A 125,656-nucleotide genomic window follows, 5' to 3' on the forward strand; every position below is an offset into this window, starting at 1 on the left:
TTAATTCATCCCAAAGGTCTTCTAAAGGTCCACTGGACACCCCTGACGTTTGACTGGCCACCCCAAATTTTAGATCGCTATTTCCATTTCACATCCTATTGAAAGAAGCGTGTATGTTGACGTTAAGCGGCGTGGCACATTGTCACGCGCGCGCATCCATTGTGTAGTATACTTTAAAAGACGTGCGGGCAGCGCTGCACACATGGCTCGTCCAAGCGCGGAAAGGGAAGTAGCTATATCCACCCGGGGATTTAACATTGAATATTAAGAGAATATTAAACTTAGTTGCCAAACAGATGATTAATAGCCTAATAAAAGTTGTTAAAATACCACTATTTTGAAGTGAGGAAATTTCATGAATGGACTTATTGCACAGGTTACAACCTATCACGGGACCACACTTGAATTCACTGAGCTCCTGAGAGCGACCCATTCTGTCACAAATGTTTGTAGAAGAAGTCTGCATGCCTAGGTGCTTGGTTTTATACACCTGTGGCCATGGAAGTGATTGGAACACCTGAACTCAATCATTTGGAGGTGGGCCCCAATACTTTTGGCACTATATGAACAGATAAACTATTATGCCACAGATTTACAAATACTACCCAAGTTCATTTCTCAACATGTATATACAGTACTTACCAGTAAAAGTGTGTTGTTCGTGAATTCATGTGCAGCTGTCATCCGAGCTACCAAAGAGAGAGTCTGCTTCATGACATTACCCTAGAGGCCAGCCTGTCAGCACCGCACGCCCTCATCTTTTCTGTTGATGACATTAAAAGAAGAAAAGGGCCAACAAAAACTAAAACGCATATATACATAAAAATCACTGCAGTTTACACCTGAAATTAACACTAGAGGCAGTAATAAACCAACGTTTTTTTTTTTTTTTTTTAACACAAATTATGATTAAAGAGGCAGATTATTCATTAATGAAGACGTAGTGTTGTGCCAGGAAGCGCACGGTAATATGTTATGACCTTTTGCACTTTTACCATAGTGCATCATTTGTAAACGAAAACATTTTGATATTTGTATCACACAACCAGCTCCTTATGCATGGCTTTTCTGATATACTAAACTTGCTCGGTAGCCTGACAAGCCAGACCCACATCAAGATGTTTGGTCTGGGAACTCACCATTGACAGGGCTCAATTCGAGGGGCGGGATAAACGGTTGTCTTTCAAACTCCCTCTGCACGCAACTGGATAGCGCTACAAGCTGAAGCGGAGCTAGTTGATAGATTAAACTTTTGCCGGTTGGCAAAACTCCAAAGAACTCTTCACTTCTTAAGAATGATTTGAGTGCCGTTCTTTGTTTTTTTTCTCAAAGAAAAGCTTAACTCCAAGTCTTCCAGAGTCGCGGCCAAAGCTGAGTCGAAAGACAGCCATTCGTCAGCTTCTTTGTTTACAAGTAGCACGCGGAACCGTGACAATTCTGCTGTCATTATGTTAAGCCCGCCCACCGACTCTATACACGATATGATTGGCCTGACCAGAGTTTGGTTTTTCCAGCTCAGAAGTCTATTGAGAGTTGCTAGACTACACTCGTGGCAAATTAGATTTGCTTCCGTTAGTGTGCGTCAGGATTTCTAGGCTACTTGCTCGGTAGCTCATCTGGTACAGCATTGCACTGGAGATGCGTCATATTGAGCCACATGAAGCACAAGTCATGATAAAAGCTAAAGTGTCATGGTTGCTAGCAAATGTTTTTATCTCACGTTTGCTTTTAACACGATCAGTCACGTTTAGTGTAAGTGGTATATTATCTTCAAACACAATAGAGAATTAACATTTTATTCCACCCACTAGACATATCATTTTTCCGAACTGCTGCCATATGTACAACAGCCAACGTAATACAACATTGTCAGATTCAAGTTAATCTGTTTCTAAGAAAACTGAACGTGCTGTTAGTGTCACTCACTAGACATTTCTCACTAATTCTCCAGAACATTTACTTTCACCGTTCCCAGCTGTTGGAATGATCTTCTCACCTCCACCCAGATGCCAGAATTCCTGACAATTACTCAACTCTTCCATGAGCACCTAATCTTGACATATATAAAACATAAAAAATAAAAAAAAATTCTCTATTCCCTCCCTATTCTAGCTTAGTCTACTCTCCAAAACGTAGTATTTAAGGCACTTTTTCATGACGGATCGCTTCCTGTACTCCTCAGTTGTAAGTCACTTTGGATAAAAGCGCCTGCTAAATGCATAAATGTAAATGTACATTTCAATTTGAAAGTGTTGCAAAACATCCAAGAAGCAACAATAACAATAATATCATTTTGGAGAAATGCAATTCCTTATAATTGAAGATGCTTTACTGGAAAGCAAAATAGCTTGTTTTCATCTGACCTTCTTTAGAAGAGCTGTCATTGTTGAAATTAAGCTATTGAGCCTCTAATGCCAAAGGAAATGTACTTAAAAATTGGTTGTTTTTCTTGTGAGGAGTTCAGATATAGTTTTTTTTTTTATTAATCTGTTTTTGTGAAATGCCAAGGTCACATACAAAAGTTGGTCTCTGTTCTCCTGTGTTGTCATGAGGAGCTCTTGCACATTTATTGGATGGTTTGTTCCTACGGCTACAAGGAGAAAAGAAAGCGTGTTGTGTGGGCACTCGACGTCGAATCAGTACTCTCACGACTAACACAGTAGTTGTGGTTCATAAACAATTCTGCAAATAAAAACAGATGATGCAAAACTAGTGTCTGATGTTGTTGTTGATGATTTTTTTTTTTCCAGGTGGATTTAAAGACAGGATTAGCTATTGAAGAGGCATGTTATTCTCAGGTATGTTTAGATAATGAAAATTCCTATTAATCTGAGAATCAAAATAGTGTTTTGTTATATGAACACCCTTTGGGTTCCAAAGTAAAAACCCACTTTGTTTTCAGTACGTAAGATAAATGTGTTTTGACAATGATAAATAAAGGCAAAACAGTAGTAGTAGTATAAGTAGTAGCTATATAAAGAGAATGGCTGTAATTTCATATAATCAGTCTGTGTATCAGCCATTTCAAGTGTTAACATAATGCAGAGAGCGAACGCTGGCCTAGATCACTCAGAAAGCCACTATATTTAGCTCTTAAGACGGCACAGCTTCAGTGTTCCACTGATACGACTCTGTTGTCTCCTAGGTGATCCCAACCAAGGACAGACTGGAAGGTTTGCTGGCGTTCAAAGAAAAGCGTCCTCCTTGCTATAAGGGCGAGTGACACCGGCCTAGCGAACCCAATATCAAGCAGCTGCCTTCTAAACTGCCTTCCACTATTGTCGAATATCTCGTAAAGAATGTTGCATACCTGAAATATTTGGAGCACTGCCTATGGTCAAACAAACCTCTAGGGATTTCAGCTGAAAATCTTCTGTGGATCATCATCTTTTTGCATGGTATGTCCTTTGTGATAATGAACTTCTTTCCTTTCTGTTGTATGTTTGTTACATAATGTAAAGAGACTTTGTTCAAACACAAAATGGAAAATAATCTGTTATAACGAAATTTATTATAAATGAGCATAAGACAGTTCAAGGGGTGTGCAGTACAAAAGCAGGTTGGGTCGGTTGATTCCAGGAATCAGCACTGTTATTAAGCATTATTCTTGTTATGCTTTCATTTTAAACGTGTGCTTATAATTAGTCCAGTCAACAGCCACTCAGTTTTTGCCCTGAGGATACTGACTCTCTCTCTCAGTATCTGTTTCAAGGTTTATTTTGTAATGAAATGCCCACTGTAAGCTAAGCTATTAGGAAAAAGTGCTGAAATTTGTAATTTATGCATTAAAATTTATACATACTCGGCGTAAATCAACAACACAACTATAATGGGGACATGAACTGTGTTTTTTGTTTTATGATGTTTCACGGGGTGCACTTGTTAGAATGCTTTTTACATTAAAACTTGTCATAATTTATAAATAAAAGGCATTTTTCCTACCCTGATTTTGGCCTCGGCTCTGAACGCTCTGTTTTAAGGGGCGTGTCTGCTGTGCGGGTCCAGTGTAAACACCCATTGCTGTGATTGGCTAACTATTTGCATTTGAAATAGTAGCCTATTGCTCCCTCTTTCGGGACTTGGGACTAAGCAGGCAGTTATATAGTCAAGTAGGCGTTGCTCTTCTTCTGCAGAGGCGGCGTTTCACCACATTCTGACGTCAAGTGTTGGCATATTCTGAGATCTCTCATTTTCTGGGCCTGGTGTCTTTAAAAGCTTTTCTTTGACTAACAAGGAAGTTTTCAGCTCTGAAACTTACAGAATAATCTTATATTACCATGACCTTTTATATGTCAAAAGCTCAAGGGAAAGTTGCTTTCTCAATGCATGACCCCTCCCTTTAAGATAAAAAACAACAACAACAAGATCATCCCAACAAGTACTTGTATAAACATTATCTTACTTCCTCCAGTGAGCATTGCCCTAATGCCTTTAGTGTTTACTCATGTTATCTTAGAGCTACATCCGGCTCTTCATGGGCTAGATATCTGGCTGTAAACAATATGTGTCATCACTGGCCTAAAAACAGCTTTATTCATGGTAATATTGCAAGCAAGGAAATGTATAACAAGAAAATGATATACAGTATCTATGCACTACTGTTCAAAATGGGTCAGTATGTTCTAAAAAAAATTAAACTTTTATTCAGCTAGGATGCGTTAAATTGTTCACAAGTGACCATAAAGACTTTTATAATGTTGCAAAAGATTTCTGTTTTAAATAAATGAACATTTGAACTTTCTATTCATTAAAGAATTCTGAAGAATGTATCAGTTTCCACAGAAATATGAAGCAACCCAACTGTTTCCAGCATTGATAATGTTTCATCATATTACGCTGTAAAAAGAATATTGCTGTGACTTTTTATCATAACTTAAAAGTCCTGGTTTTATCAAATAAATGGTGTGCTTCCCCTAAAAAAAAATTACTACGGTTATCATGCTCCAAAAAAAACAACCACTGGTAGAATTAAGACGTAATGTCACTTTGGATGGACTTAATTAAACCCTATAAATATTATTTATTACCTAAATTCCACAATTGTTCTGTAACTTTGACAGTGAAAGTGAGTCATGCTTCCCAGCTTTTTCATTCCCAGAAGTGCTGCAATCATTTTACAGGAAGTGCTAAAGCAGTTAAAACCCTTCAAAGTTCATGTGTTATAGAAACAAGTTTTACTTCGCTTCGGGGCTTCGTTTACTGCTCAAAAAATGTTAATTGCCTTTATTGTAGAATAGTACAGTTGTTGATGAAGGGGAGTGCTGGTTTTACAGTCTTTGTTATTTGAGCTTCAGTGGCAAAAGAGGAAAAAACCCAGACTGTTGCAAGAGCTGCTGTGTCAGCCAACAGGAACGCCACCCCAGGGGCTCATGGGGGATTGTTTCATCCAGCACCACTGCTGCATTCTGAGAATTATTAACCCTGTGATGTAATGCTTATCTAATATACACACAGAAGGAAAGCACGTCTGCTGGTACACATATGAGCCTGGGATGTGTATTCTCATTTAATTAGAAGCATAGCTGCTGCAGGCTTAAATGTCAAAAAGGGGATTTTTGACATTTAAGATATATTTGATATATATATATATATATATAATTCTGTTGCTGCATGGTTTTGCAAAGTGCTTAATAGTCAATTCGCATCCACATTGTTTTGTCCAGTCAGGCTGTAAAGGACAATGCTCTTCATTATATCTTCTTAGCTGTTTCTTTGTTTAAAAAAAAGAAAGAAAACAGATCATGTTTGTGTAGTTTTCAACCAAATATGAATTTATGAATGAGACGGGAAATTACCGCTCTGCTTCACAATGTCCAGTGAAATTTTTAGCTTGTTCAGCCACATTAATATAGATTAATTATGTAATATTTTTTTAAACGTGTAATATGAGGATTGTTGATTGAATCGAGCGCTTTTATAAACAGACTGTGTGGTCACAGTTATGAATATGTAACCACTCACATAATCAGTGAGAAGAATAATTACCACAAAAAAGAAACAGTAAATGGTGGTTGTCGAGCAAGCGGTGCCAGAAATTCAGTCTGTCTGTCAGTCATGTTCGAAGCAAGACGAAGATGTATATATGAACAGGAATATTTCGACTTTTGAGCGATTCGTTACTGATTTGTAAACATTGTTGTATTAAAAATATGATATTTCTGATATTTTACTTACCCCCATCTCATCCAAGATGTTCATGTCTTTCTTTCTTCAGTCAAAAAGAAATTACGTCTTTTTGAGGAAAACATTTAAGGGTTTTTCTTCACATAAGAGACTTCAATGGCAACCAAAATGTTGAAGGTCCGAATCAGTGCAGTTTCAAAGGCCTCTGAAGGGCTTCAAGACTCTGCATGATCCCAGACGAGGAATAGGGTCTAATCTAGCAAAACACGTTGTTCATTTTCAAGAGAAATTATAAAAATGAACATACTTTTTAACCTAAATTGCTCATCTTGCGCTTCTCTGCGGCTCGGCAGTGATTGCAGAAGTACCGCCCCAAGCAAACAAGTGAGCACTAATACAAACACCCTTTACCAAAAAACACTCCACTTCAAAATCGTCTGACATGTTGTTGTAATGTTTTTTTTTTGTTGTTGCTACAGGGAGTTTGTATTAATCTTCGCATGTGGGCTTTGTAAACACGGGGTCGGTACTTCCGCCTACGTTTAGCATGACCTTTCCGATATGATTGTGAAATCAATTTTTTTGGAAAATGACCCATTGTTTAACTAAATTTTCCTATTCTGTAATCATGATGGGCCTGAAGCCCTTTGTAAGCTGTATTGATTTGGACCTTCAACATTTTGGTTGCTATTGAAAACCGTTATGTAATGAAAAATCTTGGAATGTTTTTTTTTTGAAAAAAGAAGAAAGAAAAAAAAACTTAATTCCTAATTTTTTTTCTTTCTTCTTTTCGACTGAAGAAAGAAAGACATTAACATCTTAGATGAGATGAACATCTTAGATGGGTGAGTAAAATATCAGAGAATTTTCATTTTAAAGTGAACAAATCCTTTAAACATAATTCAAATGGATTTTGTTTTGTTGAGCACATTGATCATTTTAGAAAGGAGCTCTTGATACATTTTTAGCTGATTTATATATATATCTGTGTGCCAAGAAAACATCCCCCACACCATTACACCACCACCACCGTACAGTGGTAACAAGGCATGATGGATCCATGTTCTCATTCTGTTTACGCCAAATTCTGGCTCTACCATCTGAATGTCTCAACACAAATCAAGACTCATCAGACCAGGCAACATTTTTCCAGTCTTCAACTGTCCAATTTTGGTGAGCTTGTGCAAATTGTAGCCTCTTTTTTCTATTTGTAGTGGAGATGAGTGATACCCGGTGGGTATAGACTTGTATAGACTTCATGTCAGTTCATGTTAGCTCAGGTCAATTAGATATTACTAAGAAATACAAATTTTGATCATTTATTATTAAATGCTGAAATTAAAGGTCCCGTTCTTCGCGTGTTTTCGAAGCTTTGATTATGTTTACAGTGTGCAATATAACATGAGTTCATGTTTCGCGTGCAAAAAAACTGTATTTTTCACACAATTAACTTATCTGTACAGCGCTGTTTCCTCTGTCCTAAAAACGGCCTGATGATTTCCTGATGAAGTCCCTCCTTCATTAACACGTAACGAGTTCTGATTTGAGTCACTTTGACAGTGAATAACTTTACATCTGATGCGTTTAAAGACTCCATTTGTCCATTTTTTATTTCTAAAGAAACACGACAATACATAAAAGGCTCCATTACCTTGTATCTTACACTATCGCTCCGTTGAAGCTGTTTTTGTAAAAATAGGCTTACAATTGCGTCATAACCAACGCGACTGTCGCACAGTTGAGAAATTACCATATAGACAGGAGGAGACTGTCTTTTACTGTCTATGAGACAGTCGGGGGGGACGTGGAGACATAAAGTGATAAAGTCAAGGGAGAAGAATGGGGAAAAGCCCATAGTGAGCCAAAAGCAATGGGAGAAAATATTTAAACAGTGTGATTCTTTTCTCAACTTTTGCCTCACTGGCACGACATGCTCAAAACCCGTCTTCGGCGCAATAATTCCGATCTTTCATGTATTCAGACTCTTGTGTAATCAACGCCCCATCCTAAATAAATCTGTCTCTTCCGTGATACCCTGAAATTTTGAATATTCCAATTTAATATGATTTCTGACCTGTGGGGTTGCCAGAATAATAATCTTACACCTTGTGTTAATAGGCCAGAGGAGAACTGGCACCCCGACTGAGTCTGGTTTCTCCCAAGGTTTATTTTTCTCCATCATGCCCTGATGGAGTTTTGGTTCCTTGCCACTGTCGCCTTTGGCTTGGCTTGCTCAGTTGGGGACACTAAAAATATGATAAAGTTATTCAACTTATTATACAAATAAAATGTATGAATTAGGTCTTATTTAATTCTATAAACTATAATACTGATCTGCCAACATTGTCGCTATATGATAAAGTAAAATAAGCTGATGACATCACTGTTTACTCCAGAACGACTGTACAGCCAAATCTAATTTTGTCGCAATATTATCCTGTTTGACACTGTGAAGCTGCTTTGACACAATCGTGATTGTAAAAGCGCTATATAAATAAAGTCGATTGATTGATTGATTGATTGATTGATTGATTGATTGATTGATTGATTGATTGATTCAGATTTTACTTTCCACAACTACTAGAAGACCTACAACTGTCAGACAGGTTGCTCACATCACATCTACGTCGTCAAGCTCGGTCTGAGTCTGCGCAGTTCGCTCAGCCATCAGGAAGTGAGTGCTTCTAATTGGCCTCATTTTCCGCTGTTGAAGTCTATGGGATCGCTGTGTCCATTTCTTTTACTGTCTATGGTCCAAACCGGCTGTTCGCTGTAGGCTTTGAAAGGGAACTTCTGATAAATAAAATATCTCGCTTGGCATTGAACTTATAATTTTACAGGTATTATTTATGCTCTAACAGCAACATTACACACTAACTAAAGTTTGAAAGATGGAATCGCGAAGAACGGGACCTCTAACTTAAATTTTTTAGTATTACTTTTTATTGTTAGTTCATGTTAATGTTGTTAAACTGGTTACCATTTTCCTTTTATACTTGAGCAAACAAGAATAACTTGATGTGTTAAAAAACCTTAACATCATCCTGAAAGAATACTTAAGTTAATTATTTGTTAATTATTTCCACTCCTATTTTATTGGTAGAGCAAAGATGTTGAGGAGTAAATTACACGCATACTTTGGTATTCAAAAGCTTTTGGGATTTTTGTCCCAAAGTCTTCTTTTCTAGCATGTTTATTCTTTGATGTCAGCATTGCAGCATGTGGTGGTGGCTGAGGAATTTGAACCACATCCACATCTTAGGCGGCTTCAGACTGCATTCCTGTGTGCTCAATGGAGCCTTTATTCCAATGGGTTAAGACATAGCATGTCTTCACATGCGCTCCAGCGATCAGTTCCTCATTATATTCACCCCCCATGAAATGGTCTGTAGCTTCACACCTGTGTCAGCCACAAGAATGTGCAGTGGGCTCGCTGCTGATGATAGATCTCAGATCATACAACTGCAAAGGCTGGGCACCCGACAGTCAAATGCTTTTAAACCTCCAGTTTAGTTCCTGCTGGTACACAGGCTACAAATGTGTGATTCAAATTTAAATATAAGAAAAAACTGTTAAAATTGGGAAAAAATGTCTCTAATGTCTACATTTTTTTTCTTTTCTTTTTTTTTTTTGTTACATTATTTATAGACATTCAACATTACAGCTTTTAACAAACAACATTTAGCTTTAAATAAGATAACTTTTTAAGTGAACTTAAAACAATATTCACATAAACCATAATATAGGCTACAGCATAGTGACTGATTACATCTACATTTTTCAGTTGGCCAAATTGAAATTCTGTGAATTGATGCAATTTAAAGGTGCCATAGAATGAAAAATGTAATTAACCTTGCCATAGTGAAATAATAAGAGTTCAGTACATGGACATACTGTGAGTCTCAAACACCATTGCCTCCTACTTCTTATGTAAATGTTGTGCATGAAAAACACCACGGAAAAAGAAGTGCTTCTCAACATAAACCCAACCGTGACGCAAGCGTTGGGGATCATTTATATGCACGCCCCCAACATTTGCATCTGTCCAAACATGTTCATTGTCAGGCGGAACTGACAGAGCCAAATCATCGGGACTGCAGGTAAACAAAGACACTTGAGGATAGCAAAAACGGCTCTCATGACACGTCATGTTCAGGCTGTGCAGGGGACGTGAGGACTTTTCATATGTCAACAGTCATAGTTGAGGTTTATTATAATCGGATACCACAACAATTTAATTCAAGATCCTTCGTTTGTTTGGCCCATTTCAAGGAAGCTTCGCTCAGCGTCTTAAACTGAAGAAAGGGGTAAGTAGTGATTTATCCACTTATTGACTGTTTTATACAATTTCTGATTAAATTGAAAGTTTCTTAGAGAGACAGCATTGTCTAGATAACGCAAGAGGCTAGTACAGTAACAATAGGAAACACCAAGTACCATACAAAACTAAATAGTGTGTCTAATGACAAAGGGTAATATTATTTATACGTTGCTTACAAATCGTTCACTCAATCCTTCTAGCAAACATCACCTTTTCGACCATATCATTTAAAACTACGCTATTCATTTTGTAAAATTTATAAATTATATATATTTTTTAGAACTGAAGTAGGCTTATGATGTATGATGCATGCCTGTATTTCAGAGTACATCACAGTCACTGCGTAGCCTACATTGTGACTAACGTTATATAAACATGCAATATCGTTGACGAAAAAAAGACAAGTTTAAAATTTAGACTGAACGACACTTTAAGCAGAACATCTTAAATGGAGATTGCTGAAATGCAGTTTACTTGTTTATTGGTGTTTTCAGATCATCCACGCGAGAGAGAGACCTTGCATGCATATGGTTGCCAGATTGGACATGTTTAGGTATAACACCGGATAGTATATGTGCAATATGCATTCAGTGACCCCACAAGAGATGAAACCCTAGAAGAAAATCATGGCCTTACTAACATCGACCCACCGTCCATATACCTCAGTACAGAGTGTCCATCATGGAGAGAGATTCAGGAGGTAGTCAAGCATGCAAGATCATCTTCGGCTCCAGGTCCCAGTGGTATACCGTACAAAGTATACAAAAAATGCCCTAATCTCCTCCGAAGGCTGTGGAAGCTTATGCGGGTAATTTGGTCCAAGGGAACCATTCCAACAAGCTGGAGAAGGGCGGAAGGGTGCTTTGTGCCCAAAGAGCAGGGATCTACACAGATCAGTCAGTTCCGAACTATCTCCCTGCTTAGTGTGGAGGGAAAGATTTTCTTTGCTGTGCTTGCGAAGAGAATGAGCGCTTACATGACCCAGAATGGATATATTAACACCTCTATCCAGAAGGGCGGTGTTGAAGGGTTCTCCGGGTGCTTGGAGCATACAGGGGTCCTCAGCCAACTCATTCAAGAAGCAAAGGAGAAGAAAGGCAGCCTAACAGTTGTCTGGCTTGACTTTGCAAATGCATATGGTTCTATTCCCCATAACTTAATCCAAGTAGCTTTGGACTACTACCACATCCCACACAACATCCAGGGACTGATCACCAGTTACATGAGAGACATCAAGCTACGATTCCAATCTGCCAAGTTTACAACAAAGTGGCAGCCAGTGGAGAAGGGGATAGTGACAGGATGCACAATCTCTCCCATCTTGTTTATCATGGGAATGAATCTGATCATCTCTGCAGCGAGTACAAAGTCAAGGGGGCCAAAGACTGCAGCTGGATGTCAGCAGCCAGTAATCAGGGCATTTATGGATGATCTTACCGTGATAACACCAACCCATGTGCAGGCAAGATGGGTCCTGGCAGAACTGGATCGCATGGCCAATTGGGCAAAGATGGTCTTTAAGCCCAAGAAATCAAGGAGCATGGTGATCCAAAAGGGCAAAATCACTGGAAGGTTCAAGCTACTTGTTCAAGGGGAAGAGATCCCGAACATACAAGGGAACCCAATTAGATGTCTTGGAAAGTGGTTTGATGATTCCCTTTCAGATAAAAACAGCATCTCCAGCACTGGAAAACAAGTTGAAGAATGGCTGAAGAAGATAGATAAGTCTGGCCTGCCTGGGAAATATAAGTGCTGGATCTACCAACATGGCCTGCTCCCGAGACTCATGTGGCTTCTCACTGTATATAAGGTGCCCCTATCAACTGTTGAAGAAATGGAGAGGAAGTTCAACAAGCACCTTAGAAGATGGTTGGGAATACCGCCGAGTTTTACATCCGTGGGGCTCTATATAAGGTCGGGCCAGCTCCAGCTTCCCCTGTCATCAGTGGTGGAAGAGTTTAAAGTCGCTAAATGCAGACTGTCCCTGACATATAGGGACTCTCAAGACAAATTCACCAGGGAAGCAGGAGTTAGTACAAGATCTGGACGGAAGTGGGCTGCCAGCGTGGCAATTAACCAGGCAGAATGTTCTCTTAGGACCAAAGAGATCATAGGAAACCCTTGCACTGGAAGACAGGGTTTAGGAACAGCACAGTTTCAGCAGTGGTCAAAGTCCACCCCTAGGGAGAAGAGAACCATGATCCAGGATGAAGTCCGAAGCCTCGAGGAAGAAGGGAGGAGAGCAAAATCCATCGAGCTTGTGACTCAAGGTGCCTGGACGAGGTGGAACCTCCCCAAGAGAGCAATCACATGGAGTGAGCTGTGGCGGCTGGAGCCCTTCCGTATATCCTTTCTACTAAGAGCAGTGTATGATACCTTACCAACCCCAGTCAATTTGCACAGGTGGGGAATGAGGGAGGACCCACTGTGCGGGTTGTGTGGTGGGAAAGGAACAATGGCACACATTCTGGCAGGGTGTAAGATCGCATTGACGCAGGGGAGATACAGGTGGCGCCATGACAAGGTGTTGGCAGTGCTCGCAGACATCTTGGAGCAAGAAAGGAGGAAGAAACAACCAGCCAAAGTAAGACCACTGCTGAACACCATCGCCTTTGTGAAAGAGGGCCAAAGACCTGTCTCACACAGCCTAGCCAGGCAGAATCTTCTGCAGTCAGCCCAGAGATGGGAAATAGAGGTTGATCTCGGGAAGAAACTCCAGTTCCCCAAGGCGGTACTGTCCACAACTTTAAGGCCAGATATCATCATGTGGTCTCCGGAGGGAAAGAAGATCATCCTGGTGGAGTTGACGGTGCCGTGGGAGGAGGGCTGTGAGGAAGCTGCAGAGAGGAAAAGAGCCAAGTACCAGCAACTTGTCCTAGACAGCCGGGACAAGGGGTGGACAACATGGCTGATGACGGTGGAAGTCGGATGTCGAGGATTCCCAGCTCAATCGGTGTGGAATCTGTTGACGAAGGTTGGACTGAGAGGCCACTTGAGGAAAGCAGCCGTCCGTAGGCTGGGGGAAGCGTCAGAAAGAGCCTCTTGTTGGCTCTGGCACAAGAGAGAGGACAAAAGCTGGAAGCCTGGAGGAGAGGGGCAGTGACCTGGCCAGTCACTGCAGACCCGCCAACTGGAGGGTGTTGTGGTTAGGGGTCGAAACACCTAGTGAAGGTTGGGGACCACCTGACGACCTCTCTTCCAGGCCAAGGCTTCACCCATTAGAAATGGGTGTATGTTAGCATCACAGATGTATTATAAAAGTTTTTTTTTTTTTTTTCACAGAAAAGCTCTGATGATCTGAAAACACCAATAAACAAGTAGGCTGTATTTTATCAATCTCCATTTGAGATTTTCTGCTTAAAGTGTCATTCAGTCGGTCTGTGTTTAGTCAGGACTCATGAGACGCTTCGCTGAACTGCTGTGAGCTGCAGAAATAAGCCAATTAGAGCAGAGCTCAACATTAATATTCATGACCCTTCCAAATAAGGCAAAAACAAAGGCAAAGCATTACATCCTAGGGACAATTTATAGGGTTGTAAATGGACCTGTAAAACTGTATCTGGACAATTTTTGCCCTTATATAAGCCACATACCTTCTATGTAGATATCAGAGAATAATTTAACATATTGTTTCAAATCATTCCAGGGCACCTTTAATTCACAGAAATTTAATTCAGCCAACTGAAAAATTTAGATGATCAGTCACTAGAACATTTTCAATTGGAGACCTGCATTTGTCAAGGTAAATGTCGAATAAAATAAAATAAATAAATTGCGATCTCAAAATTAAACCCAAAATCAAGTGAATTCTTGCCATTTTTTTAAATTGCCATACATTTTCCACGCAATTTGGCCCAGAAACGTTATGTTATGTCATCAGATCACACATTCAACCAACGCCTGCTTCAAAGTAAGTGTGTTGAATAGAAGTACAGCTAATTTACCAGCAAACATTGCGAAAAAACTGCACACCAATAGGATGTTTTACATTAAGTGTTTGCATAAGTTGATGCATTGGGTGCATTTTATCATGATAGTGCATTGTTAAACTGCTAAAGTCTGATTAACATACAACTAGGTTAATCAGGTAATGGGCACAATAAAATGAAAACAAGGGCTTGTCAATGAATTTCAAGGGCTTATAGTTTGTTGTTGTGAACTGTTGTTTTCAGCATTATTTATTTACTTTATTTTGTAATCAGACATTTTAATAGCTCTAAACTTGAAATATTTGAGTAAGCTAAGTCATACATTTAACTTTTACAATTTAACATATCATGTTATCTCACATTTTTTGTAGTGGAAACTACACTAACTAGCTAATTCAATAAATGTTGTAGCAGTAGCATAGCAATCGCTGAATGAGGACAGTAATATAAAACTGTAACATACTGTATCTGTTCTCATTCTAAACTCATGCTCCCTACAAACCCAAAACAGAAACTTTTCTAAAATAGCATAGCAAAACATTAAACACTACTAAATCTCCCACTTAATGTTAATCTTGTACAAAAAACCATAATAAAAACACTTAATTTTGGCATTTTTGTCCTCTTTTAATGTCGTGGCAAAGCATGCTGGGAAATCAAAATCCCAGCCCAGTTTCAGTTAAATGTAAGTTTGTCTAAATTAAAAGAAACAAGTTCATAAAACTCAAAGCAATGAAACAATTCAGATTACTTAAAATGTGCCCGTTTTGAGAACTCAAAAGAAGAAAAAGGTCTAAATACTCATAAAAGTTCAGTTGATTAAACTAATTTGTTTAATTTGTGTTAGCTCAGTTTTACAGTGCATGTTTTCAAAGGTAGTGCTTAAAAAAAGAATCCTGTGCTTGTCCATTCAAGTAACTTGAAACACTAAAAAACCTGTAATTATTTATTGCAACATTTGAATAAAGCTCTTTTTGCACAAAAATGGAAAAGTAGCGTTTATGCCTGTTCACTCCAAGGATGGTAACTATAACCATGATAATAAAAATCATTCAAAATATAAAAGAATAGCAGAGTCCACACCACAACTATGATGATAACAACAAAATGAAACAATATCGCCATTGGAATCAGAAATGTTTATAGCTGACGAAGTGTAACCAGCCAAACCAGTAAAGAGCTTGAGCATAAAGTGACAGATGACACCTGCAGGACGCTTATAATAAACAGAACAATAGTGTGGACTCGAAATAGTTATCCTTCTTGGTGTGAATGGGCCTTTAGGATACCAGTGGAATAAGCGAACAGGGTATTTTATTGAATATTGATGTGAGCATGAGGTTATTTCAAACCTCATGCTAAAGGTGTCTTGCTGCATACTGCAGTGTTTGCTCTGATTTAGTGTCCCAGATTTGCTCTTGAATCTAAGACTACTATATGTAGTTGACCCATTTTTTTTCTGTAACCACTTGGTGTTTGGTAAGTGTAATGTGACTGTTGTGTTTATTAATCTCAACTGTCAAGTTGAAACTTCATTGGCACGTGTATATGAAAAAAACATCTCAGATGTACTTTGCAGATGCAGCATTTGTAATGTCCTCATTGACTCAGCTTGTATTCTTCTTTGACACAATGTGTACTGTGAAAAACATTATATAATTGAGGGAGGAATGTATAACTGTTATTTGACTACATTTACATCTCATTCTAGAGTCTAGACTCTACATTTGTAAAATTAACCACATAATGTGGCATTTAGTTGTATGTGTTACAGCATGTAGATGTGTAATATATTTATTCTGCTTGAGAGCAGAATCAGCATGAGATGGCACTGCAATTTGTGTGCTAAACTTGTGTATGACAGCATAAACATTTGCCTTACAGTGTTGCATTAATTATAACAGGTTTTGTTTTAGTTTTTTTGGCTGAAAATATTCTCGGCTCAAAGCTTAAGTATACTATAAATAATGTGGTGCGATGCAGTGACATTTACTCGATGCCGTCTTCTTTGCACTGAGCTGGCATAAACATGTTTGGAAAGAAAAATGTCAGGGGTCATTTTTTTCAGTTGCAGATTTACACAAATATCAAAAACATATTTTGAACTTAGTGATAGTATTGTATCTAGTGTTTTGTAATTGGGTAAACATTTACAGATGCAGATTTATGCAAACGTTTTTTGTACTTTTGGCCTAATTGAAAAATTAATATGAATAAAAATTATTTTAGTACTGTCCCTTTCAAAATGAACTTTCTCATGAAATGTATCTATTTGAGAGTGGCTCTTATACTGTAGTATTAGAGACAATGTTATGGAGCCAATTAAAGGGTTAGTTTAACCCAAAAATGAAAATGATTTAATTAATTACTCACTCTCATGTCGTTGGACACCCGCGAGACCTTCGTTCATCTTCGGAACACAAATGAAGATATTTTTGTTGAAAGCTGATGGCTGAGAAAGGCTTCAGAAAGGCCTCCAGTGGCATTCAGTACATTTCCACTGACCCACTCACAAGACCCATAAAGGCACTAAAGACGTCGCTACAAAGTCCATCTCACTACAGTGGCTGTACAATTATTTTACAATGCGACGAAAATAGTTATTGTGCGCACAAAAAACAAAATAATAAATAAAAAGTTAGTGACTTTTACGCGAGAATATGACGCGGCTCCAACGCTCGAATACATGACCCGGAAGAGGAGGAGCGCCGCTATCGCTTGAGTTCCAGGTGAGTTCACGTCCGAGTCCTACACGGAAGACAATATCTTGGCGGATAAAGTCATTATTTAGATTTTTTTTTGCGCACAATAACTATTCTAGTCACTTGGTAAAATGATTGTACAGCCACTGTAGTGAGATGGACTTTGTAATGTCGTCTTTAGTGCCTTTATGGGTCTTGTGAGTGGGAATGTACTGAAAGCCAATGGAGGCCTTTCTGAAGCCTTTCTCAGCCATCAGCTTTCAACAAAAATATCTTCATTTGTGTTCCGAAGATGAACGAAGGTGTTACGGGTGTCCAACGACGTGAGGGTGAGTAATTAATGAAATAATTTTCATTTTTTGGTGAACTAACCCTTTAAAGGACTCAATGATTTGGTGGTTGAAATGAGATGGATTAAAAATAATTACATTTCAATGTTTTTGAATTTGCTCTGCAAAACATTTGGAGAAACAACTTTTGCAAGAAAATGCAACATTTCTCAAGGGAAGTTTTATACTTTTGCGAATGAGCGTAATGTTTTTCTGAGAAACACTTTTGTGTTGAACAGTTTCTTGGAGGAACACAAACAATTTGTGAGTGAACGTAACGCTTTTCAGAAAAACAATATTATTGTAAGTGAATGCAAAGTTTCTCAGAGAAAATATACTTTTACAAGAGAATGTGGTTTTTTGGAGGAAAGCAAACATTTTGAGCGAACCAATTTTTTTGGTAGAAATCAGTATTACTGTGAATGCAAAATTTTCCAGGGGAACACAAAACTTGAGTGAGCACACAATTTCTCTGAGAAACAAAACACTTTTGCGGGCAAACAGTTTCTTGGAGGAACGGAAATTTTTTGTAAGCGAACAATGTTTCTTGGACTAACAATATTTTTGCGAGTGAATGCAGAATTTCTCTGAGAAATACGATACTTTTGCAAGCGAACTCATAGGAGGAACAAATGTGAGTGAACACAATGTTTTTCATAGGAACGCAATATTGCGAGCAAATGCAAAATTTCTCAGAGAAACAAAACTTGTAAGCACAGTTAATTAGAGAAATAAAAACTTTTGTGAGCAAAGTTTCTTGGAAGAACAAGAACATTTTGTGAGCAAATTTTTTGAATGCAATATTACTGCACTTTTCTAAGGAACAAAACTTGAGGATAAGCATCACGTTTCTCTGAGAAACTACTTTTGCGAGTGAATGTAGTTTCTTGGAGGAATGCAAATATTTGTGAGTTAACAATGTTTTTCAGAGGAACGCAATATTGTGAGCAAACGCACAATTTCTCAGCGGAACACAACTTGAGGGAGAGCAGAGTTGTGTCAGAGCAGCAAAACATTTTTGCGAGCAAACGCAGGAGGAACAAACATCTTGTGAGAGAACAATGTTTTATAAGAACGCAATATTATTGTAAGCGAACACAAAATTTCTTAGAGGAACGCAAAACTTTTAAAACAAAACACTTGTGAGCAGTTTCTTGGAGGAAAGCAAACATTTTGCGAACAAACGCAACCTTTTTTCGGAGGAACACTTGCGAGCAAAGGCAGTTTCTTGGAGGAAAGTAAGTATTTTGAGTGACCACGTTTTTTGGCAGAAAGATATATTGCAAGCAAATGCAAAATTCCCCAGTGGAACAGAAAACTTGTGAGTGAGCACAAAGTACCTTGGATGACTGCAATACTTTGTGAGTGAACAGTTTATTGGAGGAACGCAAAGTAGGAAAGTAAACATTTTGATTGACCACCCTTTTTGGTGGAACACAACATTGGAAGCGATGGCAAAATTTTCCAGAAGAACAGAGACTTTTGAGGAAAAAAGTTCCTCTTTTAAAACAGGAGTTAAAATTTTGGAGTTAAAAGGAGTTAAAACTTTTGTGTTTTAAAACACAAAAGTTTCTCAGAGAAGCGAAACACTTGCGAGCAAACAGTTTCTTGGAGGAATGCAAAAATTCTGTGAGCGAACAGTTTCTTGAAGGAACGCAATATTTTTGCGAGCGAATGCAAAATTTCTCACTGAAACAATACTTTTGCAAGCGAACACACAAAAGATATGCGAGCAAACACTATTTTTTTTGTAGGAACACAATATTATGGCAAGCGAACGCAAAATTTCTCAAAGGAAGCGAAACTTGCGAGCAGTTCCTCAGATTTTTGCGAGGAATTGAGAGATATTTGTGCGTAAACAGTTTTTTGTAAGAACAATATTGTTAGTTATGAATGCAAAATTTCTCAGAGGAACAGAAAACTTGTGAGTGAGCAAACCGTTTTTTTGTTTTTTTTTGAGGAATTCAATATTTCTGTGAGCGAATGCAAAATTTCTCATAGAAACAATACTTTTTCAAGCAAACGCACAGGAGCGAACGCAGATGATTTGTGAGTAAATGCAAAAGCATTAATATTTTTCCTGCTGTTTTATTTTTTTTACCTTTTGACTCCTATGAAATTACCATTAAAATGACTCTGAACCTCTCTTGCAGTGTTTTGAGATTGTGTATGTTGTGTTTTTATGCATCTACAGACAGTTTTTTTTCCCTTATAGGCTTGCTCATCTAATTTTCAGTTTTTGTGTGGTGCCTAAAGTTCTCTGGGAACTCTTTGCAACATCTTTGTATGGTTAAACAATCGTTGGAAGTTGTGCGGGGAAGCTCAGATTGGCCTCAAACATGGGAGAAGGGGGAAGGTGCCGGTTTAAGGGCTTGGTTTAAGTCCAAGGCTAAGTGCTGGACCGCACACCTCCCCCTCGACGCTGACAACACACAACACCGCCAACATTCCATCCTCAATATAACCAGGCCTATAGACATTTGCTCAATTACACACATCAGCTGCACGTGTGAGCTTTTGTTTGTACACACCAATGAGAAACGAGTGGCTTACTGTGATATGCATTTTCAGAAATACACCGTGAAAGAAGCTACTGACACTATTCTTTGGAAAAGTTGTACATTTGATGACCTCTAGTTGCCTCTACATGCCCAAAATTTGATTGAAGATGTGGTAATAGTTGTGCGACTGTTGCATCTTTCTTAGATGGTATATGTATCATAGAGTCTGAACCCCCAGCTGTTGCAGGGAGAGATGCTTGGAGCCTTGCGTCATGTGTTTGCTTTCTTCTCCCCTCATTTAACCATGTGGCCGGCAGTTCATTCCATGGTCATGCGTGGCGTCACCGAACCAGAGTGCAAGCCTGCATTCGTTTTCCAGAACATGTGGAGTGACCAAACTTGATGATGTTTCCTGGTGGTAAATGTTGGTCACATACTAACAAGAATTTATAAACTTGAATGAAACTCAATGTGCTTTAATTGAGTGAAAAGCAGCAGATGTGATATATACACACACATTCCAGCTTGTTTCATGATTCATCTTAGCTTTTGTAAATGTTCCAGAGAGAAAATGGATCTCTGTGAAGGAAATAGCTCTTAGTTCCTGGAACGCCACGTGCATTTCCATAAATCCCAAATAAACGATATATTGTACTTAATTATATTTTCTTATACTTAAAACGTGTACGTATGCTTTAATGCACATTTCACTAGCCTAGAAATCTAGACGCATCCTAGCAGCATCATATCTAATCTGCCCGCGAGTGTCGTCTCTCAATACACTTCTGAGCTATAAACGCCAAACTCTGGTCGGGCCAATCACATCGTGTATAGAGTCGGTGGGCTTAACCTAATGACGACGGCCAAGTTGCGCTCGTGCTTCTAGTAAACACAGAAACTGGCGAACGGCGGTCTTTCGAATCAGCTTTGACCGCGACTCTGGAAGACTTGGAGTTAAGCTTTTCTCTGAGAAAAGAACAAAGAACGGCACTGAAGTCATTCTTAAAAAGGGAAGATGTGTTTATAGTTTTGCCGACTGGATACGGCGAATGTTTAATCTATCAACAAGCTCCGTTTCACCTTCGTTGCTCTGGTTGGTTGTAGCGCTATCCTATCACGTGCTGAGGGAGTTTGAAAGACAACCGTTTATCCCGCCCCTTGGATTGAGCCCTGCCAATGGTGAGTTTCCAGACCAAACATCTTGATGTGGGTCTGGCTTGTCAGGCTAACATTTCACATGACAAACTGTTACAAACTGACCACACAATGTGCATTATTAAGCAGGCATTCATTAAATTGCCTTTTAATGTAAGACTTTAAATGCCGCCCTTTTAATTTTGTATTCATCAAGAAATTTCGGAAAAGAAAAATTTACCATGGTTTCCACAAAAATATTAAAGGGTTAGATCTCCCCAAAATTTAAATTCTCTCATTAATTACATACCCTTATATATTTTGACACCCGTAAGACCTCCGTTCATTCTCAGAACACAAACGAAGATATTTTTGTTGATATCCGGTGGCTCAGAAAGGCCTCCATTGACACCATTGACAAACTGCAGAAATCACGTGACATTGGCGATCCGAATCATGAATCGATATGCTAATAAAGTCCTAATCTTTGTTTTGAAATCGACCCATCACTATATGTGATTATTTAGGTTTTTTGCACACAAAAAAAAAAAAGATTGTAGAGCCACTGTAGGGAGATGGACTTTGTAACGACATCTTTAGTGCCTTTATGGGTCTTGAGAGAGGAAATGACATTGGTGTCAATAAAGGCCTGTCTGAGCCATCAGATTTCAACAAAAATATCTTAATTTGTGTTCCGAGGATGAACGGAAGTCTTACGGGTGTCGAATGACATTAGGGTAAGTAATTAATGACAGAAGTTTCATTTTTGGGTGAACCAACCCTTTAAGCATGCCCAACTGTTTTCAGCATTTTAACTTTTTTAATGGCATAATTGGTTTGCTACAGACACATAATTATGCTCCCTTATAAGATACTTTATTTTGGGCACAATGTAAGGCAGAATTGCCTTTGTGGTGAAGTCAACCCCAAGCATTTCCATTAACTCAATGAAGAAACTCATTCAAGATGGGGGACAACGTGACATTAAAATATTTGAATAAAGATGTCCTGTGTGTTATTTATGCTGTTGCTGCCAGTTCAAAACATTCCAAATCAGTCGCTTATGAGGTTCCATTTCCGTCCGGATTCATCAAGGTTTCAGCAGACAAGGCAGCTCACTAAATTTTGGAACAGAGCATGAGTGTTTAGACTGCCGACTCTAAGAAATGCCGTTCTGGATAACAATGAATGGGGAATCTGCGCCAGGCCAGCCAAGTCCGACGCTCTCTCTCTCCCTGTCTCTTCAGTACAGCTGCTCCAGACTCACGTGTTGCTATTCCTAGCCGCACCCAGGAGCTATAAATAGGTGCCTTTCTTTTCAGACTCGCTGGAACACGTGCTGTCAGCCAGGAGCCAATCAGTGGGAGGAACTGTTAAGTAACTGGAACCATGTGATTTTGTGTGTGTGTGTGTGTGTGTGTGTGTGTGTGTGTGTGTGTGTGTGTGTGTGTGTGTGTGTGTGTGTGTGTGTGTGTGTGTGTGTGTGTGTGTGTGTGTGTGTGTGTGTGTGTGTTTTTAGATGGAATGTATGGTAATATTTGTGTTTGTGTGAGGGAGCAAAAGTGACAGTCCTTCACAACAGTATTAACTTGAGGAATTTTATTCTTGCATTTGAATAGCTAGATAAGCTTTCAACATGTCTTATCAGTCAGACGCTGCAACAAAGGTGGAGCACGTTTTATTAGATATACAGGGACCCAAAAACGTACACTTCAGTCACATTTAAACATCTGAATGGCATTGCATTTAGAAAAAAATACTGTGTATCCAGTGAAGGGGCATTAATTTGAAGGAAAGATGGCACAAACAAAGGGTTGTTGACAAAACAATAGTGTTCATAAAGAAGACTAAATTATTTGGACATGTTTGTCAAACATTAGTGGAACATGTCAATAGTTCATTTAATAAACTACACCTCTGGTGGAAGAAAAAGTGACTTCATAGATTTACTAAAATCATTTTAACACCATTTGGTTAAAAATAATTTAGAAAAGTTTAAAAAAAGAAGACTAGGAGCTGCGAAAAGCTCTAGCACTTCTTTTTTGTCAGATGTTATGCATTATAGATAGATAGATAGATAGATAGATAGATAGATAGATAGATAGATAGATAGATAGATAGATAGATAGATAGATAGATAGATAGATAGATAGATGGATGGATGGATGGATGGATGGATGGATGGATGGATGGATGGATGGATGGATGGATGGATGGATGGATGGATGGATGGACAGATATAGACAGACAGACAGATAGATAGATAGATAGATAGATAGATAGATAGATAGATAGATAGATAGATAGATAGATAGATGGATGGATGGATGGATGGATGGATGGATGGATGGATGGATGGATGGATGGATGGATGGATGGATGGATAGATAGATAGATAGATAGATAGATAGATAGATAGATAGATAGATAGATAGATAGATAGATAGATAGATAGATAGATAGATAGATAGATAGATAGATGGATAGACAGAGACAGACAGATAGTCAGAGACAGATAGACAGACAGACAGAGACAGACATAGATAGATAGATAGATAGATAGATAGATAGATAGATAGATAGATAGATAGATAGATAGATAGATAGATAGATAGATAGATAGATAGATAGATAGATAGATAGATAGATGCTAGCCTTCACAATCTTCTTCAGTGGTGATGCTTTGTTTTTCTGCTCAAAGAATTACTCATTGGCTGAAAAGAGAGATGTCCTCTGAAGAGAGATCTTTTTCAGCTTAAGTTACTTTATGTGCACATGCAACAGATCTCAGTGAAGATGTGTCGCCCGGCAACCGTACGCAGAAGCGAGGAGTGGGAGTGGGCACGACTGGGATGAATGACGCAGGACGCCATTTATCATCGCAGCACACATCTAAACAAGAAGGGGGCAATACAAGTGCACGTCCAATACTTCTGACCTCTTCATGGTACTGTGTTCAAAGAAAAAAAAAAACATGTTTCTCGCAGCACAAAAATACATCTATTTATGAATAAAGTTACAGATGAGTGTTGCCATAGCAACCTTTGGAAACTTAACCGCATCTCTGTTAATCACCTCGTGTTTGCCAAGGTAAAACTTTAATCATTGCAAAACAAGGTAATTACAAGAGCAGTTAAGCTCATCTAGAAACTCTGTTTGGCTTTATGAATCATCTCAATCCTGGCTTGTTGGAAACTCTGAGTAAAATGAAATCGGGCATATTAATTTACTTAGTATTCAATCATCTGCTGCAGCTTTCTTTAGATAATTTGATGTCAAACTGCGGATTTAGCGACAGCACCGGCGATTTCAAGGTCATGTGTTCGATTCCCAGGAAGCATGCTGATGAAATGTACAGTAGTAACCATGAATGCAGATTGGGTAAAAGTATCCCTCATCCAGACATTAAGTAGCCATTTTGACCCGTTACAGATAGCCAGGTTCAAAGTTTCGGTTGTTTTTGTGCCTGCAGCTGCTGGCCTAATTTTAGCCATGAGTCGATGGCTGAGCGCTGGCCGCTCTGATGTAAGATTGAGCCGTCACATTAGTCGGCTATTGTGCTGAATGCAGCTGGAATCGAATGATGATCCTCTGGCCGCCTTCCAAGAGCCGACACCTAATCCAGTCGGCCCTCTCCCTGCGTGTATGTGCCCGCTCACGTGGAGCCCTATTGAAGGCCTGTTTATACTGCCACAACTCGAGGCCATGAGGTTCATTCATGTCTCCTCGGCTTCTGTGTCACTGGCAGATTCTTACACTCGTGTTTCTTGCTGCAGCTGCTGTACAGTTCACTCGCAATCAAATCCTATTGTTACATTTTGTTCTGATATATAGATTTAATGCATTCCAGTAAGAATATTGTTAAAAATAATTTTTTTAAGATTTTACATTTTGTATAAGATTTAATTTTGATTGTAATATGTGCTAAAAAATCAGGCAGACTTTCCCAATCAGACTCAGAAGTAACGTGCAGTGCTGTGGTTTATTGAGGCCACATAATATATTAAACATGACATCAGATGGAAAGAACTAGTCAGTAAGAATGAATAGTCATCAAATATTATTTTATTGAAAAAACTTCCTATATTTAAAGGAACTGTATTTAAGAAATTTATTTCAATTAATCATAAAATGACACTATGTCACTAGACATTAAGAAATCATGTTCATTTCAAATACTTCTATCACTGACAACAGTAGTCCGGCCAGGATATTGTCATTTAAAAGTTGTTGATGTTGACATGTGTTTTGGCCTGAAGCTCCACCCTCCACCTATCGAACAATCGAAAAGGTCAGTAGTGTTTCAGCTTCCGGGTTACCAGCTCTTCTCTAGTTACCACAGCTGCAGCTACAAACGTTCCTGCTGGATCCTGCTGCTTTTCTGGCAACCTCGAGTCAAGGGGAAGGGGGAGAGGGAATACACCGCTCTACAGTTATCTGAAAGTGATTGCAGTACCAGTTTTGGCCACAATCTTACATACACTTCCTTGAAATGCCATCAAGGCAAAAATGGCAATTATGCTTGTGGTTACACCAACCCAATCACATGTGAATGCGTATAAATAGTACGAGTGTGCAATCTTGTGAAATGTATACGCCATAATAAGTTTTGGCGTGCATGTGCTACGCTGGTTTTCGCATGCATTTGATACGCACTTTATATGAATATGGCATGTATATTGTCACGACCGGCTCAAAGCCACGACAAATAAGTGGAGGACATAGTAGGTTGGTGAGGTTTTGCAGCATATAAGGTTTATTTACATAAATAATCAAATATACAAGGTGTTGTATCAAGGCCAAAATAACTAGAAATCTCCGTTGAACAAATGATGGGAAAATCAGACAGAACCAAATTCAAAGTAATATCAAAAAGAAAATAAACAAAACCGAAAAGGGGAGCAACCAACTCAGGACGGTCTCATGATGGTATTGCACAAGCTGGAGCTTTCTCAAAGTCCCTCAAGCCCCCTCCATCAACTCTCAAAGGCTCAACTTAAATAGAGGAAGAAACAGGTGCACATAATTTGCTCAAAGAGCCTGCCCAAGTGCACATCGTTCTCCCGATGAGCCTAGGCCACACCCACCGGTCAGCAACACCAATAGTAACAGGAGACCCATCACAATATGTATATGACACACTCTTGGGTAGGATGGGGGGTTGGGGTGGGATGGTTCGTGGGTATAATATGCCGTAAAGTGCGTATCATATGCACCATATACACGGCAAAACTCATTTTTACGCCTAAATTCCACGCACCATCGTACTATTTATACGCATTTTCGTGAGATCCGGCTGTTACTTCCCGTGACATGCTGATGGCAACTCAACACACCTACGGACACATTGCGCATGACATACTGAAGTATGCTAATAATGCATACATACGGGTGCGCTAATAAGGACGCCAAAGACTGCAGCCGCTAGCCACCTTTTACACGCATAACTCTTACTGGCCTACATTTGTTACACTCACAGATTTTACACTTTATTTGTATGAACCCATAGGATATAACTCTAAGTTGAACTGTAAGTTGAAACACTTTGATTTGTTGTTTTGTTTTTTGTTTCAACAGCCAATTATCTTTTGTCCACAAAGTGAAAAATATTGCCGTCCTTGAGTATTAACGGCAATTGCCAATCAATTGCGAAGCCCACACTTTGAATTGTGGCCCACCCAAATTGAATTTCACATTTTCGGGTTTCTTAGGAGTGGAAGTCGTCATAGTTGGGTAAACTTCATTAGCAGTGAATTGGAGAATACATTAAATATATTTTTTGAGTTCCCATTTGCTTTATTTGCAAAAGAAAAACACAATAATGTTTTCATAACTTTCAAAAAGAGTCAGAAGGGAGAAAGATGAACATTTCATTGTCAGTCCCACAGCCGTTGTAAAAAGTGTCCATTTTCCAAATGTAATTTAATAAACAACACCAACAACAATAATAAACGTCTTAATCACATTATAGAATTTTAATTTTTGGGTGAAACTATCCCTTTAAGATTATCATCAAGTCTGATTTCTTATCATAAATGTTGAGTAAGGTAAAGCGGAACTGTGAGAACACATTTTCTTTTCTTTTTTTAAGCGTATGTTGAGGATATTGCATAAGTGTCAAAGTAATCAAGCAAAATGTTAAAGGGGTAGTTCACTTTAAAATGAAAATCACTCAATGATTTACTCACCCTCAGTTCATTCTAGGTGTATATGACTTTCTTCATTCCGATAAACACAATCAGTTAAATTAATAAATAGCCTGGTTTTTCCAAGTTTTATAATGTAAGTTTGTTGAATTTAAAGCTCAAAAAGTGCATCCATCATAAACGAACTCCACAAAGCTATTGGGGGTGAATAAAGGCCATCTGAAGCAAATGAATGGGTTTTTGTAAGAAAATACAGGTGAAAACTTATAAAGTAAGTTTTCACCAGACCGCCTTCCGTATTTAACTTACGCAGAAAGTGTAACCTCTCGCAGTTCAAAACGCTTACGCTACATCCGAGTCTGACGTCATTGAGGGTGAGTAGTAGCCTAGAAATCTAGACGCACCCTAGCGGCAGCAAATTTAATCTGCCCGCGAGTGTCGTCTAGCAACTCGCAATTCCCTTCTGAGCTGTATTCGCCTAACTCTTGCCGGGCCAATCACATCGTGTATAGAGTCGGTGGGCGGGGCCATAATGATGACTTTCGAATCAGCTTTGACTGCGATTCTGGAAGACTTGGAGTTTATCTTTTCTCTGAGAAAAGGACAAAGAACGGCACTGAAGTCATTCTTAAAAAGGGAAGATGTGTTCTGAGTTTTGCCGACCGGATATGGCGAATGTTTAATCTATCATTGAGCTCTGTTTCACCTTCGTTGCTCTGGTTGGTGGTATCGCTATCCTATCGCGTGCAGAGGGAGTTTGAAAGACAACTGTTTATCCCGCCTCTCGGACTGAGCCCTGTCTATAGTGAGTTTCCAGACCAAACATCTTGATGGGTCTGGCTTGTCAGGCTAGGTGAGTAGCCAAATTCATGAGATCATTTTAATTTTAAAGGTGTCATGATGAACTGGCTTTTTTTTACACATATATATATATATATATATATATACTGTTGTCTGAGGTCAACTAATAATCTTCGTGTGGTTTTTACATTCAAAAACATCATAACTAATAAGTAATAGGCTATTTTCTACACTGGTTTTGAGGCTCTCTCCAAAACGCTGGGTTTTGGTGAACAGGACGCACTGGAGACTTGGAAGTAAACGCCCATGGCTAGGATTGGATAAGATTTGCATATTTAATGAGCTTAAGCTCCCCTGTCAGTTCAGGGAGAGAGGAGAGAAGAATGAGGGAGAAGCAACCAGAATGATTATCTCGATCACAGGGTTCGTAAACGTCTTTATCAAACAAACACAATTTGTTTTATTTCTCATCGACCCGCGATTGATTGGACGCAAGATGGGACGATAAAAGCGCGAACCGCATGCACACACATACACATACACAGGCTGCCCTTCAGATGTCAACTAGAGAGAGAGAGACAGAGAGAGAGAGAGAGAGAGAGAGAGAGAGAGAGAGAGAGAGAGAGAGAGAGAGAGAGAGAGAATAGCAGAACAAGAACGGAATAAGAGATTCATCGGCCTCAGGGCTTTGCGTCCTGGCCCATACGTGTCTGAGTCCAGCGTGCAAAAGGTATGTTCTGTTCGTACTACACATAAGCAAAACGATCTATAACAATGCAATGCTATCACATTTCAAAACACGTTTTACTCACATGTGTGTTGCACCATTCCTGTCAGATCCAAATCCAGCATCAACTGATTTGTTTACAAGATTTGTTTACAAATGATCCCGCAGTGAACTGAAGTGAATGTCTTCCCCACCTGAGCTGTAACTAAAAAGCTGTAACTAAAGTTCAACCACTCATTCCTAATATTAGGATAAGAAGGAAGTTTAAGCTTATGCTTAAGCTTATGTGTTCTGCCACAACCAGGAATAGCGCAATATCTTAATCTTCCTCGATGTATTGTTGTTGACCAGCTAGCACGAGCCCTCCATGAGGCTACTGGATTAGACGCGCTGTAGAGGAGTTGTTTCGTCGCGCACTGACGTCAGTACGAAGCACACAACCGTTTGCTGAGCCTGGTGTCCATAAAAGCTTTTCTTTGACTAACAAGGACGTTTTCAGCTCTGAAACTTAGAGGATATTCTTATATTACCATGACCTTTTATATATCAAAAGCTCAAGGGAAAGTTGATTCCTCAATTCATCACCCCTTTAAAGTGAACTAATCCTTTAAACAGTGCAATTGCATAGCAACCCCGTGAATCACAAGGATATGACCATATCAAAACAAATTTTCCCCAGTGGTTTTATGATTTAAACAGAAACCTTTTGAAAATCTCTCTTTGAACGTATTGTGAAAAAGGTTACTGGCCTACAAAAAAAACCTTGTATCTCAGAAGAAGGTCACTTCATTTGAGAGGAACTTGAGCAGAAAGACCCAAGTTGTTTTTCTCTCTTCGTGCGCCCCCTTGTGTACAGAATGGCACTGATGATTTAGAAACAAGACATAAACCGAGCTTGTAGTGTGTTCTCATGAGTACACACTTTTGTGCTTAGTTCTGAAAGGGTGATGATTAATTTACTCATTTTAAGGGTAGTTTATTATGAATGTATACTAGGTTCCATGACAGTTGACAGTTCTTTTGAAAAATGTAGAAGTTAACGGTTAACGAGACAAAAGGCAAACTGCAATAAAAGCCATTGAGAAGTTTAACCGTGAATATGTTTTTGAATGGTTCACGCATATTATTTTTTTAATAGAAAACCCGCGATCAAGTGATTAGTTAAAAGTATCCCAGAATCATGGCAAAGGGTGGTGGCATTAAAGAAAATAAAAGTAATATAGGCTAAAATTAAAAATAGTTTGTTGGACTGTATAATTCCCATTCTTTAAAGTCATTACATAGTTTTGGTGGCTTTACTGTTTAGTTATGAATGCTGTAAAGCTCATTGAAAGCATTATTTAAAAAATGCCTACATTTATTAAACAAGAAATTATTCAATTTCAAAATGTAACACCTCATGAAGTTGATAGGATCATTCCAAACCACACAAAAGTTTTATTTCAATGGTATAAAAATAGCTGTGTAAAAAAAGTTTATAAGTAAGGTGTTTCGTGGTCCATTTCATCGTTGTCAAACTTTGATAGGGAACAGAGTGTAAAGAGCTTTAAACCGAAAACTTTGGAGTTTCTAGTAGAATACCTTTTATGATCTTGATTTTAAGTCTCAAATCATCTCTCTCTCTCTCTCTCTCTCTCTCTCTCTCTCTCTCTCTCTCTCTCTCTCTCTCTCTCTCTCTCTCTCTCTCTCTCAGAACCTACTAAAATTATTCATCAGAGAATATTATTCTCAGAGGCAGCTACTGTATGCAATATGCTGCAATATGATGAACTTTTATTTACTGGTGTTTGAATTTCAATTGCTCGTAGAACTATAGGTGTGCTTGTGTGTTCTACAGTGAAGCCCACAGCATTTTTTTGCCCACAACAAATGAGGCATATGCTGTCCTAGACTGAGTGGTGGCCTTTGTGTTTTGACCGCAGGGCAACCACATAGGGCTTAGGGAAGATTGAATAGACTTCCAGCGGATATCCAGTGGTTTGAACTGGCAGCTGAATTGGCATCCACTGCATAATAAATTAAACATCGAACCACACACCTCACAGCTCCCCGCCTGCTGCTGCAACAGCCTGGTTTGAGCATCTAATTTTAATAATGATAATACTCACGGTGTGAGTGTGTGCTTTTAAATTTGTACAGATATTTAATCTGGATAGCCAAAATTTTGTCAGTTTTGAAGCTTGCAAAATGTGCCTACAATTGTGACGTAATGGGCGAAACACCTTGTCTACAGAAGAATCTGAAGGTATAATAATTTAAAGTTGACATTTTAAAGACTGTTAATCCATCTAAGGGAAAGGGCCTTCACAAAAGCCATGAGATCTGAACCTGATAACCTTCAGTTGTTCGGGCCATTGATTTCCCATAAACCCTCTTTTGAGGATTTGAGAGTGACTGTTGAAGCACCTGACGTGGAAAGAACCTGAATTCAAATGGCCGTCGTTCTGCAGAAGCGCAGGTGGAGTAGCCTGACATCTGCCACAACAGAAATAGGCTCTGGTTTACCGTCTCTGCGGTGATAGACTCTGTCTGTCTGCAGCACAGGATCCGATGGCTGCTATCAGATGCCTGCAGACGATCTGCCTTGACCAGGAACCCTGCTGCAGGCCTGAGCTGTGGCTTCAGTCCCAGAGCAGCAGGGGCCTGTGTCAGGCAACGCACATCCCACTGTGGGTGACCTGCTTCCGGCAGATGTCCCAGTTGCAAGGCCGAGGACGATTCCACCACAGAAATGCGAGGAGGAAGGGGTGCAGGGTGTGGGGGTTGCGTAAAGGTGGTTCTCCTCTTGCTCTGAGGTGTGGGGCCGATGCTTCCGTTTGGCCAGAGTGCCAACAACTGCAGATGATGACAAGAGACCTGCATTTCTCTCTCAGCTCTCACCAGCAACCGTAGTGGGTTTGTTGTATGTTGCGTATCGGTTCACTTTAGAGCTCTATTTGTGTGGCTCAAATATAGCAGCTGGATCATGTACCATGGCTAATTTATTAAGCTCTTTTAGATGCAGCCAGTGAAGTGCAACATAATCATTACATAGTTTGCCTGCAAACGGTAAATTAAACTGAATGGGGATGTCATACTGCAGATTTGATCATTGTTTCATCTTTAAAAAAATCTGACTTGATATTCAGTGTTCAGTATCCTTCGTTGTTCTGGCAATGGAAAGACGTTAACACACTCAAATATGTGTCATTTTGGTTGTCAAATTATTAGTATAGTCACAATAGCAACAACGCACCATGTCAAATTAAAAAAATGTTAAATGGTAGTGAATATAGTAATGTTATGTTTTTCAGTCCCTTAAAAGTACACTTAAGCAAAATAATATAATTTTAAAGAATATAATTAAGTGCAAACTAAATGTAATGTTTTCGGATTGTTAATTGCAATTGTATATTCTAGTTTAAATTTATATTAAATGTATTTGAGTTTCATTTTTTGACCCATATATATATACAGTACTACTTACTGTAAGTAGGTCAAAAAATGAAACTCAAGTACAGTATATAGAGTGCCTTGCGAAAACATTCGGCCCCCTTGAACTTTGCGACCTTTTGCCACATTTCAGGCTTCAAACATAATGATATGAATGAACAACAAGTGGGACACCATCATGAAGTGGAATGAAATTTATTGGATATTTCAAACTTTTTTAACAAATCAAAAACTGAAAAATTGGGCGTGCAAAATTATTCGGCCCCTTTACTTTCAGTGCAGCAAACTCTCTCCAGAAGTTCAGTGAGGATCTCTGAATGATCCAATGTTGACCTAAATGACTAATGAGGATACATAGAATCTACCTGTGTGTAATCAAGTCTCCGTATAAATACACCTGCACTGTGATAGTCTCAGAGGTCCGTTTAAAGCGCAGAGAGCATCATGAAGAACAAGGAACACACCAGGCAGGTCTGAGATTCTGTTGTGGAGAAGTTTAAAGCCAGATTTGGATACAAAAAGAATCACCAAGCTTTAAACATCCCAAGGAGCACTGTGCAAGCGATAATATTGAAATGGAAGGAGTATCAGACCACTGCAAATCTACCAAGACCTGGCCGTCCCTCTAAACTTTCAGCTCATAGAAGGAGAAGACTGATCAGAGATGCAGCCAAGAGGCCCATGATCACTCTTGATGAACTGCAGAGATCTACAGCTGAGGTGGGAGACTCTGTCCATAGGACAACAATCAGTCGTATACTGCACAAATCTGGCCTTTATGGAAGAGTGGCAAGAAGAAAGCCATTTCTTAAAGATATCCATAAAAAGTGTCGTTTAAAGTTTGCCACAAGCCACCTGGGAGACACACCAAACGTGGAAGAAGGTGCTCTGGTCAGATGAAATTTTTTGGCAACCATACAAAACGTTATGTTTGATGTAAAAGCAACACAGCTCATCACCCTGAACACACCATCCCCACTGTCAAACATGGTGGTGGCAGCATCATGGTTTGGGCCTGCTTTTCTTCAGCAGGGACAGGGAAGATGGTTAAACTTGATGGGAAGATGGATGGAGCCAAATACAGGACCATTCTGGAAGAAAACCTGAAGGAGTCTGCAAAAGACCTGAGACTGGGACGGAGATTTGTCTTCCAACAAGACAATGATGATACAAAACATAAAGCAAAATCTACAATGGAATGGTTCAAAAATAAACATATCCAGGTGTTAGAATGGCCAAATCAAAGTCCAGACCTGAATCCAATCGAGAATCTGTGGAAAGAACTGAAAACTGCTGTTCACAAACGCTCTCCATCCAACCTCACTGAGCTCGAGCTGTTCTGCAAGGAGGAATGGGCAAAAATGTCAGTCTCTTGATGTGCAAAACTGATAGAGACATACCCAAAGTGACTTACAGCTGTAATCGCAGCAAAAGGTGGCGCTACAAAGTATTAACTTAAGGGGGCCGAATAATTTTGCACGCCAAAATATCCAATACATTTCGTTCCACTTCATGATTGTGTCCCACTTGTTGTTGATTCTTCACAAAAAATTACAGTTTCATATCATTATGTTTGAAGCCTGAAATGTGGCAAAAGGTCGCAAAGTTCAAGGGGGCCGAATATTTTCGCAAGGCACTGTATATATATATATATATATATATATATATATATATATATATATATATATACATACTTCATTATGACTTCTATTTTATCTGAAATATGCGGAATGTACCAACAAGCATTTATGTGAAATTAAAATATATTTTAATGTCAGTAGAAACTTGTATGCCATGCATTTTAATTCGTAATTACACATTTGTAATATTTAAGTTACGTTTTAGTACATTTAAAATATATTAACTTTAAAATGTAAAATTGAAAAACACACTACAATAAAAATTATAATACTATCGTATACTATTGCAGAAAATTTTAATATAAGTACTTTACATGTGCTTTGGTATGCTAGTTAACACTTTACTTTAAGCATTATTAAAGATTAATACAACTTTAAAATGTACTTTAAAGTAAAACTTTTCATTTCGCATTATAACAAAGTACACTTTAAACATTTTTTAAATATCTTTAACACTTTTTTTATTTTATTACCACAAGGAGTTATACACTTATAACTACTACAGATGATTACTGATAATTCAAGTGTATAAACACTTTTCAACAAACAAAAGTAACACTGTCCAACAGCAACACACACAGATGGAGTTACAGCAGGAGTCCAGGACTCTCATGCCTCCCCCGATCTAATTCAGTCTTAAACCCCATGGGTCAGCCGTCGAGTGAATACTTGTGCCCCAGACATGAGACATTCGCGATATTGGCAAAAGTTTTGGAACGCCTGCCTTTAAATGCAGATGAACTTTAAAGACATCCCATCCGTAGGGTTTAATATGGAGTTGGCCCACCCTTTGCATCTATAAAAGCTTCCACTCTTCTGGCAAGGCTTTCCACAAGGTTTAAGGAATTTTTGACCATTCTTCTAGAATGAATTTGTGAATTTGCACATTTTGTGAGGTCAGGCACTGATGTTGGACGAGAAGGCCTGGCTCTCAGTCTCCACTCTAAGGTCCCGACCAAGACAGAACACGTTTTTCAGTTTCGAAAATGCGAGCCGCACTGCCTTTTTTGGTTGATATTTTTTTCACCACAACAGAAAGTCAGCCACTCCACTTATTAGATTGAACATTAGAAGAAGAAAAAAACGCAACAACGTTGGAAGCTTTTCAATTCAGAGTTGATTTTTTTTCCAAATTCACGCGCTCAGAACGCTCCTTCTAAAACGCGAGGCGCAGCAGGTGGTTAAAATGCATGCAACTGTTCAAAACATCTTGGTATGGTGAAGCATTAAGAGTCTCTTTCACTAGAACTAAGGGGCCAATCCCAACCCCCAGAAAAACGCCCTCCTCCTCCAAAATTTACATTTGGCACAATGCAGTCAGGCAAGTAACGTTCTCCTGGCAACCACCAAACCCAGACTCTTCCACCGGATTTCCAGAGGAGCGTGATTGAGGTCACTCCAGAGAACACGTCTCCACTGCTCTATAGAGTCCAGTAGCAGTGTGCTTTACACCACTGCATCCGACGCTTTGCATTGAACTTGGTGATGCATGGCTTGGATGAAGCTGCTCGGCCATGAAAACCCATTCCATGAAGCTCTCTACTCACTCTTCTTGAGCTAGTCTGAAGGCCACATGAAGTTTGGAGGTCTGTAGCTACTGACTCTGCAGAAAGTTGCCGACTTCTGCGCACTGTGCGCCTCATCATGCGCTGACCCCGCACTGTGATTTTACGTGGCCTACCACTTTGTGGCTGAATTTCTGTTGTTCCTAGTTGCTTCCAATTTGTATAATTCCACTAACAATTGACCATTGACCAAAGAATATTTAGTAGTGAGTAAATGTCTTGAATGGACTTGTTGCACAAGTGGTAACCTATCACTGTACCATGCTTGAATTTACTGAGCTCCTGAGTTTGTAGAAGCATGCTTAGGTGCTTGATTTTATACACCTGTGGCCATGGAAGTGAAGGCAAACACCTGAATTCAATCATTTGGAAGGGTGTCCCAATACTTTTGACAATATAGTACAGGTCCTTCTAAAAACATTTACAACATTGTGATAAAGTTCATTATTTTCCATAATGTTATTATAAAAATTAAACTTTCATATATTTTAGATTTATTGCACACCAACTGAAATATTTCAGGTCTTTTATTGTTTTAATACTGATGATTTTGGCATACAGCTCATGAAAACCCCAAAATCCTCAAAAAATTACCATATTTCATCCAACCAATAAAAGAAAAGTGTTTTTAATACAAAAAAAGTCAACCTTCAAATAATTATGTTCAGTTATGCACTCAATACTTGGTCCGGAATCCTTTAGCAGAAATGACTGCTTCAGTGCGGTGTGGCATGGAGGCGATCAGCCTGTGGCACTGCTGAGGTGTTATGGAGGCCCAAGATGCTTCGATAGCGGCCTTAAGCTCATCCAGAGTGTTGGGTCTTGCGTCTCTCAACTTTCTCTTCACAATATCCCACAGATTCTCTTTGGGGTTCAGGTCAGGAGAGTTAGCAGGCCAATTGAGCACAGTAATACCATGGTCAGTAAAACATTTACCAGTGGTTTTGGCACTGTGAGCAGGTGCCAGGTCGTGCTGAAAAACCAAATCTTTATCTCCATAAAGCTTTTCAGCAGATGGATGCACGAAGTGCTCCAATATCTCCTGATAGCTAGCTGCATTGACCCTGCCCTTGATAAAACACAGTGGACCAACATCAGCAGCTGACATGGCACCCCAGACCATCACTGACTGTGGGTACTTGACACTGGACTTCAGGCATTTTGGCATTTCCTTCTCCCCAGTCTTCCTCCAGACTCTGGCACCTTGATTTCCGAATGACATGCAAAATTTACTTTCATCCAAAAAAAGTACTTTGGACCACTGAGCAACAGTCCAGTGCTGCTTCTCTGTAGCCCAAAAGTGGCTTGACCTGGGGAATGCAGCACCTGTATCCCATTTCCTGCACACGCCTGTGCACAGTGGCTCTGCATGTTTCTACTTCAGACTCAGTACACTGCTTCCGCAGGTCCCCCAAGGTCTGGAATCGATCCTTCTCCACAATCTTCCTCAGGGTCCGGTCACCTCTTCTCGTTGTGCAGCGTTTTTTGCCACACTTTTTCCTTCCCACAGACTTCCCACTGAGGTGCCTTGATACAGCACTCTGGGAACAACCTATTCATTCAGAAATTTCTTTCTGTGTCTTACCCTCTCGCTTGAGGGTGTCAATGATGGCCTTCTGGACAGCAGTCAGGTCGGCAGTCTTACCCATATTGCGGTTTTGAGTAATGAACCAGGCTGGGAGTTTTTAAAAGCCTCAGGAATCTTTTGCAGGTGTTTAGAGTTAATTAGTTGATTCAGATGATTAGGTTAATAGCTCGTTTAGAGAACATTTTCATGATATGCTAATTTTTTGAGATTTGAGATTTCAGCTGTATGTTAAAATCATCAGTATTAAAACAATCAAAGACCTGAAATATTTCAGTTGGTATGCAATGAATATAAAATATATGAAAGTTTAATTTTTATCATTACATTATGGAAAATAATGAACTTTATCACAATATGCTAATTTTTTGAGAAAGACCTGTATATCCCTGCATCCCAATTTGCATACTATCCATACTAAATAGTATTCGAAAATAGAATTAGTATGTCCCAAATCATAGTATGCTGAAAGAGTATTCCAAAGATACCCGGATGGTTTACTATTTCCGGTCTGAATTTTCGAATGAATCGATGGGCATTCTAACGGCTGACATTGCCCACAAACCATTGCGAATTGGACGAGGATTCATTTAGAACTACAAACGCAGATAAAAAGCGGTGAAAAAAACTACAAACATGACGGATGTGCGAGTCCGACGGTTAAGAAGAGAAGTAGGCAAATTGGGAAGCAGCATATGTCTAAAGAAGCAATGAAATGTCAGGTGTTAAATAATATGTCAAATCGAGAACAATTATTCTCTTAATGCAGAGACTCTCCGCATGTGTTTGCAGTTTAAATATAATGGTGCATTTAAAAGTTAATGGCCAAACGTGTCATTACAAAAGTTCACAATGCTGCTGCAGGTGAAATATAATGTGAACAACACTGAATAAATATATTTTTGTCAGGTTAAATATTGATAGTTGGTCGCTCAAACCATCCGAGTATCTTTGGAATACTCTTTTCAACTACTATGATTTGGGACATACTAATTCTATTTTCAAATACTGTTTGGTATGGATAGTGTGCAAATTGGGACGCAGGGTGTGTGATTTGCTCTGTGTGATGAATGGCTCAGATGTGCGGGTTTGTACACTATACACATTCTTACTTACAGTAATAAACATGCAATATTGACTTTTCCCAAACAATTGCTTATACTGAGATGAGTGAAATCCAATGAAATATGTAATAAATACAAATAAAATGTCTTAGCTAATATAAATTAACATTTAGGCCTGTAAGCTCTATAATTTAACAAATATGATACATAAAATGTCATAGGCATAATATGAATGTCTAGAAAAGATTTCTTTGACCTGTTTTGGACAGATTTTGGACAAAAGTGTAAAATAGCCTAGTGCCACATCAATGAAGCCAATGAAGTCGTAATTTTTTGCTCAAATGCTAAATACAGTACCAGTCAAAATTTTGGACACATTACTATTTAAAATAAGGTTTTTTTTTGTTTGTTTTTATAAATAAGTCTCTCAAAGGGATAGTTTACCAAAAAATGAAAAATAAAATTACAAAAATACAGAAAATACAGAAAACATGTAATGTTATGACCTCTTATTAAAATTTAAAAGAAGGTTTTCTCTGATTGGTCAGATGGCCCAGTCTGTTGTGATTTGTCTACTCTGCTCTGATTGGTCAGACAGTCTGTTGTAATAGGTCAAAAAATACTTTGCTACTATGTCCACATATTTTTAAAATATACTTTTAATATGGTTAGAAAAATTACTGCACTCTATTCAGTTATATTCTATAATAATGATAAAATTAGCAAAATGCTGTTTGAACTTTTTTTAAATAGAGTACAACATGTCAGAACGTCAGACTTGAATGTTTTTGTGTTTTGTCCATGCGTTACCAAAAAATAACTCAAGAACAAGCAATTCTGGCTGACTCAAATGGCCATTCTTTTGCTTTAGTGTTGCCTATTTGATCCATTTCTATATTGGTGGCTTTTATCATTACATAAAGCTTCTTTCCTGCTCTAACCAACCACAGAAACACACATGAATCTAGGTTGCTACATCGCTAGTCATAATGCTTCAAAACCGCAGCCGATCCTTGCACACTTGCACCTTTCCTCTCGAATCTGATAATCAACCAATCACTTACCAAATGACGGGGGCCTTTGATCGAAAGGCTAGTGAGTGTGTGCATGTGGCCGGATGTGTGTGCTCTCTGTGGTGCGATTTTGTTTCTCTGGTGAATAAGTGCAAGGCATCTGTTGGGCCTGCATCCAAAAGTAATGAAACTCAGGAGCACTGTGGTATCTGTCAGGAGTTATTAAACAGTGAAGCTCCTAAAAGTTCTGCTCGTGATCTACTGATGATACGCAAATTAAAGAACACAGACACATCCAGATAATTCCGATAATGACTAAAGCAACCCGTTAGCGTCTGTTTAAAAGTGTCACCAACTGGCTTTTTGTCTAATGTGAACTAATGATGTTTTTGTGGTTTTTACATTCAAAAACATCATAACTAATAAGCAATAGGCTATTTTCTACACTGGTTTTGAGGCTCTCTTCAATGGGCGGTGCCGCACTGGAGACTTGGAAGTAAACGCCCACGCCTAGGATTGAAAAAGATTTACTTATTTAATGAGCTTCAGCTCCTGTCATAACTATGCCCCTGTCAGTTCAGTTCACATGAAGGAAGGGTTGTTTTGAAAGCGGCAACTGGAATGATTCAAGTACGTCTTTATCAAACAAACACAATGATTTATTTCTCATCCACCTGGATTTATTTCTCATCCATCTGGATTGATTGGATTATTATTTTTGTATTACATAGCCCGCTCGATTGTTCGATATAAGCATTAACCGCGCACACACACATACACGTGCGTGCCCTTCAAATGTCACATCAAGAGAGAGAGAATAGCAGAACAAAAAGGAATATTATGAGATTCATCGGCCTGCTGACAGGCTTCTGTTTTGGCAGCTTTGCGAGCCCTGGCCCATACATGTCTGAGTCCAGCGTGCTAAAGGTATGTTCTGTTAGACACGTACACATAAGCAAAATGATCTAAAACAATGCAATACTATTACATATAAAAAACACGTACTTACATAAGTGTGTTGCACCATTCCTGTCGGATCCTATATAGAAGAATAGCATTGTGAGATTTGTTTACAAACGATCCCTCAGTGAAATAAAGTCAACAGCACTGCCTTCCCCACGTCAGCTGGAACTTCACTAAAGTTCAACCTAATATTAGATAACCTAATAACATTCACATTCCTAATATTAGGATCCGAAGGAAGCTTATGCAGCGACTATTCTTCCACAACCAGGAATAGCGTAATATCTTGCTATATTCTTCGGCATGTTTATTGCTGCTGGCTAGCGTGATCCGATGAGTCGGTGGGTGGGGCAACTTAACTACATGTGCTTATTATTCTGTAGAGGCGGTGTTTCATCAGTCGGTGACGTCAAGATGCGAACACAGTCGTTTTCTGGGCCTGGTGTCTATAAAAGCTTTTCTTAATTTTTTTCAAATAAACCCATCTCCGGCGCAATAACTGCGATCTTTCAAGTATTCATACTCGTATGTAATCGACACGCCATCCTAAATAAACCCGTCTCTTGCGTGATACCCAGAAATTTTGAATATTCCGATCTAATATTATTTCTGACCTGTAAGGTTGCCAGAATAATAATTATACACTGTTTGATAATAGGCCAGAGGAGAACTGGCACCCCGACTGAGCCTGGTTTCTCCCAAGGTTTTTATTTATTTTTATTTTTGGTTCCTTGCCACTGTCGCCTTTGGCTTGGCTTGCTCAGTTGGGGACACTAAAATAATGATCCAAGTTATTCCACTAAATATACAAATAAAATTAATTAATTAGGTCTTATTTAATTCTATAAACTATAATACTGATCTGCCAACATTGTCGCTCTATGATAAATTAACATAAGCTGATAACATCACTGTTTTTACAGAACAAGTGTACAGCCAAATCTAATTTTGTTGCAATATTGTCCTGTTCAACAATGTGACTCTGCTTTGAAACAATCGTCATTGTAAAAGCGCTATATAAATAAAGTTGATTGATTGATTGATTGAAGGAAGATTTCAGTTTTGAAACTTAGAGGATATTCTTATATTACCATGACCTTTTATATATCAAAAACTCAAGACAAAGTTGATATCTCAATTCATTACCCCTTTAAGACATGCTTTTTTGGGGCAGAAACTAATGGCGCAAATACCAGTACAGCGCAAACCTAAGTCATTCACCTTGAGTGATTCATTTAAATACAGTTCTCTAATAACTTTTGGAACAATCTCCTACAAGTGTATATGCAATAAAGTCAGCCGCAAAAATGTCCATGCGTGTCCATGCCTTTTAATGGCAAATTTTTCACTGCATGTCTTTAGTTAATAATGCAAAAAGATGGTTTGCGCTTAAGCAAGCTAGTAAATCTGGCCCTATAGGATTCTGAACATGTATGTAGTGAGCAGTGATCTCAGCCGGAGTTGTTGGTCAATGCAGTGAGATATGAACCATACCATGTCTTTCCATCATTAAGAACGTATATACCCACCCCAAGTCTTTTGGCAACCATAAGAGGATTTGTAAATGTTCTGTGTCCCTTATGAACATGTAAGAGGTTCCCTCACTTTATCCCCCTCCTGGAGTGCGAGCACGCGCTTAGCATACTTTTTCATTTTGTGTTGCAGCCGTGTAACCCTTCGGCGAACAGTCATGTCAGTTGGCGGGTTTACAGGAGCAGATGGCAAAATACACAGCCTGCCATAGAGGATCTGAAAGGGTGAAGTACCAGTTGCAGCATGCGGAGTGGCACGTTACACCTGCACGAAAGTCAGTTACCACAGGTTTCCATGGCCGATGTTGCTGGAGGGCCATTTGGACTGTGTTTGAGCACACGGTCAAACCATACAGCACCATTAGCTGCAGGTTAGATAAAAGAAGAGCGATGGTGATGAATATTCCTTCCTTCCAGAAAAGCAGAGAAAGATGTAAACTGAACACAGTTACATTAAAGGTCCCATTCTTCGCGATTCCATCTTTCAAACTTTAGTTAGTGTGTAATGTTGCTGTTAGAGCATAAATAATACCTGTAAAATTATAAAGCTCAAAGTTCAATGCCAAGCGAGATATTTTATTTAACAGAAGTTCCCTTTCAAAGCCTACAGCGAACGGCCGGTTTGGACTACACCGCTGCACTTCCAGGTTTAATGACGCAACTAAAACCGTTTGTTGACGAACCCTCCGCCCACAAGAACACTCAAATTCGGGGGCGTTGTCCTTTTGCTCTCGCAGGTCGAGAATAGGAAGCGTTGTTTTTGTAGAGTGTGTTTGTCGCCATGCCATTGAAACGCTGTTATTTTCATCCCAGAGTCAAATCACCTTTGTTTGGCCTTCCCACGGACGCTGTACGTAGAGATCAATGGCTACAGTTTATGGTTAACTCGGTTCCGGAAAATTATAATCACAATTTAAAACTATGTGCAGCATATTTTGCTGAGGACTGCCTCAATCTCAATCAGTTTAATGCCGGATTCGCAGAAAGATTATTCTTAAAAGATGACACAGTTCCCTCTTTGTCTGGAGAAGGCGTTGTTTATGAGCTACAACCGGTAAGTGTATTTTATTATTAAAATAATTTGTATTATTTTTTATTAACAGTTTATGTAACTCATTACACATAGTGCAACGCTGTTTAGCTTTGTTAACTATTGTTAGATGGTAATTGAAACTAATCCAAAAAACTTAGCATATAAAAGTGTAGTAATTCATTCAGACACCATCGATTGTTGGTGTTCGTAATGATCAGTTTAATCTACTGAATAGACCGCTTACCATTCTGAAACATCCAGCAAAAGTCTTTCCTGAGCAGGTTGTAATCGATCCTCTTCGATATTCTCCGGGTCTGATTCCGGCTCAAATTGATAAGGCAATATAGACATTTTTGCAATAGCATTGAGCGCGTTATGGTAAGAGGCGGGACCTTTCCGGGCAAAGTGTGCTAAGCTGCTTTCCAATCACAGCGCGGGAAGCGCTGGCCTAATCAGAACTCGTTACGTATTTTTGAAGGAGGGACTTCATAGAACAAGGAAATCATTAGGCCGTTTTTAGGACAGAGGAAACAGCGGTATACAGATAAGTGTGAAAAATACTGTTTTTTTACACGCGAAACATGAACTCATGTTATATTGCACACTGTAAACATAATCAAAGCTTAGAAAACACACGAAGAATGGGACCTTTAAAGTTTTTTTCCACAAAGGTGTGACTTCATCCAGCTTTACGTGATGTATAAAGTTTTTTAACACAAACTCAATTGAGCAGTGACAGTGCACTGAAAGACTGGCACAGGAGAAGCCATGTAGGAAGACCATTAGGAGGGAGGACTTGATTGTTTTCAATCCTCACATGCAGTGCAGATATTAGGTCCTGTGCCACGTGTGTCCCTTTGTCCACAATGAAGATCGTAGCAGGAACTGAGCGCTCATGTAGGGAAACATTCGCTGACAAACACCCAACCAAAAGAATTTGGTTTTAGAATATGTGCCCAGCCAGGCTGGTGACATTCAAAATCCAAATTCTTATTGTTGGGTGTTTGTCAGAGAATGTTTCCCTACATGAGCACTCAGTTCCTGCTACGTTCTCAATTGTCCACTTCACAAGTTTGTGAGCTAGAAGGAGATATAGTCACTGTGCTTGTAATGAATATTCTGTGTATAGTACAGCAACGTCAGAGGATTCAACATTTCACAGGATTCGCACGTATTTTATTGCGCTGTTCGGCGCAGATTAGCACAATGTCCAATCTTTTAACGCTTCCTGCATGTTACAGCTGGGCATTTTGCAGTTTTAGCCAAGTGTGCCTCTGATCCACAGTGAAAGCATGACCTCCTCTTTACCCCCTGAGCAGAATTAGCAGGTGAATGTGACGGTTCCTCCATTGTTCTGTATTTTACTGTGTGCTGCACCACTTGTACTGGGGAAGTAAAAAGGCGGGAATATATGAAATGAACAACTTTAAGCTGCGCTTAAATAATGCAGTGTTAAATGAGACTGGAAGAGCTTCGTTTGGGTTGTCGACTGTTGAGAAGATGCTGTTTTCAGCACTGCTAAATTAATGCATATTAATGGTTTGCAATCAAAACAGACTGGGTTATCTGACCAATCTGAGCAGAGTAGACCAATCAACACCATAGACAGTAAAAGAAATGGACACAGCGATCCCATAGACGTCAACGGCGAAATTAAGTCAATTAGAAGCACTCACTTCCTGATGGCTGAGCGAACTGCGCAGACTCAGACCGAGCTTGACGACGTAGATGTGATGTGAGCAACCTGTCTGACAGTTGTAGGTCTTCTAGTAGTTGTGGAAAGTAAAATCTGAATCACGTTGTTTAAATATTTTCTCCCGTTGCTTTTGGCTCACTATGGGCTTCTCCCCATTCTTCTTCCTTGACTTTATCAGACTCTATGTCTCCACGTCCCCCCAGACTGCCTCATAGACAGTAAAAGATTGCTTCTGAGCCCCTCCTCCTGTCTATACAGTAATTTCTCAACAGTGCGACAGAGTCGTGTTGGTTACGACACAATCGTTACAAAAACAGCTTCTATGGGGCGATAGTGTAAGATACAAGGTAATGGAGCCTTTTATGCATTGTCGTGTTTCTTTATAAATAAACAATGGACAAATGAAGTCTTTAAACGCTTCAGATGTAAAGTCATTCACTGTCAAAGTGACTCAAAAATGAATGGGAGTTAATGGGATGCTAACAGCAGGTGATGGCTGGGTTAGCAATGGCCTAGCCTGGCTCTGCCCTCCTACGTACTTCCGCTCATTTTCATTTTCCTTCAGTACTACGTCTGGGACTGCTGTGTAGTCTTAGGTTTTCTCCAAACACATTTTTACCGGTCCAATCAGCGAACAGAGGGAGTGGCTGAGAACGATGACGTTGATGTCGAGCGCTAGTTTGAGATGTAGTTTAGTAATGGCGGTGGAGAAAGATGCGAACGAAACCATTCATTGCATTGTGGCACCGCTGCCGAATATCCAGAAGTTAAAGCCGGAGCAATAACAGTCTTTGCTGGGGTTTGTTGGTGGCCATGATGTTGTGGCCCTCCAACAGGGTAAATTCAGGAAATGTTTGATTTTCCAGATCGCTTCGTTAGTGATGAAGGAGTTGGCTGAAGCTATTCGGACGGTAACTGTTTCTCGTGGGGTCGGCAGGCATTGCCATCATTTAAGTTACAGGGACTGGTCAGTTATTTTATTGCCGTCCGTCTCTGACCACCCATGTAAAAATCCCCGGCCGAATTACCTACTGCTTTTGACAAATGCAAGGTCGTGTTGATGTAACAGCTGTCCGAATCCACATCTCTGAGTTTTCAACAATATATCACTTCAAAATTCACTGTTTGTAATCATTTTTGACCACTGCAGATCACCATACGGTTGCTTTGCTGTTATTAGGATGCATAGACTTGTATTTCCTTAAAATGCTGGCAAGTATTTAGAAGAGTAATATATTTCATCACCGATCAAACAAATCAAAATAAAAGCACTTAAACATTTGAATTGGTTCGTTATTTATAGCAGCATTTATTATCATATCAAGCATATGACATTTTATTTACAGCATACAATGATGTTACGGACCACGTGAGCGGCGCGTTCCCGATCACAAAGCTCTCCCTCCACCGTGGCGTGAATAAATCACAATCCGAATGCACGAGTTTTAGGTTTTATCCTATAGTTTTATCACTGAGGTGGCATGCACATGTGCACTTTTATTTTGTCGGATTTCCATGAGTGAAACAGGCGAAGGGCGCATGACATACGTCACGACCAAACGTTAGCGATTGGTTATGGCAGATCCAGAGTGGCTCAGGGCAGATCCAATAGTTTTAACCCTCAAAGGGTGCCCGCCTTCGTGGAAATAAACCCTTGTCAATGGAGAGTGGCCAGACTCTATGTACAAATGAAATGTACGAGAGTCTGGTAAAACCAGGCTAGCAATGGCCGTCCCTATGGGTGGAAAATGTTCCGAGTTCCTAGATTACCCCCTTGATCAACACAGACTGGGCCATCTGACCAATCAGAGCAGAGTAGACCAATCACAACAGACTGGGCCGTCTGACCAATCAGAGCAGAGTAGACCAATCACAACAGACTGGGCCATCTGACCAATCAGAGCAGAGTAGACCAATCACAACAAACTGGGCCGTCTGACCAATCAGATCAGAGTAGGTTCGTGAAAAGGAAGGGTTAACATAGACTAAATCTTCGAACAATCCATTTCAAATTCTTTAAGAAATTCCTTAAAGAAAGAAAAGTTCCTGACATTTGTTTGAAATGACCCCCGATTTTTTTTTGCAGTGCCTTTCAAAATGGCATTTCAGTGTTGTCCTTGATTTTCTGATCACCGTAAATATCACTCATAAATGTTAAGACAGATCTTTCGTGTCCCTATGTTAGTAAGCTGTGCCGGGTAGTTACTGACATGGAATGTACGTGTAATCTGGATTACTTAATCAAATTCCCAAAAAGAAGCTACTTGTAATTAGCCGTAAATTATTCATAATTCATTGATTCTCCCTACCTACAAGCCTTATATACGTTCAGAAGGTCTTCAGGGTTTGTCTAATTGCACACACTATAAACTAAGAGCCACCGCATTTGATCACTGGAGTTACAGAAATCATTTCACATTTAAGAATTTACTTTTTTTCCTTCTCCTCAGTGTTGGAACTCTGCATATATCTAATCAAAATGATTAACTATTATTCATTTTGAATGATCACTCAGTGAGTTCTTTAACCATGTACTCTGCATTACTCAAAACACATTAAAATGTACAAATTCACATCATTTCATAGGGATTCCCCAACTTTTTTTAAACAGATTTGAACAGCTGAACCTCCTTCCCCAAATAAATTCCTCCTGAAATTTTAAGTTAATACAGTCAATAATAAAATTAAGTCCAATGACAGAATTAAGTTCACAACTCTCTGATGTCTGTGATTATGATTATGATTTAATTACTTAATAGCGTTTCATTAAACACACAAGCCCCCTGCAGTTTCATGACAAACCCAGACGTATACATTTCATCTGTGCAACCCTGACGTGATGCAATATTTAATACACTTCATATTGTTCATAAAATTAAGTGCATTTCTTTCTCTTTGTATTTTTATATCATATGGTACAGGATTATCCTATTCAAATCAATGTGATAAACGGGTTCTAAAAGTATTTAAAAAATAGTAAGATTATGGAATGGAATATTTTACTACAATTACAATTTTTGTTATTTGAGATCAGTAATTACTTTGTTTTTGCATGTGTGCTTTAGAAGCCCAGTTCAGGGTTTCCATGGTCATATATAGCATAATTTTAAGTTCTGCTCAGTTCTTGCTCTAATGGAAATCAATAATAATAAAAAATAAAATAAAAATAAAAATCATGAACATGAACAACTGGAAAGGTAATAGGAAGTATGTAAATATGTATGTAAATATGTAAACTAATGCAGTTTTTGATATTTTTTGATATCAACAACATTATAACCCAAACTCTCCACCTAATTGCCTTCACAGTTTAATCACTTTGTGACACTCACTTTAAATTGAATATTTAAATGTATATAGTTATTTATTATGCCCTAAAAATAAATATTAGTCAAGGCACTCCTATACTCTCAACACTGGATTGTCACAGAAAAAAGGCAAATTTCACTGTAATAAAGGATAGACTATTCTGGTTGAGCACAATAAATTGTTATTATTGTAATTCTGTATACAAATGTTCCGTATAAATATTAATGGTTGCAGTGTTTAAATGAAAAGATCATCAGAATTTGTTTGGGGAGCATTTCTTTGCTACAGGGCAACAGTCATGTTGTAAAGTGGACGAACAGCGCCATCTAGTAGCAATACAAGAAATAACAAAAATCCCATGAACAAGGCAATCTCACTCAGATTTGAACCAAAACCATCGATTTGAGATTATCTGAATCTACAGTAGATCTCTATGTTGTGTGAAATTGCTTAACCAATATCATATGTTATAGATATAAAATAATATATTTGATCTGTTATTTTAACAGCTACAAATAGCCTATGTATTAAAGAGTAAAAAAAGGTTCTACGAAGTCCACTAATAATTTTAGCAAGATTTTTACATAAAAAAAAACAATCATTTAGAAGTAACAGGCTATTTTCGATTTACTAAATTATTTTCAAAAGATTCTGAATTCTTCATTAGAATTCTTTGTTTCTTAAAGTTGTTTATGAAATTTAGCTACTTATAGCTACTTCTCTTGTTTTTATTATCAAGTATTGTAATTAACAAACAACAGTCTGTGTATTTGTGTTAGTGTGCATAGAGTTTAGTTTAGTTTCATATAATAGAGCACATTTAAACTGCCTCAGGTGCAGCTCAAAGTGCTGTAGGCCTATACAAAGTATAAAGTATATAAATGCATGTGCTTCTTCAAAGCTATTGTGGGAGGAGACTAGCCAGTAATGAGTTTCAGGTGCAGGTGCTTTGTCACATGATTAAAGGGGGGTCACATGATGAAACACTCAGTTTCAGTCAATCTCATGTCAATCTTGAGTACCTATAGAGTAGGATTGCATCCTTCATATCTCTGAAAAGTCTTTAGTTTTATTATATTTGTAAAAGAAATATGGGCTGTACCGAGTCTTTCCGGAAAAAAACGAGCGCCTGGAGGCGTATCGTGTGGGCGGAGCTAAAGAATGACGATCGCGAAAAAGCGATGACGTCATCAAGCGTGGAGAAACCAATGGCTATCTCAGCTAATAGATATGATCCAGAATCTAATTTGGAGGCTGAAATAGAAACTGCAACAGCAGGACGTCCGTCTCTGTGGTATGTACTGTATTTAGTGGCCTGTCAACATTTGTCTTTACTCTCAGTTTATGAGGACATGATTCGGTTTATGGACTATTGTATGCGACCAAACCTTAGTAGCAAGCGAAACGGTTTTGCACGTCAGACTAGTGTAACGTTATACAGAGAACAACAATGAAGTCCGTTAGCGCATTTGAATGACGAAGCACGCGATCGTGTCGTTTACTGATGTTTACATACGCCACGATAAGCAACAGCACAGACATTTGAAGCAGTTTTACTCACCGGCTGCTTCCAAAGCAGGAACGAACCTTTATCTCTGTCAAAAACACACTTCTTGGAGTGTGGAGATCCACTTTGCGACGCGACTGAAGCATTTCTGCGTTCAAATTGGTTCAAATGCAGCGCTGCCTTCCCGGAATGCTGTGCTGAAGTGTTGAAGTCGCTTATGTCAAAGTGGAGGAATGAAGTGGAGCGCGGCGCAGACTATAACCGACATTAGTGTTCACGGACGACTGGATCTGCAGCTGAGAGAGTGTTTACAGCCATGCATTTCCTCTCTAATTATGAATATTTGAATAATTTAATAGATTAGCTTTATGTAGCTACATTAACATTGCAATCAATTAATCAGTTCGTTTGTGAACATTTAGTATTGATTATTACTTAATTATAAGAAAAAGGTATTTTTCATGGCTACAGAAAAATATTCTTCCTTTGTATTTACATAAGCGCTTAGAGCGCATAACCAGATCGATCATTTAAGGGACAATTTGTTTGCAGGCAGGGAGTCAGAACCAAACATATATTGTGCACAAAATTTAATATCTAAAAATCACGAACGAGACATAAAACACATACATACACAAAACATACATAGCAAGAGTTGAAGTGAAAGTGGTTAGGAGAACCGGGTCAGTACAGATGGATGAAGTCTAAAGAGTCTAAAACCTTGAGAGAAACCATCGGTGACTACAAGCCCCTTTGTCTGAACAAAGGGGTTTACAGTTTTACTCGCTACACAGCAATTTGTTTTGCGTACGATACTTGCATATGGCTTGAGCCGTAGAAGACCGTCCAGGTGGAAATCGCAGGAGAAAGTTCGATGGTTTGATCTGATGGGTTTTACCACGCATGATTCCTTCCGTGGTGAGTGAAGGAACGATGGTGAACTTGCAGAGTCTCTGATGGTCGAAGAAGGTCCACATGAAGTGCTGGGGCCTGCTGGCCCAATAGTCGTGTGTGGGCCTCGGGTTTCTGGTCCCACACAGCACATGGCTCTGCGTATGGAGGCCCTCCCTGCTTGGAGTCCCAATGTCCTCAACAGATACATTGTTACAGTTCTAGATTGGAGTCAGTCTTTTATCTGGACACATTCACTCCCTTGTTCCAGGATCACCAATGACTTATATCTCCATTTGACGTCATGAGTCGGTAGTAGATTGCGCGCACATATCTGCTACCTTTTCTCCGCCACTTACGCGGGAATTATGTCCGACTGAAAGGTTGGAATCCCTTTATCTCTAACTCTAACACTATTCAGACCCATACTTTGTACTATCTCCTTTGAATAATGGATTTACTCAACCACCATTTAAATAAAATAAAAAAACTTCCCCACATTATATAACCAGAACTTATTCTTTACCCACTGTAATTGCCCCCCCCCCCCATTTAACTTAACTGACTTCTGTACATAATTTTAGGCTGACCTAACCAATCATAAGTAAATGTTTTGGCCGGATTTCTTTTTCGCAAAGGATACTTTCTTGGAGCAGGTGGCCCATCCGCACAGCCTTCCTCCTCTTCAGTGGGCAGTCCTACATCATCCTCACATCTCCCGCCGATATCTCCTTCTGTAGGTTCTCTCTCAGCTGTTTCCTGATGTCTTCCCCTACTGTCTGCTCCATCTTCTGCCCCTGTCATGAAAGGTTCCAGCTGGTCTATGAATTCTTGTTCTTCACTTGCTGAATTAGGGTGGAACCCTTCTGCCTCCACCCTCAGCTGGACCTGCGGGTGTTCCTGCTTTTCAGGTGTCCTGGTGATAGTTCTCCATCCATCCTCATCCTCAGAGCTGTTCTCATCATCTCCACTCATCACTTCTGACTGATACTGGACTTTGCTTTTTCTAGGCATCCTGTTCTGTGTTTTCTTCTTTTGCTGGTGTGTTTCCCTGGTCTCTAGCTCAAGTTCAGGGCAGTAACAAATTTCTATGGAGCACTCTTGCTCTTCCTGCCCCATTTTCTGGTTTTACATCATAAACTGGGCTGCCTGGGTGCTTTCTCTCTGCTACTACATAGACCTGACCCTCCCAGTAAGATCTTAACTTTCCTGGACCCCTCTTTCTGTGGAATTTTTCACCAATACTCTCTGTCCTGGTTCTAATTCCCCTCCATATACTTTCCTGTCATAGTAGCCTTTTGCTCTATCTATCTCCCCTTGTGCCACTTGGGATGCGATTCTGTAAGCATCATCCATACGGAGTCTCCATTTCTTGGCATACTCACTGGGCGAAGGATCCTGGTCACCTGGTTGCAGTCCAAATACGATGTCAATAGGGAGCCTTGGATTTCTGCCAAACAGCAAGTAATATGGTGCAAAACCAGTCGCCTCATTGCGCGTACAATTATACGCATGGACTACTTTTGCCAGGGAGCTTTTCCAGTCACTCTTAGCCTTCTCTGTCAAGTTCCTCAACATGGCCAGTAGCGTTCTATTAAAGCGCTCTACCTGGCCGTTTCCTTGGGGATGATATGGGGTAGTGCGTGAACCCTGTATCCCACAGTATCCTTCCAGTTGTGTGAACAATTTGTTCTCAAACTCTCTACCCTGATCATGATGCAGCTTAGCAGGAAACCGAACTTCAGAACGTAGTCCCCAAAGATCTTCTCAGCCGCAGTTTTAGCAGCCTTGTTAGTACATGCATAAGCTTGAGCAAATCGTGTAAAGTGGTCCATAACCACGAGTATATACTCGTATCCTTTACAACTCTCCAGGTGTAAAAAGTCTATTGATATCATCTTGAAAGGGTATGTAGTTACCACACTGTTCAGGGGAGCTCTGGTTGGTTTGTTCAGCCTCTTCCTTTTTAGGCAGCTGCACACTTTTGTTATATAGTGTTCAACTTCGCCCTGCATCCGGGACCAAAAGAATCTGTCGCGAATAAGAGCCATTGTTCGCTCAACACCGAGGTGCCCCATCTCTTCATGTAGCTCTTTATAGACAAGCTGACGAAATATTTTGGGTAATACTAGTTGGTGTCGGGTCTTTGTCCTCCTGTATAGGATGCCATCCTCCCCTACACACAACTTGTTCTTCTTCCTGGCCATGATCCTGACGTCTTCATGTACCTGCCGCCCCTTCAGATTTGGCCACCGCCCCTTTATCACATAATCTCAAACCTTTCCAATCACCAAATCTTCTTCCTGTGCTCCTCTCAGTTGCTCTTTAGATAATTCACTAATAGGGGATGCAGTGTGTCCCTGACTTCCTCCAGCAACAATTTCAGCAATACTTAGCGGACACATCCAAGGATCCTGATCTTGGGCTTGCAGTCTTAGCACATCGGTGATGCTGGTTATTACCTCAGGCTGTACTTCCTGTGAACAGGTTTGCATGAACTTCTCCATATCAAGTGGCATTCTGGAGAGGCCATCAGCATCTCCATTGCTTTTCCCTGGACGGTACTTGATCGTAAACTCAAACTCTGCCAATTCAGCCACCCAGCGATGTGTTGTAGCACTCAACTTGCCTGTTGTCATAACGTAAGATAAGGGATTGTTGTCCGTATAGACAACAAATGATGGCGCATAATATAAATACTCCCGAAACCTTTCACAGATTGCCCAGAGCGAGGAACTCTAGCTTCCCTGAATGAAGGTGATAATTTCTCTCAGGGCTGTTAGAGTTCTTGAGCCAAAGCCGATTACAACCATCTTCTCCGCCTGGCTCTGATAAAGGACCGCTCCTAAGCCCTCCTGTGATGCATCAGTATGGAGTATGAATGTTTTTTCAAACTCCGGATAACCCAGGACCGGTGGGTTCAGCAGAAAGTCAATCAGCCGACATAAGACTTCTTGGGGGTGTGGTGTCCAAGTAATAGGATGACTGGAGGTCAACTGACCAGTGGTCTTGTTTTTACCTTGTGACTTCCCCTTCCTTTTTAGTTTGTTGTTCTTCTCAGGTCCATCATCAACCGATAGCAGGCAGTACAGAGGCTTGGCAATTCTTGAGAAGTTTGGAATATAAGTTCGATAATAAGAGATGAACCCCAAGACTTTTCTTAGTTCTCCAACTGTCGACGGTCTTCTCTCCTTTAATGCCTGTACTGGTGCGAGTTTAGCAGGATCCATAGAAAACCCTTCTTTCGACACAATCTTCCCAAGGAATTTCACACTGTTCTTGAACACTTTACACTTCTTCGGTGTCAGTTTCACTCCATGCTTCTGATATTGATGCAATACCTTCCGGAGATCATTCACGTGGTCTTCAAATGTATGACTGTGGACAAGATTGTCATCGAGGTAAGGCTGACAACTCTCATCCCGAAGTCCCATCAGACACTCCTCCATGCTGCGCTGAAACTCTGCTGGAGCTCTGATGATAGGCCAAAGGGGATCCTAATCCACTCGTACAGCCCCCAGGGAGTGATAAATGCTGTGAGTGGCTGGCTGTTTTCCTCCATGAACCCCTGATGGTACGCTTTGCCTTGGTCCAATACTGAAAACCACACGCTCCCACTCAGACACACACACACACACACACACACACACACACACACACACACACACACACACACACACACACACACACACACACACACACACACACACACACACACACACACACACACACACACACACACACACACACACACACACACACACACACACACAGGGAATCAGAGAGATCAAATGATGGAATTCTTTCCAAGTAACCTCCAGGCCTATTGCAGCACCAGTTTATGAAAACAAAAGCCAACCAAACAAACAAAAAAACTAGACAAAAATAGTCTTTGAGAATCTGTTATTATATATTACAGTTTTTTTGCCTTGCTTAAGCACAATTTTCAAAACAGCACAACAACACACCCAATTAGCAAAACACTACAGATCCTTGCCTAATTAAACACTCGTGTAAAAATTATACACTTTTTTTTTTAAAACCACACTGTTACCATATGAAACACACACGTTTCACATTACTATACTCTCTTTGCGTGCGTTACACTCTGCTGTGATAAACCTAAAACACTTTTAGGACTTCTACTTCCCTATGATTAGACTAGGCTACCATCAGCAATGTACAAACATAATGTAAATCCACCAAACACTACACAAGACCAATGTTGCAGACTGAAGAAACTCAACAAAATGTTGACATCGACATCATAATACTGTAACAAAATGTCACTTTACATATTATACTGAAAGCTTACTGTAAAAAAAAACAAAAAACAACAAAACAAAAAAAAACTAGACATTGTCTCTTCGCCTAGCTGGATCTGAGATTTTCAGCAACAAAGACACCTTGGATAGAAACATCTTGAATGACTACCTCCATCTGCTCACAGGCCTCCTCTTGTTCTCCTCCTCGTCTTATTCTTTCTCTCTTTTGGGACTCTTTCCATTGTGCTTGAAGACCGATGAACTCACCTAATACTTTTTAAAGTGATGTGTCTACAATTAAGCAAACAAGTTTTTACACATCTGATGACTGTTTTGAACCAATTAGTTGGACGGTGAGGTAATTCACTTTGTGTAGAGTTTTGCAACAAGTGTGAGGTTGACAATGTGCTTATAGTGCAAATATTGGTTGATGTTTTTCTTCTTGAGTGTAAGGTTTTGCTAATAGTGTACTACTTTTAATTTTAGTGTGTAAGCAATCCAAAAAAACTGTAAAATCAACAACCTGAAAGAAATGACAAAAATCACTAGAATTCACAAGCCTTTCTCTACAGAGAGCTGTAAATCCACTAGTGGTACAATTGTGCTATTGCATGATAAAATGCTCAATGTGTCCACCGGATGGCACCAATCTCATTAAAAAAATTACTTTCATGAGGCCTATGGTATGCAATTTGATTTCAATGAGAAAACAAATATTTGTGGTGTTTTTCCTGCTTAAAATAGGACACTTTAAAGGGGGGGTGAAACACTCAGTTTCAGTCAATCTCATGTCAATCTTGAGTACCTATAGAGTAGTATTGCATCCTTCATATCTCCGAAAAGTCTTTAGTTTTATCATATTTATAAAAGAAATATGGGCTGTACCGAGTCTTTCCGGAAAAAACCGAGCGCCTGGAGGCGTATCGTGTGGGCGGAGCTAAAGAATGACAAGCTCGCAAAGCGGTGACGTCCTCAAGCGTGGAGAAACCCATCTATCTCAGCTAATACAGATAATGATCCACAATCAAATCTGAGGCTGAAATAAATTGAACAGGAGAAACGGCAACATCAGGATGTCCGTCTCTGTGGTATGTACTGTATTTAGGGGCCTTTGTGTGCAGTTTATGAGGACATGATTCGGTTTATGGACTATTGTATGTGACTAGACCTTAGAGGTAGCAAGCAAAACGGTTTTGCACGTCAGAGTCAGAATAGTGTAACGTTATACAGAACAACAATGGAGTAACCGTTAGCGCATTTGAATGACGAAGCACGCGATCGTATCGTTTACTGATGTTTACTCATGCGACGGTAGCCAATAGCAGAGACATTTGAAGTTGATTTACTCACCGGCATCTTCCAAAGCAGGACCGCTCTGTCAAAAACACACTTCTTTGGTATGATTTGGTGAAGTCCTGTGACAGCAGTGACCGTTGAAATCCACTTTGCGACGCGATTGAAGCGATGCCTTGAAGCTTCCCGTCATTTCTGCGTTCAAATCGGTTCAAATGCAGCGCTGCCTTCCCGGAATGCTGTGCTGAAGTGTTGAAGTCGCTCGACGTCACCCATAGGAATAAAGTGGAGCGCGGCGCGTCATAAGTGTTCACGGACGACTGGATCTGCACCTGAGAGACTGTTTACAGCGTGCATTTCCTCTCTCTCCCTCTAGTCACGCGCGCACGCACCCTTCCGGGAGAAGAGCCCGTACAGCCCATACAAGGACCTTCCGCTCTATTTAACGTCAAGTAGACCCATACTCGAAAAAAACTCGCCGAAACTTGTGAGAAACCGGAAGGAGTATTTTTAACACAGAAATACTCCATCAAACGTCCAACATTAGTTTTTGAAACTTTGTCTATGTTTAGGATGGGAATCCAAGTCTTTAAAGGTGTAAAAAGCTCAGTATGCATGAAACAGCATTTCACCCCCCCCTTTAACAATAGCAACAAAAAAATTAATTATTTTTATTTTTATTTATTTTTTAAAAAATTGTTGTCTCAAGGCAACATTGTACCACAACCGACAAATTTAAACATTTTACGTTTTCATGTAGAAAAAATGAATATATTTATTAAAAATATCAATTTCCTTAACCAGAGACCTGAACAATTTATCCAGTTTATAATTTATTACAAATTTCATATTTAATAAAAAGTAACATTTCAAATTCAGCTGTTGCTCTCAGGCAACATTGTACCATCGTGGAACACAAGTATTGCCAAACCATTACATCAAGCCATCACATCAAGTTATTATATATAACTTGATATATTTAGATATATTTAGATAATTCTAACTCTTTTCCTTACAAATATGCTGTATTTGTATCCAACCTAGTGTGTCTGCTATGGCCTTACGCGATTCCATTATGGTACAATGTTACCTTGAGGCAACACACAGTTTTTTTGTTATTTACTCTAAAACATTTGATGATATATAATGTAAAGTTCTTGAAAATACTTCTTTACTAACCAGTGAAGGTGATTTTTGTGGGTGATTATCTGGACAGGAAATTAGTGAAAAATGTAGTAACATACAATCATCAGTCCAGTAGCAAAAAATGTATCAATAAATTATTTTAAAAATAATCAGTAATGCAGACACAATCTTAGAAATAATCAGTAATGCAGACACAATCTTAGTCCTTGTACCCCCAACCCCTATGTGTTTAAAGGAGTGTCTTGGCATGTTGGCCCTGTTGGCAAGTGCTATTCACACTAGCTCCACCTAACAAAAACAAAACTTTTGTTTTAACATCTTCAGTGGCACAATCAGTAAAGCTCAAGCAATCAGAGCTTGCTCTTCTCTCTTTTCAGGGGACAATACAGATTTTCTCAAAGAATTTGCTGATTTTCTATCAGAGTTAGTACTGGCTGCTAGCCTAGAAATCTAGACGCACCCTAGCGGCAGCAAATTTAATCTGCCGTGAGTGTGGTCTAGCAACCCTCAATACCCTTCTGAGCTGTATTCCCCTAACTCTTGCCGGACCAATCACATCTGTATAGAGTCAGTGGGTGGGGCCATAATGATGACGGCCGAGTTGTGTTTGTGTGCTTCTAGTAAACACAGAAACTGGCGAACGGCGGCGGTCTTTCGAATCAGCTTTGACCGCGATTCTGGAAGACTTGGAGTTAAGCTTTTCTCTGAGAAAAGAACAAAGAACGGCACTGAAGTCATTCTTAAAAAGGGAAGTTGTGTTCAGAGTTTAGCCGACCGGATATGGCGAATGTTAAATCTATCAACGAGCTCTGCTTCACCTTCGTTGCTCTGGTTGGTGGTAGCGCTATCCTATCGCGTACAGAGGAAGTTTGAAAGACAACCGTTTATCCCGCCCCTCGGATTGAGCCCTGTCTATGGTGAGTTTCCATACCAAACATCTTGATGTGGGTCTGGCTTGTCAGGCTAACTGGCTGCAGATAAAGTACTAATTATTAAGGAACTCAATGTTGCAATAGAAACTATTGGCTCTCTCTTTACCAGCACTTTAGACATAGTTGCTCCCAGGCGCTTAAAGAAAATTAAAGAATATAATCCAACGCCCTGGTACAACGAGCACACTCGGGCCCTTAAAACAGCAGCCAGAAAAATGGAGCGCAACTGGAAGAAAACAAAACTGAAGGTTTTTCGCAATTTGTGGAAAGAGAGCATGATTGCATACAGAAAGGCCAGAGAAACTGCTAGATCTACTTATTTCTCAACTCTTTTAGAAGAAAACAAACACAACCCATGGTATTTATACGATATAGTGGCTAAATTAACAAAAAATAAAGCTTCAACGTCTGATGTTTGTAAACAGCACAGCAGTAATGACTTTATGAACTTCTTTACAAGTAAGATTGATAATATTAGGAATAAAATTATAACCATGCAGCCGTCTATTACAGTATCACTTCAGACAGAGCATTGTGGTGTCACTGAGGAAAAATTACACTCATTCACTGCTATAGGAGGAGAAGAATTGGCTAAACTTGCTAAATCATCAAAATCAACAACATGTATGCTTGACCCTATACCGTTAGTTTTCATTGTTATGCTGACAATACTCAGCTCTATATTTCGTCACGCCCTGACGAAACCTGACTTACCAATTCACAAGATTAGCGGAATGCATAGCTAAAATAGTAATTTTGGATGAATAGTAATTTCCTGCAACTTAATTCAGATAAAACAGAATGTTTAATTATTGGACAGAAAAGTTCCACAAGTATTTACCTAGAATACTGTCTAACACTTGATGAATGCTCTGTCAAGCACTCATAAAACTGCATTCTACCATATTAAAAATATATCTACCGGTAAATTACAGCACATGCTTTCAATGCAAAATGCTGAACAGTTAGTACATGCGTTCATGAGCTCAATGCTAGATTATTGTAATGCTCTACTGGGTGGTTGCCCTGCTCGCTTAATAAACAAACCCCAACTGGTCCAAAACGCAGCAGCTCGACTTCTTACTAGAACCAGGAAGTATGATCATATTAGCCCAGTTCTGTCAACACTACACTGGCTCCCTATTAAACATCACATATATTTTAAAATCTTACTTATTACTTACAAAGCACTAAATGGTTTAGCTCCTTATTACTTGAGTGAGCTCTTAACACATTATACTCCATCACGTCTATTGCGGTCTCAAAACTCTGGCCAGTTGATAATACCTAGAATATCAAAATCAACTGCAGGCGGTCGATCCTTTTTCTATATAGCACCTAAACTCTGGAACATTCTTCCTAGCATTGTTCGGCAGGCAGACACACTCTGTCAGTTTACACTTAAACTAAAAACGCATCTCTTTACTATGGCATACACATAGAACATTTTTAACTTATTGATGTACTTGTTACATTATAAGAAGAATGGCATCTATGCTAATATTAGTCTCTCTGTTGCGAGGTTTACTGCTGTCAGCCGGATCTAGGCCGTGTCCGGATCGGATGGGGGACCTGGACGTGACCAGCGCATCCTGGGGTGCTTCTCAATATCCCTCCTCGTTTCCTCGGTCCTCCATCCTATGACCCGGAAACCGATGGAGCTCAGCCATCTTGTATACAAGATCCTATAGGAGATCTCTATTCTCTAATTGCACCGCGAGGAGGCGAGGATGGAGGAGTGAGGAGGCTTCCTGAGGAGTCATGAGCGAGAATACACAGGTGGATCCTTTGCGGAAGTGTTTTATCAACTAAACGTGACGCACGCATTAATTCTCCTCCCCCTTCATATCGTGCCACGGTTTATTCGTCATTATTATTATGCTTACATGTACAAGACACAAATGTTTGTCAAATAACAACAACTGACAGTTGCAGAATTATATCAAAGCACAAGAAAATGTACGAAACAAATAGAGAAACAAATAGAAACCAATACTATACAATTAATAAAAAGCAGCTAATAACTGGAATTTGTTGTTAATAATAACTGGTAATATTAATTAAAATATGAACAAATGTGGTATTTTGTGGAGGCTGAAGCTATATAAATAGTTATAAATAGTTATCTCTAATGTTCATGAATCCTGACTAAATCCAGCGGTGCAGAGTCATCATTAATTGACACCGCTTTAAAGTGACGAGGATATATCATTTCACTTGATTGAATTCCTCCATCCTCGCGTCCTTCCCTCGCATCCTGAAGGGGCGGAGCTAAGGAGTGAGGAAAGGAAGCTAGGAAAGGAAACAAGGATTCACAAATAAGAATTGGGAAGCACCCCTGAAGTGTCTGCTGAGACCGTGTCAATTGGTGTCTCCTCTGAATTTTCACCACAAATCACATCGGAAAGGCATTTACTTAAAATAAAATTAAGAAAATGTTCTAAACAAATAAAGTTTTTACAAATAAAAAATTATAAAAACATTAATTGGGTAGGGTTATGGGTAGGTGTAGGGAGGGCTTTTAGTGTCCCTTTATGGCACCATCCATTTAATAATTTAAATAAAAATAATAGTTTTACACTATGTTATTATTGCATCCAGTTAATGTACAATAATACTGAGGTGCAAATAGTATGTATCTGTCAAAATAAAGTATAAATTGTAATTGTAATAACATGTAATTGCTATTGCAAAGAACTACTTTTTTATATGGTGTAAATATATTACTATTTTTACATAGTAAATAGTATCTACAGCTATTTACACTTTGCAAATTGCCGCTGCCCTACTTTATTCAAATAAGATATGCCTATTTTATAAAAATGACATTGCAAGACATTTGATTTCTGTATGTTTGTGTGACTATGCATCCAAGAAAATGCCACAGTTTTTTTAAAGCTAATTTATTTTTTAAAGCATAACTGAACAATCGTATTGCAGCCGTACATGTTCTATTTGCTCAGCATCCTTTATCAATCTTATCAAACAAGAAGAGCAAAATTCTAATGTGTCATGCCATGCTGTTCAGTTATCAAGCTTGTGTAAAGTCTGGAGCAACTGAATCAAGCTGACAAATCACAATGAATGGAGTGAATTCCCATAAGACAAAAGAAACATGGAGAAAACTATCTTAAAAGAGTATTGGTAACATTTTAATTGCCTCGACTGTCATATAGTAGATGACATGCAAAATATGCTTACATTTTATCTGATGGTGTGACGTAAACACTGTCCACAAATAAAATAAGTGGCAGTTTGTTTTATCACTTTAACACAACATTTTAAATGTAAACTCAATGTTAAAATGATACAGACAGAAACACATAAAGGCCCTATTATAAAGTACGTCAGGTGAAACTGAAGAACAAACTTCATAACGAGTATATCAGGGCCTTAAAAGGAGGGAAAAGAATGAGAATAAGTAGACATGTCTAGCTCTTGACTGGTCATCCTCATGTTGTTTGGTATTGCTCTGACATCTGAAGTGCATTAGTAAGAAATACTGATTCCGCTTTAAACACAGAACACTGATGTTCTTTATAAACATGCATTTAGAAGAAAAAACAACCATTTAATAAGCACTTTAAATGTGTACAGTTGCTAAAAAAACATCTTAGATGGACAAACACTATGATACAAATTATTGCTTAAAATGGTTAGAAAATGAAATGCTGTCAATGATCTATTTCGAAATTATACCAGTGATAAAGAGGAAAAACGAACAAATAATATAATGAAAAATCTCAATGAAAACTATGTCCAAGTCAATACAAATGATCCTTATACCCCCTTTACTAGCTGACTGCTTTCCAATGCCGTACTGTATCATTTTGTGAGGGGTCTGGGTGATGTCATCACTGAGATATGTCATAATAGTAATGTCGCAATCTGGGTTCAACTACAGAAAATCCAGGTCTCTCGTCTGGCCTACAGAAACAGAACAATGAAACATTATTATTCTTCCATAAATCAGTCCATATTTTGTGATAATGGCCAGTATAATGTACATTATTCCTTTCATGTATAGTTTTTCTGCTTTAATTGTGCAAGTGCAGTATTTAAAAAAAGGGAATTTAACATGTTCTAATTAAATGCACATCAACAGTAAAAATAGTCACAAGAACAAGAAACAAGTCCAGAAACAAAATAAAAATTCTAATATAATGATTATATTATAATCTTGTATTACTATAAAAAGTATATTTTATTACATTTTAAATAATGGTATTATAATATAATCAGATTTTTTTGTATAGTGCACTATAAGTAATTTATTGGTAAAATTAGTAGTGATAAATGTGAAAGATTTACAAAAAATATATAATGAGAATGTACAATATGAATCAGTTTTCCAAACCGTGTTTTTGTCTTACCCTGAATCATTATGGTAGCCTCGAAATCTAAACGCACCCTAGCGGCAGCAAATATAATTTACTGCAAATGTAGTCTAGCAACTCTCAATAGACTTCTGAGCTGGAAAAACCAAACTCTTGTCAATCACATCGTGCACAGAGTCAGTGGGCGGGCTTAACATAGTGACGGTAGAGTTGCGTTGCGTTTTACTTATAAACAAAGAAGCTGGCGAACGGCGGTCTTTCTAATCGGCTTTGGACGTGATTCTGGAAGACTTAGAGTTAATCTTTTCTTTGAAAAAAGAACAAAGAACGGCACTGAAATCATTCTTAAGAAGGGAAGATGTGTTTGGAGTTTTGCCGACCGGATATGGCGAAAGTTTAATCTATCAACTAGCTTGAGTAGCTCCGCTTCAAGTTGCTCTGATTGGTTGTAGCGCTATCCAATTCCGTGCAGAGGTTGTAAAAAACAACCGTTTATCCCGCCCCTCAGATTGAGCCCTGTCAATAGTGAGTTCCCAGACCCAACATCTTGATGTGGGTCTGACTTGTCAGGATATCATTATGGTACACTTATAATAAGTGTTTATATTGGGACTATTTCAGACCGGTCTGGAAGGAACCACTGTGGAGGAGCACAGTCTCTGCGTGACTCGCCATAAACAGAGAGAAGTAGTGCAGTTCTATTTATTAACCACTAGAGCGCAAAAAGTTATGGACTGCAGCTTTAAATAAATGCAGATAAAAAGCACATTTTCTTTTCGCTCTATATTAGTATAATCTAGTGAGAGTTCAGTTACTTGTATGTCCAGCATTTCATCATGAGGTTGAACATCTCATCTGGGCAGTTGAGGGGCGCCGACATTCTCTGTCCACTCTCAATCATCTGGATGACTTCATTTCCTTTCATGCCCTACAGACAATATGGAATAAACAATATAAGTAACATTGCTAAAACAATGCTCACTAATATTATTACTTTCAAACAAGTTCATGTCTGATGATTAAATGGATGAATATGCAGCTTGATATTTAGACAATATTATATATATATATATATATATATATATATATATATATATATATATATATATATATATATATATATATATATATGTATGTATATATGTATATATATATATTTTTAAGGAGCCCACATACTATACTATATATATATATATATATATATATATATATATATATATATATATATATATATATATATATTTGTATTATTATGTGTATTGTGTTGTCTTTATGGACCTATGTGTCTTGAATAAAAGTTGATGATATACAGTCAAAGCCTAGCTGTTTTTTATTTCGAAATATGCTAAAGCAAGCGGACAGTAATTAATATTTTTCCAGTTTGATCAGCAGTTTAGAGTTTATGTAACATGGCCACAATTTACTAAAACAAGACAACGAATGAATAAGTCTAGGCAATTCATTTACGGACATGTTGTACTAAAACGAGAGTACGAATTAATAAATCATGGGCACAATTTACTAAAACGAGGGAATAAATTCTTAATTTGTGCCCATGGTTTACTAAAACAAGAGAAGGAATGAAATCATGCTGCTCTGTCAAGCCCTCGTCGTCAGTGAGGAACCTGGGTGTGCTCTTTGATACCAATCTTTCATTTGAAAGCAACGTTTCTAGCATCTGTAAAACTGCATTCTACCATCTTAAAAATATATCTAAATTACAGCACATGCTTTCAATGCAAAATGCTGAACAGTAAGTACATGTGTTCATGAGCTTAAGGCTAGATTATTGTAATGCTCTACTGGGTGGTTGCCCTGCTCGCTTAATATATAAACTCCAGCTGGTCCAAAACGCAGCAGCTCGACTTCTTACTAGAACCAGGATGCATACATTTTAAAATCTTTCTTATTACTTACAAAGCACTAAACGGTTTAGCTTAGAACATTATCAATTTCTATTATTCAAATCAGTTAAATGATTGTTTTACGCTGCATTAACTAGGTCAGCCGGAATCGGAAATACTTCCCATTACACTGGATGTACTCATTACATCATAAAAAGAATGGCATCTACACTAATGTTTGTCTCTCTGTTTATCCCAAGGTTTACTGCAGTCGGCTGGATCCAGGCCATATCCAGATCAGATGGTGGACCTGCGCCTGGACATGATCAACGCATCCCTGAAGTGTCATAAGAGCCTGTGTCAACTAGACTCTCCCCTGTGAAGACCTCATCGACACGATATCCTTAACAAACCCATCTCCCGCGTGTTGACTCCGATCTTCAATCAGACAGGAACAGGACAAATATTCAGAATATTCCGATCTAATCTGACTTCTGACATATAATGTTTGCCTGAATCATACACTGTAAAATAAATGTGTTGGTTTTTGTTGGTTTAACTTAAAAAAGTAAGTAACCTGGTTGGCTTAAAATTGTGAGTTTATTGAAATTAAAACTTTGAGTTGATACAATGAAGGAAATTAGTTTAATAAATAGAAACTCAAAATATTATTGTATCTGAACCACATAAATTTTTTTATAAATCATGAAAATAGCACTATTTGGCATGCTTCACTGCATCATCAGAAATAAAACACTCACAATTACCCAATATATTTAAAACATCTTTTAATAATATTTTAATAAAGTTTGTCGAATCTCAAAAAATGTTCATTGTATTAACTCAAAATTTTAATTTCAATGAACTCAAAATTTTAAGGCAACCAGGTAACTTTTTTTCTAAATAATTTTTTACAGTGTAATCATAAACTGTTTGTTCGTTGGCCAGAGGAGAACTAGGCACCCCTACTGAGCCTGGTTTCTCCCAAGGATTTTTTCTCTATCCTATCACCTGATGTAGGTTTGGTTCCTTGCCACTGTCGCCTTTGGCTTTTGGCTTGCTAAGTTGGGTTAAATATTCAACTATATTACTGATCTGCCTGCACTGACACTATATGATAATTGAAATGAGCTGGATGACATCACCGTTTTCTCCAGAGCGGCTGTACAGCTGTTGCATTATTTTCCTGTTAACACTGAAGTTTTTTTGAAACAATCGGCATTGTTAAAAAGCACTTTATAAATAAAGGTGATATGTCAAAAGGTGATATACCATGATTTAGTAAAACGAGAGAATAAAATATTGTGTTGTTTTTTTGTCAGCATTTTATATGTGGCTCTGTACATTTGCTCTGAAATGGGTGGTTTTCAAACCAAACAGCCATTGTTTTTAAGTAAATGTAAAAGATTTAACGCAGATGTACCATGCAAAACTAAAAGAGTAATCAATCGTCAAAATAATCACTGTTTTTGTCTCTAAATGAATACAAGAAAGAATCACACCTTGTACGGTTTCTGTCCGTATGAATAAGCTTCCCACATCAGGACTCCAAAGCTCCACACGTCACTCTTAGAAGAGAACTTCAAGTAGTTCATGCACTCAGGAGCGTACCATTTCAGCGGCCATTTACCATGTCCTTTGGCCTAGAGAAGCAGTGAACAAAAAGTGGTCAAACCCTCATTCTGCTGTACTAACATCAAGACTGCAGCTTTTGTTATGGGCATTAAAAGGCATTATTAGTTGGTAAAGCATGACCACAATGAAACATCCAGAAATAAAAGGTGACATTCTGTACTTTTGCCAGTACTTAAGGAGGGCACTGTGGTTTTTATACCTTGTAATAGTTCTCATCTTCTGTCAGGGCTTTGGAGAGTCCAAAGTCGCTGATCTTGGCGTAGTGCTGAGTGACTAGAAGCACGTTCCTGGCTGCAAGATCTCTGTGAACAAAGTTGTGCTCTTCGAGATATTTCATTCCCATAGAGACCTGATGAACCAGCTCTGTGATGTTCTTCATAGAGATGTGTCTGAAAACGCACAAAGTGAAATCTATTCAATTAAGGCTTCTACTATGTAAATAGTAACACTACTATTGTCTGGATACTGTCTGTGAAATTTCGTAGAACAACGATAAATGTGACCACTGGTTGTTATATGTCATAACTGAAAGCAAATGCTTGAAATGGAGGTAACATTTTTCAGTGAATAATGACTTTCATTTTCTATGTGCACACAATGCGGCCATGTGACTGCAGGGCCATTCTATACAGAATTGGTGTAAACTGCTGTCCCCCACAACCAAAAAACACATTTAAAAATCATGTAAGGAGCACTATGTACAACATTTTCAGTAAAATATCCAAAAACCACTAGGCCAGTGTTATATATTTTGTTCAAATGAGTACTTACAATATCCCGAATTATTTATAAATCGTGAGAAAATTGATATTTTAACCAAGGAGCCAGGACGTGAGGGAGTCGTCTGTCAATTGCGTCATTTCTACGTTTCCGATAGCGAACGCACAGAGTAACGTCATAACATAATTTTAAGCACACTCAAATGTGTCTAATATGATAAACAGAGCTGCGTTACCTCATACTAATGAACGGAAAAGCGGAAATGGCGCCAGCGACTGTGTCCCGTCATATTAAAAGTCCTGCTCCTCGCGAGGTGTGTGTTGTGTTCATCTTAATAACAATCGCTCCAGCGGCCTTGCTCAGCTCCATCAACACTCTGCCCTGCTCTGCTTCACACTACAGTAACGTTAATAATCTCATCCATGAACATGATTTCTGCCCGAGTCCTATTCCGATTGCTTTCCACCGGCTGTGAGGTGAAGACCACGTCCCAAGATTCTGCACTCAAACTTGCCGTTTTATGTAAAATAAAATGTGTCCCGCATTTTTATGTCACTACACTACACTAACACTATGTTTTAGTCCAGTGGCTGTAACTAATTTTAACTACACCCCTGTCACGGTGTTCTCCGCGTTCACATCTCCTGCGTTGTGTGGTAGTAGTACGCGCACAACGAAGGAGATGAGGGTTCATCACAGACTTTACTTCAAAAGGACAAAGAATGTTCACTACATACATGTGTACAAACAACAACAACAACCCACAAAGGATTGAACAGAACAGTGAGTATAAATACACTGGGTGAAGGAGGAAACTAATAAGATAAACTAATCAGAGACAAACGAGCACAGGTGAAGACACGACAGAACATTATTGTGACAACCCCTACATTTTTGATCAGGAAATAATGAATATATAATATAAGTGAGTTTAAATTATGTAATGTAATGTGGTCGCTAACAAAACATTGCCGCCACTACTGAAAATGTGCAGTCATGACCAAAACAGGATTTTTTTCTAAAAAAAAAAAGTATATTGAATTATTAATTACGATGTAATAATAGTGCTTGGTCCAATGTATATTTAAACTAATTAATCCTTAAAGGGTTAGTTTAACCCAAAAATGATTTCATTAATTACTCACCCTTATGTCGTTGGACACCCGTAACACCTTCGTTCATCTTCGGAACACAAATGAAGATATTTTTGTTGAAAGCTGACGGCTGAGAAAGGCTTCAGAAAGGCCTCCATTGGCATTCAGTATATTTACACTCACAAGACCCATAAAGGCACTAAAGACGACATTACAAAGTCCATCTCACTACAGTGGCTGTACAATAATTTTACAATGCGACGAGAATAGTTTTTGTGCGCAAAAAAAATATCGTGGCTTTACCCGCCACGATATTGTCTTCCGTGTAGGTCTCGGACGTGAACTCACCTGGAACTCACGCGATAGCGCCGCTCCTTCTCTTCCAGGTCATGTATTGAACGGTGGAGCTGCGTCATATTCTCGCGCATGCGTCAAGTTCACGTCAATAACTTGGTGGATAAAGTCGTTATTTTGATTTTTGTGCGCACAATAACTATTTTCGTCGCATTGTAAAATTATTGTACCGCGACTGTAGTGAGATGGACTTTGTAGCGACGTCTTTAGTACCTTTATGTGTCTTGTGGGTGGGTCAGTGGAAATGTACTGAAACCTATCTGAAGCCTTTCTCAGCCATCAGCTTTCAACAAAAACATCTTCATTTGTGTTCCGAAGATGAAAGAAGGTCTCGCAGTTGTCCAACGGCATGAGGGTGAGTAATTAATTAAATCCTTTTCATTTTAACTTTCCTTTACTAATCCTTTATCTTTGAAATCAGTTATGATAAACTTGACTTTTACCAAGAAAAACTGGATCCAAAATACAACAAATATCATAAATTACACATTAAATATTGTTAAAATTGTAATTGTTATTGATTTACCTGTGCAAACTTTTTAATACAATAGCAAAAAATATATTTACAAGGTAGATGTAAACAAATCCTTAAAAGGTCAATGTAACACTTCTTATTAAATTATTTATTATTGTGTTTTGGTAGTGACAAATTTGGGCAGAAACAAAATATTCCCTAACTATTAGAAAATACAATATGAGAATTAACTGCACAATTACTAGAAATGTGTACATTGGATATTATACAATTTGCTACTTACAACTTACCACATCTTTCACTGCTAAAACTAAAGTGTTATGTTGGAATTTGCACTCTTCTTCTGTGAACAGTAAGACCGCCTTCTTTGTTTTGATTGGTCATTGTAATCAATTTGACATAGATCCCTGTTAGACTGCTGAGACAGACCAGCCTAAAAAATTACTTTTAAAACTTTTGGTCATCCTAACAACAAACAGAGCGGTCTGTAATGGAGTGCAGCGGAGCAACATCAAGAATATGAAATATCAGCCTCTCTTATTTTATGAAATATCTGTCACATGACATACTTGTTCTTCTGTAGGAACTTGTGCAGCGGCCCCAGTTCAGCAAGCTCCATAACCAGCATGAGATTTTCAGCTTCACACATGCCAATCATGCGAACAATGTATGGATTATCCAGCTGCTGCATGACGTTAGCTTCCCGTAGCATCTCATCCTTTACTGCTGCATTATCATCATCATTCTTCAATATCTTCACAGCAACAACCTTCTGTGTCCTGAAAGAAAGAGAAATATACGGATAAATATACAAAGTAGATTGGCTCAGTGGGTAGCAATGTAACAGAGAGAGTTGGGAAAGACATATCAACCTATACCCTTTCGAAAAATCATGGCCAAGAAAATTCATATACAGTGTCTCACAAGGAATGAAACTCAATACTTCTGGTGAATTCAAGACCTCTTGTGAATTTCTTGTTTACAAATAGGGAAATAAGTCAAGCAAGGTGTACCTTCTCTTGATTTTTTTTTAAACTCTTCTTCTACAAAATTAAGAACAAGAAAAAAAGGTTCTGAAGCCACTGTGAACTGAATTCTCTCATACTTGTACAATACTATATTACTGTACAATACACTACTATTGTATTTTGTTTTGTGTTCTTATTTTCTTTGTATGGCAGCCTGACAAAAATAATGTCTGCACTATTTGGTATGTTTCAATGTGTTAGCACAGATAAAACAGCTGAATCCAAGCACATTCAGGTCACTTTTTCCAAAAAGGATTAAATTAATCATTTGCCTCAAAATTCTACAAACAATACTCTATAATGACAACGTTTTGTATTTATTTATTCATTTATTTTAATCTTCGCGAATTTATTAAAGAAAAAAAATCACGTACATAAGTATTCACAGCCTTTGCCCAATACTTTGTTGAAGCACCTTTGGCACCAATTACAGCCTCAAGTCTTTTTGAGTATAATGCTACAAGCTTGGCACACCTATGTTTGGCCAGTTTCTCCAATTCTTCTTTGCAGGACCTCTCAAACTCCATCAGGTTTGATGAGGAGCGTCAGTGCAGTTATTTTCAGATCTCTCCAGAGTTGTTCAATTGCTTTCAAGTCTGAGCTCTGGCTGGGCCACTCAAGGACATTCGCAGAGTTGTCCTGTAGTCACTCCTTTGCTATATTGGTTGTGTGCTTAGGGTTTTTGTCCTGTTGGAAGATGATCCTTCACCCTAGTCTGCGGTCCAGAGCACTCTGGAGTAGGTTTTAATCAAGGATGTCTCTGTATATTGCTGCATCGATCTTTCCCTTGATTCTGACTATTCTCCCAGTTCCTGCCGCTGAAAAACACCCCCACAGCATGATGCTGCCACCACCATGCTTCACTGTAGAGATGGTATTGGCCAGGTGATGAGATGGTTTACTCCAGACATGACGTTTGGCATTCAGGCCAAAGAGTTCAATCTTTGTTTCATCAGACCAGAGAATTGTGGTTCTCATTGTCTGAGAGCCCTTCAGATACCTTTTGGCAAACTCCAGGTGGGCTGTCATGTACTTTTTACTGAGGAGTGGCTTCCATCTGGTGACTCTGCCATACAGGCCTAATTGGTGGAGTGCTGCATAGAGGGTTGTTCTTCTGGAAGGCTATCCTCTCTCCACAGAGAAACACTGTAGCTCTGTCAGGGTGACCATTGGGTTCTTGGTCACCTCCCTGACTAAGGCCCTTTTCTCCTGGTCACTCAGTTTGGCTGGGTGGCCAGCTCTAGGAAAAGTCCTGGTGGTTTCAAACTTCTTCCATTTCCAGATTATGGAGGCCACTGTGCTTATTGGACCTTCAATGCTGCATCAATTTTTCTGTACCCTTCCCCAGATCTGTGCCTCGATACAATCCTGTATCGGAGGTCTACAGACAATTCAATGGACTTCATGCCTTAGTTTGTACTGCACTGTAAACTATGGGACCTTATACAGACAGGTGTGTGCCTTTCCAAATCATGTCCAATCAACTGAATTTACTGCAAGTGGATCAAGTTGTAGAAATATCTCAAGGATGACGAGTGGAAACAGGATGCACCTGAGCTCAATTTTAAGTGCCATAGCAAAGGCTGTGAATACTTATGTACTAGGGGTGTCAACAATAATCGATTCGGCGATGCATCGCGATGCGGGGCATGAACGATTCAGCATCGATGTGGCAAAGTGCAGAGGTGGGTAGAGTAGCCAAAATCTTTACTCAAGTAAAAGTAAAAGTACTTACGGAAATATTTACTCAAGTAAAAGTAAAAGTAACAATCGTAATAGTTACTTGAGTAAGAGTAAAAAAGTATTAGATGAAAAAACTACTCAAGTACTTAGTTACTAGTTACTTTCGATCTGATTGATAAGATCCAAAAATCCTGAATTTCAGACTACTTAGAGAGCTTTCACACACCTCCATATATATATATATATATATATATATATATATATATATATATATATATATATATATATATATATATATATATATATATATATATATATATATGTGTGTGTGTGTGTGTGTGTGTGTGTGTGTGTGTGTGTGTGTGTGTGTGTCTGTTTAATGGTTAAACAGTGTCAATTAATGGTGTGCTGGGCTAACCACAGCTCTTTTTAAAACATACTTTGTTCTTATATTTTTATAAGTATATGCATTCTTAAAAATAGAGTCCCATTTTTAAATGTATATATACACTGCAGACTGTTGTCTGTCCGGATATATGTATAAATGCAAGATGTCACATTAGGCTATTCAATTTGTTTCGTTTTTAGCCTGATCCATCAGTACCTATGGCAACGTTTATGCAAACCACAAAATATGTACCAATACGTACATATTGCGACAGTTTCAAAATGAAATGTCCACTGGGTGGCGCTAAAAGCTTATTTTTTTCCAGAACAGATTTGCGTGAATCTGACATGTTTTGTTACGTTGTGTTTTTAACGTACACCCACACTAAACCTACCCGAAAGTGTTAACAACAGCAAATGTGACAAAAATAAAATTGTGTCCATGTATTTTTAGCTTGTGTTTAGAACTCGTCTTTGAGCTCTTTTATCATGACTCGTTCTTCATGGGGTTCGTTCTCAAGCTTTTCGCATTGCAAATACAAATCTGTATCAGCTGAGCTATCGAGCAAATCTGGTGAATCAGAAAAGCAGAACATGGAGCTGTGACGCAAAATTCAAAATGTTTTAGTTTACAAACCATAGACTAAAAAATGCAGTTTTTCTGCCTATAGTGTTAATTTCTGTTGGAATTTCTGCAGTGTGTATTGGTACGTATTTTGTGGTTTGCAAAAACATTGCCACAGGTACATTTTGCCAATGAGGTTGCTCGTTTTATGAGAAAAAAAAGATATGTAATTGTGCAGATGTGAACGTTTGTTTGTGGACGTGTGTTCGGAGGATTCAAATGATTTTTCAATGCTTGCACAAGAGCGCATATGAGGAAAACACTCGGACAGTGTGTGAAATAGTATTACAATAAAGGAAAAGTGCCCATAGTTACCAAATTACCATTAATAGTGTTCAAATATAGGCATCATTGTTACACTTACCGCTGTTTTCTCAGGTTGGAGCTGGAATTATTGTATGCTGAGATGTCCGTTCATATTGGTGCACAGCATGCATTAAATTATGAAACTGTTCTTTTTGACATCTTGGACTGAAAACAGGCTGAACTTGAGGCCACGTACGGGTGATCTGCCGTAGCTCACACATCTCCCTCTGCTTCGGCCATCATCTTCTGACTAAACGCGCGCTAATTTTATGCGGGTGATGCGTATCCACCTCTCGCGAAGCAGCCTCTACAACGTTTCGCGAGACTTGCGAACAAGTCATAACTTATTTTAAAATATATAATTAATTATCACCATTGACAGTAGCGGAGGAACGCCACCGAATGTAACGAAGTAAAAGTACAGTTTTTTCACAAGAAATGTACTTGAGTAAAAGTAAAAGTACCCATTTTTAAATATACTCTAAAAGTACAAGTTACCCAAAAAATGTACTCAAGTAAATGTAACGAAGTAAATGTAATTCGTTACTACCCACCTCTGGCAAAGTGCCATAATCGATTATGTGCAATTCACCTTTATTCCACAAGGTGGCAATGTCTGATACCCAATGATGAAGTGACGTTTCACTCATAGTTACCGCTGACAGAAAACGAAACAATAATTTTAATCTGCAAAACTTGAAATGGCTTAGTGATTTACTTCAGAGAGCAAGTACTAAACACAATCATATGTTAGTGTCACTGTCTCTTGATGATGGATGTGGTCAAGAAGCTGTCAGTGATCAAAATATTGATTTTGAAGACGTTGAAAATGAGTTTGGAGAATATGCTGGAGATCGCGAATATGAGGCAGATGCTGAATATACTGGTAAACTCTGACGAGGTCATATGATGATGGTATTAAACATCTGCTCAAACTGAATCCTTCCAAGCTCCAAAAGGTAACGAAGTAAAAGGTTTTATTTTATTCTTCTGTAGCTGTTACTCTAAAATCAGGAGTTTTATATATTATGACGACAGGTAGAGGTCTATCCATGTTAAATATAGATCCGGGTCGCTAACGACCTGAATATGTAAGAATGTTTGGTGAAACAGTCATGCATTTAAGGGTTAATTGCATTTTATTTAATTTTATTTAATTACATTTTATTTTATTTAATAACTTTTATGTCAAAGATACAGGAGACACATAGCAGCCAATACAATCTGTTGTTTAATATCTGCTTGTATTGCCTCATGACTTATGAAAAATTTGCTTTGTGTGCAGTAGAATTTTGATGCATCACAATGCATCGTAGAATCGAATTGAATCGAATCGTTACCTGGTGAATCGTAATCGAATCAAATCGTGAAGGCAGTGCCAATGCACACCCCTATTATGTACACATGATTTTTTCACTTTTTATTTTTAATACATTTGCTAAGATTTCAAACAAACATCTTTCATGTTTTCATTATGGGATATTGTTTGTAGAATGTTGAGGAAAATAATGAATTGAATCCATTTTGGAATAAGGCTGTAACAAAACAAAATGTGGAAAAATTGAAACGCAGTGAATACTTTGCGGATGCACTGTAGTGTGAAATCTGCACGTAGTCTACTGACGTCGCGCAAATTAAAGAGCAATGATAATTTCTATAATAACCAAAAAAATCTATCAGTTAGTGCCTGGTTTAGGTAAATAAACTTGTTGCATGATTCTTTTAAATATTTTTCATCTGAAAGGTACACTCATACAAATACATATGCAATAAGGTCAGCCACAAAAATAACCCTGTCCACGCCTTTTCAATGCTAATGTTTCACTGTGTGTCTTTTGTAAATCCTGACAGTAGTTTTTTAATGCCAAACGAGGGTTTGCGCTGGTGCAAACATTTAGTAAATCTTGCCCCTACTGTTTTTCCTGTCTTTGAAATTGTCCAGCAGGTGTCCATTTTTACAAAATTACAAAACCTTTCCAGAATGTTTGAGAAATATCAATATAACAACACAACCATATAAGTCCTATAATAAACAAGAATGGCAACTTTAGTTGTATGTGATTGACATTTAGTTGCTAATGTTAGTGAATTGATTGACATGTGAATTCTTTGGAGACTGGATTTTTATATCCTCAAAATAATAATTTAAAAAATCCACATGAGATTTGAATGAATTTTCTGCAAAAAAATGTTTAACTAACTTTTTCATCTGGTAGACCCCTCTTAGGACGGTGCCAAAGTTGCCTGAGCCCAACTCCCCATCCTCTAGAGTCAGGTCGCTCCGGTTCACTTTAGTTGATCGCAGCTCTTCAGGATCTGCATATGGACTTTCATATACCTGTGTGTCCATTGGCATAGCCTCTGAAAACATAGAAGACAGAGTTTAGGTTTACAAGAATTACATCAGGGTCACTACCAGACATAAGTTTGAACACACCTGCTCAAATAAAAATGAAATCTTTTAAAATAGAGTTCCCATGTGAGTCAGACATATTTTCCTTCACTGTCTGTGTCTACCTTTACAAAGAAATCTATATGTAGGCACTTATATTTATATGTGTCTATTCAAAAGCAAAGCCTTTAAATCAAATTCTTAAAAAAAAAAAAAGTCAGGTGTCTAGCCTTTGACAGGAAGTGTAAGTGTGGAAGCAAAACTAAGTAAACTAACCTTTGCTGAAGATATTAGGATTAGGAAGTTCACCCCTGCCGTTTGATCTAATGTTATAGGGATTTTCAAGACCCTACAAGAACACAACACAATTACAATTATGAAAATACACAGATCCACATAAAAAAAGGTTTGTTAGGACACAGGCATGTTATCTGAAATGCCTGCATGCATCAATCGGAAAGAAGGACAGGGTCAAACCAAACTTTCCTGTGTTCTTCATGGCACCTTAAATCAGAATTGAATGCATAATTACATTTACTGAGATGTTTCAATGGTACAGAAAGTGAATGGCAATTCATATAAACAGCATTATACATGATGTGGTCAGTGTCCATGAAGAAGAGGAGAACCTTCTTCCAAAAGGTCAAAAAGCCAACACATAGTGTTTAAATAAAAAAGGAACAATACAAGAAAAGAGATCTCTTGCAGATAGGATTGATAATTATGTGATTTGTATCATTAAAAAGGAGTGATAGAAAAGGAGAATGAAAATATGGATGTATGATTAGGGTAATTCAACTGTTAGCTAACAAAGCTAAAAAAGCATCTAGACAATATCAACACAAATGATTGCTGTCTCTTCCAAAAAGAGCCTTTGTTCCAAACACTTAGATGGAACATTTGGAACATTCTACATAGGAAGCAACTTGTTGTGAGTCATATAAATAACACTGTTTTCACACTTTTGTCCATTGACTAATTTCAATGGACAATAGCTAGAGGTGTCTCAAACGGGAGATCAATTATGCTACCACCTTTTTAGACCAGTATTTGAGCCAGAAGTACTATGATGTACATTATCAAAAAATATAGTTCTGAATCTAATTTCTCAATGGAACTGCCCTGCCATTGTGAAAATGTGACTAAAGGTAACATTTGTTACCACACTTTCTATACTGATAATCAAATTGTTTTGTTGCTTGGTAGCCGTAAACAGCTAATGTAGCTAATATGAACAATGTAAAAGTCTTTGTTGTCACTTTGAATACATTTTATGTACCCTTGCTGAATAAAAGTAATCATTTTGAATAAGACCCCATTCATTTTGGAATGAAAGTTCAACCTCATCTTAAAATGACTTAGATATACTGACTAATCCAGGCTCTCATTAATTGTCTTTTTTTCCTAAGATGGATGTTAGACCCAAATAACCCCAACAAAAATTATAGAATGCAATAAATAGTATAAATATGTAACCCACCTTACCAATGCAGCTTAGAATGACATTTTTGTTTTATTGTTGAAGAAGAATGGTTTAAGTTTCCAAATAGGCCTACTTACAGGGAAAACATCTTAAAGGCACAATATGTAAGTTTTTCAGTACTAGGGGTTGCTTATTCAAAAAAAAAAAAAAGATCAATAAGTTATGACAACATAAGATTTTACATTGTTTTAACTCGCCAAAATAAGTTACGCCATTTTCTACAAAGTTATACAAGACACAGCTTATTTTTTTAAAGTCAGTTTAACATAATTTAGGTTATAATGACTTAAACATCCAAGTTAATAGGACTTAAAAATTTCAGGCTGCAACTTTTTTACAGCGTAGCTTGATGACGCCTTGATTTCGTGGAATCATGGGAGTTGTTATCTTCACCTCTACAGCCAGTAGAAAAGAATCCAACGAGACTCGGGCAGAAATCACATGCATGAATTGACTACTGTATAAAATATTTATTAATGTTACTGCAGTACGAAGCAAGGTGGGGCTGAAAGACGTTGGAGTGGAACGAGGCCGCTGGAGCAACTGCTAATGAGAGACAAGAGTGACACACGGCTCGAGAGCAGCGGAGCTTTTATTATGCTACAGACGACCGCTTCTGCTTCTTCCGGTCATGTGTATGTGGGGTAATGCAAAGCTGTATTATCATTTTAGATACATTTGAGGGTGTTGAAAGTTGTTATAATGCTACTCTGTGGGTTTTGCACATCAACTACTATGAGACACTTATTGTACACTGCAGTAAGCTAGATCAATATTAGGCATGGTAAAACATGGTACTCGTGGTAAATCAAGAAAACATGATTTAAACAATTAGAATAACTGTGTTGAGCTATATAGCAATGCTTAGTTTTTTTTTTTTTTTTGGATGAATGCATCCAACTGAGTTGCTCACCTATCTAATAAAAAAAATAATATATTAAAGCATCTTTGGTGTTTCCACGGAAATCGAGGCTAATGCGGGTATGATGTCATTGATAGGCGACGCACAGACAAGATATAACATTGTTCTAGTGGTTTTTGGATATTTTAATCCAAAAACCTTACATATTGTGCCTAGCTGGTCAAGATCTTAAACCCCACTAAAATCAGCCATGCTGGAAGACAGCTAACTGTGCATTCACACAGCGTCAAAGTGGCCGGAAGTCATTTATTTTCAATGGGAACCGGCGAAGAGGCTTTGGCGAGAGCGATGCATCTTGGACTATTTGGGCATCGAGTAAAGTTGAAATCAGGGTGAACGCACAGTAAGACCAGCAAACCAATGTAAATGTTGTATATACTATAAATATGTATTAATATTAAAGTATTATACACACTTTTAACTACAGAAAAATAGAAAAAAGGGAATATAATGTGCCTTGACATTCTTTATCCAGCTTATTTTACAGTGAGAGAATGTGCAAATGTGCAACATTTCTGATTCATTAGTTAAATAGGTATATCGCTGCAATAGGGCATTTATGATTTTGATAATAAATCAAATTAATATGAAAACAAATAAAAGTTTTCAAAATCAAGCAGCACAACTGATTTTTGTTTTTTTGATTTGATATGTTTTTCTACAGCTAAAAATAACTGGAAGCAAAAAATGACAACGGAAGCCTTGACATTAGAGGTAAAAATGGACATGTCCGGTCTTAAGTTAAAAATAAGGTGGATAGGCAATCAAGGTGAAATGTTTAAAATGGACTGAACAAAAAAGGGTAAAAAGCAACCATTCTTTTAACCGAACTAAGAGTAAACTGCTTCTATCACAAATTGATCTATGTATCTATATTTATATTGCATGAAAACAGTAAATGTGAGTTATTGCTGGTGATTGGATGTGATGTACAGGGCAGTGAATGGAGGAAGAGATCAGAGAGGGTGTAGGTGTCCCACAGGCAAAGTTAGAAGCAAAAACCACACGCAAGCAAGGCGGGTTTCCTACCACTGCCAGTGGGGGATAAGGAGGAAGAGAGGGGTGTGTTAGTGCACCTTTTTTTGGCCAGGTTTGGGGAAGGAGTATGATTTGATTCTGGAGAGAATCCCACCTGTGGCACCTTGCTAGAAACCACAATTTTAAAGAGCATTAGGTTATTTTATCCTACACTATTTGATGCTAATGTTTAATGCTAAACATCTATGACCCATTAATATTGTGTTATACATTACAACAGCAAAGCTAAATGCACACAAAAATTGGTTTCTTCAAAAATAGCTCTGCAAATTCGCTAATTCAATGCACATTAAGTAACATTCACATATCCAGCGGCCATTATGTAAAAAGGACAGGTACACTCTAGGTCAGTGGTTCTCAGCAGGCTTTGCTTCAGGACCTAGATTGTACATTTTTACAAGTGGTGGCCCAATGCAGGATCAGAATTGTTTATTGTATTGAAGTAAATAAAAATGTCTTTAAGGAATTTTTAAATGCATTGCATAAACTGCATGAACCCAATAACGTGCAAATTAATTAACATGCCATAAGCTGAATGAATAAGAAAAAATACCATTTACCATGGTTTCTAAATGCCTCTTGAACTTCAGTGGTTTCATGCTCTTGGCAGCCAATAATTTGCAGAATAAAACAAATTGTTGTCAGAACATATGTTTATCCCTGATGTCCCTTAATCATTCATAATCTGCATAATTTTTTTGTACCCTGCTGAGGTTTTTGACAATGAGGTAATACGTTTTTTATTTTGCTATCCCAAGATAATATGTAGCCACTAAAAGGACACATGATGAGGGAAAATTAGATTGTAGGAAAAATATCTATGCTTTTGTTTTCCCTGGCAAAAGTTTTGCATTTCTCAAAGAAACTTTGTAGTTGCTTGTAAAACATCTCAGGTTAACTGTGTTCCCCCGAGAAGGGAATGACATACTACGTCATGACGCTGATGCTATGAAAGCGCTTCTGTGTGAGCCGGAGTGTAGTGCGTCGCCAGAGTGGAAATTTGATGCTGAGACATGCCGTCGACACTGTAAAAACTTGAATATTAAAACTGCCATGCCAAGGCAAATAAGGCTGTGTGATCCACACAGGCTGGGCCCTGGAATCCGCACCCAAAGTCTATAACCTGATGAATGTGTGTGGAGACAACCAACTTGCTGCAGCATAAACATCAGTTAAGGGTGTACCCCCAACAGTGGGACGTGGGACTTGCCCCCTGAAGGCAAAGCCATTCCGTGCTCCTCTTAGGAGAGGGTGATAGCGTCTTTAAACTAATGGAAAATACGACGTTTGGTGACTGTGTAACCTCCACAAAAATAGACAAAAGGCTGAGATGATCTAGTTTACTGACTTAAGCGGTGGACATAGATTCTTTGATCAATAAAGCCACAGAGGATACTTTAGGGATATAGTCTGGGGTGCAGTATAGCTCTGACATCATTTCATGAAGCAAAATCTAAGCAGGAGGGTGCAAATAGTAAAGCCACTTATAGACTTTTTTCCAAGACTGACTCCAAGAGCTGAAATAGGGCTTAAATAGTGCTCACTTCTAAGGCTCCTATGATCAATTCTAGGTCCCAGAAGTAAACTCTTGACTGACAGACAGGTCTTAACCATCTGGCCCCATGTAAGAACCCAGAGACCAAGGGGTGCCTCCCAACAGAAGCTACTTCTAAGGTTATATGGCTAGCAGAAATAACGTCCACATAAGCCTTAAAAGTAGCAGGAGCCAACCCTGCTGAAAATTCTTGAAGAAACTACAGCACTGGACCAATAGGGCAGTCAACTGGGTTTAAGTGACATTGTTCACACTATGACACAAAAATGTGTTATTTCTGGGAATACATCTTTCTAGTGGACAGAGCTCTAGAGTTCAAGATTGTTTCAGCAACCTCAGCTAAAAGACCAAAATCTATGAGCTGGTGTCCCTCAGGGGCCAGACCCAACATTTCCAGATCTCGGGCCGGGTGAAAAATAAAAAAGATCTCTCTGGACTTGGATCTCCCAAGGGATGATGTCCATCAGAGACACTAGGTCCGCAAACCAAACTTGAGCTGGCCAGAGCAGAGCCACTAGAATGAGGTGAACTCAGCCCTGGTGAAGCTATCGGAGCAAAGATGTACGGACAAAGCCTTGGCCACGTCTGTGCCATGGCGTCCAACCCCACTGGAGCTTGAAGTTTGAGGATAAACCAGAGTGGACAGTGAGTTGTCTCCTAAGAGGCAAACAAGTCCCACTCGGCTGTACCTCTGACTCCAACACTTGAGGAAGAAGTCGCCCTTCCCCGGGCCTCAACCCCTTTACCTCGACAGGATGTCTGATCCCAAATTTTTCATCCCAGAATGTAAATCCAAAGAAAGCAGCCAGCTTTCTGCCCAGAAGTAGGACCTGCTGCTCCTCCCTGAAAAGGGGGTGCAAACTCAGCCCACCATGGTGACTTATGTAAGAGACTACCATATTATTGTAGTTTTCCAGTGCTAGAAAAACTGCCCTCATCTTAAGGCAATTTGTGCCAAAAAAAAAGACGATGGTCCCCATAAAGGCCGGTCGGCTATTAGCCTCGCATAGCCAGACCTTCAGACTGATGGCAGACGGTCTGGACTCTATCCCAGCTTTCATTGGTCATGGACCACCCAATTGTTGTGCCGTTAATCCTTCTGACTGGGCTAGTATCAACTAGTCGTTGATATAGTTGAGGACACAGATGCTTTGGAGTCATAGAGAAGCCAGAGCAGCACCCATGCCCTTGGTGAATGTATGACGGCGCAAGGCTTGGCTGAAATGAGTAATCCAATGTTGGTATGCTTCGCCCCTGAAAGCAAACCTGAAGCCCTTCCTGTGTTCTGGCAAAATCTTGAATATTTTAGATCTGTTATCACAATCCTTGGATTTATGGATTTTACAGTTAGCACTTTGAACTTTTATGTCTAAAGAGGCCTAGCAGTTCTTCAGAGCAAATGTTTAGGTCCAGCAGATCTAAAAATAGGATGCAACCCCTGGCATTTTTGGATACTATAAAATACAGACAGTAAAACACTAGTTCTTTCTCTGAAGGGGGTACACTTTCACCTGAGATGGCATTATTAATAGAGACACCCCCTGAGAGACCCAAAGAAAGTTGGGCACACAATGACATAGTGCATATTGTCCTCCATTGGAGGGGGGTCGCTCTCAAGGACCAGGGCCTTAAGCCATCAGGGTTTTTTTCTTGGCTCCTTTAGGGGTGTTGCTATATACCAGTATTGGCAATAACTGTAATATAAAAACAACAACAACAACAAAAATAGTACAGATATGATAATATGTCATGTAAATATACTAGCACCAGAATCTGGTTGATATCCCAACATACAGTAGGTGGCTTTATTGCACCTTAACACTGGTTGTCACCTGTCACAAAACACAAGCATATAGGTGTTACTGCCGTGTAAAACTATGTCATTGGATATGACAGATGAGACACCCTACCCGCACTCCAAGAAAGTCAGCTCGTCAGTGTGGAAGTATTTTGGATTGTGTGAAAATGACTTGTTATTCACCCCAAGTCTGCAAGACTTGCTGGTCAAATGCGGGTGCAAGAGGGAGCAATACCTCCAACCTGTTCAGCCATCTCTGCTTCTGTAATCTTACAGATTTGGCAACTGTATTTTGCTAGTCTTGAAATGGGAAATGTTACATAAACCTAAATACATCGTAATCGGTTAAAACACATGCACAGGTTATATTACTTTCTGCACTTTGAGTCAGTGTTGCCTTTTAATACACGTCATTCCTGTGAATCCTCAAGGATTCTCGGCTTCCGCTCTTTGGTGCACTCCCAGGTCCGTATGACAGCTTTCACATTAGCAATTTTTTATGCGAACCATGCCCAAACTAAACTGGCAGTGGAAAAATACCCTCTGAGTCAGCAGAGAGTACGGTAGAAAAGGTATTGTTGCCCATCTCAAACCCAGCCTCCACCAACTTGACCTGTGATCCCTATCCTGCTGCAGCAGCAGAACACGAGCAATGCCAATGCAAAAACTTTTTTTTTTGAGGAAACGCAACACATTTGCGAACGCAATGTTTCTGGGAGGAATGCGAAACGTTTGTGTGCGAACACAAAGTTTCTTGGATGAACGCAAAACTTTTGTGAGTGAAAGCAAAGTTTCTCAGAAGAACACAAAACTTCTGCAAGGTGAAAGCATTGTTTCCTGGATTAATGCAAAACTGTTGTGAACAAACACAGTCTTTCTTGGAGGAATGCAAAACTTTTGTGAGCAAATGCAAAGTTTATTAGAGGAACGCTTCTGGGAGCAAATGTAACACAAAAGCATTCAAATATTTTTTTCCCCCATCTAATATATTTTTATCACCTTGTCCCTTTAGGGGCTCCATAAATTACATAATTAGTGCATTATTGCATTTTGCATTGTCTTTCCTATTGTCTGTGACACCATTTTGGTCATAACCCACCATTTGAGAACCACTTCTCTATGCTTTATGAAACTAGCAAGAACTTAAATTATTTAGATTAATGAGCAGACAAAATGTTTAATTTCCTTATTTTTTGTGTGTGAAACAATTAACAATTATTTGTGGATATTTAAAAAAGTACAATGGCCCTCAGAGTGGTTCATATCGTCTGACATGTCAGAGCATCTTAATGTCTTACTTAAAAGCATGTTCATGTAAACTCATATTAGAACACATTCTCACCATTGTGTTTGGTTGTAGTTGTGAATTTACTTACCACTGAATGTGTTGGTCTTTGGCAGGACTCGGTAAGCACTCGGAGCAGGCCGTCAGGCTTGTACGAATAGTGTTCTACCAGCTATAATACATTGCACATTAAAGTCAGATTCTGGGCATCATCACAGTCTTTAAGTTTAAAAAAAAAAAAAGCTTGTTTTTTGTTGTGTAACAAAATCAACAGTACTAGAATAGAAGAGTATATTGTTTTTGACAAACGACGGATAACCGATAGCCAAGTGTGCTTTTCTTTCATTTTTTGTTTCTTCACATGCTTCCCATTAGCACACCTTTGAAAATCTACACAGTAGTGTTGTGACGCATCTTCTATATCAAACAATTTCTATATTAAAAAACACTTTTAAAACACACCCACCTCATTCGAACCATGCAGCGCTGTCCAAATCACAAAGTGATAGATGTTTACCAGGGCTAGTTAATGGCCTAGCTGTAGCACTACCTTTGCTAAACCTTTGATGCAGTGCATCATGCACAGCCACGCAATCATTCACCCCCCAAACCAGGAAATCTAAATATAACACGGCATTTGTCCTGTTGGTCAACATATTTAAAACAATTGATACCTCTTGGGTAACATTTTATTCTGATGGTCCACTTTAGACATTCTACTAACTTTAAGCAACTTTACAACTACATGTCAACTATCAGTCATTAGAGTATCAGTAGACAGCTAACACTTTATTTTGATGCTCCTTAACAGACATTCTACTGACTATAAGCAACTTTGTAAGTAAGTTAACTTATTCTACTAAACCTAAAATGTAACTCTAAACTAACAGTCTACAACAGTCAACTAATACTCTAATGCAAGCTTGTTGACATGTCATTGGAAAGTTATTTATAGTTATAAAGAACTATATTTAATTTATCGGAATAATAAGAATCTAAGAATAAAAATCTAAAGTGGATCATCAAAATAAAGTGTAACCCAGGATGGCTTTTATGACAAGTTTTAATGTTGTTTATATGTATACGGGTTGTTTTTTATATGCTTCAAGACGAACCATGTGCAAAGTCATAAGTCAAGAGTAGTGAGGAACTTACAGCGCCTTCAAGGTGCGTAGACGGAAAATCCAAATAGTGAAACACTTCAAGAGAGTCTGCAACTCTACCAAAGAAGAATTGATCATCAATTGCAAGATAAAAACAACGCTTTACTGAGAGAAAGGGAAATATGTCGGTCACATGTGACCTTTGTCAATGCCAAGCTTTATTTCGCAATTGATGACTTCTTCTTTGGTAGAGTGTGCTGACCCTCTTGAAGTGTTTTGCAAAGTCATAAGTCATTACCATTGCTGAGTATATTCACCTTAAAACTGCAGTGAATAAAAGACTTTAAAAAAAAAGGTTTGAAGTCGCCAGTGTTTCTGACATCACAAACTACCTTGTAACTAATCACACTGACGTGCAGACAGGCTTTAGCATATTATTAAAGGGTTAGTTCGCCCAAAAGTGAAATTTCTTTCATTAATGACTCACCCCAATGTCGTTCCACACCCGTAAGACCTCTGTTCATCCCCGGAACATAGTTTAAGATATTTTAGATTTAGTCCGAGGGCTTTCTGTCCTTTGAATGTAAGTGTATGCCCACTTGCTGTCCACGTCTAAAAGGTAATGAAAACATCATCAAAGTAGTCCATATGTGACATCGGTTGGTTAGTTAGACTCTTTTGAAGCGTCAACAATACATTTTGGTCCACAAATAAAAAAAAAATCAGACTTTATTTCACATTGTCTTCTCTTCCGTGTTCCTCAAATAAAGAATCAAACGGTCATGATTCAAGGTTCGGATCGCCTGTCAAGCTGGCAAACTGCTGTAATCACGTGACATTTGCGATATGAATCACGAATCAATCTGCTGATTCACGACCGTTTGATTCTTTATTTAAGGTTTGAAAACAAACGCGGAAGAGAAGACAATGCTGAATAAAGTCATATTTTTTGTTATTTTTGGACCAAAATGTATTGTCGATGCTTCAAAAGAGTCTAACTAACCAACTGATGTCACATATGGACTACTTTAATGATGTTTTTATTAACTTCTGGACGTGGACAGCAAGTGGGCATACACTTACATTCAACGGACAGAAAGGCCCCGGACTAAATCTAAAATATCTTAAACTGTGTTCTGAAGATGAACGGAGGTCTTACGGGTGTGGAACGACATTGGGGTGAGTCATTAATGAAAGAAATTTCATTTTTGGGTAAACTAACCCTTTAACTGTGACCTGAAGCAGGGGAGTCTCAAGAGAAGCCAGGTTATTCCGGTATAATTCTCTATTTATATGAAACATGTATACATTTAGGATGAATTGTGTATATGATGTATATTGTTATGATGAACTATATGCCTTTATCCACAGACATTCTAAGTAGTTCAAAGTGTTACTAAGGATACTTTTAGAAGGCAGATTGAGCTGTCTGATAACGTAGTCAAGCAACAAGTTAACCATACTACCAGTAATTTACTACAGTATTTACTATATTTACTACAGTAAAGTTGAACCAACCAAGTGGAGACAAGGCTAATTTGCATATTCATTGGTATTCTGCTAAAACAAGGCTGTACATTCAAGCAATGACGGCAAGGCATGAAGACCGTTTTTCACAGGATTTTTTTTTAAATATGTAATTTTGGTGATCAAACATGAGCTTTAAGGGATACAATTATTGACCACAGGGGGGCTTTAAATAAATCACTTTTTTTCTAATTATCCGAGGTCACTTTTTTCTAGACATACTGTATCTTCACCTGCTCTGAAGTCATAAGCAGGTTTGCTGTCTCTTGACAGGTTTTAATTACCTGCCAAAGTGTGTCGAACTTCTTCCCATCAGGAATGGAGAGTTTGCCAGCCCTGTCCTTATCAATACGATAGTGCATGACTTGGTTATTATGCAGGAGACACAGTGCATAGGACACGTTTCTGCCATCGTTTTCTCTTTGTCTAATTCTGTCAGGAGAAGAGAAAACCATACAGTAAATGTTGAGCAGAGGAAAGGGGGAAAAACTAAGAAATTCACAGCCTCTGAAAAGGCTCTTGCAATATGATTCTATTATACACAGATCAACACTAGATGGAGCCGCAGATGTTTTTCAAAACAGATTCGGTATTCAGAATTAGTATGCATTTTATGTAGTTGGTGAACCAATAAATGGAAAAATGAAAATAAACATTAAGTTTTATACCACATTTTGATTACAGTTTTTTTTACCTTTAGTAAAAAGTTGAAAGCTAATGACAAAGTTCTCACAATGATAAAACCGTATTTGTCTTGTAAACAAACTTTCTTCTTTTTCCATTTTCTGTAGACTACATTGCACGCACATCTTTTAAGATGGTAGCAAGTGTTCTATTTAAAGCAAGATTGTACACAAACTCCCTACCCCCACCCAGCCCTGCTCTTGTTTTCCGCCTCCACACTGCGTCTTCGGTCACTTCAGGAAGTCCTCTCAAACAGTGTCACAGCGGAAACCACACAGTGCCTCTCTGCCTCGCTTCTTTCACTTTAGAGCAGTGGTGCTACAGTCCAAACCCATGCTTCATCCAGGGACTAATTCAGTGATGAATTTTATCTATATCTTATCTGAGCAATTTATTTGCAATAATCTTGGGATTCTAAATGGAAGATTTATGATTAAGTTTGTGTATAACCTTTTGAGTTAATCAAGATACTAAAGAAGTACCGGTACTTACTTTAGAGCACATGAAAACATAATTTATTTTAACAATGGAAACATTACATTATTTAGATTCATGTAATGCACGCAACGTAACAACAGGACGCTTTACCTATGACTCTGCAAAATAAATTAAATGGCGTCATTTGATAGAACAAATGCACGTTTATGTAATATAGAGTAGCATTCAAAAATGTGGGGTCTATTTTTGAAAAAAAGATCACCGAGGCTACATTTATTTGATCAATAAACAGTAAAAACTTAATATTGTGAAAAATTATTAAAATGTAAAAAATAACTTTTCTATGTGAAAATATTGTAAAATGTAATTTATTCCTGTGATCAAAGCTGAATTGTCAGTATCATTACTTCAGTCTTCAGTGTCACGTGATCCTTCAGAAATCATTCTAATATGATTTGATGATCAAGAAACAACTCTGATTATTATCAGTGTTGTGCTGCTTCATAATTTTGGAAATGGAAAACCTGATATTTTTTCAGGATCCTTTTGATGAATAGAAAGTTCAAATGAACAGAGCATTTATTTGAAATATAATTTTGTAGCAATGAAAAAGTTTTTCCTGTTACTTTTGATTCAGCAGTAACTGAATGCATCTTTACATAATACAATTATACATTTTTTTTTTTGTTTTAAATCCTACTGACACTAAAGTTTTGAACTGTAGTGTAGATTATAGCCTATATCTAATATATATTCTGGATGATTCATAGAAGATGTAATGAAGGCCAACATCATTTCTCATTTTCTTCTCCAACTTACAGAAATGTAGATCTAGATTGTAACGACAGCTAATATGTGACCCTGGACCACAAAACCAGTCATAAATCACATGGGCATATTTGTGGCAATAGCCAACACTGTATGGGTCAAAATTATAGATTTTTCACTTTATGATCCATGAAGATATTTTGTAACTTTCCTACCGTACATATATCAAAAAATAATTATTATTAGTACTTTCCATGGTTAAGGACTTAATTAGGACACATTTAAAGGTGTTTTTTCTTCAATATTTCAATATTTTTTGCATCCTCAAATTCCAGATAGTTGTATCTCGGCCAAATATTGTCCTATCCTAACAAACCATACATCAATGGGAAGCTTATTTATTCAGATAATGTATAATTCTCAATTCGAAAAAAAGAAGACCCTTATGAATGGCTTTGTTTTCCAGGGTCACATATGTATTCTGGGTGATTCTTTGTAAATCCAAGATCATTTCTTTTTTTTGATCTTGTATAAGTTGTCCAACTTACAGAAATTTGCCGTTGATGTGTGGGCTCTTGAGCAAGCGCTGCTCCGAGTTCTCGCGGTCAATCTTGCCATGGAACCATGGCATCTTCTCATGCGCTGTTGTAGCGATGAGTTTCTCCAGCTGAGGCCTCTGGCTGATGATAGCCTGCTCCAGAGCCGAACCCTGCCACACAACAAACAAAATACAACAAAACTAACATACTGCTTGTTATATTCCAAGAAGTGTGCATTTTCACACACTTTAACGCAGTGCAGAGGCGACAATCAATTTATTCACAATTGCTGCAAATGTTCAAAAGTTGACAAAAAATGTGCAAAGATTGTTGTGACGTCTAATGGGAAATGTTCACAGTTCATTTTATTCTCGTAATCTGACATACTTCTCATACTTCTCACAGGGGCGTAGCTAGCAATTTTGGGCCCTATGAAAGAATATGAGCTTGGGCCCCCTATCGTATCAAACATACAGCCCAACCTAAAGCGATCCAAAATCATCAGCCATATAATTATATATACACTACTCAAACAAATGTTTGAGAACGATATGATTTAAAAAAAGTCTCTTCTGCTCACCAATGCTGTATGTTATTAAAATACAAAAAAAGCTGTAATATTGTGCAATATTATTCAATTTTAAAATAACTTCTGTAAAATATTGTGAATATATAGTAAAGTGTAATTTCATTTAATCTGCACAGTAGATTACTTCTCATCTCCATTACCTTCTCCTTTCTTCCTGAACTGCACATTCCCCTTCTTTGATACAGTCTTTGCAAACTGATTGTTTTTGTCGTTCATTTAACGTATATCGTAACACAGCTGTTTAGTTAGTTATCTTACACTTCTCATCTTGCACTTTGTGATTGTTAACTGAAGCGTTGCGCTGAAATTTGCGCTCAGCAATTGTAAACAAAAAGCCCGCGGAATGTTGTGTTTTTGTTTTTTTAAGATTATTTGACGTTAAATGCATTATAAGAGTCACATTTACAAAAAACAAAATTAAATTATTTTATTTTCAGTGGCGAAAAACGTAACCTATTAAATAGACTATCGCTGTAGCCTCGGTTTTGATGACCGGACTTAGTTCGTTGTCGAACGTGAAGACATCTCTAAAGGCTGCAACATACTCCTAGCCTAGAAATGTAGACGCACCTTGGCGGCAGCAAATCTAATCTGCTTCGAGTGTTGTCTAGCAACTCTCAATATATTCTGAGCTGTAAACGCCATCACATCGTGTATTGAGTCAGTGGACAGGGCTTAACATAATGACGGCCGAGTTGCGTGTGCGTGCTTCTAGTAAACACAGAAACTGACGAATCAGCTTTGACCACGACTCTGGAAGACTTGGAGTTTAGCTTTTCTCTGAGAAAAGAACGGCACTGAAGTCATTCTTAAGAAGGGAAGATGTGTTTGGAGTTTTGTCGACCGGATACAGCTAAATTTTAATCTGTCAATGAGCTCTGCTTCACCTTCATTGCTCTGGTTGGTCGTGGCGCTATCCTATTGTGTGCACGCCGTGCAGAGGGAGTTTGAAAGACAGCCGTTTATCCCGCCCCTCGGATTGAGCCCTGTCTATGGTGAGTTTCCAGACCAAACATCTTGATGTGGGTCTGGCTTGTCAGGCTAACATACCCCGCTCCCAGGGCTGCGAGAACAAAATGACATCAGTTTGTTCTCTCAGCCCTGGTTCGGGAGTTCTCTCAGCTTGTTCTCGACACATCACCTGAGCAGAACTTTTTTCTTGCGGGTGTCCGAGAACTATTGTGTGATTGGTCAGACATTTAAAGTGGGCGTGGTTAATGCAGAGAAACGCAGTTGATTTACACCAGCTTTTCTCGTAAAGTATGGAATGTACTGCCAGAACGAACTTTGTTCTGGTTCTTTCCACCTCGAGAAAACAGAGGTGCAGAGTATGTTCCAAGCATACTTTCCACCTTCTTGCAGAGTATGTTCCAAGCTTAATTTGACAGTTTACCTGATCTTTATCTGATCTCACTCAGTGATTGTAGGCTACGCAGAACAGGACGGAACCATGTAGTAAACGGGAGGAGAGATTTTTTGCCAGAAATGCAAAAATAAGACAAAATTTTGTTTTATTTGTTACTCTGGTAGATTATACATTTACAATTTATATTTCATTAATATTAATACATTACTGTTACTACTAATAAAACCGATCTCTGAGGTCCCCAAAAGTTCATGGGTTCTTAGAATCGTCCTAACTCCCCCCCTATTCAACAAGCAAAATATATAGGATAGGAACATCAAGTGGGAAATGGATCGTAAAAATCAGTGTTATATGCCAAAATAGGTATAAACTTTAATTTAAGGTGACGTATTTACACGTTACTACATGTACTTACTATAGTATTAACAGTAAACTACGCATAATTATAAGTAACTAACCCTAAACTAAACCCTAATCATAGCTTAATATTACTCAGCACTTATCTGAGCATGTACAATGTATATGCCACCTTAAAAAAATTAAAATAAAAAATGAGCGAGGTGGTTGGAGGAAAGGAGTTGGAAATTAAAGATTTGTACCTTCAGCCAAAAGGACAAAGAATGTGTATTAAGAAATTGCATGATCTCAATTCTGTTTTTAACAATTGTCTCATCCTAAACCTAACTATATGACTCAAATACCAACCTGATCTCATTAGGAAACAGAACTACTTAGTAACACTTTATTTTAGGGTTAAGTATTAAATAGTTTATATTTAGACTAAACTTAAACTAGCATTCATATTCCTAGGATATTGGCTGCTTGTAAGTTCATCACTTAATCCTACCCAGGACCTAAACTTAAAGTCCCAGTGAACCGGAAGTAGCAAGTGAGTTTTCTTCAGTGCTGTGACGTATTTCCAAGTGAAACGGAATATTGAATAGGGCAGGGTTTTACTTCAGTGCTCCTCCCCTCCATCTCTCACTCATAGCAGACTAAAGGTTGGAGGGCACTGGTTAAGCATTTTCAAACCTAAGCCGTCAAACTGTGGTCATCTGAGAAGGAACGCCGTTTCCAGACCGGAAGTTACTTCTCAGATTTTGATTAAAGTTTACCGCGACAAACAAATTTTTTTCTGTGTACTTGCACGGATTAATTGTTCACCCTAAGACTTGTGATATGTTGGGTAATATGTTGGGCAAAATTAAAAGGGTCAATTTTGATTTCATGAGGACTTTAAACGTTACAAAAACTACCATACTAACTGTCAATAAGCAGTAAAATAGGAGTATATTGAGGCAAAAGTCACAGTTAATAGTGAATGTGTTCCCATACTAAAGTGTTACCTACTACTGTAGCGACAGTCCGACAACGAATTCATGCAAATTTGCCAAAAAGTAAAACTGTTACAAATTGCCCTGACACTGTGTTGCAAATACTGCATGGCCTGTTCACACTAAGGATGAAAATCGTCCTAAATACAATAACAGAACAGAGTCTACACCTCTATAACAATAACTATAACGGAATATAATAACGATAACATTATTTTTTTCCAGCTGATGAACGATAAAAACATTGACAGCCAATCAGAACCCATCTTGCTTTAATGAGCTCGAGCATTTAAAGTGGCAGGCAACAAAACTGGAGAGTATAAACAACGATATCATCCGCTGGTGTGGACGCTAAGTTATCGTTATGTGCTTCTTTATAGTTATCGTGTTTGGTGTGAACCGGCCTTTAAACTGACACCAACCTGTAAATTCCAAGTTTGTTTGACATACTGCTGGATGAGCTTCTCTTTCAGGTCTTCAAAGGGTCCAACTTTAGGTTCTGTGCCGCGCGGCCGGTTAAAGGGCTTCTTCAGCAGGCAGATGAGCCCGTCAGACTCCTGTGAGTGATAGTCGATCACATCTATTGGGGTTCTGTGTGACTTGCCTCCTGCGATGGCGTACATATCATTCATCTCTCTCTCGATGGTGTAGTGGTAGAATTGGCGGCCGTAGGACACTGACAGGGCATAGCCACCGAGGAAACTGCGGCTCTGGCGCAGCAGGTAAACGCCATCTCCTGCTCCCCCTTGCCTCAGGTACTCTTCAGACTCCTCTCGAGTGATGTTGCCGAAGAAGTACGGCAGCAGCTGCACCTTGTCTGCCATGTCTGTTCAACCTTCTGGGATAGCTTATGCTAATGACCTGATGAAGAAAGTGTAGATTATTTCTGTCATATTTTAGTGAGAAATTTGTGAGGTTTTAAGCACACACATGCATAAATGAGTAATGTAATGTACACATAGAAATGTGACCTCACCTGGTATTACCTGTGATCATGGCATTAAATGAATTTGCTTAATAAAATAATGTTTTAAAGAAAACATAACTTTAGGCTAATATTAAAATGTATGGGTTATGTAATGTGTTATGTAATACACATGGTGTTAAGGCAATAAGTCATTTAAGACTAAATGTTGAGCCTAACAACAGCAATCAGTATATGAGCGTAATACATTTTTGAAGAAATAAAATTATGGACCAATGTAGGAATCATTATTTTTGTGTTTGGCTTTACTTTATTACTTAGTCTTTCAGATGTTGCATTCTGTTCACACTGTTTACTAATTCTGTGTGTTAATTCTGTTATCTTTAACACTGTCTTTAGTGTTTCATTTTAATCGGTTTCTTCTCATTTTGTGATTTGTCAAATATATGTTTTAGATTAATTTGAGACATTTGTTACTCCTGAAAAAGGCCTCATGAATAGAGATAGCAGAGATATAAATATGAATTTTGTTAATTTCTTTGTTTGTTTTGTTTATTTATTTATTTATTTATTTATTTATTTATTTACACTACAAGTAAAGGAATGGCCATGATCTGTAAAATATTTCCATGTCAAAAAACGTGAGTAACCTCAACTAAACATGAGTAAACTCAACATGAAGATAACCTTTGATTCATCTCACATATAGTCAAGACAATTGCTTTGTTTATTAAAAAAATAATAATAATAAACTTGTTTTTAAATTCAAACACTTGTCACAACAACTTTAGTTACAGAGAAGACCTACATTCAAATAACTTAATGAGGCTATCTGTTAATAATGTTTTCCACATTTTCTACAATAGCAAACTATAAAATATAACACAAAAGGAAGTGTGAGAATCATTAAATTGAATACAACTAAACAGACCTCAATCGTATAGTCAAACAGGAGTTCCCATACAAATACTTTTTGGCTGTTTCGACTTTATGGTCCAAATCATTAAAAAAAAATATATTTTAAATGTATATGTAGCCATATTACTTTATTACTGTCATTTAGATGTTGCATACTGTAGCTTCACAATCTCTCACTGTTGACCAACTTAGTGTGTTAATTCGGTTATCTTTAACACTGTCTTTAGTGTTTTATTTTAATCTTGCTTCTCATTTTGTGATATTAAATTTAGACAGATGTTTCCCCTGAAAAGGCCCCTGAAATACCAAATACTGTAATAAACTGTAATATACAGATATAAATTTGGATTTTGTTTATTTATTTTGTTTCTTTTTTATTTATTTACACTACAAGTAAAGGAATGGGCATAATCTTTAAAACATTTCCAGGTAGAAAAACGTGAGTCAACTCAACTAAAAATTTGAAGATAACCTGATTCAACTCACATACAATCAAGATAATCAATTGATTACTTCATTTAATTTTTGAAAATGAATAAACTATATTATATATATATATATATATATATATATATATATATATATATATATATATATATATATATAGATATATATATATATATATATATATATATATATATATATATATATATATATATATATATACTATTATTATTATTATTATTATTATTATTATTACACAATTTTTTTTTTTTTTTTAAATAAGTTACCCGGTTGCCTTAAAAATTTAATTGAAATTAAAATTCTGAGTTAATACAATGAACATTTTTGAGAATCGACAACCTTTATTCAAATATTATTAAAAGATTGTGTAAGCATATTGGGTAATTGTGTTTGTTTTATTTCTGATGATGCAGTGAAACATGCCAAATTATCATGATTTATCACATTTTTTATGTGATTCAGATACAATAATATTTTGAGTTTCTATTTATAAAACCAATTTCCTTAATTGTATCAACTCAAAAAATGTATTTCAATAAACTCAAAATTTTAAGACAACCAGGTTACTTACTTTTTTAAGTTAAACCAACAATATAATAATATATCTATATATATACATTTATTTCCATTTCAAATCCTTTTTGATATTCATTAAATCTCTCTCTCTCTCTCTCTCTCTCTCTCTCTCTCTCTCTCTATATATATATATATATATATATATATATATATATATATATATATATATATATATATATATATATATAGAGAGAGAGAGAGAGAGAGAGAGAGAGAGAGAGATTTAATGAATATCAAAAAGGATTTGAAATGGAAATAAATGTATGTATATCTGAAACTCTAACTTGTGTAAAAAGTTAGAAGACAAAAGACATGTGCCTCTGAGAAACTAGTTCATGCTGAAAGAGGAAGCGGTCAAGTCTTTTGCAATAAAATTCAGTCTCTACTATAACTTAAGCCCATTCCCATGATGCCTTTAAGGGTACTTTAAGATGACTCCTAACTACTCCAACTACAGGAAACCACTCAAGTCAAATGACAGATTTCATGCTTCAAAAGAGAAATTGTTAAATTCTCATATGTGTGGGACTGTTGTTGTGTATCTCACAAGTGCTGTTCCTCAAAGAAAATAGTGTGGCATCATAATCATAAAATGTAATCATGTCCTTGGAAACTCATAACTAACAATGTATCTTGTAAAACCTGATATATAGTGAACAAAGCAAGCCAGATGACAGTGGTCTGACTGAAAAATAATGACTTTGCAGCACACTGTATCAACCTGACATTGTGCTTAATTTATATTCATTTGTTTTGCTGTTACAAAAAAAAAACAAAATGACAAAATGAAGCAAACAGAAAATAGACCCTACAGCCCTTTTACTAAAAAGCAACCTCAAACGCAAGCACTAATACAAAACCTCAGGGTCTCATGTTAATGCATGAAAGAGAAGCGAGTCAGAGAAGATGCATCAAATTCAACCACAAAAGATTCCATAAAGAAGAAGCAAGAAATGGTCAGTGTTATTGTAACCTAAGAGCAAAATGCAATTTCTGTAATGGAAAATGTGGTTTCAACATTCTGGGAAAGGCTTCAGTAAAAGCAGTAATAAAGCATTAATAGTCTGGTCAGATTTAGGGATTTAACTAGTTTTACAGGTTAAGTCTAAGATGTATTTTTAAGGCGTAAAGCTGTTTCACCATGCCAAAATTATATTATTAGTGTGTCCAATATTAATATTGTATAAATGTCTTAATTTGTGTTAGATAGGAAAGCTGTAGCGTATATTATATATATATATGTGAAATGATTTCTGAAAATTTCTGAAACCGTTAAATTATACAATTATTTTATTTTTAACCATAAATTATAATATATATTATACCACCAATTTAGTAACAATAATCAGCATTTATTTGTATTTTTTTATATGTTTCTCAAACATCTTTGTTGTACAAGTTTTAAAACCCTATTTCTAATTATTTCCAGGTTGAAAATATGTTTTAAATAGCAACATTTTGTAGTCTCCTTTTTTGGATTGATTTATTTGTCAACATGTATTGCATATGAAAATGCATATTTATTTCTTGTTCCACAAGTAATCATTAATCAATTATTGCTGAACTATTAACACATAAAATAAATGTGTAGCTTAATAAATCATTAAAAACAAATATTTGCCTTCTTTAAAAGAATTGAGTGCTCAATTAGACAGTGAAACATCTGATATTTCTAAAAAAGCTTTGCTTTTGCATTTACTTCAAAGTAACTAAATAATGACTGATCCGTTAATGCCACAACAAAGTGCAGTTGCAGATATTATACAGTTACTTTAAAACGTTTATGTTCCCTTTTATGATTGAAGATTTTAAACATTATAATATTTATATTTTATAATATTATAATATGTATAATGGCATTATCTAACATGCAAAATATCCAAATAGAAATCATGTAAAAATGTAATGGAAAGTATTTTAGTTTTTTTTTTTTCATCATGTCAATAATTTAGGCCGCTTAATTCACTAACCCTTATGAACTCATTAAATTAAACATCATACGTGACTTACGTGTACATAAAACATACATGTAGAGAATTAGACATATTCTTACCTTACAAAATGTTCAACTCCCCTCACTTTGGACAAGGACTACATAGCATGTTCAAATTGCTGTCTAACTGAACAGGATGTGGTATGACCAAAAACTCAGTGGATAGTTCAAAAGAAGCTGCCAATTCAGGAGCACTACTTCTAAGAGAAACTCGGAGCGTAAACTGATGTACTAAAACGCAATACTTTTTCACCTTTGTGTTGCTGTTATTGAACTGACAAACCTTTTTGCTTCAGTAAGTAAATGGAACTATTTGTAGACTTCCTCATTTTGAGAAACTTCTGCCTACTTCCTTCGCTATATATTTTTTGTCCTATCTTTAACTTCCTCCTCTCTCTCTCTCTCAGAATGAAAACACATACTAAATATTTAGTCCAGGAATATGCCCTAATGTTTAATTTCCTAGGTATAGTTTCTATTGAACAAACATCACGTTATACAGTCTGTAAAATTCCAGATATACTGGAAAAAAGGGTAGCACTTTAATTTAAAGTCTTCTTCCCCATGTAGAGTAACACTTTATTTTACAGTGTCCTTCACATTATGTACTTACCATAGTAATAACTGTATATTTTGCATAATCATGCAGCTAACCTTCAACCAAATCCTGACCCTACCCTAACCCTATAGTAAGTACATAAGTAATATTACTCAGTGCGTAAATATATAATTACACTAAATTGCACCTTTAAATAAAGTGTAACTCTATATGAACATATTATAGTAATTACAATAACTGGGTAATAACTTGGTACTAAGCCTAAACCCACCCCTTAACCTAACTTTAAACCATGCAGTTACCTTATATTACCCAGTACTTTTGGTAAGAACATTGTAAGTACACATACTGTAAAATAAAGTGCAACCAAAAAAAAAAAAAAAAGATTGTAAATCTAATGAAGCAAGTTGCATGGTCCCACCCATTAAGATTGTAAATCTAATGAAGTGAGTTGTATGGTCCCACCCATTTGCATTTAAATAAATCATTTGATACAATGCACTTATACGTACATAATGTTTTTACATTGTACTTATATTCAAAAATACATGGATGTAAGCTGTAATTAATTTCTGTCATCTATAATTACAGTTGATTTAACCCACTCTTAAACTGATTAAACTTATTTTTTGATGCAAATACATTAAAGTACATTAAACCTAATATAAAGTGTTACTGTTTGTATAAATCAGAACCAAACAGACCTTAATATGTACACATCCAATGAGGTAATACGATATCTTCTAAGTAATGCTTTGCTTAAAAAAATGCCGCAACTTTTGCACAAAAAGTTAAAACCTGTAAAATATTGCATGAAGCAGCGTGTATATTTCCATGTCCCTATGTACGGGGCCAGTCAACAGTAGAGCAGATGTGTTATGTGGTTCATTGAGCTGAACCCAACTGTGATGACAACTGAACATATTTACATCAACTCTTTTGTTTATTTTTGTTTAGAGTGTTCTGCATCACACCTGCCTGCCAGTCTGTGATTATATAAAAAAAAATACATATTTTTATAATTGTGATAAATACAGCTCTGGAAAAAATGTAAGAGACCACTTAACATTGAGAAATCAATCAATGTAAAGTGGTCTTTTAATTTTTTCCAGAGCTGAATAATAAATATAACGACAGTAAAATCCCATATCTTATGTTACAAAACAGAGGGTTGTTTCAGTCTAGCAACAGAGATAAATGCAACACGCCTGCAAGAACAATCATCTGAGAATTTCGCAACTGACTGACATTTAAACTCTGAACCCGATTTGCATTTTAAGCTTCATGACTGGATTTTGAAGCAAGCTTCTGTGCCCTTGAAGTGAAATTATTTGTGGTGTGAAATGTGGAGTGAAATGATTTCTTCAAAACTCACCGCATGCTCTAAAAATATATTTCAGGCACAAAAGAACTACGTGGCATGATTGTGGGACCCTGCAAAATAATGGTAGCAGTTCATTTGGGATTCTGGACATGCTCTTGAGGTGAAAATATAGTCCTTTTTGTGTCAGTTAAGACTGCATATGTAGTATTTTTGTTCATGAAAAATAATTTTTAAAGAATTCGATGAGTTTTCAAGAAATAATTTCACACCAGAAATAATCTGTTCATCTGTTTCATCTGTTCTCAGCAGGGGGCGGCAAAATGCTTGACATCAACTGATGCTTGTTCATATAGCAACCACATCTGTTGTTGTGGTTAGCAGTCATTTATTTTCCTAAACTGATCAGTTGATCTTATCAAACCCACATGTACTGTACTGTGCCTTCAGTCTGTCATCATTTTACTGTTTGAAATTTGTAATGCAAATATGATTATGTAAAATTCTATACATAGGCTAAATTGAACTGATTGTGCAGGATGATGAGACTATTGTGCTGACACATAGCCCTCCCCAAAAAATATTGGGGGATGTTACAGGCAGGTGTGCTGCCCAAACACACATAATAGCCCCCACTGTTACAGATCTCTGGGGCTGGAGCCATTCTGGTCAGGGGCTGGAACCATTACTGGACTCTGGTCGGGGGCTGGAGCCATCACTGGACTCTGGTCAGAGGCTGAAACCATTACTGGACTTTGGTCAGGGGCTGGAACCATCACTGGAGTCTGGTCAGGGACTAGAGCCATTACTGGACTCTGGTCAGGGGCTGGAGTCATCACTTGACTCTGGTCGGGGGCTGGAGCCATCACTGGACTCTGATCGGGGGCTGGAGCAATCACTGGACTCTGGTCAGGGGCTGGAGCCATCACTGGACTCTGGTCAGGGGCTGGAGTGATCACTTGAGTCTGGTCGGGGGCTGGAGCCATCACTGGACTCTGGTCGGGGGCTGGAGCCATCACTGGACTCTGGTCAGGGGCTAGAGCCATCACTGGACTCTAGTCGGGGGCTGGAGCCATCACTGGACTCTGGTCAGGTGCTGGAGCCATCCCTGGACTCTGGTCAAGGGCTGGAGCCATCACTGGACTCTGGTCAGGTGCTGGAGCCATCACTAGACTCTGGTCGGGGGCTGGAGCCATGACTAGACTCTGGTCGGGGGCTGGAGCTATTACTGGACACTGGTTGGGGGCTGGAGCCATCACTGGACTCTGGTCAGGGGCTGGAGCCATCACTGTGCTCTACTCAGGGGCTGGAGCAGACACTGGATGATGTTTAGGGGCTGGAGCCATCACTGTGCTCTACTCAGGGGCTGGAGCAGACACTGGATGATGTTTAGGGGCTGGAGCTGCCTCAGGCGTGATGGCCATTTTGGCTGAAAACTCTGGAGTAGCGGCCATGACGAGACAAGACTCTGGAATGGCGGCCATGACAGGACGAGACTCTAGAACGGCGGGCACCTTGGATGAATACTCAGGTGTGGTGGCCATCTTGCCTGATGATTTAAGAAATTCTCTCACCGGAATAGACTCAGGAAATCACCGTAAGAATGAGGACTTGCTCAGCTGAGCAGAAGGGTTTAGCGAATATATTGTTTTAATGTGCACCAATTCATGACCCCATGGCATCTTAGAGTACAAAGGTTCATCCAAAGGTATATTACAAATATTAATCAGAACAGTATCCTCTGAATATACTGTTAAAACCAGCTTCAGGAATTCCTCAGTGTATTCCTCATTGGGACATCCATCTTGAGCTAGGATGAACAACAAATCAATTGGGTGAAAAATGACGCTCATGGTTGCGAAGATCATTGTGGTCTGGTCTTCTGTAATGCAACAGAAGGAGACAAACAAGGTAAATAGCAAAGTACAGTTCTTCATTATAGCAGAACTTGGAGAAGCGGGAGTGAATCAATGGTAAGTATCACAGCAGACGGATAGTTTACAGATGACTTAGATGACTAAGTTCCTTCTGTTTGCAGAGGAGGATAGAGAACTGGAATCTGGAGAACCTGACCACTGAGGAATGTACCAGAAGACTGATGATGGATGACAGAAGACCGATAAAGGTGATCTCAGGTAAGTAACACAAGAACCAACATTTGAACCGAGGCGCCTAAGCTTGTTTCGAGCATAAATGAGTGTGCCAGATGAAGCCTCGATTCGAGGCTTGTGTTAACATAGAAATGTCATGTGACCATTGACAAACAAAGCCTCACTTTCAATCACTAGCACGGTTAATTTTGTGTGTTGGAATGTTTAAACCCCCAGATTGAGTTTTCATTCAAACTTATTGACTTACATTTTTAGATACCCAGTCATACAAGTAATATGAAGAATACAAATTATTTTAGGAAAATAAAATATTTCCTGGAACAATCAGGGGAAAGCCTTGGTGCCCCATGAGGCTTCATTTGCCCATCCCTACAGGTAGGTAGAACCGGTAAGCAGGCTAGCTTTATATAGTAACGATGAGACCAGAGACTGAGGTGAGAATAGTGACTGCAGATATGGGCTACGTCCGAAAACTGGAAAATGCTGCCTGCAGGGGACACATTTCAAGGTAGGAAGGCATCAAGGCACGTCCAAATCCAATGTTATCACTTCCTGCCTCCTGAAATACCTTCATCTCATCAATTTTTGAAGGCAGCATAGATGTATCCTTTGCTGCCTTTAATATCCCACAATCCTGTGCATTCCATTCGGTGACAGTTGAGCAAGAAAATAAAGATGGCATCTAAAAGTTGCGGCTGCTGGTCAGTTTGTGTATAAAAGTATGTTTTTGACAAAAGTTTTCCACTTCTGATTTAATTTCTAGCGAGAAATTTCTATTGTAGTAATTAAATATTTAAGTAGTTACCAGAAAAGCTTGTGCTATTTTGCTGTAGATCATTAAACCGTTACACTGCCTCGTGAGGTGCCTTCATGCGCAAACATAATTCATTGCCTGATAAGGCAGTGAGGCAACAAGTCAGCTGCCTAGGTTTTTTAGATGCAGCCTGATGTGATGACGAGTGATGGTAATGCCTAGCAGGTGCAGGTGATTTAGGAGTGTGAGGTGTGAGCCAGAGAGGATGATGGGAAGTGTAATGCTAAGGAGACTGAATGGAGCTGGTGACAGTCTGCTTAATATCTGCTAACACTTTCTTTTGATGCTCCCCAACAGACATTATACTGACTATAACTTTGCAACTAAATGCTTATTCTACTAAACCGAACCCTAACTGTCTACTAATAATCTCATGAGAGTCAGTTGCGGTGTAGTTGCAAAGTTACTTATAGCTAATATACAATGTCTAAAGTGGACCATTGAAATAAAGTGTACCCCTTTTTCATTATTGAGTTGAATCAACACTGAATTCACTTGACCTGAATAATGACACTATTGCCTTCTGTAGAGCTGCCTAAAGCTGAACTTGAAAAGCACTTAAAAAAAAAAAAGAATCTTATTGAAACTTTTCAACAATCATTTTAGACAAATAATAAGGACTATCTTGATTTGTAGCTGTTTTAGTTTATGTTAGTTTTTTCTTCTTCTTTTAAGTCATCTTGAGGTCCACTTGGAAGTTGGTTGAGGCCCCCTAGTTGGCCCCATGTTCAGAACTACTGGTTTAGATTTTTCTTTGAAAGCTCGTGAAATTTGGTACAGTCCTAGGCTGCGTCTCAGTATATTATATATATATATATATATATATATATATATATATATATATATATAGAGAGAGAGAGAGAGAGAGAGAGAGAGAGAGAGAGAGAGAGAGAGAGAGAGAGAGAGAGAGAGAGAGAGAGAGAGAGAGACAGAGACAGTCAAATGGGAAACACTATACAACATGTTACAATTTAAAAAATAAACAGTGTAGCTGTACAGTATAAACTACTGTTTGTATCCATTCATTGGCATTAAGCATGATCAATAGGCTATGTTTTAAAATTTTCATTATTGTACATCATGATATGCGTTTTATATAATTATATGATGAAATCCATGTGAAAACAACTTATATTTACCAAAAGAAAATTATGTGTATGGGTAGCAACTATGACTGTTTGAGCCCCGCCCTAAGTTCCGGTTCTGTGGCTGCGGTTCTGAAACTGCGCTGTTCTGAAACTGCAGGGCTGCGGCTGGATATATTTGTCTCGTCAAGCTAAACATCTTTAAAAATGGCACTATGCCCAACAGGAAGTCAGCCATTAAGGATTTTGGGAAACTTTTTAATACTTCTCTTATAGGGAGATTCATGTTGACCAAATTTTTTTGTTTTTGTATAAAGTTTACTTTCAAAGTGTTTTTAATTAGGATTGCCATCATGCTAAATCTATTGATCACGGTGCTTATTTTTTGGTATAAAAATAAAATAAAAGGGATCATGAAATCACAGGGAACCGAGGTTACGAAAGTAACCCGAGAATGTTTACTGACATTTTACATAGACCTCAGGGAAAATATGTCTATAATATATATATATATATATATATATATATATATATATATATATATATATATATATATATATATATATATATATATATTACATACTTTCGTAACCTTGGTTCCCTGAGAGAGGGAACGAGTATTGCATATGGGAAAAACTCATTTTCTCGAGAATATGAATCAAAACGGTGCAAGCCAGTGAGTGAGTCCACAGGGGTAAACGCACACAGCGTTAATGTGCAGACGAGCGTGTTTGAAACAGGCTAGTTGACTGCAATATTTCATCTCAAGTCGCTTAACTAAGGGAACTTGGAGAATATAAGAAAGTCCATGGTGTAATCCGGCTGCAGCTGGATTTATTTGTGAGTTTGTGGGGCTGAATTAACAGTGCTTATGTAGGAGTGCACACTGAAGTGGACACATTGTCTACAGTGTAAAAAGCCGCCTTAATAGAGGGTACTGGAAGAAATGATAGAGTTAAATGATAGGCTTAGCTTGGCAGCCATATTCCGAAGCCGTTATGCTCTGACAGTAAGCGTGTGCTATGACGTAAGTTGCGCTTTAGTCAGCGAACGCATGCTTTGAAGAGGGCACGTGCTATCATGACAAGGCAGCCATTACAACTTCCTTGCCAGTAAGCGTTCTCCACTGTGAGAACGGCTTTGACGTAAGCCGCATTCTTGACATATCCAACAGCCCGAGTTTGCTCGTCTAACTTACTCTAGTATTCTCTGTCCGCGTTCTTAGCGCGACGGAACGAGAGAAGAGGAAGAGTGAGGAAAGCGTCTGTCCGCGGCGCTTCTTCAGCACGGCGGCGGTGGCAGAGTGACGAGAGCTTCGGCTTAAATTTGTTTATCTAACGTTACTCTAGTATTCTCTGTCCGCGACGGTTCTTAGCGCGATGGAATGAGAGAAGAGGAAGAGTGAGGAAAGCTCCGTCTGTCCGCAGCGCTTCTTCAGCACGGCGGCGGCGGCAGAGTGATGAGAGCTTCGGTTCGAGTTTGTTTATTTACTCTAGTATTCTCCGTCCGCGGCTGTTCTAAGCGACTGAACGAGAGAAGAGGATGAGCGAGGAAAGCTCTGTCTGTCCGTCGCGCTTCTTCAGCACGGCGGCGGCGGCATAGTGACGAGAGCTTCGGCTCGAGTTTGTTTATTTACTCTAGTAATCTCTGTCCGTGGCGGTTCTTAGCGCGACTGAACGAGAGAAGAGGAAGAGTGAGAAAAGCTCTGTCTGTCCGCGGCGCTTCTTCAGCACGGCGGCAGCGGCATAGTAACGAGAGCTTCGGCTCGAGTTTGTTTATATACTCTAGTATTCTCTGTCCGCGACGCTTATTAGGGCTGTCTTCTTCAGCGCGACGGAACAAGAGAAGAGCAGGGATGTTCCACTGGTTGCTTTTTGATGGCGGTTTGCCTGATTCCGGAGGTCAGCGATGGTGTCGCTGAAGGAGATAAAATCTGACACCTATGGTGAATCAGGGTCTAATATAGCCTCCTGTATGCTAATTTAAGCCCCTTTTTCGGCGGTCTCTCTGGAGCGCCCCCATTGGTTCGTTCCTCTCAGCCGCCTCACCATAGGTTCCTGCAGTTGCCACGGCCTGGCAAATCAGAGCTCCTCGCGCCGGGCTATTGCCATGCAGCTGCAATGCACTTTACATAAATACCTTTATTAAAGGGGGGGTGAAATGCTGTTTCATGCATACTGATCTTTTTACACTGTTAAAGACTTGGAATCCCATACTAAACATAGACAAAGTTTCAAAAGTTAAGGTGGACGTTTGATGGGAGTATTTCTTTGTCAAAAATACTACTTCCGGTTAGTCATAAGTTTTGGCAAGTTTTTTTAGATCATGCGTCCCCTTTGACGTTAATGGGGGCGGAATTTCCTTGTATGGGCCTTACGGACAATTCTACCGGAAGCGCGTGAGAGAGAGAGAGGGAGAGAGCGAAAGTAACAGGCTACGCCCATCAAAGCGCTGGCTTGTAGGATGCTGGACAGGTGATGTGCACATAACAATGTCACCAAAAAAGTGCGTTTTTGGTTGCCAGACCAAGACAGTCCTGCACAGATTCCCCAAAAACCCCGCGTTAAGGCAACAGTGGATGTAATTTGCTTTTCCGGATCAGCAACTGAGTTGCGCGAATGTTTATATCTGTTCGCTGCATTTCGGTGCCGACTGTTTCATAAACAAGGCCCAGCTCGACGCCGGATTTTCCCGATCGCCTAATGCTGAATGATGGAGCAGTCCCAACGTTAGAACCGCAGGCGGTGAGTGAGACTGCTTCAAATGTCTGTGTTTTTGCCTATGCTCATCAAGTAGCCCAAACATGATCACGTATAGTTAATTGATCAATGGAGCATGCGATGTGTAGTGCGTGTACATTTGTTTAGCTGGCCACTATATGTGTAACTTTATGTTTGTGTATTGTAAAAGCACTCCAAACAACAATACACAAAGAGGGGGGAAATATGTTGAACTAAATAAGCACGCTTCTTCATTCAAATGCGCTACTATTCCGTGTCTTTCTATGTAAACACTAGTGCAAAACCAGTCCGCTTACTGTCTACACAAACCACGCGTAAACACACAAACACACGTGCACAACTGCACTTCCCACATGTACACCTTCAAAGACAAAAATACGACGATATAATTCAAGTATAAATATGTAAATAACACAAGCCGCTAAGCATATTATATAGTTAGTGTATAACTTGTACCACATAGAGACGTCCTGCTCTAGTCGTTTTTGCTGCTGCTCCTGTTCAACTGCAGCCTCTGGGTCTGATTCCGGATCATAGATGTATGGCTGTATCTGATTAAAAGCCATATTTTTATTTTGAATAAAGTTTTTCCCGCTGTTAGGGATGACACAGCTTTACGATGCACTCGACTCAACACAATAGCAGCAGCGAGCACACGTCATTATTTCACGAGTTCACACTTACAAATAATTCAGATAGAATAAATGGTATGCGTATTTGGCGTGCTGTCCGAGGAGAGGGCTCCGAGCTCGGTATTTGGCCCGAACCCAGAGTACTCCCCCCGTATTTCTGGTTAGGAAAGTTAACCAGGTGCGTGTGAGGTAGAAGGGGTGGTGGAGGGATGCTGCAAACTTTGTCAAGGAACGTTGGTGAGTTGACTGGGTATTTATGTGATCTTCCACTTGAGCTGATTGGTAGACATGTTGATTACTGATTGTTGACAGCTGGTTGGAATGACATCATGATTAGGTAGATCATTTGAACGTGCTTCTCCCGAACTTAGTTTTTTAAGAAACATCATTTAGCTCCGCTCACACGACACGCCCCCACCCGCTCGGCTTTTTCCGGAAAGACTCGGAACAGCGCATCTTTCTTATATAATTATAAAAAAAATAAAGACTTTTCGGAGATATGCAGGATGCAGTGCTACTCTATAGGTACTCAAGATTGACATGACACTGACTGAAACTGAGTGTTTCACCCCCCCTTTAATAAAGTTTTGCTTCATATTCTCGAGAAAAAGAGTTTTTCCTATACGCAATACATGGAACCTCTCGATAGGGAACATTAGGTTTCTCACATAAACCCCAGTTCTCTGTAAACAGAGAAACTATGGAAGGACCAATTACACCATGCATGTCTGAAGAGTAGACTGTTCACAGCCCATCATAAGGAGCCAATTCCTTTCCTTTCCAGATTCTCCAGATCAAACAGATCAAAGAAACCCAGGGAATGCATGAACTGATGAAACGTAAACCTTCAATGCTAGGTGGAAGTGAGGTTTGCTTCTACGCAACAGACATACAGCATATCACCCCTCTCTCTATCCCTGAGGCTTGAGAGGTTGAGCCAAAGATCTCTTGATTTGGTTCTTCCACCGTCTTTCACACTGGAGGTATTTCTAATAGCAAGATACCAATTCAATGTTTGTTTGCTCTAAGTCATAATTTATGCCAGCATTTTCCACCCATCTTTGAATGCAATGCTCAGTTTTGGTGCCGATTAACCTTTAAAGGACAACTATTGCCAAATTTTAAGTTTAGCTTGATCGTTATATCTTAGTGAGTACAGTCTATAGAAAAAAAAAAAAACAGATTGGTGCTTGCAACGCAGAGTTACAGTTAATGCCAGGAGCCCCCCCTCAGCTAAAACGGCAGCTTTGGGGGCATAAACGTAAAGGGTGTCTTTGTGCCTCTTAACAGACACAAAATGCAATTAAAATGTCTGTCCAACATGAACAGGTCCCTCAAACGACAACAAGATGCGTTTAGCCACTTAGCCATTGTTTAAATTCATCTAAACAGTGTGTTAGAAGACTAGCTGTGTCTCGCGCTGAAGTCCCATGGGAACTCAGCGGTAGCCGGAAAAAAGGCAGTCCAGTTGGGAAGAGCATTGTGTGTGTGTAAAGCACAATTATTTTATTAGGCTACTGCATATCTTTCCTCAAGCTGCGTGTGCCCAAATGGAAGGATAAATAAAGTTTACATTACCTCCACAGTGGTTGCACCCGTCTTTAACCACAGAATGGCATTTTTCTTTAACCGGTCCGGCTGTGTTGTGTCTGTGTAAGTTAGTCAAGTGTTCGCTGCAAATTTTCACAATTCGGAAAGGCACAAACGCAAACCATTTCTTCTTCACTTGTGAGCCCGATCGGATCATCACTCTAGTGATGTCCGGTTCACGAATGAATCTTTCTTTTTAACCGGTTCTTTTTAGTGAACCGGGCGAACCAGTTCACCAAATCGGACTGAATCGTTCTAAACGGTTTGTGTCTCAAATCAGCGCTGACCACACAAGTTACTTTAGTTACTCACTTTCTGACATGAGTGACAGTCCCTCCGAATAGAAATAAACTAATGTCTTGAATTTTGTTGTAACTCCAACCGTTCACTGAACTGAGTCATGTTTTGCTGAGAGATCTGATGAACTCACAAGAAGCTGATTCTGAACATGCGCAAGTAACAATAGGTTACTGTCGTAACCCCGGTTCTCTGAAACATCGAGTGGAGAGATCCACCTATGGGAAGGGCATCCGTACCTGACCTCTGCAGAAGCATCCAATTGCACCAAGTCTGGCAAGACAGGCAGGAGCGCGCAGCCAATGCCCAGCAAGGCCCCACCCCTTACCTGCGGGCATACGCTACTGTACATCAGTAAGTATATTCGCTTCTCATGCGGCAAGCGGGGCAAAGCTGGTGGATCTCTCCACTCGATGTTTCAGAGAACCGGGGTTACGACAGTAACCTATTGTTCTCTTTCATCATCTCGTTTCGAGATCCACCTATGGGAGAGACATGGACAGCTCCCCGATTGCCCAATACACTCACAGTGAGGTCCTGTTAGCCAGAAAAAGACGGTCACCCCGAGGGGCGGTGCACGACACGTCTCATAATCATGTACTCACCACACCGACGCAACCACGTAACTGCGGTGTGAAGCAGAACATGAAACATAGGCTATGTGTGGCACACATAAAGAAGGCAGGGTTAGGAAGACCCCACCCCCAAGACCGAATGTGCTACTGAGGTTCTGGTGACATCCAGCCTGTAGTAACACACAAACGTATGGGGAAAAGCCCAACTGGCCGCAGAACAGATATCCTGCAATGATACTCCCCTGAACAGAGCCCAAGAGGCGGCCAAGCCCCTCGTGGAATGAGCTCTGATGTTCCCTGGGGGTTGCACTCCCTTTGATTCATATGCCAAGATTATAGCGTCCACAAGCCAATGTGAGAGGCGTTGTTTAGACAGGGGATCCCCTTTGCAAGGAGGAGCCCATGAAACAAAGAGTTGGTCACTCTTCCGGAACGCGCTGGTCCTAGACACATACGTTTGTAGCGTTTGTAGCTTCCTCATTAGGCTTGAGGAAAACCTTATCTCCACCCAGAGAAATTGATGCACGAGGGGTGGACCGAGAGTGCATGTAACTCACTGACACGTTTGGCTGACGCCAAGGCCAAGAGCAAGGCTGTCTTGAAGGACAGCAACTTAAGGGGAATATTCCCCAGGGGCTCAAAAGGGAATTGAGACAGAGCTTCCAGCACCATGGAGAGGTCCCATTCAGGGATCGTTCGCCTAATGACTGGCAACGAGCGACGGGCGCCCTTCATAAATCTGCGGATTAGAGAATGCTGCCCAACCGATGAGCTCTCAAAAGCCCACATGACAAGCAGAGGTAGCTGCCAGATAGACCTTAATAGTGGAAAAAGACCTGCCTTTATCCATAAGGTCTTGGAGGAAAGATATCAGCGACCGAGCACTGATATAACGTGAGACCCCGCCCATCACACCACTCATCGAACACCTGCCATTTACAGCCATACAAGGACCGTGTAGAAACGGCCCTGGCATTCTGTATAGTAGCCACCACGCGTGGGGAACGCCCTAACGCGCTTCGGTTCGTCCTCTCACGGGCCAAGCCCAGAGAGCTACCCTGTCCGGGTGTGGGTGATAAATCTCCCCGTTCGCTTGAGACAATAGGTCTATGCGCAGGGGGAGGCACCACGGCTGGGCATATAACAGAGGGATTATCTCTGCCAGCCACGGCGCTTTGGGCCACCTGGGTGCTATCAGGATGAGAGAAAAACCCCCCTCTCTCGCCCTGGCCAGTGTGGGAATTATCAGGCACAGGGGAGGAAAAGCATACAGCCGCACTTTGGGCCACGGGTGGGCCAGTGCGTCAACCCCGAGGGGCGCGTCCAAGTCCTTTAGCGAGAAGAACATAGGACAATGGCTGTTTTCGCGCGAGGCGAATAGATCTACGGACGCTCGGAATCTCATCTATATCATGTCTACTATCTGAGGGTGGAGGCGCCAATCTCCGAAGAGCGGGTTCCCCCTCGATAGAAGATCCGCGCCTCTGTTCAGAATTCCCGGAACATGAGTCGCGCGTAACGACAGGAAAAATCACCTGCTTCCTGGGTGGCACCCCAGCCTGTTAAGGACGCGTCCGTCGTTACGACTCTCCGCAGCATGACAGTCCCCAGAGGGGTACCCTGTGCGTAAAAGTCCGCGCTCTTCCAGTGGCGCAGAGCTGCAGCGCAGGTGCGCGTCACTGTTACGGAGCGGCAAAGATCATGTAACAGGCTGAAATGAAGTGACAAAACCCATTTCATGAACGCCCTCATTCTCAGGAGTCCTAGTGGCAAAGCCTGGATAGATGAAGCCATAAGACCCTGTAGCCTGAGACAAGTGCGATATCGCCCCCTCGCCCCCTCTCTGAACTGTGACAGACAGTTCATCAGAGAGAGAACGCGCTCTTGAGAGAGACGCGCTCGCATGGAGACTGAGTCCAGCTCCATGCCCAGGAAGATCACCCTCTGAATGGGTGTAAATTTGCTCTTGTTCACATTTACCCTGAAGCCCAGGGATGAGATGTGCGCGAGCACACGGGAGGTGTCCCGCAACACCTTTTCCCTCGAATTGGCTATGATGAGCCAATCGTCTATGTATGTCAAGATCTGCAGAACAGACATTCTTAGGGGGGTCAAGCCCGCTTCCGCACACAGACAGAAGCAACGAGGGCTTAGACTCATACCGAACGGCAGGACCGTGAATTCATAACAAATGCCCTGATAGGGGAAACGAAGAAACTTTCTGTGTGGTGGGTAAATGCTTATGTGGAAAAAAGCATCCTTCAGATCAACTGATGTGAACCAGTCGTTCCGCTTAATGCCGCGGGCGAGCTAACCATAGGTTAACATTCTGAATTTGTATTTCCTCAAATGTTTGTTCAACACCCTGAGGTCCAGAATTGGACGAAGAGAACCATCCTTCTTAGGGACCAGGAAATAACGAGAATAAAACCCCTGGTTTATCAGATTGTGGGGTACCACCTGAATCGCACCTTTGCTCAGCAGAGAGGAGATTTCCTCCTTCAGAACATGCGCCGTGCTTTCCTCAGAGTGAGAAAAACGAACGCTGCTGAAACGTGGGGGTTTCATTGCAAACTGCAGACGATAACCCTGCGATATTGTACGCAACACCCATTCGGGTGGTTCTGCAGTTCGCCAAGCCGGCACACGGCTAGCAAGCGTGCCCACTCGCGTCGTGCTGGCCTCGTTGCCCAGCTGGCTCATTTGCGATGCAATAGCCTCTAGTGGAGAAACTAGGGACGGCATGCATGAGTTCAGAGAGCTATCCACTCCCTGCAGAGAAAACATCCCCTGCAGAGAGAGAGTATCTCTCTGTAACGAATTCATTTGATTCGTTAAATTTACTGTGTTTTTAGTGATTTTTTGTGTGTTTTGTTTTTGGGAAAAAACTGGGGCCGAAGCCTTTATTAACTGGGTGAGGGGAACACAATGAGTGCGGTGTGGTGACACTGCTTGGGCACATTTCCTCACAACAAACCCCCTGAACGGGGGGGAACACACATCATCCACTGAACACATGGGCTGGGCAGCCACGGGAGGGGGGACCCCTCAGAAGAGATCCTCTGTCTTTTGGACAGGGGTTCTGGACAGGAAGAGGGTCCAAATAGCTCGTCGCTCGCGAACGTAGACCGCAATCCCACATCAGGCCGGCCGCTTGCGTTTGGAGTGGGTGGGGGTAGAGTTCGGGGGTTTTCCCGCAGCGGCAGGAGGTGGTTTCCCCCAGGGCTTAGCAGAGGGTGGGTTGCTCTGCCGTGGCGCGGGCTTGTTGTGGGGCCTTCCTTTGCCTTGTTGAAAACCACGTCCCGTGGCCGGGGGGTTAGGCAAACGCGCAGGCGGAACCTGGCGCAGGGCAGCCTTCCTAGGAAGGCACAGCTTGAAGGCCTCGTCCTCCTTCTTCTTATCGTCACACCGTTGTTGCATCAGTGCGACGGCGGGGCCAAAGAGAGCCCGTCCGGGCTCTACCGGGGCACCCGCGACGCGTCTTTTTTCACTATCCGGGAGGCCCGAGAGGTTGAGCCAGAGCGCGCGTTCTCCCACAACGGAGAGCGCCATAGAGTGCCCGCAGGCTTGGACGGCCTGACGAGCGTTACGGAGAACGAGATCGTTAACCGTGACAATCTCCTTCCATAGCGCCGGCGAAGGAGATCCCTTGTCCAGCTGCTGGCCCAGGTCGTCCAGAATCCAGAAAAAGAGGAGGGAAGAGACGTTAAGGGCCCTCACAGCCAAGGCCGAGGATTTATAAGCGGCCTGGTGCACAGACGCAGAAAAACGGTCCATCTTATTAGGAAGGGCCCGCCTAGGAGGGGCGAGGAGCCTAGGGGTTTCCTAGGGCCCGGGGGAGCTCCCAGTACTTTCCCGTCATAAATATCCCTCTCCTGGTCGGTGGCACTCTGTGGCGCAGGCCACTCGATGTTGAGACGAGCGGCCGCTCGCTCACACAGGAGGATGGACTGAGGCAAGGCTGCGGGGGCGCTGGCCTGGGGAAAACCAGAGGGCGGGATGGCCTCCTCGTCCTCTGAGACCCCGATAAGGCCCGCGTCGTCCTCTTCACCGGACCCGGCCACATCGTTGGCGAGCGGGGGGTTGCCCGCTCATCTTCGGAACTCAGGGTTGGGCTGGTCAGCCCAGATAAGAGCAGTCGCGTTCCGGGGGGTCCCGGGTAGCTCGCTGTCGTCACCGTGTCCCACATCCGAGTCTGAGCAGTCAAGCTCGCCGTACTGGGTAGCAGCAACTTTAAGGCGGCGACCCAGGAGTTTCTTTGGCAGCACTAGGCAGTGACTGCAGTTCTCCGGGTTCTCTAAGGCCTCCTGCGCATGCTTGAGGCCCAAGCAAACCACGCAGAATTGGTGAAGGTCCTTAGCGGCAATAAGAGCACCACACGCGACCGGGCAGGCCCGTGATAAGCTAACGTTACCGCCGGAGGAAGCAGATAGAGAGCGACATACCGGCGAAAAACTTGGAGAAATCCGTGGCGGCAGCCGTGCGATCGTGGATGGCTCCGATAGCAGACACAGCGAACTGGTAGAATTACACACTGTCACGCCTGGCGGAGGCTGATCCGAGGATATTTCCTCCTGTAGACAAAAGGTGAACAGCGTAAATCCAACCGAACTGTGTTAGTGCAGAGATTGCGAGAAGCGAATGTCAACTGATGTACAGTAGCGTACGCAGCCTATATATGCCCGCAGGTAAGGGGTGGGGCCTTACTGGGCATTGGCTGCGCGCTCCTGCCTGTCTTGCCAGACTTGGTGCAATTGGATGCTTCTGCAGAGGTCAGGTACGGATGCCCTTCCCATAGGTGGATCTCGAAACGAGATGATGAAAGAGAACTGAACGAGCAGCGGCCCTCGGATCAGCAGGACAGAATCGAAAACCATTTCTCTCGGACACGTTCAATACTGAGAACCGCCGAGCCGATGAGCAGAGCCTCTTCATACACACAACGCTCTTCCCCACCGGACTATTTTTCCGGCTACAACGGAGTTCCCACGGGACTTCAGCGTGAGACACAGCTAGCCGTCTAAAACAGGTGAATTTAAACAATGGCTAAGTGGCTAAACGCATCTCGTTGTCATGTAAGGGCCCTGTTCATGTTAAACAGACATTTTAAAGGTAAACTATGTAGTATTTTTGCAGTAAAATATCCAAAAACCACTAGGCCAGTGTTATATATTTTGTTCAGTTGAGCACCTACAATATCCCAGATGTTTCCAACTATTTGTAAATTGTGAGAAAATTGCTATTTTAACTAAGGACAGGGACGTTGCAGCATTGCATTTGAGGGAGTCGCCTGTCAATTGCGTCATATCTGCGTTACGCCCGGTTTCGGCTTTTATTTGGCAGGAGCGCTTTACTCTTAGCAGTGTGAACAAGTGAACGCACGGAGTAACGTCATAACATCGTTTTAAACACACTTAAATGTATCTAATATGATAAACAGAGCTACATTACCTCAAAATCATAACCGGAAGAGCGGATCTGTGCAGGCGCCCGGCAAATGAGTCCCGTCCCGTCATAATAAAAGTCCCGGTATTCGCGAGGCGGGTATTTGTTTAACAATCGCTCCAGCAGCTGTGCTCAGGTCCATAACACTCGGTCCTGCTCTGCTTTAGACTACAGTAACGTTAATAACCGCATGCATGAACGTGATTTCTGCCCGAGTCCTATTTTCCACCGGCTGTGATGAGAAGACCACATCTCCCAAGATGCTGCGCTCACACTTTGCGTCATCAAACTACGCATTTGTTTTGCATAGGCGCCCTCCAGTGGACGAAAGCTGCATAGTGCACCTTTAATAGCATTTTGTGTCTGTTAAGAGGCACAAATGCACCCTTTACGTTTATGCCCCCAAAGCTGCCATTTTAGCATTGGTTAGGGGGTAATCAAGATAAACTTAAAAATTCGCCGGAGTTTGTCCTTTAAGTTTTTAATAAGCGCCTACTGTTCTGGGCTGCGTTTCTCAAAAGCATTGTGACCTATGCTGATCGTAGAGACCATTGGTTCAATGATCTTATGATGCTTTTGAGAAACACAACTCTGATTGGCTTATGTCTGCATATGCTGCAAAACTGTCAAAGGATGATGGAAGGCTATACAGGTTTCTTCTTGTGCTGATTGGTTGAATTACCTGAACAGGATGTAAACTACTATTTGGATCCTCAACCTTTGAGTCTCCGAGCCTGAACACTTTCATGACAGCAGGGATTCCTAGACTTTTTTGTCAGCTGAATCTCTTTGACCTAATATATTTACTTGAAGTGTCTCCTGGGATTTAAGATACGTCAATAAAAAAATATCAATAAAGTTCAATTATAATACAAAATACAATTAATTTCCTGGTTCTCTGACATATGACATTCAGGTAAACAAATCAAATATCTCATCTTTTCTAGTAAGTGTTTTACTTTGATTGTTTTTATTTGAAAAACAAAATCATTCATTACGATTTAAATTATTTTATGATTAAATTACTTACATCTTTTCATTGAGCCCACAAACCCAGTATGGGAAACCTTGACGTAATGTAATATTATGCATTTTGTTGATAACAAAGAATGGAATACATTTTCTTTCTCTATATCAATATGTAAGATTATCATATTCAATCAATGTTATAAAAGAGTTATGTCAAAAGTAATCAAAAAGTAGTCAGATTATATTCCCTGTTATATATTATATGTTTAATGTAATGGATCACACATTGTTAACTATAATTGTTGTCATGTAATTTGGAATCAGTAACTGAATACAATTTGTAAGTAATCTACTCAGCACTATTGTTTACATATCTGAAGCCACTATTAAAGCCAGTCCTTCAGGCTTCAGTGTGCTTATGAAATAAACATTAGTTATACAGTATAAAACTCTACGAAACGTTCTAAAACTTACATTTAATCACATTGAGGACATTATGATTTAGAGAAAATAAGAGTATGATTTTTTTTTCTTCCTGAGGAAATAAAATACACATATATAGACATTTTGCAGTGCAAATACAACTATGATTAAATATGTACATGGAAGAAGAATCACAGTTCTGAATGAAGATCATACAATAATGCCATTTGTTTGCATTTTGATGGTAAACATTAAAGGTGGGGTAAGCGCTATCTGGTAACCGTTGTTGGTATTTAAAATCACCAGAACAAACACGCTCCTACCCCCAAAAGGGTCCGCCCCTATTTTGATAGCGCCGCCCCACACATACGTAACCAAGAGGCATCAACGGCTATGGCAGAATCTCTGTGTATCTAATCCAGGTCGAATATTCAATGAAAAAGTCATCCCTTCTATCACAAAAACACAAACCGTTGTTGTGAACAACTCGATAGTACACAAGCAAGACAGTCAACTAACGAAAATATTACAATTATGCAAAGTTTAGAGTTACAGCAATCACAAAAACACACACAAACCGTTCTCATGAACAACTCGATAGTACACAAGCACACAGTCCAGCTAACGACATATTACAATTATGACCAGATTAGAGTCATAGCGATCACAAAATCACAAACTGTTCTCATGAACTCCATAGATCACGAGCCGACAGTCCAACTAACGACATCTTACAATTATGACAAGATTAGAGATAGCGATCAAACTGTTCTCATGAACAACTCTATAGAACACAAGCACGCCAGTCCAGCTAACCACATATTACAATTATGACTGGATAAGGGTTATATAGATCATGAAAAGAGTAAGCAAACATATATTAGGAGTATAGTATCTTGTGTGAGCTGATGCTTGAAGCCTACAGTGAGGAGATTTAGATGCTCCATACGGTGTGGAAATGAACGGGTCTTTATCATCGCTGAAGTGAGACACAATAGGATCGCAAATGGACTAACAAGCGAACATGACACACAAGCATAGTCAAGCAGCATATATTAGGCTAGTTCTCGGCTAATATCCGTCATGTGTGACTCATGTGTTTTGAATAATGACTTGCACAGAGCGAGAGCGAGCGCTCTTCTCACCATCAATAGTAGACACGCCCCTTACCTGCTGATTGGCTACAAGTTTGTTATTCCACTCGGCCCATGTCCTTTTTCTAAAACGGTTTTGAAATAAGACTTACCCCACCTTTAAAGGGTTAGTTGGTTCACCCAAAAATCAATGTGATATCATCAATGACTCACCCTCATGTCGACCTCCGTTCATCTTCGGAACACAGTTTAAGAGATTTTATATTTAGTCCAAGAGTTTTCTGTCCCTCAATTGAAAATGTATGTACGGTATACTGTCCCTTTCCAGGAAGGTAATAAAAACATCATCAAAGTAGTCCATATGTGACATCCATTGGTTAGTTAGAATTTTTTGAAGCATCAAAAATACATTTTGGTCCAAAAATATACGACTACAACTTTATTCAGCATTGTCTTCTTTTCCAGGTCTGTTGTCAATTCACGTTCACGACTCCGCAGTATGTCTGCTGACGTAAAACGCTGCTGAAGTGTTACCTGGTGCGCCCGAGTTTCGTTTATAGTCTGAGGGAGACGTGCGCTGTAAACAAAACAACCTTCGCAAACATGTCTAAGGATTTCGAGAGAAAGATTTGCATTTTTTTGCTCAGCCATATTTATTTGAACCCGAATACATGGCACAAGATAACACGTCAGCAGTGTCACTATGTGTTCCGAAGATGAACGGAGGTCTTATGAGTGTGGAACAACATGAGGGTGAGTCATTAATGACATCAATTTCATTTTTGGGTGAACTAACTCTTTAAGGGTCAAATTAACCAAACCCCTCTTTTGGTGTTAAAAAAATGACTTTCAGGATTTACTAAAGACACAGTGAAAAATTAGCGCTGAAAAGGCATGGACAGGTTTTATTTTTTTGTGGCTGACCTTATTGCATAGACATTTCTAAGATTGTCCCTTTTAGACGCAAAATTTATGGGAGGAGAGTAAATGAATCACGCAAGGTGATTTACTAAGGTTTACGCTAGTCGATTTACTGGTATTGGCGCCATTATTTAGAGCAACCCAAAAAGCATGTCTTAAATCAGACGCTAATTTGTGCTGCTCTTGATAAATTGTGTTGGTCGTTGTAAGTAGCACAATTCAACAGCGAAAAAATGCTACCTATCAGATTGTGCTACTATATTCATGTGGTTTGAGGCTTTAAAAATGTCCATCCCTACCGTTAAAACAATGCAAACATGTTGGAAGCAGAATGTGTTCTTTCATTTGTGTGTCATCAGTAGATCACGAGCAGAACTTTCCACTCCCATCTGTGCTTTTTGTGGAATTGTGCTCTCCAGCTAATTTGCCCTGTTTAGTAAATCTGGAGCTCTAGTGTGAAATCTTTATTTTAAACTTAAAGCTGAATTATATGTATATACTGTAAAAACGTAGGTTGTGGGGAATGTACACCATATAAGGCGCACTGTAATGAGGCTGTTGATGTGTTATGCTGAAATCCCTAATGACGTCACGGGGAGAGAACGGGAGAGAGTCAGTCAGCAGACACAGGAAACAGCGCTCCCCCTTTAAATATCACAGTCATGCCTCAGATGGATCTTTAGAGGGATCGCAGACCTCCAGAAAAACAACCCATATCCCATCATTTCCATCGTCTACCACGACATGACAACGGGAATTTAAAATTACGCCTTTGCACATCAACATTTAGGTGAGTTTCTGAATTCAAACTAGCATAATAAATCTGGTTTCCCATTATTGTTTTTATATTGTATTTATTATTTAAAATTTAAATATATTTATTAGGCTATATATGTAATTTATTATATAACACTGAATATCAAAGGTGTATAGTAGGCGGCTACTCACAGTTTACGGCTGTTTTCTCTTCGTCTGTTTTTTTTGCGCATTCTGCGTGCACCATCAAACAGCGCTGCATCACATCCTGACCAGTTTACCGTCAAATAAAAGACAATTTAAATATATTTCCGGTAGCCGTTTTTGCTTGCATCCATGTGCTCACTGAGCAGGTGCTGTTCCTGTATCCTGTATTGAGGCTTTGATATTCGTCCCTAATCAGGGAAACGTGCATGTCAGACTGGCGGAGGTCTCATTGGCCAGTAGTCTCAACAGACTCTGATTGTAAGAATGCTGAGTTTACTTTGATTTTGAATTGGATGAATTTTGAATGCTTTATCATTTTATATAAAGATTCATGGTATGGCTAAGTCTAAAAACAGCATAAATCAGAAAAGTAAAACTCTTTGCAGAATTTAAATTTCATAAAATCATAATTATGTAGCCTAATGTTTGGCTTTTTTCAATACTGTCTTGTCAAAAATAACTTTTTGGTATTTCTTAACCATTCCTTTCACTTTGCCTCCATCCAGGTCTTTTTAAGCAGCATTATGCCAGAACAAAGCAACGATTATCGGGTGGTTGTATTTGGAGCCGGTGGTGTGGGCAAAAGCTCCCTGGTCTTGCGCTTTGTGAAGGGGACATTTCGCGAGAGCTACATCCCAACTATCGAGGACACCTACAGGCAGGTGATCAGCTGCGACAAAAGCATCTGCACACTACAGATCACAGACACCACGGGCAGCCACCAATTTCCCGCCATGCAGCGTCTGTCCATCACCAAAGGCCACGCCTTCATCTTAGTGTACTCCATCACCAGCAAACAGTCTCTGGAGGAGCTGAAGCCCATCTTTGAGCAAATCTGCCAGATTAAGGGGGACATAGAGAACATCCCAATCATGCTGGTGGGCAATAAGAATGATGAGATGAACAGTTGTGAAGTGGAGAGCAGTGACGGAGAGGCCGTGGCCAAGAGGTGGAAATGTGCCTTCATGGAGACGTCGGCGAAGACAAATCACAACGTTAAGGAGCTGTTTCAAGAGCTTCTTAACTTGGAGAAACGCAGGACTGTTAGCCTTCAGATCGATGGTAAGAAGAGCAAGCAGCAAAAACGAGCTGAGAAGCTTAAGGGCAAATGCGTGGTCATGTGAAAAACCAAATAGTGTTTGGAAAACCAAAGCGTTTTCACTTTGATGACGTTAATGCTCTGGCTGACACTGTTTACACATGAATGTTGGAAAAACATTTATCCATTGTTGATTTCCAGGGGCAAAGATTCAGTGAGACAACTGTTGTTTACTCAGATATCTTAAAGAAAGAGTTCATCCAAAATATCCATCCAAATGTAATTCTTTTTTAAAGAATGGCCGCTCTTTTACATATTATCAAAGTGAATGGGGTAATGTCCAAAAAGCATCATAAGGGTAATAAAGGCAGTTCATATGACTCATCTAGTCTAAATCTATAACAATTCTTAAATCAAGATGCACTTACTATATAAGTAAAACAACATAAGATATTTTTTCTTGTTTTGTTGAAAATAAAATCAAAATGAAGTGAGTTTTTGCTTAAAAACAGGCAAAATTATCTACCAATGGGGTGAGAAAAATAAACTTGTTTCTTGTTTCCGTCCCAAACAGCAATAAGATTATATTTCTCACCCCATTGGCAGATAATTTTGCCTGTTTTAAACAAAAACTATTTTAATTATCTAGTAAATGCATCTTGATTTAAGATTATTTTGCTATTTGGGCTGGAAACAAGAAAAAAATACTAAATAAGAAGAGCATTTTTTGCAGTGTACTCTTATGATGCTTTTTCATTTAGATGCCTGACTGCACTAGTCCCATCCACCAACATATGCAAAAGAGTGAGCAAAATATACTTTCTTCTTTACTTATTCTTTCCTGTGGAGAAATATGGATCCCCTAATGGACATGGTGGTGGGGGAAAAAATGAGTCAATGCTCTCTCTGGGCAACGCAAAAGCACTGACAAGTCATTTTTCCTCTATCTCATGTTTTTAATCTTCTTCTTTTTTCCTGTCCCTTTAGGGGCTAAATAGAGAAATGCCTAGAAAACCAATGTTCATAAAGTTTTAATTTTACATTTTGTAATGACATCACTTTGCTAGCTTGTCACAGATGTGATTGTGGTGTAATTGAAGTTTACAGCAGACCTACCTACAGCAACATGCAGCAGTGCCTAGCAACCTGTTCTGCTCTCAGTTTTAACTCTGTCCTTTCTAGACCACAAACCCGAAGGGAAAATCCCAGGCTAACCCAATTAACCCAATGGCAGTACTAATACCATTTTTAATCAATATAAGCATTTCAAAAAGCAGTCAAATCAGGATGAGGGTTTTAAAACCTCATTTCCTGAGATCGATTGAAATAGTCACATTAGCTTTATAGCTGTTGTGTGGAGAACAGCTGTGTCTTACAGCACAGTCTCCGCTAAATTAATGTACGTATGACAAATGAGTCATATGTGCCGGTTCATGATCGCATACATCAACTGAATGGTAACATGTCAAGGCATGCAGCCAGTAGTAATCAACTAAAATAAGCTAAATAGTTGTTACTGTGTTAGTTGTGCAATTCACTGTTCAGGTTTTAAGGACGGCTGTCATAGTTTTATTATACTTCTATATGCCTTCGGTTGGATCGTATCAGTTTTCTTTCTATTGATGAGTTTATAAATGTGCTCTTCCAAAAAGTGACTATTTTCCCAGTAATATACCGTATTTGTATGAAGTGATTTTGTAGTATGAAAGCTTAATTCACATCAACACAGTCACATTATATCATTGTAAACCTTATTTACAGATTGACTTTTGAATACGGTAAACATATTATTATCGCTGACAAAATTACAGTTGGCAGTGGTTTTTCAAGGGAACTAACATGATCTATCATGTGTTTACACATATTTAGTGAAATATCAACATGTGCTTTTGAAGAAGGATAGCTTTTATAGTTGTGTATTTTAGCATGACAGCTCTTGTACAAGTTCAAGTGCTATACTATATTTGTTACAAGAAGAAACTCACTTGTATGGTTAGAGTGAAGTAAACAGCTGCATATTATCTGTAGTAGAGTACCGAAGAGCTTTATCGAATGTGATATGTAACTTTATTAGCAGAATCTGTGCAAATGTAGCTAATAAGAATATGCATCATGGGTACAGGAATTGCTTAGACTCAAAGCTTACACTGGGTTTCTGTTATACGGTAGGAGTTCTGATTTTTTTTAAAAAAAATGTTATATTGTTTTGATGAAATGCCTGTGTATACATCATGTGTGCCTACAAGTTTATATGATTGTATTTTAGGTCACAAAAATAAATTATATTATCTATTTGAAGCAGAATCGCAGTCTAATGTCTTACTGAGAGGCTGGTCAAAGGTGTTGGTATTTCTTGATTAATCCATTCATAATGTTATTCAAGAATTAAACCAGAACATTTATCCAACATTTTCACATGAAAGAACATTTTAAGGGTTGTAATAGAAATTTCTGCTCCCTTTGTATTCAAACAATTGTGTTACGATTATTATAGCAGCTGCCAGGGTTATGCATGTTCCTATTCAAACAGTTGATGAATGGTTTGGCTCTGGGCAGAAACGACGCTGGTGTGTGGGGGAAGGTGGGGGAAGAATTTCTGTGCTATTTAGACATGTCAAAGTAATAAAGCCCGCGAGGCTCATTATCGGCAAGTCAAGTGGTCTACAGTATAATAGAGCACCTGCCAGCACTTAACGAGCATCAAGCCAGTAACACACACCAGCTCTCTTATGAAGAGCACCACCAGCACAGTCCACCATTAATCTGACTAAAACATTCTGTCATTTACATTCTGTTCGTAAACAACAAAACCTAGCTAACAATGAAATCAGAACTTTGACATAAAATCTGACAGGAGACAGTGATTGGCTCTATTTTAGATTAGATAGCTTCAAACTATGCATCCCTTAATGGAACATGCATGCAATTCCGAAACTAGGTAACACTTTATTTTGATCGTGCACTTTAGACATTGCACTAACTATAAGTAACTACATGTCAACCAGCAGTCATTAGACTATCAGTAGACTGCTAAATATCTGCTAACACTTTATTTTCATGCTCTGTAACATGTCAACTCTTGTAACCTAACCTAACAGTCTATTACAGTCTACTAATACTCCAGTAAGTTTAAAAGTAAGCTATGCATACATATTTAGTTTGTTTATTCTGTTAACTAGATATTTACTTCATAGACAATCTCTAATATCTCCATTATGCTGTCTTTTTTTTCCTCTTTATCCATTTTTGCACTTTGAGATTCTTCGGAATGAAAAGTGTGTTATAAACCAAATCTATTATTATTAATTATTATAATTATAATTATTATAATAATAATAATTATTATTATATTTTTGCTCTGTTGTTAGTGTTTCTTTGTCTGTATACAAACACTTTACACACACTGCATGGTATCGGAGTACGAGTAGGCCTACTAGGGATGCGTATTTACAAATTTCACATTTCGATTTCGATTCACAAGCTTTCGATTTGATTTGATTCAATTTAATATTGATTGTTTTGGATAGCTAGGCTATATATCAGGTTGGTACAATACCTGGCAAATTTCTTAAAGAAAACATATCTCTGAACAAATGCTGTAATCTATGGGAGTCAGTTGATTCTACATTAGCACACTAAATTAACTGATTTTTATACAAACACTTGAATGAAAGTAAATTATGTTTTAAATAATAATAAAGTTATAATATTAACTTTACAATTACATAATCATATTTCTACAAACATTTTAATAGTGGCTGTCATAAAAACTTGCCAGATGTATTCACATACACTGTAAAAAAAAAATATATATATATATATATATATATATATATATATATATATCAGGTCTCCAATTGAAATTTTCTAGTGACTGATCACATCTAAATTGTTCAGTTGGCAGAATTGAATTTCTGTGAATTAAAATTCGGCCAACTGAAAATTTTTGATGTGATCAGTCACTAGAAAATGTTCCATTGGAGACAATTTTTTTTTTTTTTTTTTTTTTTACAGTGTACATGTATTAAATATTGAAGAACATTGAAAATGACAATGAATAGTAATGCGGTGCATATAATTAGCAAAAAAGCTCCTCTCTAGAGATAATTTTTCTAGCAGGCTAACGAGTTTATGGTCACTGGATATGGTTTTTCTGAGGTAAATGTGACATACATGACATTGTTTACATTGTTAAAACACTGATTAAGCTATTCTATATGGCATGATACGGATTTCGATAAGTTGTCCTGTATCTTTTAACACATTTTCAGATGCTCATCCATGTTTATTTGACACTGTTACTAGTAAGGCAGAAGAGAAGATCCAAAGCTATCTCAAGACTAATTCGTACGTATTTTACGAGGTGGCTAATTCATACGAATTTGTACGACCTCACTCATACGAATTTGTACGTTGTGTCTAATGCTGCCTTCACGTGCTATCGGAAGTTTCCGACTTCCCACCTCAGAAGTCGTGATTACGAGCTTGTTGTGTTCAGGTGCTTTGTTGTCGAAAAAAATGGAGGACGCAAAGTTTTACTTTTGTGCGTCTTTGGAAAATGTTATTTTAACACCATTTCAGTCATTTCCCGGTCCGAGAAAATCACAGAATCACTGGCAAACATAGCAGCACAACACGAAAGCATATTGTTTATAATCACATTCACAATAAAGGCATAATGTAGACAATAAAGGCTGCTTAAAGACAATAGTTTTCAGCCACACATGATCCTATTGTATAGCTACCACACTAGATAGCAGCTTGCTCACTATTCTGGAATGATGGTCAACTAGATGCGATTTTCAATGTGTTTAAACATAATATGCTTCAAATGATTAATAATTTATGTAAATATGTACTACTTTAACAACAAGACAAGACGATTAAATTGTTGTGGGGAAAAAAACGTATAAAACACCTGCCACAGCAGAAATTCGTCTCCCATCTGCCATTTTTAACGGTTAGGCCACACCCATCTCGGGAACTTGTGTATCAAAATTATTTCCGAACTTCCCAGTGGTAAACACGACATCAGAGGGCGTTCATGTGCAATTTTTACCTCGAAAACTCGTATTTACGATAATTCTGATAGCACATGAAGGTAGCATAAAACCCACGCAATGTAGGTTTAGGGGCGGGGTTTGAGGTTGGTCATTCGTACGAATTCATACGAAACGGATTTGGCAACTCGTCAAATAAGCACGATTTAGCAAAAAACGTACGAATGAAGTCGTACGAATTAGCCATCTCATAAAATATGTACAAATTGCCATGAGATCGGGTTGGAAGATCCGTTTCATGTGCGTTCTGCCCTGCCGGTTCTCTTGAGCTGAGCTGCGGCAGAGTAGCCTGACAAGCCAGACCCACATCAAGATGTTTGGTCTGGAAACTCACCATTGACAGGACTCAATCCGAGGGGCGGGATAAACGGTTGTCTTTCAAACTCCCTCTGCACGCGATAGGATAGCGCTACCACCAACCAGAGCAACAAAGGTGAAACAGAACTTGTTGATAGATTAAACATTCGCCGTATCCGGTCGGCAAAACTCTGAACACATCTTAATGTAATGTAATGTAATTGAAATTGGATGTAATTTCAAATCTGAGACTTTGTTTTATATCAATAGTCTTAAAGCACAAAAATTATTGTGATTTATTGGATGGGGAGGCACGCTACAATGTTTATTTCATTCATTAACTGAAAACAGGATGTGTAATCGATTATTGGGATTTATGAATCAATATTGTTTTGTAAAATTGAGAATTGATTAAAATCGTGAAATCAATATTTTTTACTCAGCTCTAGCGAGTAGGCTACACATGTGCAGTATTGGCTCGATACTAATATATCAGTGCATCCCCAAATTTAACAAAATATTAAACACTAAAGAGTATTATTTTATCAAACACTTTGGCAGGCAGCTTTAAATATTATAATCAAACTGGTGTTAGACTCTGGCTATGTCTGAAACTGAAAGCTGCCCATACAGGAAGTGCAGCCCAATTATAACATCCAGTCTTACACCCATGGCCCCCAACCTGTCAGTCAAAGTCTGATAACAACCTCCCACAGACAAACTGAGCCAAGCAGTGTGTTGTGTGAGACCAAAACATGAACAAGACAAAGGATGATACAACCCTTGAGATGGAGACTTTCATTTACTTGTGAAAATTAAACAGCAAAAACAATTGTTTTTAAATAAAATGAGAGTAATATAAAGAAATATAGCATAAATGTATACTGTATGTATTTTGCACTCTTGAACTCGAACACAGGTTGCTGTAAGAACCCTTTGATTCTTAATTTCCCCCTTCTTAAGCATATATCAAAACATTTGATACATTGATTAAAACTGAAAAAAATCAATCAATCAATCAATTCACTTTTGATAATCAATGTCTCTAACACTCCTGAAACACCAAATGATTCTGGAGCCCCAGGCTGTATCCAAAAGCTGAAGCTCTTAAGGTAAGGCATCAAAACATATCTGAATACAATGTTAGCTTCACTTCCTTTCTCTTGAGATACCTTTATCTGATAGAATTTTGACACAAGACACTAAAGGACAGAGTTATTTTGAACCTTTTGTACTGCCGCAGTCAAAGCCATACAACACATTGAATGCACATCTGCCTCAGCAAGCTGTCTGATAACGATTTTGAATGCCCTTTAATTAGTTTTTAATATCTGATAAACTGTCTACCTGAGTTAGGCCTGTCATTCCGTATTTTGCCAGTTTGTTTTTGCCAGAGTGTGTTTTATCTCTTTTAACCATGCCTGATGATTGTAGTTGTCTAAGACAAAAACCCAGTGAAGTCTATAGACTTCCATCCTGACCATTAAATTGTGTCCTGGTCCGAATCAATCCTGATGACTCTTATATTTAAAAAGAGTTATACAATTGCATTGCAATTTTCTCAAACAGCCCGAGGGTGCAATTGTTTTCAACTGAATGTATGAAGGTGGTGAGTTTTGAATGGATGTCAATGGATGAGAGGCTTCAGTACGCAGATTAAATTATGTTTTATTAACAAAGTTCGGTAGGAACATGTTTAAATGATCTAGCCAATCAGAGAGGAGGCCTATGCACTATATTGCCAAAAGTTTTGACATCTGACTTTACAAACATGCTTATGCACTTTAAAGGAACTGTATGTAAGAAATGTATTTCAATTAATCATAAAATGGCCCTGATATGTCACTAGACATTAAGAAATCATGTTAATTTCAAATACTTCTATCACTGACAACAGTAGTCCGGCCAGGATATTGTCATTTAAACGATGTTATTACAGCCCTCAACTGATGTTG

At 39.0% G+C, this 125,656-nt stretch overlaps 4 protein-coding genes across 9 annotated transcripts in view; 3 read left to right on the forward strand and 1 right to left on the reverse strand.

Annotated features, from left to right (window-relative positions):
- auh (AU RNA binding protein/enoyl-CoA hydratase) overlaps positions 1 to 3,947 on the forward strand; it is a 40,994-nt gene extending 37,047 nt beyond the window's left edge. The window contains exons 9-10 of the mRNA XM_067433509.1: positions 2,751 to 2,798; positions 3,146 to 3,947. Coding sequence (XP_067289610.1) covers positions 2,751 to 2,798; positions 3,146 to 3,223 — 126 coding nt within the window. The 3' untranslated portion in view covers positions 3,224 to 3,947. The remainder of the gene's footprint in view (positions 1 to 2,750; positions 2,799 to 3,145) is intronic.
- A 3,004-nt stretch (positions 3,948 to 6,951) lies between these two features.
- On the forward strand, positions 6,952 to 13,547 carry LOC137063173 (uncharacterized). Its single transcript, XM_067434242.1, has 2 exons — positions 6,952 to 6,968; positions 11,036 to 13,547. The coding sequence occupies exons 1-2, from the start codon at positions 6,952 to 6,954 to the stop codon at positions 13,545 to 13,547; spliced, it is 2,529 nt and encodes an 842-aa protein (XP_067290343.1).
- A 46,935-nt stretch (positions 13,548 to 60,482) lies between these two features.
- syk (spleen tyrosine kinase) lies at positions 60,483 to 117,571 on the reverse strand. 6 transcript variants are annotated; one of them, XM_067434063.1, is made up of 14 exons: positions 97,029 to 97,147; positions 91,311 to 91,749; positions 87,609 to 87,769; positions 85,455 to 85,602; positions 82,632 to 82,712; positions 78,463 to 78,504; positions 77,941 to 78,009; positions 74,736 to 74,808; positions 74,269 to 74,428; positions 68,608 to 68,817; positions 65,595 to 65,784; positions 65,263 to 65,403; positions 62,732 to 62,844; positions 60,483 to 61,506 (listed from the first exon to the last, which is right to left on the reverse strand). In XM_067434063.1, exons 2-14 carry the CDS (start codon positions 91,710 to 91,712, stop codon positions 61,434 to 61,436), a joined length of 1,863 nt encoding a protein of 620 aa, XP_067290164.1. In that variant the 5' UTR covers positions 91,713 to 91,749; positions 97,029 to 97,147; the 3' UTR covers positions 60,483 to 61,433. The 6 variants fall into 6 exon arrangements, with proteins under 6 accessions (XP_067290164.1, XP_067290163.1, XP_067290162.1 ...); XM_067434062.1 differs by lacking the exon at positions 97,029 to 97,147 and adding an exon at positions 117,291 to 117,571 and having other exon boundaries at positions 60,484 to 61,506; XM_067434061.1 differs by lacking the exon at positions 97,029 to 97,147 and adding an exon at positions 95,826 to 96,104 and having other exon boundaries at positions 60,484 to 61,506.
- On the forward strand, positions 116,930 to 120,637 carry LOC137063053 (GTP-binding protein Di-Ras2). The gene is made up of 2 exons (XM_067434067.1): positions 116,930 to 117,132; positions 117,812 to 120,637. Exon 2 carries the CDS (start codon positions 117,830 to 117,832, stop codon positions 118,427 to 118,429), a length of 600 nt encoding a protein of 199 aa, XP_067290168.1. The 5' UTR covers positions 116,930 to 117,132; positions 117,812 to 117,829; the 3' UTR covers positions 118,430 to 120,637.
- Positions 120,638 to 125,656: the final 5,019 nt, after the last annotated feature.

The sequence above is a fragment of the Pseudorasbora parva genome, chromosome 23, assembly GCF_024679245.1.
Source record: "Pseudorasbora parva isolate DD20220531a chromosome 23, ASM2467924v1, whole genome shotgun sequence".
Lineage (NCBI taxonomy): Eukaryota > Metazoa > Chordata > Actinopteri > Cypriniformes > Gobionidae > Pseudorasbora > Pseudorasbora parva.

Bases quoted from the DNA above. Each gene is read 5' to 3' on its own strand.
- syk (XM_067434063.1), bottom strand. From the start codon at position 91,712: ATGGCAGACAAGGTGCAGCTGCTGCCGTACTTCTTCGGCAACATCACT. The intron at 78,505-82,631 runs GTAAGTAAATTC...TTGGCTGCCAAG, and splicing joins AAAGACCAACACATTCAGTG to AGCATGAAACCACTGAAGTT. The intron at 74,429-74,735 runs GTTAGTTTACTT...CTATGTTTTCAG, and splicing joins TCCTAATATCTTCAGCAAAG to AGGCTATGCCAATGGACACA.
- LOC137063053 (XM_067434067.1), top strand. From the start codon at position 117,830: ATGCCAGAACAAAGCAACGATTATCGGGTGGTTGTATTTGGAGCCGGT.